Source organism: Amphiura filiformis, unplaced genomic scaffold (assembly GCF_039555335.1).
Source record: "Amphiura filiformis unplaced genomic scaffold, Afil_fr2py scaffold_24, whole genome shotgun sequence".
NCBI classification, from domain to species: domain Eukaryota; kingdom Metazoa; phylum Echinodermata; class Ophiuroidea; order Amphilepidida; family Amphiuridae; genus Amphiura; species Amphiura filiformis.
Genome location: NW_027305488.1, coordinates 539,143 through 670,223, shown reverse-complemented (window position 1 = coordinate 670,223; position 131,081 = coordinate 539,143). Strand labels below are relative to the sequence as shown.

Sequence of the window (131,081 nt, the reverse complement as noted above, 5' to 3'; positions counted from 1 at the left end):
TTTGAGAGCACTGGTCATCATAAAATATTTTAAAACGAGCCCAAAAGGCCTCAAAATGAGCAAAGAAAACCGGTGTTTTTACACGTGTTTCAATGGGAAGATTATTTAGTGGTGTGCGCCCTTCGAAGGGCCTAGGCGTAAAATCGTGCTCCTGAGAGATTTAGCCAAAATTCTCTCAGAGGCCTTCCAAGTTAAAGAAACTGTCAAAAATTGTGAGAAAACTAAGATTTCTCAGATTTGAAGCAAAATTGTCTTAAGGTGACAAATCGGCACAAGTCTTTAAACCTCTCAAATCTTAATTATTTTATAAGGGGGGGTGATTGTTGTAAAATCATTAATATATAGACCTTTGCCATTATGAAACCTAATTTCTTTTCATTTTAAAGCGGTTTTTAGCAGATAAACGGTCAAAAACTGTATGTTGAGAATTGGTATTTAATGCAAATCTAGGAAATAAGCACAAATGGTCAAAATGTTGAAAATGTGCACATTTTTGGAATGCACCATGCATCTTTGATAGGACATTTCTCTTGATGTGGATGTCACAGAGCACTCAAACCTTGAGTGTTTTACTCAAAATATTTTTTATTTCAAGAAAAATATAACAAAATTCGATTTTATGAACATCATTTTTTTTTCCTTCGAAGGGCCTAGGCGTAAAATCGTGCTCCTGAGAGATTTAGCCAAAATTGAAGTTTTCTGTCGATTAAGTTGCGGTTTTTTTAATTTTAATAGATAGTTTTTATGTTAGTGAATATATTTAATGCGTTTTAGATGCAAGTCGCGCTAAGTTTATTCTCTCAGAGGCCTTCCAAGTTAAAGAAACTGTCAAAAATTGTGAGAAAACTAAGATTTCTCAGATTTGAAGCAAAATTGTCTTAAGGTGACAAATCGGCACACGTCTTTAAACCTCTCAAATCTTAATTATTTTATAGGGGGGGGGGGGGTGATTGTTGTAAAATCATTAATATATAGACCTTTGCCATTCTGAAACCTAATTTCTTTTCATTTTAAAGCGGTTTTAGCAGATAAACGGTCAAAAACTGTATGTTGAGAATTGGTATTTAATGCAAATCTAGGGAAATAAGCACAAATGGTCAAAATGTTGAAAATGTGCACATTTTTGGAATGCACCATGCATCTTTGATAGGACATTTCTCTTGATGTGGATGTCACAGAGCACTCAAACCTTGAGTGTTTTACTCAAAACATTTTATATTTCAAGAAAAATATAACAAAATTCGATTTTATGAACATCATTTTTCCTTCGAAGGGCCTAGGCGTAAAATCGTGCTCCTGAGAGATTTAGCCAAAATTGAAGTTTTCTGTCGATTAAGTTGCGTTTTTTTAATTTTAATAGATAGTTTTTATGTTAGTGAATATATTTAATGCGTTTTAGATGCAAGTCGCGCTAAGGTTATTCTCTCAGAGGCCTTCCAAGTTAAAGAAACTGTCAAAAATTGTGAGAAAACTAAGATTTCTCAGATTTGAAGCAAAATTGTCTTAAGGTGACAAATCGGCACAAGTCTTTAAACCTCTCAAATCTTAATTATTTTATAAGGGGGGTGATTGTTGTAAAATCATTAATATATAGACCTTTGCCATTATGAAACCTAATTTCTTTTCATTTTAAAGCGGTTTTAGCAGATAAACGGTCAAAAACTGTATGTTGAGAATTGGTATTTAATGCAAATCTAGGGAAATAAGCACAAATGGTCAAAATGTTGAAAATGTGCACATCTTTGGAATGCACCATGCATCTTTGATAGGACATTTCTCTTGATGTGGATGTCACAGAGCACTCAAACCTTGAGTGTTTTACTCAAAACATTTTATATTTCAAGAAAAATATAACAAAATTCGATTTTATGAACATCATTTTTCTTTGAAGGGGCACACCACTAAATCAATGCGCCATTTGTGTAACCCTAATGAGTTCCGGTAAAAAACAGAAACTTTTTGAGGTATTTTGGGCTGGTCTTTAGACTTATTAATCAGAAAGAGTGGCGAATTATAGCTTAAATTAAAGTGTAAAGCCTATACATAAATTTGAGTCGCCAAAAAGTCGCATTTTATAATTATTGAGAAAATAGGTCCGCGAATTAAAAAAGGGCAGAATCGGGTTTGCAGTCTTGAGAGCATGTCAAAAACAGAGAGGGCGCTGTTCGCGGCCTCCTAGCGATAAAACGAGATGGAAGAACCCCATACATTGAAACATATGTTAAACTTTCATCGATTTGCAATCGACTGGTCATCATAAAATATTTTAAAACGAGCCCAAAAGGCCTCAAAATGAGCAAAGAAAACCGGTGTTTTTACACGTGTTTCAATGGGAAGATTATTTAGTGGTGTGCGCCCTTCGAAGGGCCTAGGCGTAACATCGTGCTCCTGAGAGATTTAGCCAAAATTCTCTCAGAGGCCTTCCAAGTTAAAGAAACTGTCAAAAATTGTGAGAAAACTAAGATTTCTCAGATTTGAAGCAAAATTGTCTTAAGGTGACAAATCGGCACAAGTCTTTAAACCTCTCAAATCTTAATTATTTTATAAGGGGGGTGATTGTTGTAAAATCATTAATATATAGACCTTTGCCATTATGAAACCTAATTTCTTTTCATTTTAAAGCGGTTTTTAGCAGATAAACGGTCAAAAACTGTATGTTGAGAATTGGTATTTAATGCAAATCTAGGGAAATAAGCACAAATGGTCAAAATGTTGAAAATGTGCACATTTTTGGAATGCACCATGCATCTTTGATAGGACATTTCTCTTGATGTGGATGTCACAGAGCACTCAAACCTTGAGTGTTTTACTCAAAACATTTTATATTTCAAGAAAAATATAACAAAATTCGATTTTATGAACATCATTTTTCCTTCGAAGGGCCTAGGCGTAAAATCGTGCTCCTGAGAGATTTAGCCAAAATTGAAGTTTTCTGTCGATTAAGTTGCGGTTTTTTAAATTTTAATAGATAGTTTTTATGTTAGTGAATATATTTAATGCGTTTTAGATGCAAGTCGCGCTAAGTTTATTCTCTCAGAGGCCTTCAAAGTTAAAGAAACTGTCAAAAATTGTGAGAAAACTAAGATTTCTCAGATTTGAAGCAAAATTGTCTTAAGGTGACAAATCGGCACAAGTCTTTAAACCTCTCAAATCTTAATTATTTTATAGGGGGGGGGGGTGATTGTTGTAAAATCATTAATATATAGACCTTTGCCATTCTGAAACCTAATTTCTTTTCATTTTAAAGCGGTTTTTAGCAGATAAACGGTCAAAAACTGTATGTTGAGAATTGGTATTTAATGCAAATCTAGGAAATAAGCACAAATGGTCAAAATGTTGAAAATGTGCACATTTTTGGAATGCACCATGCATCTTTGATAGGACATTTCTCTTGATGTGGATGTCACAGAGCACTCAAACCTTGAGTGTTTTACTCAAAACATTTTATATTTCAAGAAAAATATAACAAAATTCGATTTTATGAACATCATTTTTCCTTCGAAGGGCCTAGGCGTAAAATCGTGCTCCTGAGAGATTTAGCCAAAATTGAAGTTTTCTGTCGATTAAGTTGCGTTTTTTTAAATTTTAATAGATAGTTTTTATGTTAGTGAATATATTTAATGCGTTTTAGATGCAAGTCGCGCTAAGTTTATTCTCTCAGAGGCCTTCCAAGTTAAAGAAACTGTCAAAATTGTGAGAAAACTAAGATTTCTCAGATTTGAAGCAAAATTGTCTTAAGGTGACAAATCGGCACAAGTCTTTAAACCTCTCAAATCTTAATTATTTTATAAGGGGGGTGATTGTTGTAAAATCATTAATATATAGACCTTTGCCATTATGAAACCTAATTTCTTTTCATTTTAAAGCGGTTTTTAGCAGATAAACGGTCAAAAACTGTATGTTGAGAATTGGTATTTAATGCAAATCTAGGGAAATAAGCACAAATGGTCAAAATGTTGAAAATGTGCACATTTTTGGAATGCACCATGCATCTTTGATAGGACATTTCTCTTGATGTGGATGTCACAGAGCACTCAAACCTTGAGTGTTTTACTCAAAACATTTTATATTTCAAGAAAAATATAACAAATTTCGATTTTATGAACATCATTTTTTCCCTTGAAGGGGTCACACCACTAAATCAATGCGCCATTTGTGTAACCCTAATGAGTTCCGGTAAAAAAACAGAAACTTTTTGAGGTATTTTGGGCTGGTCTTTAGACTTATTAATCAGAAAGAGTGGCGAATTATAGCTTAAATTAAAGTGTAAAGCCTATACATAAATTTGAGTCGCCAAAAAAGTCGCATTTTATAATTATTGAGAAAATAGGTCCGCGAATTAAAAATGGCAGAATCGGGTTTGCAGTCTTGAGAGCATGTCAAAAACAGTGAGGGCGCTGTTCGCGGCCTCCTAGCGATAAAACGAGATGGAAGAACCCCCATACATTGAAACATATGTTAAACTTTCATCGATTTGCAATCGACTGGTCATCATAAAATATTTTAAAACGAGCCCAAAAGGCCTCAAAATGAGCAAAGAAAACCGGTGTTTTTACACGTGTTTCAATGGGAAGATTATTTAGTGGTGTGCGCCCACAATGAGTAACCTTAAGGGTGACGGGCTGTCTCTAATAAAAAAAAAAAAAAAAATTAAACTTAATGTTAAAACCTTGAGTAACCTTAATGTAACGACCTTGAAATGTAACTTCTAAAAATACTAGTTTTTATATTCTATAGTGTTATATTACCTAAAATATTACTTCACTACGTTGAAAATACGTTTTAAAGTGAATTATGACCAACAGAGGGCGCTATTACTGTACTAAAGTACGTGGTATTTTGACAACGTGATACACAGTGACCATACGTATGCTAGCATACAGCATACTCTTCCAAGCACGGTCTTCACCGTGACAATACACTACGTTTGCTATTGTTTTGGAGCAACATTGTTTCTTTATAAGCCTGCGGCGCAACCTTGAACAATATTGTCTTAGCAATATTGCCTTTTGAGACAACACTACGTATTGTCACAGTGTTTTCCATGTACATACGTGAGGATCAGGTGTAGGTATACTATTAGCCAAAATCAAGATTAAAAGTGCTAAATGTGGGATTACCCACTTGTCCCAATGCATAGGAATACATTATGTACTGTTAGCAAAAATCAAGATTAAATGTGGGATTACCCCCTTGTCCCAATACATAGGTATACTGTTCGCCAAAATCAAGATTAAAAGTGTTACATGTACGATCGCCTACTTGTACCAATACTTAGGTATACTGTTAGCCAAAATCAAGATTAAAAGTGCTAAATGTGGCATCGCCGACATGACCCAATACATACCCAGCAAACACAAAACATTTTCAACTTCATTCGCAAAAGGTAAGAAAGGGTTGCCAGATAACGTTTACAGGTCCAGCAAAAAGTGGACTTGAGTCCGAGTCCAGACTCGAAAGCTACATCACTGCTAAATCTAAAGTATGTTGAAATTAGTATTGCACAGTCTGAGTGTCCGTTCATAGACATAGTTTTTAACTTGCATCCCAAAATATGCCTCATTTAGGCTAGATTCACCATGACCACCAATATTTAATCTCTTTTTGTACTTGTTTAATTAATTTCTTTATACTCATATCCATAATTGGACCCATACAAGTCCAAATTTCCATACCCGTACCCATGGCCCGTACCCATACTGGGACGCATACTGTACTCGAGCCCCAATTTCCGTACCCGTACTCGTACCTGTGGTTTCGGACCCGTACCCGCACACGAACTTATACCCTATTTTGACTTTGGACCCGTACCCGTACCCGTACTCATGGACTGGTACCCGTACCCGTACCCATGACCTGGGACCCGTACCCGTACCCGTACCCATGGCTTGGGACCCCTACCCGTACCCGTAGGCCTACTCATGGTCCGGGACCCGTACCCGTACCCATACTCATGGCGGGTCCCAACACTACAAGTCTGGATGTATTGACTCTCAACTATTATATGTCTATCTCATTTTGACCTATATGTAGCTACATATGGGCATTGATATGATAGGGTTAACCCACTTTCCCTTAATACGGCTCAATTAATAATGTAAGTGAACATATTAGATTGACTTCAGGCATATTTGAAAAAGAGTAGCAAAGATAAGTGAACTAGGCCCAGTCTCTGTACATAAAAGCAAAGATAATAACAAATAAGCTAGAATACACTAATATTACCAAAAGTGCATAATAAGTCACCAGGCAGTTTAAAATAGATTATGATAAAAGGTACGAACATGAAAATGACACACTAACCGATAAACCTTCCTAATGGATTTTACCCATACCATTAAGCATGCTACAGCACCACTAATAAATAACTTAATTGAACATTAAAAGCGTAAAAAAGTAGCAAATTAAAAAGACACACAAAACCATAAGCCTTCAAATTACAGTTTTATACACGCACTATTAAAGACCCATTCAGTGATCCCAGCGCAAGTGAAAACAAAATTAAAATTGTTTATAAATTGCTTAAAAGTAAAGGATAAGTCATTCAAATTACAGATTCGTGTAAAATGTCTTATTTTGTCTTAAATACACGGCTTTCGACTGAACCACTCGCAAGCTATGTTAGCACATTTATGACAATGACAAAGGTACCAAAATCTAAATTTTGATGATTTTTATGATCGTCCGGATGAGCAAATTACTGAATGGGCCTTTAAGCAACGCACATCCCCAATAATAAATATCTTATTGAGCTATCAGACTCAACACAGCTCCTGACATCCATTCACATATTAAACACGAAGACACTCAAAAAAAGCCGCCAGATTCCAATAACTCAACACAAACGGAAGGAGGACAGATAAAATACAGGAATACACATAAATGGTTCAGAGTACTCCTACCCCAAAAATTACAAACAATTTTGTTACATATTACACACATTTCAACTATTTGACAGTAAAGAAAGGAATTTCAAATGGGGTTACCTGAATGGTTGACTCGACTTGAAATATGCACTTCCTGTGTGGGATATTAACTCTCTTCACGCGGGTGTCGACTGCAGACGACATGTTTCAAATTTTTTTTTAAAAATTCAAAAATTTCAGAAATGTAAATTTTCATGACCATATTTGGAATCAACATGAAAATTGCATTAAAATGAGTACAAACAAGCCTAGTATTGGTTCAGTAGTTCTTAAGATAGCTTTTGATATTTTGAGAAAATATTTCAAAACTTGAACTTTTTCCGTTGAAGCACATGGAGAGCACGCAGAGCATTAAGGTCGTGTCTTGCATAGGGGGTTTATGGAATAGCTACATTTTGGCTACCCACCCAAAGTAGTCCCTTTTCAGAATTAGTATTCCATAAAATATCGTAATGTAGTGAGATTATTAACAATGATTTCACACGCATTTGATTGGCTATTTATGGATTAAAATATTACTTTATATTTTTAATTTAAGATAAAGAACATCTAAAAATCAAATGAGTTTATTGTAGGAAGAACACGTAAGAAATGAACTGAAAGATAACTTTATTCACAAAAAATAGATGACGAAGAGCTAACACTTTTTGTGTGTTCAAAGAAAATGCAAAAACTTTTATTGGCCAAAAGTGCGGTTTGATTTATAAAAAAGGTACTAACAGTTTTATTTTCTTTCATTTCTTTAGTAAAATGTAATTAGAAGTTTTTAAATGACAAGTAAATTTTACAACATTCCAGTCATTATTTTGAATTAATGAATCGGTTTCATTAAGAAGTTGAATTGATCTTAATGGGCGAAGTACTATTTTAATGATGACATTATACTGCAATCGCCCAAAAAGCGGAACGCCCAATAACGTCATTGGACGATTCCATTATTTCGAAGAGGGTTTACTGTAAAAGTAATAATCAAGTCACTAGCGACGATAAATTGTATTAGTTTGAAAATCTGTAAATTACTAACCATTCAGCATAAAGTTATTTAGAAAAAGTTATGCGGCATTTTTGTTCTGTCTTACTTGCACTAAATAGTCCGTATATATCGATTATTTACGATACGAAGCGATCCTTGCATGGAATGAAGTTTTGTTACGCTTGGGCGACCTAATACTATTCATCCTTTGGCGGCAGTTTTGAAGATAATTATTGTGGTTTGTGAGTTTTATTATTGGAAATGCTGGCAGAGATTGATTTGTCATAAAAATATAGATAAGAGACGACTTGTCCTTAGTACCGCAACATGTATGCACAGTATTGACAAACCCGCAACTACGTAAAGAAGAAGATTAATTTGCAGCAATGTTTGCTTGATCAAGTTATATCCTATGTAATAATAACATTTTTGTGTAAAAGTTGAGGTAAAAATCACATAAAAAGTACGTTTTCAGCAAAAATATCGGTACACATATTTAAAAATGTCACTCAATCCCAAGATTACTCAGCTCTCCGTCTGTGCCAAAAATGGTGCATTTCCTATAAAGGAATGTACGATTTGCCCATTGTATTGCACAGTACTTATGAGGCCGTTGCGCTAAATTACGCTCATCCAGTTTTCCATTTTTAATGATATCAATGTCACGCCAAAATGAATCAAACTATTGTAATGAAAGTAACAGAATAAGTAGGTGACATGTGTACAGCCTGTCTCAAAAAAAATTGTGCAAGTAAAAAGCAACCTCTTTGGCAATTAGAAAATACTGTTGTGATATGATGCTTATATCAACGTTAAGGTCGCGGTCTTAGCTCTCGAATGCCGTTTGTTCTGTTTAATTTGCTTGTTTTAATCTCGAGATATATGTTTAGTTAACAACGAAAGGGTAAAATCACAATTGTGCCACCACTTTTACTAGGGAAGAGGGATGTACATGTAAATCAATGATAGCATCAATTGTATCAAGAGTACCTTCGTGAAATCAAACGAATGCATCGAAATATACAACAATACAAAATTGTTTTTACTGTTTTTACTGTTTTATCATGATGCCGGTATAATGATTCTCTTTTTCCACTTAAATAGATATTAATACATACTGCTGTAAAATTAAAAACATGTGCATGAAAATAATTTTAGCATGCATGGTAAATACTGTTCTCTTTGTCACTCAAGACATGTTAAAAGACATATTGCACATCATAATTTAATACGTTTGAAATTTTACACTAAAGATTTAAAATCCATTGATGATTTTCATCAAATCATAAGCACAAAATATTTCCGAGTGTGCAGCAGCTGAATCCGACATTGCTTTAAATCAACAGTTTAGTCCATTTTAAAGTTTGGTCTTTAACATTATTGTTCGTGTACATGGGTCACTCAGAGCCCCCTTCCTCCTGTGTGACCGTCACATGTAGCAATGCATGCATCTTGCTGCTCTCGTCTTCAATACAATTATACTGAGCAATTGTTACATAATCATTTCTAATCCTACAAAATGAATGTTCTTTTATTAACTGTACTGTACAGGTTTTTGGATATAACATCATATTCAATTTTCTAAAAAGTGGCACAAAAGGGTTTTCATATATTTGTGTTTAGCCTGCACGAACTCATCCAAGTCTTCTGGTGAGTCAGTCAGAACAGCCAAGTCATTGGCGTACATCAAGGTATTAAGGGGTCACACTTTTGTAAAAATGTGTCCTTAAATTGGAGGGGTTTGCCATATTAAGCATCAAATTTGACCTAGAAATAATCATCAGAAACATGAAAGTCATGCATCTGAAAGAACAAGAAGAAGAAGGGTTACATATTATTATTTTCCCATTGCTATTTTATGGCCATCATCTCAGTAGAAGTGTATGAATTGCGAGAGCCACTTGTATCTGTGCAATATTTATAGGTTAATGAACGCGTATTACTTATTGGGAGAGAAATTAGACAAAATAATGCACGCGCGCTGATGTTGATTCGTTTAATGCACGAGCCCCGAAGGGGGGAGTGCATTAGACGCATTAACATCAGCGCAAGTGCATTATTTTGTCTAATTTCTCTAGCAATAAGTAATACAAGTTTATTAATCTATTTCATACACAGGAAGAAAAAAACCACGTGATTTTTACTTTTTTATATTACAAATTATCACTAAAAATTTTGGAAAATAGAACCAAATTTAAATACATCAACCCGCCCGAAAAATGAATCAATCCTACGCGACGCGAACGCTCGCGAAACACTGCGCGTAGTACGCGGAGTGCACAATATACACAATCAATGCATGTTTCGTACTTTTCTAACAGCTTTTCTGATTGGCTGCTTTGATATAGGAGTGTATGAACTACTTATGATCAATGACGGTAATTAATCAATGTTTGATACTTCTTGCAAGTAAAATATTTTCCTCGTCTGTGAGGTCATATGGGTCAACGTTCAACTTGAGAGTTAGTCTCCTTCACAACCGGTTTATGTCGTTCCTAACAATATTTTTTTTCCTGATAACCACATGCAGTGTGGATCCGAAACTACTATGAATGACTTACATATTTGGTGCATATCAAATATGGACCTTGTGCTATACAATTCGGATATCGTGTTTTCATTAGCAACGGGAGACAAAATAGGGGGAAATGGCACATTGGCACTTCTTTTCAGGGTTCATGTATTCTTTTATGAAAGATATGTATGTCTACCGTCAAAAAAGTAATAAATTATTTTTCCTCATGTCAAGGTCATAACCTTCATCGTGTTCCCTTAAGGAGCTCCTTATAAATGATGCCCATCAATTTTGAACAAGATTGTGATGCCTACAGGATTCCTTTGTTTATTAATCGCGTACCTCACAACATAGTCTGTGTAAAGGTTGAATAGGTGTGGTGCCATGACACAAATTTGGTGCACTCCAGTAAGGAAAGAATTTCAGAATTTATTTGGCAAACACCTGGAGCTTTTTATTACTTTGGCTCTTCATCGTTGGATTCAGTAGGTATTCCAACCTTATCTAGTACATCTTGATTAGCACACCCTACTCCGACACTCGACACACACCACGATGGACACACCCCGCACACCCAGAGCTGCACGCACACCCCACTCCCACTGTTTATGATGTGTAACTCAAGGTTTTTATCTTTGCCAAATAGCGGACGCACTTAAGGGCTGGGGTATGAACGTTTGGACAGTATTTATTTTGGGACATTAGAGCACATCAGACATATCGAATTGCATTTTGAATACGAAGAATGTCATTCTGATATCAAATAATTTTGATTTTTTGAAATTTGCAATTTAATACACATTTTATGGCAAATCATTAAAAATTGATATTTTTGATATTTAACAGTACTTAAAGTAAACTTTATAAATCTGATGATTTATACTTAAAGTGTATGTAGGTGGGATGAAAAGCCGACGATCAATTGAAAATTTTGAACTTTCGTATTGAAGATATGGATTTTTTTTTTCCCAAAACACCCAAAAAAATTAGGTCTTTTTGGGAAAAAAATCTATATCTTCAATATGAAAGGTCAAAATTTTCAATTGACCGTCGGCATTTCCTCCCTGCTACATACACTTTAAGAATATATCATTAGATTTATATAATTTACTTCGAGGACTGTTATATATCAAAATTTGAAAAATATCAAATTTTTATAATTTGTCATAAAATTTGTATTATATTGTGATTTAAAAAAATGAAAATTATTTGATATCAAAAAGACATGCTTCATATTCAGAATGCAATTCGATAGGTCTGAGGTGCTCTCATGTCCCACAAAAAATACTGTCGAAACGCAATAAACGCTCATTTTGGATCCCTTAAATGTTGAAACAAAATCATGTCACCCAGCTGGAAAACATTCATTAAGTAATCTGTATGGGGCTTTAACGCTTCGCACCGAAAAAAAATTGTATCCATTCTCGCCACTATTAGGACCTTAGGTCTATTTCAAAAACAACATCATATCATTGGCAAGCTAATACTATGAGCACATTGAAAATGACTCCTTTTTTGAGAAAATAAGACGTTTAAAATTGATATTCCGCAAAAACCAACTTAAGCGGTGAGTTCCTTCGAACGAGACAGATTTGGCTTAGAAAAAAGGTGACGTAATGAAATGAGATGTGCCCGCTTTGAGAAAAGGGACTATAAACGCTCTCAATGGAAAGAACGTATACTGTTGTTGTTCACAGAAAAAAACTGTAAACTAAGTATTACAAATTTAATGGTTTTTAAACATGGATAAAATCAGCCGCTTCTTTTTTTATATATTAGTAAATTGTGATATTACAATTCATATGTATATAAATATCACGAGAAATATTAGGCCTAAAAAATAAATACATAATTTGAGCTTAGAATTTCATCGTGATCGATCTGAGATTAGCATATAAACCCTGTTAAGTCCACAAACTCATGTATCTGATTTCCCTGTACATTGCAATGCTATAGTTATTATAGTTTCAGTTAGATGAAATATTACAAAGCAAACGCATAGTAACAATACTGTGTGGGCTTTGTTCCCCAAATAAGAACAATAGTCTGCATATTAATGTTATGCAGCATTGTTATGGTAAATAATAGTACAACTCATTGTTGGTAATGTCAAACTTGTCACACAAGTAAATGAGAGCATTATAGTGTCCACTTCATTTACCTACGTCATAGCCCGCTGCCTTAATTTCGCTTCAAACGGGGGAAGAACACGTACGAGCCTCAACTTTACCCACACAATTTCTCCTTATTCAAGAGAAATACGCATAGAAAAAATTGCAACGAGTGTCAACTTGTAATGTAATAATTATTCTCTTCGAATAGAGATAAACTTGTTTTTGCAATAGATCTGACCTTTAAGTAGGCATGTCACAGTGGCTGCACAATACTTCTGCAACACTGTGCATGCAAGCATAACAGTAAATTGAAAAGCGCGCGCATGAAAGTTGTTCAATTTTGGCAAACATCCAAGCCGAAAAATTAATTTCCTCATATGTGCTATTTATCACAATTGTTTGAATTTTTGATATATGGTGTGTGAAACCTTTCTGTGACTACCATCGGGTTTTTTAAAAATAAATATTGCTTCGTTTAAGAGCTACTAGCTGTTTTTATGGATTGTTGAAGATCCCTCGTAAATCAATAATTCTATTACCCCCACGACCCATTATTCAATATCGCGCACTGTGATTTGTTGAAACGCGTCACGTGACAGACCATTAATTAGCGATAAAGTGTCAAGGGCAACGAACTTTATGTTCTTATATCATCACAGCGCACAGCAAAGCGCACAGCACACCTGCTTATGTAGGGGAGAATGGAATGCCAGGGTGTGTTATTGAATGTGCATACCTGCTTATAGGGAGAATGGAATGTTAGGTTGTGTTATTGGAATGTGCATACGCTTTGGCTACGTGTAGGCGCTACACCTTGAAGTAAACAACTTGAAATATTTGGGCAAAAAAGGTGATATTTTCTTTTTAAATCGCACTATTTTGTGGTAATAGAATAGAAATAAAGGGTGCAGCATTATCCTTTACACGCAAATAATGTGTCCTCGGCAGTAAAATCGTTTAAATAATGGGTTCGGCTGCGCCTCACCCATTATTTACGTTTTTACTGCCTCGGACACATTATTTTCGTGTAAAGGATCATGCATTACCCTTTATTTCTTAAATATAGGCCTTTTGAAAAATCAAGATCTACCACCATTTAGCTGAAATACTAATCTTTCTAAGCATGTAAATTATTTCCGTCGACAACGAATGGCACACTTGAGGAAAACGATTTCAAACAAAACATTTTTAAGTGAGTTTAAAGGAGTAATATTCCAAACCACAATAGCTCTAAGCCATTGTGTGTGTCCAAGGCCACACCATTTTTGTATACGCGGTATAACAGAGGGCTGTTCCTTTTACCGTTTCTCTTCCCATATTAATCCAGATAACAAAATGTTAATTTAAAGTCTCATTGCAAATGAATTTTTATTTTTACTTTTCGGATTTGGCTTTGAACAATGGTAACACATACCATATTTACAGAAAAAAATAAAATTCTATTCCAGACACCGTCAAAATGTCAAAGTTTGTATTTTTTGTATTATATTAAAGTAATTAACTGCAGATTCTTTACTCAACATCATAACAGGTTCATACTTGACAAATTCATGATGAATGAAAAGACTTTCATTAAATATTGAAAAACCCAAAATTACTCATGCCTAATTTACATAATAATATCATGAATACATAATTAGCTGTAATAAGCTAATTTGCATAATTGATTACTTTTTGTGTATTTTTTTGTTATCAATTGAAAGAACTTTGTATACATATGTTTGTGAAAAAAACCGCACCCTGGTATCATGTACGGTTTTCTTTTGGCATCAATTTTGCATATTAATTAGCTGAACTTAGTCATTTTTTCAACTTTTATTTGTCTGCAGATTGGCCGGAATTGCTAAAATAGTATATTTGGTTAATTTATTATAATTATTCAATGATTTATTTTTTATTTTGTTTTCTTTGACGAAGTTAAAAAAGATAGACAATTAACCTGTTATACTTAAATTAACGTTGCTTTTTCAAGCAAGTGTCCAAATAAACCTTCAAAATCTCGAAATGTGCCAATTTTGTCATTATAGCAATTTGTGGCAGATTTGCATTCCATTTATGAGCATCGTAAAATTGACACTACGTCACAATGCATTGACCGATTTCAATTCGGTTTTTCGATTTTTGATGCTTTAATAAAGGTCATTCATGTAGAAATATTAAATAACGTGTTTCTGCTGCCCTTATTTTTGAGGTGATATACCTACTTTAAGCATGTTCATTTTAACTTTAATCATGTTCAACCTAGTTTTAACCATGTTCAATACCTGACACCATGTTCAACATACCTTAACCATGGTCAATCTAGTTTTAGCATGATCAATCTAGCTTTAACCATGTTCAATCTAGCTTTAACCATAATTAATTTGATTTTAACCATATTCAATCTAGCTTTGACCATGTTCAAATTCTTTGTATTCTTTTTTTACAGATTTCTTCGGTGGCTTGTGATGGTGTAACTTGCCGTAATGCACCCGTGCTTCAGCATGAACCTACACCAAACCATTTGACTGGCTGAGAAGTCGCTAGGATCTACAACTACAACAACCTCTCTGTCAGTACAAAGTTCTTTAACACCAGTATTCTTGTGCATTCGTAGAATGACATTTGTACGTGTTTGATACAAAAACTCATACGACACCACCAAGGGACCATTTTGATCTATATAACTTTAGCAAACTGAGATGTACGTGAAGGGAAAGAATCTTTTACCACACATTGTAAGCGGATGTACTATGAATAGGACTGATGGACAACGCCAATAAAAGAATACAGACATTGTAGTGCAGGTATAGGGACACGGATAATAAGAATACTGTAATATTGTCAAATGGTACTCAGCATTGCCAAGTAAGACATGGTTAAGGTTTGATTGTGTTATGCAGTTTGACATTTTGTGTGCACCAAAGAAGAATTGGAATTAATAACTAATAATAATCACTAGACTAACTCCAACAGTCGCTTACACTGCGCATGTACTTGTGTTATGCTACGTAGTAACGACTGAATAAATTACAGTTCATAGCGTGTCGGACTTTGGTTGTGCGCCGCGCCAGAGTGCGGCTGACTAGCTGCACCTGGGTACCGCGCCGTTGCGACAAGGTCGGGAAAAAAGATGGGGAAAAACCTTGATCAAAAGGTGAATTTTGACACGACTGTGCAGTCTTAGTGCAACCACAATGTGGTTTCAAAGGTCTGCCGCTTTTCTTTTTTTTCAACATAGTTTTCTCAGTCGTCAACTCAGACAGTTGACGAATGAGGGCAGCAGTCTTGAGTAAACCGTCTTATATGCGTAAAGTAGATAAATACTAGAAACACATTCAAATACTTATTAGTTAAGATTGAAATTTCATGCATTATTAACCGATCAGCTGCGTCAAGTGTAAATGTAATTGCTTTTAACACGTGTTCATATTTTTGCTATAAATTTACAACCAGTTTACATGTTTACTTCATATTCTTAAATTGAAAAGCCAACAAATATGGAACTCAATCATAGTTTCTCTAACCTTCCCGGAATTGTGTTTATACTTTCATTAATCTCCTATAACATAGAATTGCATGCCAGCGCAGAGGTAGAATTTGTTCCACTTTGGAATGTTACTACTTCGCAAGATAGCACCGACTCTTGCCTTCTAATCCACGACATTAATGAGTATAACTCGACCACTCTAACCGGCAACCAAGATGGTGAAACTTGCAGTGTCCAATTAACAACATCTCTCGGATCAGGAACTAGGATACAAATACCCAAACCAATCTCTCCTGACACATTGTTGTACGTAGAAAAACAAGGCGATCTCCTGAATTGTCCAAATAGATATATGGTTATTGAAGCAGACAAACCTTGCTTGGTTGCCTTTTCGCACACAAAGCTCCAGCTATTTCTACAAGGTAATGCCAGTATTCTCATCAGCGATACATCAATAAACAATTCCATGTCTCTGTGCCAGAATACGCAAGCGGTTTCTGAAAAAAGCGAAATAAGTTATTATTGTCCAACGACTCACTCCAACCATACTATTTCCTGTTACGCATCACCTGATCATATTTGTTCATTTGAGCAGTTTCCATCTGACTGTACTGCCACACTTGGGAAAGGATATGTAGATTTCAAGTGTCACGAGGACACTGCTCATTTAGATCACACGTCTCTTATCATCTACCCCAATGACGTTATTACATTGGACTTATATGGGCAGAATATAGCAGAGATTGCAGAAAATGCCTTTGCCTATCTAAAACATTTAGCTGAGATTAACATTGCTAAGAACAGATTATCTAGAGTACATTCCAAAGCCTTTACAGGTTTACAATCCCTCAAAATACTGGACATGCGTTACAATCAGTTAACCACGTTTGAACCTCATGTATTTGATGATTTAGCTACTCTAATTATACTACTTCTAAGTTACAACAAGTTGGCAATTTTACCAAATGGCTTGTTCAGCAATTTGGGAAACCTACACATATTGAATATTAATGAAAACCAGCTAACTTCATTAGGTGCGAATTTGCTGCAGGACACCAGTGAGCTGACCCACCTGGAACTCAATAACAACAAGATTACTTCAATAGATGCGAATTTGTTGAAAGAAACCAGTAAGCTTACTCGCCTGTATCTAAGAGACAACCAGCTTACTTCATTAGATGCGAATTTGTTGAAGGAAACCAGTAAGCTTACTCACTTGTATCTGAATAACAACCAGATTACTTCAATAGATGCGAATTTGTTAAAGGAAACCAGTAAGCTGATATACCTGTATCTGGAAAACAACACGCTTACTTCATTAGATGAGAATCTGTTGAAGGAAACAGGTAACCTGAAACATCTGGGTCTGCGTAACAACCATCTTACTTCAATAGAGGCAAATTTGATGAAGGAAACCAGGAAGTTGACTCGCCTGTATCTGAGTAACAACCGGCTTACTTCATTAGATGCGAATTTGTTGAAGGAAACGAGTGAACTGACTAAGCTGTACCTGGACAACAACCAGCTTACTTCATTAGATGAAAACTTGTTGAATGAAACCAGTAAGCTGACTCACCTATATCTGAGTAAGAACCAGCTTACTTCATTAGATGCGAATTTGTTGAAGGAAACCAGTAAGCTTACTCACCTGTATTTGGGTAACAACCGGCTTACTTCATTAGATGAGAATTTGTTGAAGAAAACCAGTGAGCTGACTCAACTATATCTGGAGAACAACCAGCTTACTTCGATAGATGCGAATTTGTTGACAGAAGCCAGTAAACTGGCTGTCCTAAATCTGCATAACAACCAACTTACTTCATTAAATGCCAATTTGTTGAATACAACCAGTAAGCTGACTCACCTATATCTGCATGAAAACATGTTCCAAACCTTGCCAAGGCGTTTTTTCCACGCGCTGTCTGATTTACAGCAACTCGTGGTAAATGGAAACAAGTTGACGAATGTTAGTTACGATTTATTTTGGAAAATGAGGAATTTGATATATCTTAATCTAGGTTACAACTATCTTACACAGTTGAATCCCAGAGTATTTGATGGATTGAAAAACTTACAATTGTTATATTTGGACTATAATCAAATTTATGAATTAGATCTCCACATTTTTAAAGATACGATAAACCTCCGTTTGCTAGATTTGTCTGGAAACCAGTTAACAAACATTCCAAACATCAACAACTTGAATCAACTTATCTTTATTGGCTTACGAGGAAACAAATTGACTATGATAGACAAGTATACATTTATTGGCCTCCCAAATCAGACTGAAATAGTTGTAAACCAAGCAGAAATTTGTGAATGTTATGAACCAAGAGGCATTAATTGTAGTGCTCTAGATGTGCGATCCCCATATCTGACATGCGATAGATTATTGTCAGATAGAGTATTGGTGGTCATGATGTGGCTTATTGGTTTGAATGCTTTAGGTGGAAACTTGTTTGTGTTGATCCGTACGAAAACAGGAAATGAAAAGAGAATTATTCAAACTTTCTTGCTTAACAATCTGGCAGTGTCTGATTTACTTATGGGCATCTATATGATAATCATCGCATCTGCTGATATTTACTTTGGCGAATATTTTCCGATGCAAGCCGAAACCTGGAGATCTGGTATTACCTGCAGAATTGCTGGTGCAATATCAATACTATCGAGTGAAGCTTCTGTTTTCTTTGTCACTTTGATAAGCATGGACAGGTTCGTTAATATTCGATTTCCTTTTTCTGGTCACAAGTTGAGAAAAACTTCATCAGCTGTTATAGTAACGTTAATATGGCTGGTCTCTCTCGCAATAGCGATTATTCCGTCTGTTTTAGCTGGAGCAAGTTACACATTTTATGACAGCTCTCACGTGTGCATTGGTCTTCCTCTGGCTCAAGTTGAATTTTTCAATAAGAACATTACACAGGAAACTATTGATACGGTGAGTGGCTTCTTGGGCACGGCTGTTGATTGGTCCTATATTAAGTATGTGGTCAAGTCTGAATCTCTCGGTCATGTACCCGGCTTGTATTATTCATCAGCAATTTTTCTAGGTCTTAACAGTATCTGCTATATTGTGATACTGTTTTGTTATATGGAAATTGTAAGATTTGTTTACGAATCATCAAAACGCGTCGGTCTTAACAAAGGTGTCAAAGAACAGATCAGAATGACCACCAAAGTTGCAGCAATTGTTCTGACAGATTTCCTTTGTTGGGCGCCGGTTATAGTGCTCGGGATCCTGGTGCAAGTTGGTGTGCTAACATTACCTCCCTCTGTATTCGCTTGGTCTGTGACAGTTATTTTACCAATTAATTCAGCAATTAACCCATATCTTTACACCATCGCATCACTTATTAGTAATCGACGTAAACAGGCGCGAAGGCAGACACTTAATAGCCGTAGTCAATTACGTACCATCTCTTGTAATCAGCCAATGCATAGTATGGAGGACAGCAATGGCGAGGTGGAGACAAGATGTGTACCGCTTCATCAATAGCTTGCCTATCAAGCAGGGAATGAATAACCTTTGACATCAAGCCTTTGTGTATTTTAGAACACATAGGAAACTTTGTGGCAGTGGCGAAGATTTATGTTTGACATTGCATTGGCCGATAGGGTTGGGAACAAAAAATCTTGAAATATAGTGAATCCAGCTCTTTTAGCGAGAGAATAATTTTATGGTACAAACGCGCGCGAAGCAAAAATGTTGCCATATTAAAGCTTAAATGGTAAAATATGATGCAAAAGTGGAACAAATTCGTGCGAAGAGCGTAAAATTGGCACTTTTTAGGGTTAAATGGCCAAGAATGGTGTTAATTTGTTCAGAAACCCACGTACAGGCGAGATGATTGTATGGCCCACCCCCTTATCAAAATACTGGAGGATTACATGTATGAACAAATAACATCCAAATTAATTAACAGCAACAATTTGAAAATGCGCATTATTTAGTTTGCTATCAAATGTTTTAAATCGCCATAGAATAACCCTCACCTATTAAACGTTATGTGTAAGTTGGTGATGCTCTAATCCAAGCCAGATCTTCTAGAATTTCTAGCCTGTATATAGAGCATGGAACCTTTGAACATAGAAGTTCGATAATGCCTGAATTTATTTACGATACTATATCCAATGAATAGTTATAATATTTTATATACTGCAAACATAGATTCTTGTTTAATTGGTTAAAACCGCGTCACGTGGCATGAAATAGTTTAACTCTTACGGTCATGAAAGTTTTCGTTTAACTCTTCTTGAGTTGAAAGGTTGTTCCCATGGCAGCCAGTGGCGTAACCAGACCTGACCTAGTAGTACTATTTCCCGCTGTCATGGCAACACCTAACTGTCTCTCTGTACGCACTGCTTCACGCAGAGATGATGCGCGCCATAGACACGCCGACTCAGCTGTGGCCTGTGTATATCATTTCCGAAATAATGGTTGCTTGTGTAAATATTTGGTAAAAAAGCTAAAAATTCAACGTATATGAGGTATAAAACAAATATTGACTGCCCTTCAGTTGGTGATTGGTCAAAACTATTGCTCCGAGTAATTTCAAAACCGTACTATTTTCCCGAAGCGAAATATTGGGACATCAATATTAATATAAATAAACACTGGAACTTTCGTAGTATATGAATGAATAATGTTCTGTATTCTACAGGGAACAACGTAGCACACTGGTAATGTTTTATCCTTTGGTGCGAGACACAGCGTCTACACTAGGTAAATAATGATTATTTTGTATAGGCAGTGAAACGAACCGGTCTATAATGCTCCACCAGCTGCCGATGGTCACAAAATAACTCCTTGTGGTAAGCGATTAATATTGGGATCTCATTGACTGAAAACCCTTGCTAAAAACTAATCGCTATAGCTTAGCGATCATGTTATTAATTTACCTGTTTGGGCTGTCTTTTAAAATCATCCAGGCAAGATTGACTATTCTATTGTTGAATGTCGGACAATAAAGCTTGTATTTACAGTCTCTATAAAATATGGATTTATATGAAATGTGTGACCCAACCAGGAGGATGCGAGTTCATAAGGGCAATGTCGCACAGTGTCATCGCCCCGATATCTTCATGGCAGAAATCGCCATGGTAGGTTGAATCCACCGCCACGCATGGCCATTTTGCATCGACCTGTTTAATAGTTTTGAGTCGCATAATGGGCCGAAGGACATCTGACTAAGGCTATTGACAATAGCCCCGATTAGCCGGTTACTGACCTCGCTGATGTGTGGGTCGAGCATGGTACTCCATAGGTCATATTCTTTTAGACTACCTCAACGATTGGCCTATAGACCACTTGACATGTGACGTCATTGCCCGGCAGTATGCGCACGCATTATGGTATTTTCCATTGTTCTTTGCCCTGCAGTGTGCGTGCGCATCGTAGTCTTCTCAGGGCATGTGTATTTTAAATCTCTCACCACATTTCATATAGTACAAGAAAGCCATCAACAGTGAAGCGGTTCGTTCGGGCATATCGACAGACCAATCCCTCGCCTTTGCTGATAAACAATAATGTAAAGTGGTCTATACACTGCGCTATATAATTCGGCACATATAAATCAGAAATATTGTCAGTTTTTGACTCAAGTGCAAGGGACCACATCTTGTTTCTTTATACGAAATCATTTACGGGAGATATTCATCATTTTCTACCCCACTATCCTAAGATTTTCTTCTCATATCAAACTCGTGCATAGCAAATTCACGTCTATCGATTCCGGGTATTTATTTTAGTATCTCTGCTGACAAAGTAATTATTAGCCAGGCGAGGAATAAAGTTCATGACGTCACAGGTCGATGCGAAGAGATGAGGTCCGACCAACAGCCATTTTGTTCATTATAACGAATGGTTCATGTTCAAACTAATTCCAGAGGACGGTGTGTGGCTAGTAAGGATTCGTCTGCCATGCGCAGATCTTGCTGGTCAGGAAGATATTTAATATCCCGAATTATTAATATGCCTACCAGTTCGATCGTATAACCGATTTGCTAGAGAATATTTATTACCATGTTTAATAAATTCGTATTTATCGTACAATAAAATGTGGCCAAATGTATAATGTGTACATAGTGTGTGGATCACAAGAATAATAATCTTCTACGGGCTTGGCTACTAAGCATATAGGGAAGGATATTGACCTATGTCAGTTATCACGTTAGAGATGAGGTCCGACCAATGCTTGTTTCATACTTTTGTCGCTGTGTAATTGCATTATAATAAATATAAACAAGCTATGTGTCGTTATTCGTAAAAGAGTATTGATCCACTTCCCCCGGTCTGACCTAGCTAGAGGGCGTTTTTACTCTCTTTAGCAGGTTCGATTCACTAAACTTACGAGAACTTTATGTGGTGTGACCTTAATCACATGGGCCGATTAAGAGTTGATCTGAATTATTCATAACCATTCGATACCTTGCCTCACTTTGTTAAGAGCAGGCCAACAAAATTTGTCATAGGTTTGCGTTGCTAATACAAAAACCGTGAATTTAGTGTCACTCCCTGAGATGGCCTTCACTTGACACACTGAGCGTCCGAAGAAAAACTAATACTCGCACCATTCTTGATCAATTTGCATAAATGGATGGTTTCCGACCAATATTTGTAATTATATAACTCATAAAGTTTCGTGTCATTTGATTCGCCTACTACTATTGATTATTTTTGCCATTTTTAGCGGCCAGCTGCAAAAGGACTATTGCACTCCGCGTCCGTGCAATATTTATTTTTCATTTGCACGGACGCTGAGCTACCATAGCAACGCTGACAGACCCGCGAGTGTATAGCAGGAGGTTTCCACCTCGACTCGTCATTTATAGATGCGGGTGTTGCTTCTAAAATAAATATGCGCTTAAATAACTTTTAATTTATTTTGTTTTCCTGGTGATTGATAAAATTAATTGGAAGCACGGGAACATATTTATGAGTTATATAAACAAATATTGAATGTTTTTATTCGTTCAATAGAAAGAATATTTTCATTCGGTGAAATATGAACTGTTCCATTCAACTCGGCAAAGCCTCGTTGAATGGAACAGTCCATATTTCACATCATGAAAATATTCTTACCATTGAACCCCGGCATTGAACTCATAAACATTCAATATTTGTATAATATTGCATGGTACATAAAGGAAATATACCCGAATGATGTCCAAATTTGGCTCCAATATACGTTATGGTTCATACTATCAAGTGAGTTTGATATTTTTAGGACTGTAGTATTAATGGTAGCACACAGCCTTCTGTACATGTCAGCGCTGAACGCATGGTATCATGTATTATCAATGGCATTATCGGGCCTTGATTCACTACGAAACAGTGAAATTCTTGAATTAAAGTTTTAACTTCAACACTGCACTATTTTTCGCTAGTCCGACTAGCGTCTTCAGCAGATGGTGATGCTGTGTTGATATCTTGTCTACAATCGGGATATCTCTCACTGATGACGTCATATGATTGACAGAATGACGTCATAGGATGTTACGATATAGCGCCGCCCCCCCGGGCATCAGCAAGTTATCCCAAATAGGACCAAGGACTAGAAATAGATCCTATTTGGGATAACTTGCTGATGCCCAGGGGGGAGGGGGCGGCGCTACATCGTAACATCCTATGACGTCATTCTGTCAATCATATGACGTCATCATTGTAGGCAAGATATCAACAGAGCATCACCATCTGCTGAAGAGGCTAGTCGGACTAGTGAAAACGTTCCAGGTGAGCGAAAAATAGTGTAGTGTTGACACTAAAAAAAAACTTTAATTCATTTTATTTACCACTACGTATGAATATCCACTCGTATAGTGAAATTCTTGGTTGAAATTACATCAGATACATTTTTTTGCATGTAATATGAAGATAACATATTCAATCAATATTAATTGTGATATTTTGGCCTAATTTGTTTAGCAAGATACGGCTTTCGAAAGGAGTGGATACGTGCAGTTAGCCTATACCAACGAGTGTCTGATTATTACGTAGTCAATTCACCATACTCGGTGAATTGCAGAAGTACTCGAACTTTTTCTAATGGCGCCCTATGGGCCACTGTGTTGTAATTTCAGGCTGTTGAGAGCCGGTAAAAAGACATCTTTGTCAAACGACCGAATCTGCTAGAAAGGTTGTGTAGTATACATAACGTTTCTAGCAGATTAGGTCGTTTAACAACAAAGATGTTAACAGTGGCCTATAGGACGCTGTAATACATGAAATTGTACTCGCAGATTCAACTCACGAAATCAACTTGTTTCGTAAATATCTATTAAACCACACCCTAAAATGAGAATGCTAAATTCAATTTAAAAAAACCACGTTTGACCAAATAACTGTATATAATATGGCGCGGTGTATTTGGCGTTTTATTTTGCTATACTAGTGGGACAAATGTTTTCTGGCATCTTTACACCTGAAATGATAAAACTAGAATTGGTTCCATTTTTCTATATGGTCCCTATGCTTCCATAAGAAGTGTGAGGTCATAATGGCGCCAAAAATCATGTTGCAATGTTTGCCAACTTGATCCTATCGTCGCTAGGAATAAATACGTCAATTGTTATATTGCTATGCACACAGAGAAATATTCATTTGTTATGTAAAAGAAAAACACGATGTAAATTAAATTATAAACAATATATTATGTTTTGTGTAATCATTGCATGTAGTGAAGTAAAATGTCAGCCCAAAAGACTTCGCTGATCGGGGAAAAGTTATTCTACGTAACGTGTTATTTAAATCGACAATATGGGGAAGTGAAATTCGCTTCATATACAGAGTGGCGTACGTGGAGAAGGTACTCACGGACTACTGCAAATGGTCCAAGAGATAGCAAGAATTTCTTTGACAAAAATGACCAGGTGTCTTGTTATGATAGTTGGATAGAACATCCCATGGGTCATCTAAAAAGTGAAGTCTTGAGTGTCGTGAGCGGTGGAGCGTGACATCAGAGGTCAATCAAACAAAACCAATATCAATCCCGGTGGGTTCAGTCTTCACTGACAATGTGTACGCATGATGGTTCCAATTAGGGGTACTTTCCAAGAAATGTCCGCGGAATTTTCGAGGACAAAATTGTTCGCGATTGTCCAAATTAGGGGTGTTTTGGAGCAAAATTGTCCTTGAAATGAAAAATAGGGTATATTTCTAGGACTTTCGTCCGTGTTTTACCGCTACAGTTTTCGTTATTGTCCTCATTTCCCCGTGAAATAGGGGTAAAATTCAAAAGCGTCCTTAAATGGCAAAAATAGGGGTATTTATTTTGAAAAAATGTCCTTGATTCCTCGTGATAAGGGGGTGAAATGAAAATGCGTCCTCAAAATGATAAAAATAGGGGAGGTATTTGGGAGGCAAATTTTCCTTGATTTCGCGCAAAATAGGGGGTAAAATTGCTGCAAATGTCCTCGATTTCCCGTGAAATAGGGGTCATTTTAAAATCCTGGAACGGTCATACGTCCTACCTTTAAATACAAACTGAACCCACCGGGATATCAATGAGATTCGAATATGTTTCGACCCTAATTTTGAGCCCAAAACGTCAAAATTTAGCATTTTTACCCAATAGCTGCCATGTGTAGCTGACATGTGTATATGAGTACAATATATAATATATTGCCAAATGTTCACAAAACAGCTATTGCACTTACCCACCTATACTACTAAGGCTTTGATACTTCTTGTGTTTAGGTAATAGACATGTCGTTGATTATTTATGGTGTCATTAATAAAATCACTAAGAACAGCCCAGGACACAAATTCCAAGATGGCTGCCACTGAATTTTAAAATGGCTGCCATCTTGGAATTTGTGTCCTGGGCTGTTCTTAGTGATTTTATTGGACTCCTTGATCCTGCAAACATGGGTATAGACATCAAAATTATGCTTGCAGGAGCTTCAAGGACTGAGATATAGATAATTTTCATTTTCAATGTCGGCCATTTTGAAATTTTGGCAGCCATCATGGAAATTTAGGTCCCCTGTTGATGTAAGTGATACTATAGGATTCTTTGACCCTAAAAACATGGGTGTAGACATCATAATTATGCTGCTAGGAGCTTCACTGGCCTAGTTACGTTGATTTTTGTGATTTTGGCGGCCATTTTGAAAAAAGCGCCCTCACCGCCTCACCCACCGCTGGCCAATGTGCAGGCAAGCGGATTTCAAAACCTCAATGCATTAGGGTCCCAAAAATACCTGCCTCAATAAATCCCCCTGGGGGAGTGAGGTTAGCATGGCCCACAGTCTATATGTGTAGAAAACATCTTACATAGTCAATTTAAGAGGTCATTGCACTTTAAAATGTCCTTGCCCAAAAACGACTTTACCCACACACATTGTTTTTGGTCATCTTTTTGTGAACATAATGGGTCAGTTTTTGAGTAAGAATCTTAAAGTAATGCACCCACGCTTTTCAGGAAATTATGAGTTTTATGTCAGGTCAATTTGCAAAATATGGGTAAAAATGCTAAATTTTGACGTTTTTGGCTCCAAATTAGGGTCGAAACATTGTTAAATCTCATTGATATTGGTTTTGTTTGATAGATAATTTCAATATCTTTCATTAGACACCATAAATGTGAAAATCGAGGCTGTTGTTAATAAATGGCATACATAATACGAATTATACAGGAAAACGGGTCAAATTTGAGGTCATTGACCTCTGATGTCACGCTCCACCGCTCACGACACTCAAGACTTCACTTTTCAGATGTCCCATGGGATGTTCTATCCAACTATTATAACAAGACACCTGGTCATTTTTGTCAAAGAAATTCTTGCTATCTCTTGGACAAAAAGACCATCGTGAAATTTGAAGGTAAGAAAGAAAAATGATTAGCATGAAAGTTCATCTGTATTTGCAGGGGCGTAGCAAGCGGGGGACAGGGTGGACGAAGTCCATGGGCCCCGAGGGTTTAGGGGCCCGAGCACAAAAGCGAAAATTAAATAAGGGCTGATAATGGCGATCAGGGCCGTATTTACCATTGGGCCAGATAGGTCCGGGTCCAGGGTCCTTTGGGGCCCCAAAATTGCCCTATGCATCTTTCTTTTAACCCCAATATCAGCATGTTTTTGGCCAAAAATAGGGCAAAATTATACAAATGTCCGCGCTTTGCGCGCATTCAAATGGCAAAATTCATGTTGATCTGGGGCTAAATAGTCTGAAATTGAATTTTTTTCGCGTGAAAATGTTCTAGTAATATCGGAACAAAATATGTTAGTCCCTCTCTATACAGCCTGTCTCAAAAAAATTGTGCAAGTAAAAAGCGCCCTCTGTGGCAATTAGAAAATACTGTTATGGCATGATGCTTACATCAACTTCAAGGGCGTAGTCTTAGCTCTCAAATGCCTTTTGTTTTGTTCAATTTGCTTGTTTTAATCTCGAGATATGCGTAGTTAACGACGAAAGGGTAAAATCACAATTGTGCCACTTTTACTAGGGAAGAGGGCTTTAGATGTAAATCAGTGATAGAATCAAGTTTATCAAGAGTTCCTTCGTGAAATCAAAACAATGCATCAATTACACAATACGATTTTTTACTGTCTTTACTATTTTATCATGATGCAGGAATAATGATTCTATTTTTCCACGGATTAAAAGATTTTAAAAAATTACACATTCTGCTGTAAAATTAAATACATATGCACGTTAACGATTTTATCATGGTAAATACTGTTCTCTTAATCACTCAATACATGTTAAAAGACAAACAAATATTGTACACTAACATGACTAAGGTCCGTATGCACAAAAGAGTTATACAGGGTCTAAAGTTAGACCTGGTCTAACTGGAATTAAGTTCCATCAGGAATGGTACTTTACTCTTATTTCCTTCCTAGAGTAGCTGGCAAATTCTAAAGATTTTAATGCAACGTTCAAAAATAATACAAAATAACATAAGCAAATGTAAAGGAAAATGTCCTTTTTGATGGTACTAAAATTCCACTTAGACCAGGTCTAACTCTTTTGTGCATACGGACCCTATAGGTTTATATTACTTCTTGGGAGAGAAATTAGACCAAATAATGCACGCACGCTGGTGTTGATGCGAATGATGCGTCTAATGCACGATCCCCGAAGGGGGAGTGCATTAGACGCATCAACATCAGCTATCATTGGTTTTGCATTGTAAAGCTCTCTTCCCCAGTAAAAATGGCACAATTGTGATTTTACCCTTTCGTTGTTAAATAAACACATCTTGAGATTGAAACAAGCAAATTGAACAGAACAAACGGCATTTGAGAGCTAAGACGGCGCCCTTAACCTTGATGTAAGCATCATGTCACAACGGTATTTTCTAATTGTCAAAGAGGGCGCTTTTCACAGACAGGCTGTAGTATACGTAAACCAAAACTTGGCCACTGACTTGAGTGCATATGCTTTCTCGGCACGTGAGTTCGGGCCTCAAAATTTTGGCATGGCCCAGGGACCCACAAAGTAAATCCTGTCCTGTTTAAAAGGGCCCGTACTGCTCCTTGTCCATAGGCCCCTGATGCTCTTGCTACGCCCCTGATTGGGGACAGTGGTTAACACCATACTCTTTTCGAAACTGGCTGCGAGATACATAAATGACTCTCTGCACACGGGACCGACGGCTTAACGTCCCCTCCGAAGGACGGACGGAGTACTTTCATGATTCATTTACCCAATTCTAAATAAACCATGGGGAGAGCGGAAGTCTGAATTTTATCTACAGAAGTTGCCAATTAATTTCAGACTTTTGTTTTGCCAAGTCAATATCCCAGCAAATCGCCACCGCTGGGAATTGAACCCGGGACCTCATGCACTAAAGGCAAGTACCCTAACCATTGCGCCACGCTCCCCCACTGAGCGTACACCTCATTAAATCGCTAAATGATTAAATATGACACAATAATTGCTTGGTGCACATTTACTTCCGTCATCTCTAAATTCAAGATAGCGTCCAAACGATCACCATACTACAATATTTTGACCATAACTTGATTTCAAAAATTACTTAAATCTGCCAAGTTACTGACAAGCTCCAAAGGAAATCATATTTTAACGAGGTCACTCATTAAAATTCTCCATAATTGAAATAAACAATGTTGTAAACATGCAACAAGTTTCTTTTGGACATTAGAGAGAAATTTACTTATACAACAAACTTTTGTCCATGCGGAACCTTGAAGTTGAAATGTTGTTTTTATTTATTGACAAATGTGGTACTTCTGCAACCCCCACCCAGGTGGTGTATGACATGCATTCCCTAAATTCAGTAAATTTTCATCGTCAACCGTGTAATTGAATGGGATTATTTTGAAATTTTAAAACGCTTGAAATATCACAAACAAATAGGCCTATGTTGATAAATAATATAATTACAAGCTAAAACCGTTGGGGTTCGATAATGAACCCCACAAAACTAACTGAGTACATGGAAAATGCCATACGGCCGGGCGGTTTCACGAGTTGCCGGCTCGATCATGTCATCCGCCGCCTGCCCCCACCCCAGTCTCCATTGCATTCGATTTCACATCAATTTTTTTGTTGTTGCTGGCCCAAGAGTGTTAAATTTGGTGTCTGATATCCAACTGAAGCTTGATGGTAAAACAATTGAGCCTTCAATCTCTGTTAAGAACCTGGGTGTAACTTTTGATGGTTCAATGAACATGTCCATCCATATTAGTACCCTGTGTAAAACTATCAATTTCCACATTCGCAATCTGTGGCGCATACGCCGTTTTATTTCTCAGGAAGCATGCCATCATGTTCCGCATAGACTATGCTAATTCTCTTTTGTTTGGTGCTCGTGAAGCCGACCTCAAACGGCTACAACGTGTCCAGAATAAGGCGGCCAGGCTAGTTTTTGCTTGTGGACGGGACATGTGCTCTGCGGATCTCCTGAACTCCTTGCATTGGCTTTAAGTGAAGGACAGAATACAGTTTAAAATATTGTTGTATGTCTATAAGTGTTTGATGAATGTCGCTCCGCCATATTTATGTGACCTGCTTACCTTGCTCAGTGACAATGTAACGCATGAAAATAGACCCAGACTCCGCTCCTCTTCGGATGCAACAAGGCTCTTGTAAGAGAGCTGGTGATCATTCGTTTGCTGTTGCCTCTCCACGGCTCTGGAATGAGCTGCTTATCCAGTTGAGGGAGGCGGTGTTTGTGCCCGCTTTCAAGCGTTTGCTTAAAACACATTTGTTGGTTGTATTTGTTTCTTGCTTCATTTTTGCATGTTTATTTTGTAAGGCGCTGTGCTCATTGTTTAAAGCGCCATATAAGTGTTGATTAATAATAATAATAATTACGGGTTCTGGTATGAACGTTTGACAGTATGAGAGCACATCAGACATGTTCTTCTGATATCAATTTTTTTTTAATTCGCGATACAGGTTGTCCTTGAAAGAACTGTATCGTCGGAAACTGAATTTGGTGGTATTTTAATGCATAAACCAAATGTAACTAAATAACTGATGATGTTGAGGAACATATCAGCTATCACATACTTCTTGAAGTTTGAGAATTGACCGATCCGTTTTTGAAATAAAATAATTTTAAGAAACTCCCCCATTTTCAAGCCTTTCCACGGAGTCAAAATCTATCAATGACAACATCCTAATATTCAATCTTAATAGTTCGTCTCAAAGCCCTTCCTAGGTTAAAAACCTAATACGGAATGCGGTTTTAATTAATTAATTAATTAATTAATTAATTAATTTTAACTAATTAATTAATTTTAATTTTAACTAATTAATTAATTTTAATTAATTAATTAATTAATTTTAATTAATTAATTTTGATTAATTAATTAATTAATTAATTAATTAATTAATTAATTAATTAATTATTTAATTTTAATTAATTAATTAATTAAAATTAATTAATTTTTTTATTTTTTATTTATTTATTTATTTATTTATTTATTTATTTATTGATTTCATTCATTCATTTATTTATTTATTTACTTTAGTTTTGTGTATCTTTGGTAAGAATATACTACCTTGTCATCTCTGCGCATGCTCAGGAGGTTGCACTGTGGTCAAGATGAAGAATTGTTTATTGAGATGCAAGTTGGGCTATGTTAACGGATCGAGGAAAATATAAAACGGCGGAAAAAACTGAAATTTACTCAATCAAGTGGGAATAACGCGAAAAACCCGGTTGAAAAAACGGACATTTTTATAATGCGAGCGGGGGCTTTGAGACGAATTATTAAACCAGGATGGCCTTCCACTCAGAATATTCTAGGCCTAGATCATCAATTGATATTTGAATCCGTGGAAAGGTTTTAAAATGAGGAAGTTTCGTAAAATTCTTATCAATTGTCAAAATTCAAAAAGTATGTGATGGCTGATTTATTCCTTAATTACACCAGGTTTTTAGTTATGTTTAGTTGTGGCGTTAAAATATCCAAACAATTAAGTGTCCAACGATAGTTCTTTCAGGGACGCCCTGTAGGCCTATAATACAAATTTTATATTATGACAAATTTGATATTTTTTAAATTTTGGATATTTAACAGTCCTCGAAGTAAACTTTCTAAATCTAATGATTTATACTTAAAGTGTATGTAGCTGGTATAAAAAAAAAACAACGATCAATTGACAATTTTGACCTTTCATATTGAAGATATACATTTTTCCCTAAAAGACTTCATTTTTATGTCTTTTTCAATACGAACGGTAGAAATTTTCAATTGATCGTCGGCTTTTTATCCAAGCTACATACTCTTTAAGTTCAAATCATTGGATTTATAAAGTTTACTTCGAGAACTGTTAAATATCAAAAATATCAATATTTGATATTTGCCTTAAAATGTGTATTATATCGCAAATTTCAAAAAATTTAAATTATTTGATATCAGGAGGACATTCTTCATATTCAGAATGCAATTCGATATGTCTGATGTGCTCTCATGTCCCACACAAAAATTGTCCAAACGTTCATACCCCACTCCTTAACATAGGTAGCAGAAGCGGAGGATGGGAGGAACACACACACCCTAAATTTTTTCATCCTACCTAAAAATCTTAATAGAACAAAAAGTAATGCAATAATTTTCCTGTGCATCTTCCTTTCTTGTTTTTGTCCATAAACACCGTGTTTAGGGCAAAAATAGGGTAAAATTGCAAAATGTGCTGGCTCACTAAATAGCAAAATTCGCCTCAATTTTTGGCCAAAACTGTCTAAAATGTTCCCATAAGACCAAAACAAAATACGCCCCCCTAAATTTCAATACTTCCGCCGCCTTTTCTATTGAAAATAAGCACTGAATTGGAATTGAATTGAATTGAAACGCTGGGTAAATCAAATCAAAACAGATTAAAATTTGATTTTGATGCATTGAATTGGAATTGAATCGAAATGATTTGAAACAAAAATATTGAATTTGAATAGAATCAATAAAAAAAGTAGGGAGAGAGTTATTTTACATGGGCTTAAGGTTAGGATTAGGGTTAATTTAGGGTTAGGATTAGTGTTAGCATTAGGGTTATGATTATGATTAGGCTTAGGATTATGGGTTAGGGTTTGGATTAGCTTACACGAAATAATTACATGAAGGATCGACCCAATCACACCATTATGCCTTATATGATAGAAAATAAATTGAATACTTGAGTGGAAGAAGTGCCCAACCCAACTCGACTGTTCTTCCTTATGTGTGAAAGCTGAGCCAAAGTTCACTCTTTAACATAGTCTTCCACGTACACTTAATCATGGTTTTCATGAAGAAATGCCCAACTCCATGGAGTTGGGCCCTTCTTCCACAAATATTGGGTTAAAGAGGAATTCTGTTCATCCATGAAATCTGCTTTTTACTACAATAAACTTTATCACATGCTTCTACTTGTGCAATTTATGGATAATTACCACATTTTTGTAGCTATTTATAACAAATCTGCTTACGGAATAGGCACTAGCAGTATATTAGTGGAAGAAGGGCCAAACTCCAGCTCTTATTAAGACCTGTACCGTTGCCATGGAAACATCATATATAATTTTGAATTGTATGTTCATGCGTTAAAGGTTCCCTGAAGATGAAAACGTTCTGTCTATAAAACCTTTTACAAATATTAAGTTTTTTCTTAATATCTCAAAAACAGTTTTAATGAAGTTGGGCCCTTCTTCCACTCAGGTATTCAATTATCAAGCACGAATCACGTGGTTTTATTTGAAACAAACTCATATTGACATTAAAAACGAATCAATACAGCCGTCTCTCAACACGCGATATTCAAAATTCCCGGACACTGAAATTGTGCAGTGCAATGACGTCCCAGTAATACAATGAAGGCTGACAACAATTAAGTAACCATGACGTCATTGCACTAGACAATTTCGGCGCGGAAATGTTGAATATCACGTGTTGAGAGCCGACTGTTTTTATTCGTTTTTATTGTCAATTATCTATGCCCGTGAACGGGGCATATTGTATTTGTTGCGTTTAGTCTTCTCCTTCATCTTCTCCTTACGACCATACCTTTCCTCTCCTCTAGATCAAGAACTTAAGTAGCCTCGGGACCCATACTTTGTACAATGATGGCCCATGACCCCAAAAAATTTCGTAGGGTAGCCTCGACCCCAGAAGTCAAAGGTCATGGGTTACAGGGGGCAATATATGTAAAATTTGGAACATCTCTATCTCAAGAACTATAGCGCCCTCAGGGTTCAAACTAGGTATAATGATGGCCCATGACCCCTAAAAGTAATCTTTGGTAGCCGCGACCCCAGAGGGCAAAGGTCATAGGCTACAGGAAGCAATATGTGTAAATTTTTAAACAGCTTTAGCTCAAGAACTATAGCGCCCTCAGGGTTCATAGTTAATACAATGATGGCCTATGACCCTTGGATATTTCCTGCTGTAACATCGACCCCAGAGGTCAAAGGTCATGGGCTACAGGATGCAATATGTGTAAAATTTCAAACAGCTCTACCTTAAGAACTACAGCGTCCTCAGGGTTCATACTTGGTACAATAATGGCCCATGACCTTAGATGTATTCTGTGGCAGCCGCAACCCCAGAGGTCAAAGTTCAAAGGCTTTAAAAAGTAAAATAGGTACGACCTATTAACACAGTGTTGCGCAACAGGTAACAATTTGTTAGCTACCTGTATAACGGCCTGATTCAAGGAAACTGAAAAAGCTTTGAAACCGCGAAAGGACCTAACACCCTCCAGACAAGCTTCCACCACCGCTACGAGCACTCGCAAGTTCGGTATTACCATCCCTTATGTCTCGGTGTTTCTGAGAAGCTAAAGAGGATCTTCGGACAGCACCAGATCCCTGTCTCATTAAAACCCTGTAACACTGTGAGACAGAAGTTAGTCCATCCCAAGTCCATCCCTGAATCAAAATAACACTAAATGAACTTCACAAAATTCAAAATAGAACTTTACATATTTTATACTGATAAAATCAACAAAGTCGAATACGTTTTGATAGTGCACGACAGTCAATACTTATTTTATTAATATTATGTGACATCTGATTATACAAAATCAAGTGAAATTACATCATATAAATTATACTGCTTGAACATAAAAAAATGCACGTTGACATTAGCACTGTTAAATGTATTTGCATGATCCGAATTTGATCAGCATCCAACTATAGACGAGCCAATTTACGTATGAGCTAGACAAAAGTGGAACACTAATGTTTTTGCTTGCTAGTGACTCTAAGACCCTCCTGAACAACATATCCAAAAAGGACAAAAAAAGACACAGGGGAAAATGGTAATATACATCTATTCAAAATGACCGCTAATGCAGGGATCAAATTTTACATTTGGGCGAATACGTATATAAAACCCATCTAATTATATTCTCAAATTGTTCCGCTTGGAACGAAATTTTAAACAGAGGAATAATTTGCTATATCTCAGGTATTTCGTTACCTGGGTAACATCACATAATATGTCAAGGTTAACATGATTCAATGAGCTTTTCTTTTCTATTCTTTGGTTAAAATGTTTTACCTAACAGAACAATTAGAGACCACTTTGAACGAAATCGGAGCATTTTTGATTTTTTACACCTTTGCATAATGATGGAGACCAAAATTTGACATTTGACTTTAATGCCTATAGCTCAAGAACTTTACATCGGAGATCAAACTATATTTTTTCTGAATCCCAATACTGAGCGAAATACAATTAGCTGTTTTTTAAAATCCATATTCCCTAATTCGGAAAATTAAGGCCTTTTTTTGTCCTTTTTGGATATTTTGCTCAGGAGGGTGTTTAGAGTCACTAGCAACGAAAACATTAGTGTTCCATTTTTGTCTTGCGCCCATTTTGGTGCATCCCATGAAAACTACATTATTCATTATCAGTTGGAGCAATCAGCAACATTGGTAGAATAATTTCACCACACAAAACAATTGGGGTGAATTTAAAGCTCCATTCTGATTGGTGATTAATGTGACCCTGGGGTTTGAGAGACAAAACTTTTTGTCTTTTGTTGGTAATTTTAATTACGTTAGCTTTTCAATTCAGGTAAAATTAAGATTAGAAAGATGGTAAAATATCTATTTCAAAACCCAATTCTTTAATTTCTGAAAGAAACCGATACCTATTGACTAGCGCCATTATGTTCGTACTATACAAGCATTCGATAGGTACAACATATATTGGAGAAAGCAGAAGTTCGACACATTTTTATTTCAGGCAATTGGCCTAGCCGAATTTATGAATGGCATATGGTGGTGTGAGCCAATCTGAAAATCCGGCAACTCGAGTTGAGCTCTGTATTCTTAAGTAGCCTAGTCAGGATAACACATGTGACATGCGAGCATAGTGCTGGTGATTGTTAAATCAGCTGGGGAAATAAACAAAAATAGAATAAATTATTTATTATAATAATAATAATAATAATAATAATAATAATAATAATAATAATAATAATAATAATAATAAATAATAATAATAATAATAATAATATTGACACTGAAGGGGGAAAGGTCACAGAGGGTCAAGTAGGGCAAAAATGTGATTTCAGCTACAGATTACAAGGTACAATAATGAGATTTGTACATTGACCTTGTCTATATGGGATCCTCACCGATTTGGGGTCAAAGGTCATTAAGGGGGTATTTCCGGTGTATAACAAAATACCTTCAAAATGCTTCTTCTGCTACATATTACATAGCACAATGACGTCACTTGCATATGCATCGGCTGTATCCAGTGCCCATATAGTTTCTTCACAGAATTGGGGTCAAAGGTAATTAAGGGGTGAAATCCTACAATTACATTATCTGGACATCCGTAAGGGGTATGAGGCTTAAACTCAGTGACAACAAATCTCATGACCAGGGGAACAGTTTGCAGGGGTCAGAACAAAGGTCATGCAGAGGTCACATTTTAGAAATGCATTTTCTGGATATCTGTAAGGGGTACGGGGCTCAAACTCGGTGACAAAAAACTTGATGACCGGGTGAAACACTTTGCAGAGGTCAGATACCTCCACAACACGCCCCAGCTAGGCTTGTGGTCTATGGCCACCATTTGCCACTAGTTCAGAAACTGGTGAAAAATTATGTTTATTTATATAATTCCCGTCGATCATACCACTGTTTTTCCATGTATCCACTTTATATTATTAGGGATTTCCCTAATTTTGCAATACACTGAACTTTCTGGAATAGCAGGGAATTTCCAAGATTATTAATAACTCTGATTGAGTTTGTTTACTGTAACCAAAGGGGTTTTCCCTAACACATGTCATAACACATAAACTCTTGGTTTCCCCTTTCTCTTATCTCGCATTAATACTTTTAGGGGCTGTGCAATAATTATGAGCCCGGGGGGTAAAAGTTCCGAACGGCCCGCCAAAATATCGCTGCCCTTCCCCCCCCCTCGTCCCGCCAAAAAATCTTTGCCCCCCCCTTGCACATGCCAAATTTTTTGGGATCCCAATTTGCAAACCTTATATGGTCTAGATATATTTTGCGAGCGCAGCGAGCAGGAAAATTTGCATATTAAAGCGTTTCCGTAAAGAAGAATTACGCATCGCACAGGAGAAAGACGAATTCCGCGTACACTGGTATGTAATGTGTTGTTTGTACTGTTTACCCTGACTGCTCATATCCATAAGTACCAGACTTGAGTCCTGTTGATCAGGGACAGTCTGTGAAAGACTTTATACAATCTTATTGCTAGTCTTCGCTCCGCCTCTTGTGAGCTGAGCATCTTGTCGTCCCAAAAAGCAGGACTAAATCCTTCGGCGACTGGGCTTTTTCCATCGCGGGCCTCAACCTTTGGAACAGTCTGCCAATGGACACACGCAAAGCAAAATCCATAGAGCAGTTCAAGTCGCTGCTAAAATGTACCTGTTTAATTTGGATCTCTAATTTTTGTTCTTTAGGGTCATATAATGTGTTCCATATTTTTATTGATTGCATATTATTATGATCGTTCTATACATTATTTCACGAGGGTAGTTTCTTGCTTGTTGCCTCGTTTTCCGCATCTTTCTTCCTCGTGCAATATTGTTTGATCTTTAGGACCATTCAGATTGTCTTTATATTATGATTTTTTGCTTTGTATTGCTAATCAATATGCCTGTAAATGAACTTTTTGTAGTGGGTAGAGCTATATTATTATTATTATTATTATTATTATTATTATTATTATTATTATTATTATTATTATTATTATTATTCACACCATGGAAAGACTTATCAAGTTTAAGGCATGTAATGAATACAAGCAGTGGACGAAGGAAGCTAGCAAGTACCAACTCTTTACTTGTTGAGATGACGCCCTGAAAAATTTGAGTGTCAATGACGTATATATTACTTTATTATTAGTCACCATGAATGATTGATTTTTCTATCCTATTTCTTCGTAATCCTTTAAGGGAAGGGGTATGAACGTTTGGACAGTATTTATTGTGGGACATTAGAGCACATCAGACATATCGAATTGCATTCTGAATACGAAGAATGTGATTCTGCATGATATCAATAACTTTGATTTTTTGAAATTCGCAATGTATATAATACACATTTTATGGCAAATCATTAAGCCTTGATATTTTTGATATTTAACAGTACTCGAAGTAAACTTTATAAATCTGCTGATTTATACGTGTATGTAGGTGGGATGAAAAGCCGACGATCAATTGAAAATTTTGACCTTTCGTATATATGGATTTTTTTTCCCAAAACACCAAAAAAATTAGGTCTTTTTGGGAAAAAAATCCATATCTTCAATATGAAAGGTCACAATTTTCAACTGATCGTCGGCTTTTCCTCCCAGCTACATACACTTTAAGAGTATATCATTATATTTATAAAATTTACTTCGAGGACTGTTAATATCAAAAATTTGAAAAATATCAAATTTTTATAATTTGTCATAAATTTTGTATCATATCATGATTTTCAAAAAATGAAAACTATTTGATATCAGAAAGACATGCTTCGTATTCAGAATGCAATTCGATACGTCTGAGGTGCTCTCATGTCCCATAAAAAATACTGTCGAAACGCTCAAAACGCTCATTCCAGATCCCTTAAGTCCCTAGTACACATATTCCCAAAACAAAATATTGTCCCATGGATAGCGAAAGGTTATTGAACTTTACATGGGGTCAAATTTTAAACTTCACCAAATTGTGTCGAAAACATTTCTAATGTATTCCTCTGGTCATAAGGATTCAGAAAATATATAGTTTTACCTAGATCTAGGATGTACAGTTCTTGAGTTATTACCAAAAAGGCCCCATGACACAAGGGAAAAAGCGGTAAAACGGGCAAAATCGCTCAAAAACGCTAAGTTCGCCAAAATTTCCCACAATTTCTGTTAAGTAAGCTTATAATGTGAAAAAAGAGGAGAGATTCTGCAAATAATGTGCAAATAATGTGAAATAATGTGCGATTTACCGCTTTTTCCCTTGTGACATGGGGGCTTCTTACTTGCAGATGATTTTACATGCAGAACTCAAACAGGTGATTAAACCATTGGGCTATTCAGTTAAAATCCATACACCCCTATGGAAGACATGCCCTTAATCTTCCACACAGGAGTGTGAATTTCAAATGAAGTTACCTGGATAGGCGATTCCATTTGATATCTACACCCCTGTGTGCGCGATTGAGGTCATGACCTCCATCTAGGGGGTGTATGCATGTCAAATGGAATAGCCCATTGGCTGCAAGAGTGTGGCAGTCAAATTTCACTGTATCAGCTACACATTGAGTTTGTACAGTACTGTGGAGCAAAATATCGATTTCAATTTTTTGCGGCTTTTTTTTTTTTTTTTTTTTTTTTTTTTTTATCTCGAAAGCCCTAAGTAATATGCGCGTTCTCGTTGCGAATCTTTGATCCGGAACCAATTCTAATTTTTTGACGCCAGAGAAAAAAGCACTTGGAATTCAGAAAAATGCATTTGAAGTTTTAATTTTACATGGAACCCTATGCAAAATATACAAGTTGGAGTCCAAATTGAGCTATATGCTACACATTGGCTGCCTTGAGATTCCAGTGGTTAAAAATATGAGTGATTTTGAACGTTTCAAATTTTCAGCCCCCCCCCCACCTACCCCCCTGCAGATTTTTTTTTTTTTTTTTTTTTAAAGGCGAGTGATTTCAAATGTAAAATCATGATCTGGAACGGACTTAAATATTGAAATCCTTCAAATCCTACAAAAGAAGAAATGTTGGGCTATTCCATTTGAATTCCATACTCCCCACCGGCAAGACATCTTCCACACAGGGAGTGTGAATATCAAATGGAGTTGCCTGAATGGGTGACCATATTTGATATCTACACTCCTCTGTGCAAGATTGACGTCATGACCTCCATCTAGAGGGTGTAAGGATATTAACTGGAACAGCCCATTAAGCATTTGCTGCATTTCACACATCGGACATACAAGGTAGGCTGGTAAATCACTGAGTGTAAGCACATTGTGTACTTTGGAACCTGTGGAGCAAATTTGATTTAAATTTCCGCTTCTTTCGAAAGCCCTAAGTAATATGCGCGTTCTCGTTATGAAACTTTGATCCGAATCAATTCTAATTTTTGACGCCGAGGCCCCATGACACAAGGGAAAAAGCGGTAAAACGGGCAAAATCGCTCAAAAACGCTAAGTTCGCCAAAATTTCCCACAATTTCTGTTAAGTAAGCTTATAATGTGAAAAAAGAGGAGAGATTCTGCAAATAATGTGCAAATAATGTGAAATAATGTGCGATTTACCGCTTTTTCCCTTGTGACATGGGGGCTCCAAAAAAGGTCAATGAACATGGTGTTACATGCGTAGATTAATAGTGTGTGAGGGACTGAACATTTCAGTCTGAACTTGGAGCCGTGGAAGTGTGGGGTTCCTGTGGTGGTGTGTGAGCGGGTGCCTGTAGTGCATGCGGGAGTGATGATGACTGGAAGGCAATTTTGAGTGGGTACTCTTTGGATATAGTACATTTTTCTCCATAGTTGTTACAACATACCATCAAATTCGGCTTCAAGGGCGTCTACAATACCATATTGCGTTATCTGGGGTGTACCGTCTGGTATCATTTTATCAGTGCACTGCATAAGAACAAAACACAGAAAACAAAACCGTGATTATTTGTCTTCTCTCATAATGATGGAGATCTTGGCCTCATCATTGTTACGGGTCGCAAAGACTCACACCTAATACCTTTTACCAAAGGTCACACATGCACAACAAAACACACTGTTTGTATGCGTGTACATAATAATCACATAAATCACATATCTTTTTACAACAAATTAATTACCAGATTCTAATTCTTGATACAAAGTTTTGTTGCAAAGCTGCAGACGGCTCTCTGACATATATCCTGTTTCAAACTTGTTCAGCGAAGCTTTCTGTTGACTTGAACACATAAATCCTTTGCGCGGTCCCTCGGGTTTATGCATAATGACTGTTAATGTGGATTATGCTACTTTTAATTTACTATAGTCCGGCTGCCAGTGTGTATGACATTGTTTTGGTGTCCATAATATTGTTTTTAATTGATATTGCTTCTCAAGACCAACAAGACTCAAAAATAAGTTTACTGGACCTCTGTCAGCATTGAGCGTTTTCAGACATGGTGTGTCAAAGTTCATACAGAGGCCAAACTAATCAAAGGCTCCGTCAGTTTCGATCCAAATGTCGCCAAATTCATACGGGACATCGAGGCATAATAATAATAAGGCGTTTCATATAGCGTCCAATACCAAAAAGGCCTCTAGGCCTCTAAATCCAATTTTTGCATATTAATCGACTCGATGCGACTCAATCTTACTTCGCGGAAGAACTTCGTTTCCTAGTTATTCGACCGGTTGAAACTTTAATAGCGTACAGATATTTTAAGCACGGATTTTTAATCTCACTGCACGAACGTGCCAGGAGGCACGTTAAAATAGCCTCTGGATGAGTTAATATAAATTATATTAAGCATTTTCCTTGCTTGAGTCTGGTCCTATCAGGACACAAGCTTGAATCCACACGAAGCGACCGTTTAAATAAACAAACTTAAATAAATCAAACTGACTTTACGCATGGCGTTTGTTTTGAAACACACTACATGTCTTATCATTTTTCCTACCTCAACGTCGTGCCCCAACACACCAGATATTGCATTTGTGGCTCTTATTTCACAAAGAGTTACATACCGCAGTGGCTCTAACAATTCCTTCAATACAAGAAGTTCTAGAAGTCTCTCTTCTTCCTGCAAAGACAAAAGGTGTATGTAGAACAGAAATTGGCAATTCCCTGAATATTTTGAATGCACCGTCTTCGTCGATGCGAACATGACGCATGCGCATTGACAATGAAATATTCTCAGTTAAATTGACCTTTTCGGTAAATCTCATAAGCCTTTGTGAGTAGACGCGAGATGTCATTTGAAGTCACGCTGATACGTTGTAACTCCTGTAAGTAGCAAATTGTTTTATCGCAAACACACCGATGGACTCGGGCTTCTTGCCAAAAATACTATAGATGATACGTTTCTTACCAACTACGCATGCGTCACACAGTGTTTGAAGGACTCAGGGCGTCGCTAGACCAATATGATTCGGGGGTTTACAGTATGGTTTGCCGACGGCAATTTTTTGTAATTTGTTGACCCAAATCTTTTTAGCCAGGACGGCGCTCAGAAATCTAAAAAGTGGTGGGGGGGTAGGAGTCATCTTTTTTCAAATAAATGTTCATAACTAGTAACTACCATACCATTAACAGTAGGTCTATTACGTTACAACAACACAATTTCGTAACACATTACTCTTTTATATGCCACTCACAATTTGCCGACAATCACACATAGGCCTACCTATGACTACATTTGCCGAGAGTCACATGGTTTTGACGACAGCAGTCAAATTTTGCCGACAAAATTGTGTATTGAGGGGTGTCACCCCCCACCCCCCTTTAGCGACGGCCCTGGAAGGAATAATCCGAAAATCCGAATTTGTTATTTTGATTTCAATATACAGGCTGGGATTATGTACAGACTAACTCTTACCCCGGGAGCTTACCATATTCTTTCCACACACATATTCAAGTTTAAGCCTTACAATAGGTTTGTATAAAATAACGGGATACGCACACGCAGGTCGAGATGTAGGTATTCAAAGATCTAACTTATGAATAGCAATAGCATAATGACACCACCACTGATACGCCATACTCGGTTTAATAGCCCAATTCAGACCCACTATAGATAGCACAACGTCGCTACATGTTTCTCTTTTTACATTAAAGCTAGGAATAAAATGATCTTAAGGTGGTACTACACCCCTTGATAAATTTCTGACTATTTTTGCATTTTTCTCCTTACGGTGAAGATTACAGACCCACGCACTTTGCTGCAGGGTGTATTTCTATTGGTTAGTTTCCACCTGTACTAACATAATTATTTATCTGGAGATGACGCTGTGCCCCCCCCCCGACAAAAAATGAAAAATTAATCCACCTCTCCCAGATTTTAAGCTTATCGTATACTTATTCTGTTATGAATAAAAAGTGTTTTTCCTGTTCAAAATTTAATTAAATGTTTGGTGTCCCAGGTGAACAATTCCTTACCCATTTGTTCCTGTATTTAAGGGGGTACTACACCCCTGCCCAATTTTGTGCCTATTTTTGCATTTTTCTCAAAAATTTTAGAGCATTGGTGACAAGTAAAATATGTATATTATAGGGGCAAGGACTACAACTGCTACACTGGAAATTTTATTTCAGCCCAGACAACAGTTGTAGAGTTACAATCAAAAATGAGGGAAAACCAATATTTGATCAATAAATCAATAACTACTTGCCTTGAGTTGCTGAATTTTCAGTGTAGTAGTTGTAGTCCTTGCCCCTATAATATACATATCTTACTTGTCACCAACGCGCTATAATTTTTGAGAAAAATGCAAAAATAGGCAAAAAATTGGCCAGGGGTGTAGTACCCCCTTAAAATATTATGTTTACTTTTGCAAATTTCAAAATATAAAGCCAACTTTTATTGGATTTAGGGCTCATGTTAAAGCCATATTATAACATTTGCTGTTGAGGACGCCCTCACTGATTTTTTAAAATTCATTTTTACACGATTATATTGTACTTTATTAAACCAATATACCCTGCAAAAATCAAGACTCTAGGTGCTGTAGTTTTGTCAAAATCCGAGATTTTGAATAAAGCGCCGGAACCGGCGTCTTATTATTACGATGGAATTATTAGTCCAACATATACACGATGTTCATAACACACAGTACGTACACGGCGTGCGGGACGGTGATCTACTCAACAAAGGGTCGTACCATAACATGACCGAAGGAGTAATACGTATTGGCGACATACGCGCTGGTAGTAAATTCCAATTTTCTTTGCTTTGCCGTAGTTGTTCGGCTCAAAAATAAAAGGGGATATACAGGGTGTAACAATAAAATTTATACATATATTTTTGACTTTTCAGGAAAAAACTAAAAGAGTTATGGCACAAATTTTATATGCAATACAATCAGTAATATCTTGGCTAAAAGAAGACGTTTAGTTGGTTTCTTTACTAGCTTGGGTTCAAAAGTTATGTCCGATTAATTAAATCGTACAGAAAACGTGTTGGACCACTTTTGCCATGTTTGTGCATATCAAGTTTGAACCGCGTAGATATGCTTATCGTGTATTAAATATCAAAGAACTGACACAAAAGAGTTATAAGTGGTGTTTCTTCGTATAATTAACATGAACTTAATAATAATATGATATTTCTTTAAAATCTATAAATGAAGTCATGAAATTTCGTTCAAATTATATAGACAAAGTAATTTCTCATATCCCTGAGATTGGTAAAACTGAAAACAGTTTTTGCATCCATAAGTACAAGCTAGTACAAAACAATAAAATTTTGAATTTAAGTTCAGCTGGGCTTCTAGCTGTTCTGGGGCGACCACTATTACCAGCATTTCTGTTAACAAAATTCTACATACTTCTCATAGTTCATTCACATTGTATGCCTTGATGGAAGACGTGAGTTTGGAAAAGGAGCTATAAATATCTTATGGTTTCTGCTTGACATAAAGTGAAGTTCACTGGTAAATAATGTTCTCAAGACAGATCCAAATAAGTAAAATTAGGTACTCACTAGAAATATTTCGATTCCTGTCATGAATCTTGTTCACTCTGGTAGAGGTGAGTGGTAGTGTTTCTAGTGAGTACCTAATTTTACTTATTTGGATCTGTCTTGAGAACATTATTTATCAGTGACTTTTATGAACGATCCTGATGAATTTGTTCAGAGAGGGGGATAAAGTGAAGTTGTTGAGCTGCAGCCACGATTTCTAGTAAATGAGGTTGTTCCCAGCAAACACAAAACGTTTTCGACATCATTCGCAAAAGGTTATAAAAGGTTGTCAGAAAACGTTTAAATGTCGGGTTATATAAAGGGTACATTAATGGTATAAAACGTTTTCATAACATTAAATAACATTTGTTGGTAATTTACTGCACAGCAAACACAAATGTTTTACAGAAAACATTTAAATGTCGGGTTATATAAAGGGTATAAAAACGTTTTAATAACATTCCAAACACATTTTTGAAAACTTGGTACAAAATCATTCTAAACAGAATGTTATTTGGGGTTGAAAAATATTTTGCAAAAAATGTTTGCCCAAAATATTTACAATAACGTTTTTAAAATGTTTTCACGACCTTTATATAACCCGACATTTAAATGTTATTAAAACGTTTTGTAAAAAACATTTTAAGAACATTTCTGTGTTTGCTGGGTGCAAATATTTTAACATAATGTTATTTAAGTGTTGACAAAATATTTGGCCAAAAAGTTTGCAAAAATAGTTTACAATGACATTTCGAAAACATCTTTAAAATATTGTTGTAGTGTGTTTTCATACAAAACGTTTTAAAACGATTTCATGACCTTTATATAACCCGACATATTAATGTTATTAAAACGTTTTTACCTAAACCAAAACCCAAAATATAACTCATTTAAAACGTTTTAAAAACCTTTTTGTGTTTGCTGGGTTATGTAAGTGCTTAGTTGTGACTTTCAAAAACTCAAGGAGATATTCTATTATGTAATCATTTCTACCACTTCAAATACCCCATTGTTTAAAACTACCTATAATGAGAGTACCGTTCAGGTTGGTCCATGGTTCAACCCCGGGGTTTAACTCTATTCAGCCACTTTTGTAACACTTAGTAGACAAAAGTGGCCCAGACAGTTCTAAGACTAGGTTACATAATTTTCACTTGTTTAATATCGATTTTATTGGAACAAAGCTTATCTGATGGCTAAAGAAATTATCTTGATAGACATATAAATATAAAACCAAAAAATTAGCGGCATACTTGGTTAATTCTATTTTCAAAATTGTACAAATTTTATTGTTACACCCTGTATCTGACAGTAAAAACTAACATTTTATGGCAAAGAAATGCTAATCTATTTTGTATGATAATGTTATAATATGGCTTTAAATTTAATAGGTAAACAGAATACTTTATTGCTAAGGGTAAAGACGAACTTTCTGCCCATTTCCGTTGATTTGTAAGTTTTGATGCATGATGTCTTTAATAAATTATTGATGGCTGCATGATCTATATGATTCCCTTCAAATTTTTAATTTGTTATTCTGTACTCAAAATGCAGAAATAATACTAGTAATAATTGTCGAGAATGGTTTCTGTCCATTTTGATCTGAAATATAACAAGGTATAAAGTGAAAAAAACCCTATTGGTTATTTTGGCTGTTTAACATGTAGTTCTATCATATCTATAGGAAAATATTAGTCATGAAATATGCCAGGGAATTATGCTTTATGTCGAACTTTGCTCTGTTGACCTACAAACACAACAAATTTAGCTGATTTCATATAGGCCTACATTGCATGTTGTATAGGTGTAAGTTGGGACATGTGTAAACATTTGAAGTTTGCCAAAAAATCAGGTTTGAATAAAATTAACCAATTGTATATTATAAAATCGTACATTAAGCGGTGTTTTTAAAAGCCTTTTTTTATAACCATTGTACAAAGTGGTTGGAATTTGATAAAATAAACTGAATTGAACCATGAACGTATACTAAATCTTATTTAGTATTAAAACGTCCATTGAACTTAAAGAATAATATGGTCAATTGTGTCAAAAGCTTTAGGTAAGTCTATACAAATGATACACTCCTTAGCACTTTCATTATTTTCGATTACTTGCATTTTTGCCACATGCGACATGAGTGAAATGACTCATTTGCCTCTAAATCCATTTTCCCCTCAATTTTAAAATTGTGTTATAATATAAATTCAATACTTACTATTTCCCTGGCTTCAGGTTTCAATGGAGACGATGTAACAACCGTAATACAAACTATTATGAATATCGACACCAATGCCCCCTTCTCCATGCTGATACTTTTCAGCAACTTGTGTATTTGATTTAAAATTGAAGACTATATTCCAGTAAGTCAGTCTGACGGTTAACAGGTTGTGTTCTTTACCACTGCCGGCTAGTCATGTGTAGGCTATACCTGCTGGTTAGTCAAAGGTGTACCTGCGTGACAAATATGGCATGCAAGAGTCACCACAATCACACACTTGAATGAGTGCAAATAACATTAATAAAGAACCTGTCACCACAGTTAGAATTCAACTTAGGTGAAACCCGGGGGTGAAACACGTACAACGACCCTTTTCATGTTTTATACAAAATAGAGGAGTGTCGCCAAATATTTAAGTTTTTCAACGTCAGCACTACATGTAGGCCTATTACCTTGAACTTTCTAAAATATATAGATCACATTTTGTTATGAATCAAAAAAAGAAGAAAAAAACTAGTGGCAAATGGTGCCATAGACCACAAACCTAGCTGGGGCATGTTGGTGTTGTGGAGGTATCTGACCCCTACAAAATGTTCCAAAAATGCGCCCCTGGTCATGAGGTTTGTTGTCACCGAGTTTGAGAACAGTATTTATTACAGATGTCCAAAATATGCAATTCTAAGATTTGACCCCTGCATGATGTTCCATAATGTTCCCCTGGTCTTGAGGTTTGTTGTCACCGTGTTTGAGCCGCGTACCTCTTACAGATATCCAGAAAATGTAATTCTACGATTTGACCCCTGATGACATTTGACATGACCCTTGCACAGTGTTCCAAAAGTTTGTTCTTACGGAGTTTGAGCCCCGTACCCCTTACAGATGTCCAGAAAATGCATTTAGAAAATTTGACCTCTACATGACCTTTGACCTGACCCCTGCAAAATGTTCCACCGGAGTTTGAGCCCCATACCCCTTACAGCTATCCAGAAAATGAAGTTCTAAGATTTGGACCCAGATAACCTTTGACCTGACCCCTGCAAAGTGTTCCAACATGTTCCTCTGATCATTAAGTTTGTTGTCACCAAGTTTGAGCCCCTTACCACTTACAGATGTCCAGGAAATGCATTTCTAAAAGTTGGCCTCTGCATGACCTTTGATCTGACCCCTGTAAAATGTTCCCCTGGTCATGAGATTTGATGTCACCGAGTTTGAGCCCCATACCCCTACCCGTTACAGATGTCCAGAGATAATGCAATTACCCCTTGACCTTTGACCCCAATGGTTCAGTTGAAACCTGTTTTTGCCTGCGAAATGGCAAAAACTGGCAATTTGGCCGGTTTAAAAAACTAACTAGGCAAAAAGAAGAAAATGCATGAAGTCCAAATATTACAAAATAACTCAAAAGCTCATCAACAGTAAAGTGCCGCTTTAATGAATCATTAACTATATTTTTGACCCATCAAGTCCTTAAAATAAAAAAAAAAGTTTGAACTCGATTTGATACACATTTCAGAAAATTGCACTGTTCTAGTGAGCATGTCACTCAAATAATTGTCACCCTTAGAATTTGTTAATTTTAACCGTGAACAGATTGGTTTTGACAGACATTATTACTGCCCATTTATCATTTGGGAGCTCTAATGTCTTAATTATTAACTAATGAACACGTATACTATGAGCATGATAGATGAGATCAAACAAAAGGCCATAGCCATAAAGAGATTGATTTTCATTATCAAGAAATAGGAGCCGCAATATGACAAAAGTTGGCTGTATTTATTATGATGAATTCGAAACACAAAACATGTAATTAAAGTAAATCAAAATCAATGTACTTCTCCATCATTTTGTCTTAAATAATTTACTGGGTGGGCAGCGGTAATTAATGGCATTGAGGTGTTGTCTTAAATAATTTACTGGGTGGGCAGCGGTAATTAATGGCATTGAGGTGTTGTCTTAAATAATTTACTGGGTGGGGAGCGGTAATTAATGGCATCGATGCGTTGTCTTATATAATTTACTGGGTGGGCAGCGGTAATTAATGGCATCGATGCGTTGTCTTATATAATTTACTGGGTGGGCAGCGGTAATTAATGGCATCGAGGCGTTGTAAATAATTTATTGGGTGGGCAGCGGTAATTAATGGCATCGAGGCGTTGTCTTAAATAATTTACTGGGTGGGCAGCGGTAATTAATGGCATCGAGGCGTTGTCTTAAATTATTTACTGGGTGAGCAGCGGTAATTAATAGCATCGAGGCTTATTATGGTATTCATGGCATTTGTTAGGTTAGGTTTAATACCAGGTCTTTCAAGAGCATTTGTGATTTATGTTCCGGCCGGACTTTGTCCTTAAACTGCTGGAGAACAGTGCGGTAAGATCGGTTACTGTTTTTCTGGTAGGGTTAGTTTAGTTCCAAGGTCTCTTGCTATGAACATCAAGCTCCATCTTCATTTTCTTGAGTATTCTAAGGGTCAAGGACGGTAGTGATTCTCTTCATATTGGAGTAGTCTATCTCAATGGCTCCGTATTTTCATCATGGGCAAAAGAGCGGAAGAGGAAGATTTACTTCGCAACGGTCATTAGGCTGGTGTTGAACATGTCATCATTGGTCATTCTTCCAACACTGGCCAACATGTTCCAGATCAGGGGCGAACTACTGCATATTGGTAGATCTCGGCTGCTGTGTGTCCAGAAAAAAAAAGCTGAAACAGGGCTGATCACCCCTAAAGCTGTTGGGACCGGACTAAAATAATTCCCAGCAAACTCTACGATTACGAAAACTACAAGCAAATCTTCATAAATACCTGGATCTGGATGTATACTGGTCAACGCTCCAAGTGGAGCCAGACGATCAGGGGTGTTGTGCGCAGATGGTGCTAATTAGTCGAACTTCTGGAGGTGGTTGAGTACTTGGGTCTTAAAGTTCATGGGTTAAGTTGCAGTGGTTATGTGGTATGGTAATTTGTTCCAATCGGAAATGGTTTGATGAAAAAAGGAATGCTTTAAGCAGTTCTTATTTGCAGCTGGAATCTGGTAGGCGTTAGCGTGTGAGTGCCTTGATAGACGACGTGGCGGCTGAAGGAGGTCGTCGACCGGCAGGGGCAGGAGTCCCATTCTTGCTTTCTGGAGAATTGTGAGCCGGTTTGCGGTACGTCTGTTCTGAAGAGAGTACCACTCAAGTTCATTCAACATGTTTGACAACGCCTATAGTCATTTGACACGAAACGTGCAGCCCTCCTCTGCACCATCTCGATTTTGTCGGTGAGATCAGCTTGCTGTGGATCCCACACCGATGATGAGTACTCCACAAGAGGACGGACTAATGACATAGAGACTGTTTGTTTTATTTGTTTAGTGCATGAATAGAGATTCCTTCTTATGAAGTTGAGGTTTCTGTTTGCATTTGATGTAATTTGGTTTATGTGTTTACTCCAAGTGAGATTACTGGATAAATTCACCCCAAGATAAGGGTGGCAGTTGGTATCTGCAAGGACAGTATCTCCCAGTGTGTATTCATAGTATTTCTGGGTACGGGCATGCGTTATACGCATAACATAGCACTTTTTGATGTTGAAGTGCAATTGCCACATATCTTGCCATTTCACCAGTGTGTGTAAATCTTCTTGAAGTTGAGTATGATCAAACTCATTAGTTATTTGTCTATAAACCACGCAATCATCGGCAAAAAGTAGATGAGCGGCAGTCTACTGTTGACTCCATGACGGACCAGCGGGAACTCGGCACATCATCACGAACAGTTGGCCCTGATTATTGTCGCCTGTCTACCTTCAAACCTCTAGTAACATCTAATTGTCCGTACTGTTATTCAACCAGGGGAAATCCATCAGCTATTCATGGGCTGTGCTGATGCAGGTATTGACATTGCCGGAATTCAAGAACATCGTCTCATTACACCACGCCCAACTGATGAACATTGGTAAGACGATAGGAACTGGGTTTTAATATTCAGTTCTGCTACCAAGCAAAGGCATGGGGGCGTGGGTCTGGTCATGTCTAAGCACATTCACAGATGTCTTAAGAGTGTTCAAGCTGTTTCCGAGAGGATACTATTTGTAACATTCCATGGTTACCCTCAGCTTACCATCACTGTTGTATATGCACCCACTGAGTGCTCAACATCTTCTGACAACGAGGAATTATATTCATCTCTATCTGACCACCTGGATGGTATGAAAAGGCTCAACATCCATTTCATCCTCGGCGATTTTAATGCCAGAATAGGAACAGATAGCCGTCCTTGGGTCATTGGTCCATACTGCTACCATAATTCAACCAATGACAATGGTGAGCGTCTGGTCACCACTTGCCAGGAGTACAATCTCAGAACGGCCCAGATGAGATTCTCCCAACCCAGGAACCGTCTCTGGACTTGGACCCATCCAGCTGGATCAACCCATGCACAGTAAGATCACATTCTAATAAACAGCAAGTGGGTAAATTCTCTCCGCAACTGTCTAGCATACAACTCAGTAGAAGTGGGCTCCGATCATCGTATTGTGAGCGTCCGTCTAGCTGCCAGTCTGCGAACAAGGAAAAGGAAAACCTTGCAAGAGATCAAAATTCAACTGGAAGAAGTTGCAAGATCCTGATACAAAGGAGGGATTTCAGCTGGAGCTATCAAACAGATTCCAGGTCTTGAGCATGGACGACGCTACACCAATCTCTGATAGGTATGAGACCTTTGAAACAGCAGTTCGTAAAGTTGCTGAATAAGTTAATGGAAAGCAAGAGCCATGCGGACTGCCAAGATGGATATCAGATTCAGCCATCAAACTTACACTTAAACCAAAAAGCGGTACTCCATTTCAAAGTCTCGTCAAGCTAGAGAAAGATTGAGGAACTTGAACACCAGCCTTAGCAATTCTTATAAAGCTGACGATCTTGCTACCCTCAATAAGCAGATGGAAGACTTGAAGCTGGCCGACAAGATGGGGAATTACACCACCACTTGGAAGATCATACTCGCTTTCTGAGAAGAACTCAAGGAAAGGGGTGAAAGTCAAAGAGGGATGGCACAGCCCCAACCAGCTTTAGAACTTCATGCACCAGCTGTTGAAGATCTTCCTATCATCACTGAGCCCCAAACTCTTTAAGAAGTAGTCGAAGCAATAGCAGCCATGAAGACCAATAAGGCAGTAGCATTGGACTGTGCTATATCTGCTGAAGCACCTCAGGGAGGAGGGGATAGCATGATGGATATGATTCCCGAATTCTGCATGGAAGTATTCTCAACGCTGACACCGCCACGTCAATGGGTCACAAATGTAATCATTCCTCTACCAAAGAAAGGTGACCTCGCTCTCATGACAAACTACCGTGGTATTTCGCTCATGTCCATTGCCGCAAAAGTGTATGTACAACAAGATCCTCTTGAACAGGATCCGACCTCACATTGATCCTTTACTGAGAAGCAACCAGACTGGCTTTAGATCAGGTCGCAGCTGTGCTCAACAAATACACACTTTGAGGAGGATCACGGAATGCTTCAAGGAGTCCCAACTTCCCTTGACAGTCACTTTTGTGGACTTCAAAAAAGCATTCAACTCCATCAACAGGTCCGTCATGTTTTCAGTGCTGCGGCATTATGGAATACCAAAGGTTGTGGTCAATGCCATCCAGGTGCTCTACAGGGAATCCAATAGTGCCGTTATGGTAGGTGGGAGTATCTCAGAGCCTTTCCAAGTAACAACTGGAGTGCTTCAGGGTGATGTGTTAGCACCATTCCTGTTCATTATCCTGGTAGATTACCTTCTGAAGAAATCAACTTCTGGAATTGACGCTGGAATTGTTACCTACCCACGTCGGTCAAGCAGGTATCCTGCTAGGATGCTGAATGACCTGGATTTTGCTGATGATATTGCCCTGTTGGAATCTTCCACAGCCCGGGCCCAGTCGCAGCTTACTAGGACAGCAGATCTAGGCCTTGTCATCAGAACACCTAAGACAGAATATATGACTGTAAACTGTAACGCCCAACCAGCACTTGAAGTCTATGGTAGTACCATCAACCATGTCACAGACTTCCAAGTATTTGGGTTCCAAGATGAGCTCTAGTGCTGGAGACCTAAAAAGAAGAAAAGCACTAGCCTGGGCAGCTTTCTGGAAACTGGAACGCATTTGGAGAAGCCCATCCCTGCCAATCGAAACAAAAATCAAGCTGTTTGAGACAACATTGAAGAGATTCATCAGGGTTGTCTACATGTATATAAATTATTACTAGAATTTTCATAACAAATCCAGGTACTCACAATTAGTAGTGACGTTTCGCAACCTTACTGGCTGATTGCTTCTTCTTGACTGAGCTGTATCCAATACTAGCACTTGTTGTCTTAGCTGTAGTGTTACTGGGTGGACAAATCCCCACCCAGTCAACATGTTATTTTCCTCCCTGACAAGAAGCAGCAGATTGATGCCCGGTGTTAGACTTCTCCAAGGTATTTGACACCATTCCACACCAGCGCCTATTTTAGAAACTTGAGTATTATGGAGTGAGAGGAAGCCAATAAGCCCAATCGCTATTCTAACTTCCGGTTTTTGAGAGCAGTTTTAGGACACTTTGACCTCTGACATATCGGGAAAATTTACGTAATTATTATTAATTTTCTTATTATTATCACAATTTTGATCATTAAAAATACCAAATAATTAATTTTAAAACATTCGTATTTTTTATATTTGTTTTAAATATTGTAAAACATTTTAGATTATATTTTGAATGTACAAAAACCCAATATTTCTGAAAGGTCAAAGGACAAAGTGTCCTAAAACTGCAAAAACTGTCCCACAATGCATTACAAACTTCCAATGCCGATTGGGCTTATTGAATGGATAAGACTGGATCAGGAATAATAGACAAAGGGATAGGCATCCTAGTCTGCTGCCCTCTTTCGAAATATGTATCCTAGGTCTCACAATAGGCGGACTAGCGGCCATTTTGTCTTCGACATCACGTGTCCTTATATTTTAGTACACAAATATATAAGTTAACAGGTTTACCATTTTAAAATTATATTTTGAGTATACAATATATTCTGTGAGTAAATAGATCAAATGACGATGATTGTTTAGGTATTATATGCTTGATAGAATTAAACTGTTTGACCAGCTAGTATTCTCCTCCGCCGTCAGTGTGATTCCAGTCACTCCACGTACCGTGTTGCGAAGGTGGAGGAGTCTAAAGCTGTATTGACGAACACGCATGCGTTAAAAATATGTAGCCTAGGTCGAACAATAGCGTGACGTAGTTTCCGGCATTGTTCCTATGCACTTTCACCCTCCTGACTGGATATCTCAGAAAGTGGTTGTAGATGGTGTCGTCCATGTGGCTTTCGGGGTTCCACGGGGTACTGTAATGGCCCCACTGTTGTTTCTGTTATTTTATATTAACGACATCGAAGACATTGAATCAAGTATTAAGCTTTTTTGCATATGACTGCGTTCTGTTCAGACATATTAAGGGAAAATGATAAAATGTCAGAAAGATCTGAATAAAGTTGTTAAATAGTCCTACTGATGGCATGTGTCCTTTAACGACAAAAACTGCTCTGTGCTGAAAGTCAGTGTCCTTTAACTCCAAAAACTACTGTGCTGAAAGTCAGAAAAGGAGCATTCCGGGGGAGCATTCTGCTCATCAGCATGTCATGAGTGGAGATATACTCGCCATTTTAACCAGCAAACTTATCTTGGAGTGAAGCTGACTAAACTGGCACCACACTTCCAGCTGAGATCCTTATCAGCAGAAGCATATCGTTGAGCAGGTGGAAAAGATCTAGAGAATTGCAGTGCGTTTTGTAATGGCCCTATCTAAAATTATGTTGGAAATTGGATAGAATCTCGTGTTCATCTGCTGCATAAGCCATAAATATTTGAGAATAAGCCATAACATTTGAGACTATTTTATGTATATTGTACCACCCCAGGCATTAGAGTTTATTATCCGCCAGGTCGTGTACTATTATCCATTCGCACACATACTTATCATAACACCTACTCATATCATAGTCCACAGCCTTGTGTTGAAATTTAAATGTGATTTTTTATGTAGGCTAACAGTAACATAAACTCATTTGAACCAAAAAAAAAGGGATTTGGACTAATGTGTTCAATAAGGAGTTGGGTTGCTTTCAAAATGACCGCCAACTTAATTTGGCCTATTTTGAGAATTTATAGCTAAAATATATTGAACAACAGCCCAAAAATGGGTTACAAAGCAGGGTGTATACTTTCTGCGGGACAAGGAACACATTACTGTCAGGTTGGAATTATTTGCATATGAAAGTCATATAAGTCATTATAAGGGCATTACGGTATATAACCAAATGCCTTGAAATGCTTCTTCTACCACAAATTACATAGCACAATGTCACTGATATGCATCGGCTATACCCAGTACATATAACCTGTACACAGAATTGGGGTCAAAGGTCATTAAGAGGGTAAAGTCTTACAATTGCATTATCTGGACATCTGTAGGGGTATGGAGCTCAAACTCATTGACAACAAGTCTCATGTCCAGGGAAACATTTTGCAGGGGTCGGGTCAAAGATCACACAGAGATCAAATCTTAGAAATGCATTTTCTGGACATCTGTGAAGGGTACGGGGCTCAAACTCGGTGACAACAAACCTTGAGACCAGGGGAACATTATGGAACATCTTGCAGGGGTCAGATCAAAGGTCATCTGGGGTCAAATCTTAGAATTTCGTTATCTGGACATCTGTAAGGGATACGAGGCTCAAACCTGGTGACAACAAACCTCATGAACAAGGAAATAGTTTTGAACAATTTGCAGGTGTCAGGTCAAAAGTTATCTTATAATTGCGTTATCTGGACATCTGTGAAGAGTACGAGGCTGAAGCTCCGTGACAAAAAACCTCGTGACCAGTGGAACAATTTGGAACATTCTGAAGGGACAGGCCAAAGGTCATCCGGGGTCAAATCTGTAAGGAATACAGGGCTTAAATTCGGTGATAACAAACCTCATGACCAGGGGGAAATCATGGAACATCTTAAAGGGGTCTTGTCATATACCATCTGGGGTCTAATCTTAAAATCATCTGGACATCTATATTGGCTGCATGGCTCCAACTCGGTAAAAACAAACCGCATGACCAGGAAAACATTTTGCAGGGGTCAGGTCAAGTCATCTGGGACCAAATCTTAGAATTGTACTTTCTGGACATCTGTTACGTAAGGATATGTAAGGAGTATGGGACTCAAACACAGTGACAACAAACCTCATGACCAGGGGAACATTTTTGGAACATTTTGCAGGGGTCTATACCTTCACACGTCCCAGCTAGGTTTGTGGTCTATGACCACTATTTGCCACGAATTTCTTTTACTCAAGGCAAATAGTTATTGATTTATTGATCAAATATTGGGTTTCCCTCATTTTTGACTGTAACTCCACAACTGTTGTCTGTGCTGAAATAAAATTTGCAGTGCAGTAGTTGTAGTCCTTGCCCCTATAATGTACATATCTTACTTGTCACCAATGCTCTATAATTTTTGAGAAAAATGCAAAAATAGGCACAAAATTGGGCAGGGGTGTAGTACCCCCTTAAAGATAGCTAAAAACATTTGTGACTTTGTGCATATTATTATTAACGTGAAAGCTGTTGATATTTTTCCAAGTCTAGATTTGGATAGGCCTATGTTTTCTTGGACAAAAAATCACATCAAACAATCGAGAAAGATGAAATAATGGTGTCCATAGCGAGCATAGGTGATTTTAATATGAACTTGTATAAAACTTGTAATGCTAAAAAGATCAATAATCTTGCTAGACACAGTAACTTACGCCAACTAATTAAAGGAGTGTTTCGTGATCCTAGCATCCTCTTTTTATGACATTTTCAGTACATATCCACGAAAAAAGCCTATTCCCAAAATTTCAGTTGATTCCGATATTGCGTTTGTGAGTTATGCATGATTATGTGTATTACACTGCTCCATAGACAATGCGTTGTAATTTCGTTCTGGTATACCAGAACGAAATTCAAATTTCACGATATCTTTGCAAAAGCGAATTAATCTGCAAGAAATATTTTGTACATAAACATTATGTAGCCAGAGGTTTCCAGTGATATAAAATCTCAACTTTTTGGAGAAAAGTGGGGGATGAGGCTGTGGATCACGAAATGCCCCTTTAATGAGCCTACTAGAATTACTGAGAAAAACTATTATTGATCTTGCTTCTGTTTCCAACCCAGATCGTATCTCATCTTCAGGTGTTCACAGTCTCGATTGAGTGATCAATCGCTTATATTTTGGTCCGTAAAAATAAGAAAGTTACTGTACCAACTAAAACAATTAAATACAGGTCACTCAAAAAGTTTGAGGATCGCGATTTTATAGATACTGTAAAAAAGCAAAATTGGGATTCTGTTTTTCAATGTGATAATGTAAATAATGCACTTGATGATGTTTGGCAAGATCTGTTTGGTAATGCTTATGATGTTCATGCACCAATTAAAGAAAAACTTGTTAAGGGTTCCCAGCTTCCTGAATGGATCAATAATGATTTCATCATTTTAATTAAAATTATCTAAAGAGAGGGATATTACTTCTATTTAAAAAAAGGCTCAGAAAACTAATGATCCGGATGACTGGAAGAGTGCTAGGTCATTAAGAAACAAAGTTAACCACATGAATAAGTATCTAAAGAAGACATATTGTAGTAAATCTATTAATGACAATGTCAATGACTCTAAAAAGTTGTGGGGTATTATTAACAAAACTAATTAATAAGCATAAATCTTCTCTTCAGACAGTTCAGACTGAGCATGGACACGCAATCAATGATAAACTGCTGATCAATTTAATGATTTTTTTACATCAATTGGTAAAACTCTTGCTGATAAGTTTGTTAATCACAAGAACAGAGTAACATAGATAAGAACATAACATGTAGTTCTCAGTTGATTACCCTAAAGTTTGTATTTGATGAAATTTGTAAAAAATGGACATAAATAAGTCACCTGGTCTTGGTAATGTTAATGTTCATCTTTTAAGTTAGCTGCACCTATCATAATGTAATCCACTGGCTTATACATGTATTAGCAAACCTAAGTAACCTTCTCTGTTCACATCAAGCTTTCCAACTGCCTGGAAGCAAGCCAAAGTTACCCCTATTTTTAAGAATGGGGACAAGTTTGATGTAAATAACTATAGGTCTATATCAGTGCTTCCCAGTATTTCAAAAATCATTGAGCGTGGTGATCAAGATTAGAGGGGAGGGGAGGAAGACAAAAAGAAAATGAAAGGAAGAGGGGAGAGACTAGGAGCGCAAGGGATCAAATACAAGCCCCCTAAAGTGTAGGCATAAGATTAAGAAAGAATAAGTGCAGATAAAGGAAAGGGAATAAATCAAGAAAATAATAATTATTATTATAGAAACTATACAAATAACAGCACTAGGCAGCCATTCAATGATGCCAAAAGCTTTATGGTCGTGCGTCTTGATTTCGCCCCCCAAAAAAGGTGGCAACGTTACGTTTTTCCAAAGTCGACTCGAATCAAATGATGATATCTCTGCCAAGCAAGAAGTTATTGTCATGCTTGTGGTCTCATTTTATTGCTAAATAAAATACACTTTCAACCGGGTTTTCAACCCTGTAAAAAGAAATTCCTCAGCCTTTGTATAATGACACTGTGCTTCATAGAATTCAAAATGGGTAGGGTGGCGGAGGTGGGGGATGTGGAGGTGGGGGATGTGGTACACACAAACTCTATGGGATTGATATTTTTAGTGCATAATCTGCTTCTGTAAAGGCTGTAAATTGGATTTTGACTCTATTTATCATCTAAAAGACTCATGACCTTACAGCTAAACAATTCTACTAATAGTTTTTAATCATTTATGATTTAGTCTAGAAAATACAAACTTTTCCATACAAAACTACCTGTTTTCATACTAAACACTGTAGTAAGTAATGCGGATGTCTTCAAAATCTAAAAGTTACTGTAAAATCTTAATTACTTATCTTATCATAGTAAGTATGGCTTTTATGAAGGGAAATTTAATGAGGAATCTAAATATGGACTTATTTTTTCTGTATGGGTTAGGGGCAAAATGTTTCAGTTCAAAATATGTTGAATTGTAAAAAATTCTAACATACTTTGGGACACCCTGTATTCCAGGATTACCAAACAGCTGTGATTTTGGTTTCCTCTAACCAAATGAATGTTGTTTACTTCCAGTTTATTACTGCAAGTTGGTAATAAGCAATGGATTAAGTAACCCATTTTTTATCTGAATCTTTTTATTCCACCCTGTCCCTGTATAACTTGAAGGTCACCCTGTATAATGAGTTGAAATGTATATATGAATTTCTTATGCCTTTAGCTTTTCAAAAATGTATACTTTTACTAGTTTAGGGTTGATAATTGTGGAGATAATGTAATTAGAAACTCGATCGGTATAAAAATTCATAATATTTGTGATGTAACGCTAAGGGTGGCGAGTTCAGGACACACAGCCTTATACGTTACATAATTAAAACAACCAGTCAGACGTATTTCACACCTGCAAAACACAAGTCACCCAATTTCGATAACTGGACGTTGCTTGTACACTTTCATCTTAGGTCGTCTTAGTTACAAATGTTATTTAATTTGCATGAAAATATCCCATTTGCTTCCATAGTGAATAATAAAACAATGTGTGAAATACGCTCACCTGATTTTCACAAAGAGACAAATAGTTTTATTCATTCAGAGTTCATAATGATCATGTACAATCAACATTTACCAAAAATATTCACTGAAATGGATCTCACCTAGCAAACTGGCATTAAGGTTGGTCTGAACCCTGGATTTATGGAAACTATCTGGCCTCATAACTGCAACATAAAAAAAAAATCATGGGCCAAAATTTTTTTTTTTTATTAATTTTTAACAACTAGATAAAAATATCTAGGAGCCGTTTTTTTCATTTTTTTTGAATTTTGACCAACTTCACCAAAAATATTTGAAATTTGGGCAAAAATCTGGCTGTTTTATGATTTTTTGAAAATTCAGCATTTTTTTACCCTTTTTGGTGCAAATTTCTCGAAGTTGGTCGAAATTTAAAAAAATGAAAAAAAGGGTCCTAGATATTTTTATAGTAGTTTTTAAAAATTAATAATAAAAAAATTTTGGCCCAAGAATTTATTTTTTTACGTTGCACGAAAAAAAAGTGGGCCAAAAACCGTTTTTTGGGATTTTGGGCCAAAAATGAGCATTTTGGCCCAAATTTGACCTCACAGATGAACTTATCAAGTCTTTGCCATTCTAAATATGTATACTTTTATATACTTTAGACCAACAATTTAGCAGTTATGAGGCCCGAAAGTTTCCATAAATCCAGGGTTCAGACCAACCTTAAATAAAGGAGAGCTGTTGTGGTGTGTGATGGTGAACTCAACAAAAACCATTCTGATATTTTCTGTCCTTTATTATAGTGCCAGTTTTTTGCCTGAGCTCCATTTTTTATATATTTTCTCAGGCATATTTATCTTCTGGATCCTTGCATTTACTGTCTCACATTGATTGATGTCCTGCTAGGACACAGCACTTAGGCCATCCTCTCTATTTGTGACCATCCACCACAAACCGCTTGTAAAGTCGTGAAAATTGTATAATGAGTTACAGTGCAAAATGTGCATAAAGGTTGTATTCATTTGTACCTCAAGTTGGTACTACATGTTTCTCATTTTGCTAGTACCAGTCAAACACCTTTTACACCAATCATTAATCCCATTGTTGAAGAGGATAATAAGCTCCTACCTATGTATAGAATTTGTAAATAGCCCTTCTTTGTTTGCTTTGGCAAAATCCTGTTCAAGTGGCGAGTTAAAGGAGTGTTTCGTGATCCTAGCATCCTCTTTTTATGACATTTGTCAGTACATATCCACGAAAAAAGCCTATTCCCAAAATTTCAGTTGATTCCGATTTTGCGTTTGCGAGTTATGCATGATTATGTGTATTACACCGCTCCATAGACAATGCGTTGTAATTTCGTTCTGGTGCACCAGAACGAAATTCAAATTTTACGATATCTTTGCAAAACGAATTAATCTGCAAGAAATATTTTGTACATAAACATTATGTAGCCAGAGGTTTCCAGTGATATAAAAATCTCAACTTTTTTTGAGTAAAGTGGGGGGGATGAGGCTGTGGATCATGAAATGCCCCTTTAAGCAACAAGTCAAAAAGCAATGTCCATAAAGACATTATGCAGTACTGAAATAAGGTACCCTATTGCTGAAGGGGCAAAGTTCAACAAACCATAACCCCGCTTCTGGATATCGTTTGAAATAAAATTGACCGAGGGCCGACTTTACAAGCGTTTTGTGGTGGACGGTCACATTTATAACTTTATAAAAATATTGACAATAATTCAATTGCATGATTTTAAGTACATGATCCGTAAAGATGGAATGACTATATGCAGATATTGATGATAATAATATAAGAATACAATCATTGTATTGCATCATGAACGTTCATTAAAGCCATATTATAACATTTCTGTAAAAATAGATTAGTATTTATTTTCCATAAAATGTTAGCTTTTACTGTCAGATATGTCCCCCTTTTAATTTTGAGCTGAACAAGTGAGGTAAAGCATAGAAAATTGGAATTTACTACTAGCGCCCATGCATGTTACTCCCATGGTTGTAATACAATACAGTACGATCCGCCCGTATGCGTACTGTGCATACATGTTCGACTAATATTTCCATCGTAATAATAAAACAACGGTTCCAGCATTTCATTCAAAATCTCAAAAGTCTTGATTTTTGCAGAGTATCTTTATTGACTAAAGTATATTACAATCGTGTAAAAAATAGAATTTAAAATTTTTTTGAGGGCATTCTCCTCAGCAAATGTTATAATATGGCTTTAATACTTTATTTTAGTAAGTAAAAGTGTACATAAATTCATCTGGAATGTTTGTAAATGCTGTGCTTCGACATCCTACTTGTGACCTGCCCAGTCTTGACTATACAGAACATGTTCTCTCATTATTATGTTTTGATGAATCCAAGTGTGTGAAAATATTGGATCCAACACATAATAATGATAAAATTGGATACTTTACGCCCGATATTTATTGGTCTCGCTATGAGTTTTAAATAGTTTACGTCTCGTCCAATATTTTAAAACTCAAACTCGACCAATAAATATGTGCTCAATCAATCCAATTTTATATCAGTATAGTATACTGAAAACTGACCCGCTGCCAAAATGACTTTATTGGCAAACATGTGTGCAAAGTATGCACAAAATTACAATTGTAATCCAAAAATGTCTAAAATGAGGTAACTTTGTTCTTTCCCAGGGTGGGGGCACTCCCACTTGGAGGTGATGTGTATGTAGGGCTGTTAAGACCCCCTTTTTCAGCGTTGCTGTCACCCAAAGACCCCATGTTTTTCTACGAACACATGCTCTGTCACCCGAAGACCCCCATGTTTTCATTTGATCTGTCACCCTAAGACCCTTACAAGTTCCATTTGAACAGCAACTTTCATTTATCACTGATTTTGTTACTTATTTGGAAAAAAACAAAGAAATTTAAAGCCATTTAGAACTAGAAATTTGATTTTTGAGGTTTCTTAGGCACTGTTTTGGCTTTCACCCAAAGATTCCATTTAAAAAAAGGTCATGTTCTCACACAATGACCCATATTTTTTACATTTTGCTCTCACCGAATGCCAAAAATCATGCTCTCATCCAATGGCGCCATAATATTACATTCTGCTCTCACTGAATGCCCCTTACTGCGAAAGTACCAGCCCTACACCTATATCCATTTCATATTGAAGTGCCCCCCCGGGGGGAGGGGGGGGATCTTTCATAATTTCATTACTTCTTTCATAGACATGGAGTCAGCAAAGTGTCTTGCAAAGTAGTACTCCCACATAACACAGCCCCCCCCCCCCCACTATAATGCTTTTACTTATAAGTACAATATCCCTTGCTATGAGTTCTATCATAATCTCATTACTTCCTCCATAGATAGTGTGTGGAGTCAGCAAAGTTTCTTGCAATGAAGTCCTGGTATGTAGTACCCCCACATGTAACCCAGACCCCCTGACACTATAATAGTTCCTTTACTTGAGTACAATATCCCTTGCGATGAGTTCTATCATAATCTCAATACTTCCTCCATAGATAGCGTGGAGTCATCAAAGTTTCTTGCAATAAAGTCCTGGTATGTAGCACCCCCACATGTAACCCAGACCCCCTGACACTATAATAGTTCCTTTACTTGAGTACAATATCCCTTGCTATGAGTTCTTTCATAATCTCATTACTTCCTCCATAGATAGCGTGTACCCTGGAGTCGGCAAAGTGTCTTGCAATGGGGTACTCCCACATATATCCCCAGCCTCCATGTAACTGTAGACATTCAGTTGCCACACGATTACAAAATTCTGTACACCTGCATAGGAAGAAGACAAAGAGTATTGAAATATTTTAGATGAATCAAGGAGTTTGTTATGCATCATCCTCTACCCGATCTACACCTATATGATACATACCAGTACTTGGCCATAGATGCTGTAACTGAATCAAGGCATTTGTTATGCATCAGTCCAATACAGTCCACCTCCCCAGATCTACACCTATGATACATACCAGTACTTGGCCATAGATGCTGTAGCTGAATCAAGGCATTTGTTATGCATCAGTCCAATACAGACCCCCACCCCAGATCTACACCTATGACACATACCAGTACTTGACCATAGATGCTGTACCTGAATCAAGGCATTTGTTATGCATCAGTCCAATACAGTTCCCCTCCCTGGATCTATGCCTATGATACATACCAGTACTTGGCCATAGATGCTGTAGCTGAATCAAGGCATTTGTTATGCATCAGTCCAATACAGTCCCCCCTCCCCAGATCTACACCTATGATACATACCAGTACTTGGCCATAGATGCTGTAGCTGAATCAAGGCGTTTGTTATGCATCAGTCCAATACAGTCCCCTCCCCAGATCTACACCTATGACACATACCAGTACTTGGCCATAGATGCTGTACCTGAATCAAGGCATTTGTTATGCATCAGTCCAATACAGTCCCCACCCCAGATCTACACCTATGATACATACCAGTACTTGACCATAGATGCTGTAGCTGAATCAAGGCGTTTGTTATGCATCAGTCCAATACAGTCCCCCCACCCCAGATCTACACCTATGATACATACCAGTACTTGGCCATAGATGCTGTACCTGAATCAAGGCATTTGTTATGCATCAGTCCAATACAGTCCCCACCCCAGATCTACACCTATGATACATACCAGTACTTGACCATAGATGCTGTAGCTGAATCAAGGCGTTTGTTATGCATCAGTCCAATACAGTCCCCCACCCCAGATCTACACCTATGATACATACCAGTACTTGGCCATAGATGCTGTACCTGAATCAAGGCATTTGTTATGCATCAGTCCAATACAGTCCCCCTCCCCAGATCTACACCTATGATACATACCAGTACTTGGCCATAGATGCTGTACCTGAATCAAGGCATTTGTTATGCATCAGTCCAATACAGTCCCCCCTCCCCAGATCTACACCTATGATACATACCAGTACTTGGCCATAGATGCTGTACCTGAATCAAGGCATTTGTTATGCATCAGTCCAATACAGTCCCCTCCCCAGATCTACACCTATGATACATACCAGTACTTGGCCATAGATGCTGTACCTGAATCAAGGCATTTGTTATGCATCAGTCCAATACAGTCCCCCTCCCCAGATCTACACCTATGATACATACCAGTACTTGGCCATAGATGCTGTACCTGAATCAAGGCATTTGTTATGCATCAGTCCAATACAGTCCCCCCTCCCCAGATCTACACCTATGATACATACCAGTACTTGGCCATAGATGCTGTACCTGAATCAAGGCATTTGTTATGCATCAGTCCAATACAGTCCACCTCCCCAGATCTACACCTATGATACATACCAGTACTTGGCCATAGATGCTGTAGCTGAATCAAGGCATTTGTTATGCATCAGTCCAATACAGTCCACCTCCCAGATCTCGCCTATGATACATACCAGTACTTGGCCATAGATGCTGTAGCTGAATCAAGGCGTTTGTTATGCATCAGTCCAATACAGTCCCCCCTCCCCAGATCTACACCTATGATACATACCAGTACTTGGCCATAGATGCTGTAGCTGAATCAAGGCATTTGTTATGCATCAGTCCAATACAGACCCCACCCCAGATCTACACCTATGATACATACCAGTACTTGGCCATAGATGCTGTAGCTGAATCAAGGCATTTGTTATGCATCAGTCCAATACAGTCCCCCCTCCCCAGATCTACACCTATGATACATACCAGTACTTGGCCATAGATGCTGTAGCTGAATCAAGGCATTTGTTATGCATCAGTCCAATACAGACCCCCACCCCAGATCTACACCTATGATACATACCAGTACTTGGCCATAGATGCTGTAGCTGAATCAAGGCATTTGTTATGCATCAGTCCAATACAGTCCCCCTCCCCAGATCTACACCTATGATACATACCAGTACTTGGCCATAGATGCTGTAACTGAATCAAGGCATTTGTTATGCATCAGTCCAAGACACGCCGCCTCCCCAGATCTACACCTATGATACATACCAGTACTTGGCCATAGATGCTGTAGCTGAATCAAGGCGTTTGTTATGCATCAGTCCAATACAGTCCCCCACCCCAGATCTACACCTATGATACATACCAGTACTTGACCATAGATGCTGTACCTGAATCAAGGCATTTGTTATGCATCAGTCCAATACAGTCCCCATCCCCAGATCTACACCTATGATACATACCAGTACTTGGCCATAGATGCTGTAACTGAATCAAGGCATTTGTTATGCATCAGTCCAATACAGTCCCCCTCCCCAGATCTACACCTATGATACATACCAGTACTTGGCCATAGATGCTGTAGCTGAATCAAGGCGTTTGTTATGCATCAGTCCAATACAGTCCCCCACCCCAGATCTACACCTATGATACATACCAGTACTTGACCATAGATGCTGTACCTGAATCAAGGCATTTGTTATGCATCAGTCCAATACAGTCCCCATCCCCAGATCTACACCTATGATACATACCAGTACTTGGCCATAGATGCTGTAACTGAATCAAGGCGTTTGTTATGCATCAGTCCAATACAGTTATCAACAAAGCTACGTCCAACACAAAGATTGGTTTTTAATTCAGCCAGTTTATGTTGTACCGTCTAGGGAAGAAAAATATTACAAAGAATATTGACATAGGTAACAGTGTGTATTCTAAACAATGAAAATTAATACCTAGCTAGTAGCCCTATTCCATATCAATCCAGCAGTAGATTCCTGAACTAACATTGTCTGTTGATTTATATTTATAATAAAAAATGAAAACAGCAAACTTTGAATTTAATCAGGTATCAGGTCTGATTCAGATTTACAGTAAGCCTTCCATCATAAAAAGGTATTTCCCTGTATATTATACAGTGTATTATGACAAACATTTGAGCAACAGTTGCGATATATAATTCTACTGCTGTGTTCCTATATTCATGATAATGGTGAGAACTGTGTTAGAGACTAGCTGTTTAGATTAGTATATTTCAATATTTCTGATTTCCATCATAAATTATTAATCATAAAGTATAAAGTACTTCTCACAGTACCTGAAGATCCATCAAACAAAAGATGGAAAAAGAGACCATTCTTCCAAAAAGATTACTTACTTTTCTCTATAGTATTATCATGTGTAAGTGATGACTATCAAAATAATAAATAAAATTTGGTGTATCTATGGAAACCTCAAGACTCATGTAATGATCAGTACCTCTACTGTGTATCGTGTTTCATGGTTCACAGAGGCTTGATATAACCCAGGCTCCAGCCTTCTGCAGCATTATTTACTAACCTGGAAGTTGCTTAGTGTTGATCCAAATGCCTTCCTCTCCTTGACATACATCCTGGTTAACTCAAACATACACTCTGCTTGTGATTGACCCATATCAGCAATAATCAACCTCTCCCATGGAAGCTGATTCATTAGATAGAAGAACCCATGGTTTTCTTTTCCTAATAAGGCATTTGCCGGTAGTCTCACATCTTGGAAGTATAACTCAGCAGCATCCTATGAAAATGTTATCAAGAAAAATTATCTCACCACACCACTTTTTACACAATGATTTTACTTAGGACCCGGTGCTCAATCTCACCCACTAAAGTCAACATCGTCTGGGAGTATTTTGATGGCTCTCCTGTTTCTTGCAGTTTCAAGATGCAGCACGCCGATGAATTAGGGATTCAATCATGTTTCGCCGTTGTTCATCACCGATTAACAACGATGCATCCACGTCGTCTGCGTGGTTTACTTCGCAGACGCACCGGACACAAGTTGGTAATCGGTGATGAACAACGGTGAAACATGATTGAATCCCTTTCAACAACGATAACAAGCTAAAGATCGTTTAATTCACATAATTCTTTTATTCCTTTCAAAGTTTTTTGGGCCTGAGCTTTCGATCCTAGCAGGATCTTTATCAAAGGCAAAAGATTCTTTAAGGAACTCGATCTTTTGTGCGTAATTATAGAGGGCCAGGATTCACTCTATCATTAAAAAATTATTTGAAGAAGTCAAAGAGCGCTAGGAATAAAAATTGTAGTGTAATTCACGCCAGATACAATTTCTTTATACGACAAAAATTAATTTTTGTAATCGATCAAAAAACAAACGTTTTATATCAATTTTAAATTTAGCCTGAATCCGTAAATATGGTACCTCTCGCCCTTTTTTTTAGGTCAAGGCTATTTTTACCATTATGCAGCGAACCATTGTTGAAGCTATTTCACATACATGTACAAAACATTCTAGAGAAAGAATGAGGACATATTGTGTTGAAATATCTTTTGTTGAGTCCGACTGATAATGTCATGAAGTCGTAAATTTTAAGGTCAAATTCCTAAAACCAAAACAAAACATTGCGACGCAGATAATTCCCGACTTACACAATTTCATCATCATATCAGCGTCTTTATTATTTGTTTGAAACCTTTCCCAAACGTTCGTGCTATTTATGCATAAAACGGCTAATCTATCTTTACAAAACGCGTCTTTTTTGGTAAACAAAAGGCTAAAGATGGCATTATGAGATTTATCTTTTATCATTACACTCATCCGCTCAACTGCCACGGTGGCTGAGCGGTAAAGCGCTAGACGCGTAATCGAAGGAAGTTTAGAATCGCTGGTTCGAGTCCCAACGAAGCCTGTGGAAACTTTTTTTTCTTCAAAATTCATGATCGCATTCCGAAATGAGTCACTTGTCGGTAAATCATGTATTGTATCCTTAAAGGCAGATAATTCTTTTATTCGGAATATCCGTTTATTATTGCCACACAACCTTACAAGAAGTTCTTGATTTCTCTGTTGATATCAGCAATAAAACTAAAGAATAAAGCGGTAATGTTTAGCTGTTACTTTAATAACAGATTAAGAAAGTGTTTACGCATAAGTTGTAGACGTGACGGATTTTATGCGCTCATGCGTAACATGTACGTGTAACCTTGCGTTTGCGTATACGCTCCTGGAAAAGTGTGGATTCATTATGGATTAACAACGCTTGGGTCCTGTACAAAGGTATAGGAGGAGTTGTTGAATTAATATAGTGTAGCCATATCACTGGATGCGTGCGTCTTCAAGAGCAATTATGGCACTGACTTCGCAATATCTTGCCATAGTCTTGCTCTGTGGTTTGTCATTCATTGCCCTTTATATTAATTATAGGTTAATAAATGTGTATCACTTGTTGGGATTGGAATTGTACAAAATAATGCACGCCTACTGAGATGTTGGGGCTCTTATACAAGTGCATTATTCATTGTACAATCAACAAGTAATATGCATTTATTTAATTTCCCCAGCAACATTAGTGATATGCATTTATTAACCTATTTCATATACAACTATAAAATCCTGTGATTATTGCTATTTTTATAACAAAATTGTCACAAAAATGTTGGAAAATGCAAGTAAATATAAATGCATCCAAATGCCAGAAAAATGAACATGCCTGAAAGCACTACGCATACTACACAGAGTTTGCTCTGATTGGTTCTCACTATCTACATTTAGGAGTGTATGAATGTTTATTGTAGTACTAACTTGAGTTTAATCACTGTGAGCAATTTGGGCATCACTTGATATAATCTGGCAAAGAATGTATATAGCCGGTCATAATGATATCATTCAAGCATAGAAACGGAAAATGCACATTGGTTTTACTTTAAAAAGTTCTTTTTTTTTTTTTATCTTTTCACAGTTTTACCATGGTTTCATGGTATATACATGTATGTGACCATCCACAATGAACCCAGTAGTGTTAAGTTGCCAGTGCTTATTCAGAGATATGGTCCAATGGAAATCAACAGAAGACAAATTTCAAGAGCAAAATTGATATTTGAGCACCTATTTCCCAAGCAGTTATGACGAGTGATATATCATTTTAAAGCTTGTTTAATAGCGATTCCAATTGTTTAATAACCTAAGATACTCAAAAGTGTGACTTTACTGGATTTGTTCTTGATGATCACAGATATTTCTGTATTTCTCGACATTATACATTATTTGCAATAAAATATGGATTTTAACTTTACTAGTCTCTGACATTCTCATTTGACAATGTTTGATAAAATAAGAAAGCGTGTTTTCTTATCAAACTTACCATTTTGGGTTTGAGGTTTTGTGCTTATGGATGTGAGATGGGCATGGGGGTAGTTTGCATTTGCTATAAATTTTGTGCCATTAATTTAATTATGAGTTTCCAATATTGTTGCTTAATTGGTGTTCTTAACTTTTATTTGTTTAATTAATTTATATACTCTATTTAATTGTGTTTTATATGCTTTATTTGCTTGTGTATATTATTCATTATATCTGTATGAGTTTTAAATATTATGCAGCATACATGATTGGGCTACCTTGGATAAATATGATATAAAAATAAATTTATCAATTTATCAAAATAATATTCATTTGTATTATTCTTTCATTTTCTTGAATAGTCTAAACTTAAAAGAAAACAATCTATGCCGGCTATGTGTAGTTTTATTCAACAAATTGCATTCAATAGTTTATCATGCAAAGGTCATATAGGCAATTGCCTTGAACTACAGACATCAGACTAACCTTCCATTTGAGTAAAGTATGCACAAATTTTGAAATGTGTACAAATGGTTGGGTTTGGCGCAGAGATTGGGTAAATGTTATCACGTACTAACCATTGCCGTCATTAATCAACACACTCAAGGACAAGGTTGGGTATTGTTGTCAAGTGTTATAAGCCGGTTGGCCTGATGAACCCGATGAACGGGTGACTGAATATGGCTTTTTGGGCAGACACACATTTTGTTGCTGCATATCGCAAGTGTATTATTATTATTTCTCATCATAGTTGCATCGTTTTGGGTCAGCATCTTGGGTTCTGGGCAAGCTGATAGGTTAATCAGCGAGATTGAGCAAGAGACCCTTAAATACACTTGTTAAATAACTCAAAGACTCAGTCACCATGATCACTCCTCACACCCTCACTCACTCCACCCTCACCCACCCCATGACTCATTCACTCCCTCATTCATTTACTTACTTGCACCATATTCAGTCATTCGTTCATCCATCCATCCATCCATCAATTCTTTCATTCATTGAGGGGGCTATTTACAAAAAGTTGGTGTCAATAAAATTGTGACCCCCCCAAATTTTTATAACCCCCTACCACCGATACACCTTACCCCCTGAACAGGCTAAAATTGTATTGAAATCTGTGAATAAAATAAACCCACTATCTGTGGTCATCTTGTGACTCCCTAAATTTTGGTCATCAAAAAATTTATTGACCCCCTATTTTTCTTTCCAAAAATTTATGACCCCCATGTATATTTGGGACCTCTTCTGAAGAAAATGATACCCCCCTAACTCATCAATCAATCAATCACTCTTCAATCAATCAATATCACTCACTCACTATAATGCTTTTAAAGCATAAATCTGTGAATTTGCAAGGACTTTAGTCCCTAACGCCTGGATGCTCCAACCAGCCTCGGACCCAGGGCTCAATTTATTTTTTGCTTCATACAACTATATTGACCAGATTCTACTAAATGTAGCCTGCCGTGCTTTTAATTTTTGCCATTGAATAAATCAATATTTTCAATGGGGCTATTCTTTTTAATTCGGAGGAAAGCTCTGCATATTGTGAGCCCTACCCAGACCCAAATGTGTGTCACATATATGGTTTTTTTTCCAAAATGCATGATTTTCTTGTGACTGTGTATTTTCTCCCCAAAAAGTTTGAATTTGCAATATTAAAACATTTTTACATTTTTTTTCTATATTTTCTTGCAATTTCTTGTGACTGTGTATTTTCTATATTTTTTTTCTGAGACGATAATACTTTAGGTATTATCATCTCAGCTTATTTTAAACATGGATTATGTTGCAGATCATTATGGATTCTTTGATTTAAGTGAAAACTTCAGGTTTTTGGAAAATGAGTACTTGAAAAGTGGTTGCTTTGGTCTGACCCAAAATGCGCGATTATACCCACAATGCGCAAATGTCAGTGCTTTTTGCACATCACACATTTTCCATATCCTTAGCTTATAGGATAACAGGGCAATTTAGAATTAATAAACATTAAATACCCCATATAGAACACAGCAATTAACAGTCAATATAGTAAGTGGGTTTTCTTTCATTTGACCTCATTATTATGACCAGAAAACCTTCCTGACATAACTAAAATAGTATTTCATCGTTTATGGCAAAGAAAACAAAAATTGGACTGAAATTGTATATTACGGCTTTAAAGAAACGAATCAACTTACGGTAGCCTTTTGTCCAATCTTCTCCAGTGGTTTACTGCCTTTAGTAAATCCTTCTGTGCCATTTTCTACTATAAACAAGCTGATGCCTTTAGCTTTATGTTTGGCTTCTAAGTCAGTTATTGCTACAACTATGACGACATCACACAGGAAGCCATTAGTGATGAACACCTGAAATTAAAATGGAAAAAGAACATTTCTGAGTTGTACAATATTTATGTGTGAATCTTAGAGGGCTAAATATGCTAGAATATGTGGCTTGGGAAGAGCTATTGTGGAAGGAGTATTTGCTTGCACCATGATGATGATTATGTTGATGGTAATGATGACCATGATGATGATGACGTTGCTATCGATGATATTGATGGGGATGATGACTGTGATGATAATGTTGATGATGTTGGCAATGGTAATGATGATGATGATGATTATGATGATGGTCATGACTATGACCATGATGATGGAGATTATGGTGATGATTATGGTCAAGATGATGACAACAACAATGGTGATGATGTTGATTGTGATAATAATGACAGCGATGATGATGACCATGACAATCATGAAGATGCCAATGATGATAATATATGGTGATAATCATAGTGATGATGATGACCATGATGATGGTGATGATGATGACTATGATGACAGTGATGATGATGGTGGTGATGATGATGGTAATGATGATGAACATGATGAGTGATGGTGATGACCATGATTGGTGATGATGACCATGATGAGGATGATGACTGCAATAAAGACAATGGTAATGAAGGTATTTTTATTCATTGCCTGCACCCCTTTTCAAATCATATCTGCATGTCTTGGTTATAATAATGGTAGTGGTGAATGTGGTAATTATGATGATAATGAGGATGAGGATGAGGATGATGGTGTTGATTAAAATAATGACATTGATGACCATGATGATGATAACCATAATAACAGTGGTGATGAAGATATAATGTTTATTCATTGACTGCTTCTTTTCAAAATCATATCTGCATTATGTCTATGTTATGGTGATGATGATGATGGTGGATGTAGACGTAGTAATGATGATGATGATGATGATGAAGAGGAGGAGGAGGAGGAGGACAATGATGGTAGTGGTGACCTGATGACAATGACAGCGATGATGACCATAATGATGAAGACAATGACTGAGGTAACGATGATGAAGATTCATTGACTGCTTCTTTTCACAATCATATCTGCATAATATGTTATGGTGATGATGATGGTGCAATGATCATGATGATGTTGAAGTTAAGGACAATATGATGGTAATGATGATTCCAATAATGACAGTGATGTCCATGATGCCAATGACAGGGATTATGACTATAATAATGAAAACAATGACTAAGATGATGATGATGAAGGGGGGAGCAATTTTTGGCAAGTTGAGAGGGGGAGCGATTTTTGGCACACATTCATGGGGCGCCTTTTAAATAAAATGCTCTAAAAACAGTATGGAAGTGCTTAAAACATGTATCTAGACCATAATAAGGTTTGCATATTGCAATCACAAAAATTTGGCATGTGCAAAGGGGGGGGCAAAGATTTTTGGCAAGCCGGGGGGGCAGGCAATTTTGGCAGGCCGAGGGATGGGGGGCAAGCAAGTTTTGGCGAGCTGTTTGGAAATTTTACCCCCGGGGGGCTCATACTTATTGCACAGCCCCTTATAACCCTGGTTTTAGACTTACCTTGCTACCATTTAGAATCCAATCATCTCCATCTTTGACTGCATATGTTTTGATGCCTTGAAGATCACTGAAATGGAAAAATTACAGCATTAGTTATAAATGCTAAAACTTAGGGTATTCCTACAAATAGGTTGCAGACAGAATTCAGGGTTTAGAAGCCTGTTGTGCTCTTACTGAGAATCCTCTCTGATTGAGCCTGTTTGAACAAAAAATAAACCCATATGGGTGTAAATATAGATGAAAATAGATGAAAGTAGCAAGAAATAAAGGAATCCCAAGGGGTCTACAACCGCTGACTTTGAAAAGTCACAAATTAAAACAGAATATGTGCAGTGTGAAATTGTTTAGCCTAAGAATTCCTCTTACCCAAAGTGATCAACATTCCCAGTTGGCACATGTTAGGTTTTCGACGTTGCTTCAACCTTACCTGATTTCAACCTAAAGCTTGGTTGAAATCAGGTTTTTACAGCAAATCAAACACTAGTTTTCAAGTAAACAGTACAGCATGTGAGTAATATCCACAAAAAAAACCGTTGACAACATAAAGAAAGCAGCAAGTTTTAAAAGCCCCCACCTCGGCTCACTTTTTGAAACTTGGTCCCATTTGTAAAAGATACTGATTTAATCTTTGTCATAATTATCAACTTAAAACATTTCCAGAAGTGTTATGTATCTTTAATGTGCCGATGCGATATTTAAAAGTTGTTAGCATTCAGGAACGATCAGAAAGGTTATTATGTTGTTCTTGGCCAATATCCTATATATGTTTTGTTTTATAATAATTATTAAGTTCATGACCAATGATTGAATTAAACGAATAACAAGTAGGCATGTTAATGGCAATGATGCTATTGCTTAAACGTTAAAAACACCGATTTGCTGTTGCTATTCAAAATGGGACCAAGTTTCAAAAAGTGAGCCGAGGTGGGGGCTTTTTAAACTTGCTGCTTTCTTTACGTTGTCAACGCTTTTTTTTGTGGATTTTCTTTCTTTTATGAATGTAGCCAAGCAGCTCTAAGCTTGGAAAGTCATCGGTTACTGAAGTACTCCATAAAACGAAAAATAGATGTTTGAAATTATGTTATCCTTGATTTATGACAGTAAATAATTTAATAAAACTTTATCAGCCGTTTATTTTGAAAACTTGCTGGTCACTGCTACCGCGTGGCTGTAATGTTAATAGGGATACATATACATTTTAATATACTTTAATTATTCAAGGCAACTAAGAAAATGTAAATATGAACAACACATACCCAATGTTGACGATGCCAGCGAGATACAGAGTCAGTCCGATTTACTTCAAATTGAAACTATGTAGCAAGGCTTATACTACGGAAGCGTCTAGTCTAAGTGCCACGACTTAGCAAGATATTTATGTTTTAATGATTGTGGTTTTTGTAGCCCTGCGGGGTAATCTAGTTGGATATCCAAATTTCGTAGCCCTGCGGGCAATCTAGTTGGATTTCCTATTAAGCGGGGTTGTTGGCGGTCTTTCGCGGTTTGTAGTTTTAATTTCCTCATTCTTCATGCCCTACCCTCTATCGGGGGTTAATTTATAGTTTAAGCTCGTTGGATAACTATACTTCACAGTGTGTGGTTTTTGAAGCCCCGCGGGGCAATATAGCTGGATGTCTCTATTGAGCGGCGGTTGTTGGTTGTCTTTCGCAGTTTGTGGTTTTAATTTGTTGGATAACCAAATTTCGCGATTTGTGGTTCTTTGTAGCCCTGCGGGCCAATCTAGTTGGATATCCCTAGTGAGTGGCGGTTTTGGCGTTCCTTCACGGTTTGTGGTTTTAATTTCTCTACTTGTTCAGGCCCTGGCCTCTATCGGTGGCTTATTTGTCTTTTAAACTGGTTGGATATCCATATTTTGCGGTTTGTGGTTCTTTGTAGCCCTGCGGGGCAATATAGTTTGACATCCCTATTGAGCGGCGGTTGTTGGCGGTCTTTCGCGATTTGTGGTTTCCCTCATTCTTCAAGCCCTGCCGTCTCTAGGGGGGGACTTTATAGCTTAAGCTTGTTGGCTAACCATACTTCTTTGTAGCCCCATGAAATTTAGGTGGATATCCAAAATTTGCGGTTTGTGGTTCTTTGTAACCATGTGGGGCAATCTAGTTTGACATCCCTATTGAGCGGCGGTTGTTAGCGGTCTTTCGCGGTTTGTGATTTTAATTTCCCTCATTCTTCAAGCCCTGCTCTCTATCGAGGGTTAATTATATAGCTTAAGCTTGTTGGCTATCAAAATTTCGCGGCTTGTGGTTCTTTGCAGCCCTGTGGAAAATCTTGTTGCACAGTCCCTCCTTTCAATAGGCCTTTGTGTATTTTTGCCGCTTTGCTAATTTGTCTTTACGTATGACTTTAATGGCCTTCCATATTTGGTTGTCTCTTTTTGGATACGTTTTTGTCCCTGCTGGCCTTCCATATTAGTGGAACAATTTTTCACACCTATAGAGTGTATGCAACAAACCAACCGGGAACGGTATAACAATTGAAATGACAGTCATGTAGGAATACAGTTCTCACGATAGCTGAAGATGACAGAGGGACAGGTCTCTAGATCGATTCAACAACCATTCATACATATTACATGTTTTATTGTCCTATTATCATGCGAATCGCCCCGTGGTAGGACAAAACTTTATTTAAATGAGAAAATATTGGTAACCTGATCTAGTTTCTTGTGTTATTCAGATTGTTGTGTTGTTCAGATTTAAATAAATAAAGAAAGTAATCAATCTTTCTTTTATTATTTGTTCTGCTAGCGGCTGCACTATAGGGTTTTTTTTTTTTAAATAGGCCCTTATAATATAATAAATAATAAACCTGAGAATCAAACATCTTGCTTTGATAACAAAAAATAATATCACAATATCTGGATGATTAAAATTGTGTTATCCTTGATTATGACAATAAAATTATTGTTTAATACAATATTGAAAAAACAGTTGGTCATCGGGTTTCGAACTCGGATCCCCGTATCCGGAGTCGAACGCCGAAACCATTGAGCTACGGGACTCTGATATAAATTGCTGTGTCGAAGTACATTATTTATTATATGAATGGGTGCATCGTCCGGAAAGAACAAAAGAATTGTGAAAAACTTGATTTTTTGGCGAATGGGGCTCAGAATTTTTATGTAGGGTATCTCAGAAAATGCTAGGGTATAATTGGAAGTAAACCTGAAAAAGTAGTGTGTAGGTGATTGCCCGCTAGTGCTGTAGCCTTGTCCAAAATTCTGGATCAGCATTATTTTCCACTAATTTTCGCTATGAAATACCGGGTGAAATGAAGCAAAATTTTTTGTTTATTATTAAACAATGGTTGACTGTAGGATTGGTGTCCCTTTTTGAATTAATGAGTTGTCAAGATATTACATTTGGGACTCTAAATAACATTAAACATGGTTTTAGATACACTTTGTACCCAGCGAAAAATATCATAGAACAATAGAAGTCAAGTGTTTTAATGTTACGTGTAAATATAGTCTCGCGGGAGCATCTTATTAGTCTTCTTTAACAGTCTTTTTTTTAAAAACTTGCTGGTCACGGCTACCGCGTGACTCTAATGTGACAGTGTAAAATATGACAATATTAAGGGGTATGGCTTGCCCCCCCCTTTGACCTGCCAAAATTGCTTAACTCCCCTTTCGACCCGCCAAAATATGCTTGCCCCCCCCCTTTTGGCCTGCCAAAAAACTTTGCCGCCCCCTCCCCCCGTATAATTTGCCACCCTCGGGGTACCCATAATCATTGCAAGACCCCTAAATGATTGTTTTACTTAATACTAGATAGTTAGAACAACCAATTCACTACATATTCATATCAAAATGAATTCATTATCATCAGTAAAAGTTGGGCTATTGTGGTTTGTATGTTCTGTCTATCTACCTGACAACTAATGGTTGTTTTGTTTAAAATAATACTAGAAAGTTAGAACAACCAATTAGCTACATATTGATTTTATTATATCATCAGTAAAATTTGAGTTACATTGTATGGTAGTTTGTATGTCCCCTACCCCTTAATATTATCATAATTTATGCTGTTACACATAGAAACCCAGGATGGAAACTTCACAATTTCTCACATTTTATGTCTATCTACCTGACGACTAATGTTTTCTTTACTTTGCTTAATATCGTCATATTTTATGCAGTTGCATGTGAAAACCTAACTTTTCTAACATTCTTGGTTTATTTTTTGATAAATATTGGTTACTCACAACCCACACACATAAATATTCAAAACATTACATCAATGGAAAAATATTTTGTTGGTTCAGGCTGCATCAGTGACATATTCACACTTACCATCAAACCCACCCACCTAAACCGACACAAAAGCAAACATGTACATATTAAAAAAATTAAAAAATGGAAACCAACAAAATGGGTAGTACTTTGATTTGAAGGCAGTATCACATACACATGCACCCTACACATGGTTATGAAATATCTCATGGGCTATCCACATCCAATCATGGTCTAATGAAACATAGGTTTGTTTTTAAATAATACTAGAAAGTAAGAACAATCAATTAGCTACATTTTCATACCAAAACTACAGTCTTTAATACGATATTTGTGGGGTCACAAAATTTAGTTTGTCTTATCAGGATTTTGTCTTATCCATCACACATTACATAGGGATAAAGTGCCAGGGACCTGAAAATCAAGCTTGTCTTATCAGGTTTTTTGTATTATCAGAGCTTGTATTAACAAGTTTCCACTGTAATTTCTTATCATGAGTAAAAGTTAACTTAGGCCGAGTAAAAAAAAAATACATGTTTCTCGTCCGCGCCCTCCTCCTTTTTTGAAGATTTTTCAAATTCCTTTATATTTTGTAAACTTTCAGTTACAACTTGTTGAAAAAAATGTTTCAGAAGTTGAAACTTATTTTACGGCTTTGTAAATGCATAATACATCATTTCAGAAGAGTTCTGTGATCACTAGAGGGCTTACCTCTCAAAACAATAGAATAAAAAGGGCCTCCTCCTTTGTCTCAGATATCAATCTGTATGTCGAATACCCAAAATATGGTGCCAAATACAGGTATTTAGCGTCATTTTCCAATAAAAAATAGAAAATAAAAAGCCCCTCATCCTCCTAATTTTCAAAAACCCGGACGAGAAACATATTTTTATTTTTACTTGGCCTTATGGCAGTTTATATTTCCCCTACCCCTTAATTTTGTCCTATTTTCTGGATGTTACGCTATACCACATACAATCTGAGACCACTACCTACCTAGCAGTGATCTAGAGGGTCCATACAAACTACCCACTAACTGTTTTAACAACCTAACCATGTCTGTAGTGGGGGGGGTGAACAAACTCATTTTTTTGAGGTTGCTGCACCTATGTAGCATATTATTGTGTGCTGCTAATGTGTGTCATTTATCAAAACCAGACACACAATTCATTTATGGCTACATGCTGAATCAAAGCATTGTCATCAAATATTTTAATTGGTATTTCTAACAAATTTGATTTACCAACCGATATTGAACAAAATCTAAAATTTCGTTCTGGTATACCAGAACAAAATTCAAATTTGACGATATTGTTGCCAAATAAAATAATCTGCAAGAAATTTTTGGTCCATAAACATTATGTAGCCAGAGGTTTCCAGTGGTATAAAAATCTCAACTTTTTTGGAGAAAAGTGGGGGATGTGGCTGTGGATCACGAAATGCCCTTTTAAGGTTAGCAACTATTTTAAACTTGTGATTTGGTAGTTCACAGCATCAGCAATGGTAGTGAGCTTTAGCAAAAATGCATTGCTCAATTCATAGCGTGTGTGTAAACGAATTCAAATATCACAGAATCTACATGGTCCTTGAGTATGTTGTAAAGAGGGATGAAACAACAACACTTATGTAAAACGTACATAACTCATTGACAACAATAAATCAAGCACATTTTCGGGGTATATAACATCAAAGTGTTCTTTTTTAATAATATATTGATTTAGATAAGGCTATATTAAAAAAATTCTTTGTCTCAAAGCTCTTCAGCTTCTGAAAACCTAATGCGGAATACAATTTGTTTTTAATTTTTCTTTTTTTAAATATAGAATTTTAAAATGTTTGTCAAGGTGACCTTTATGGATTTTGATACTGTGATATACATATACAATGTGCTATACAAAATAAAAAGAAATAAATCGCAAATACAGCCCATGTCTTTAGTTGTTGCTCAGTTTTAGTTTGCGTAAAACTCGCAATCTTGAGCATGTTGAAATAAAAAAACAACTATATAGCCTAAAGAAAATCAATTTTTTGGCTGCTTCGACCAACAATAACTTGTCTACCCTTAATGATGTCAATTACAATTTGGTGAATGTGTATGCACCTAATGATATTCCTGATAGGAAATTATTCTTTTGAGCATGTGCGTAATATTATTGATAACTACAGTGTAGAGGGTCACACAATTTTGGGTGGTGATTTCAACACTGTCCTGAACCCACTGTTAGACCAAATAGGTGGTAATATTCTGAATCGCGCTAATTATTGTTCTGATATTATTAAAATAATGTTGGATGATTATGAGTTAACTGATATTTATTTGGAGGCTTAGGAATGGCCCGGGGCACTCCAACTTTGGAAGTGACACGTATGTAGGGCTGTTAAGACCCCCTTTTCAGCATCGCTGTCACCCAAAGACCCCATATTTTTTTACTTAACACATGCTCTGTCACCCAAAGACCCTTATTTTTCCATTTGATCTGTCACCCAAAGACCCTTACAAGTTCAATTTGAACAGCAACTTTCATTTATCACTGATTTTGTTACTTATTTTGAAAAAACAAAGAAATTTGAAGCCATTTAGAACTAGAAATTTGATTTTTGAGGCTTCTGTGGCGCTGTTTCGGTTCTCACCCAAATATTCCCTTTAAAAAGGTCATGTTCTCACCCAATGACCCCATATTTTTTACATTTTGCTCTCACCGAATGCCAAAATCATGCTCTCACCCAATGACCCCATATTTTTACATTTTGCTCTCACCGAATGCCCCTTAGTTTGAAAGTGCCAGCCCTACACCTATATCCATTTCAAATTGAAGTGCCCCCGGAGGAATGGTGATAAAAAAGATTCACCTGGACACAAAAATCTCCTCCAATTACTAGTACACACTTGATTATTGGTTTATTACTAATGCTATTGAACATAGAGTGAAAAAAATTGATATCATATCTGCACCTAGATCAGACCAGTTAGCTGTGTTTTTAACTATTTGTCACAATGACATGGTGAAAGGTAATGGTTATTGGAAATTAAACAATACATGGTTAGGGGTGGTGCAATAATTATGTGTCCCCGGTGTGGTGAATTATACATTGTAGGGGGGGGCAAAGATTTTTTGGCAGGCCAAAAGGGGGGGGGCAAGCATTTTTTGGCAGGTCGAAGGGGGGGGGGGTCAAGCAATTTTTGGCAGGTCGAAAGGGGGGGGTTTAAGCAATTTTTGGCACAGATATTTTGGGCACCATTTCTATATTACGTCCTAATAAGGTGTAGGAAAACGTTAAGAACACGTTCAAATATGCAAAATTTCCTGCTCGCATTATATGATAAGACAATTTAAGGTTTTAAATTCAGGTTCCCCAAAATCTTGCATGTGTAAGGGGGGGCAAGGATTTTTTGGCACACCAAAAAAGGGGGGAAAAGATTTTTTGCACCTCAAAAGGGGGGGGCAAAGATTTTTAGAACGGCCAAAGGGGGGGCAAGCGATTTTTGGCAGACCATTTTGAGAATTAACCACCGCGGTGGTACACATAATTATTGCACCACCCCTTATAAAATGCAGATTATGACCATGGCATTTAAAAACTTATTGATGAATGTGTTAAATGTGAGAATGTACTAAATATTTTCTGAATTTGGAGAAAAAATGCTTCTAAGAAGTCAATCAACAAACTTCGAAGTTTGTTGAGAAGCATTTTTTCTCCAAATTCAGAAAATATTTAGTACATTCTCACATTTAACACATTCATCAATAAGTTTGTGGTATGATGATCAATCTGTTGTCTTAAATGAAGAGGTTGCCTATTTTTCTGATTTGTTTAAAAGCAAAGTTAATGTGTCTGAAATAGAACTGGATGAGTTTTTTCAAGCTACTGTTTTTCCCACTCTGACTTATGAGTAGAGTAAAAGCTGTGAGGGTGTCTTGACAGCTAGCAGAAGAATGTGTAGGCGCGCTCAATTCTATGGCAAAAAATAAAAGCCCCGGCTATGATGGTCTCACGGTAGAGCACTTTTGGTCCACGATTGGACCCATTGTTAATTGTTAAAGGCGCTTATAATGATGCGTATCTTTCTGGGTCACTGACCACCTGTCAGAATCGTGGTATAATCTCCTTTATTCATAAAGGAAAAGGGCTTCCCCAGGATTCCCTTAATAATTGGTGTCCAATTGCTCTGTTGAATATTGATTATAGGATCGCCACTAAAGCATCATTTACATTCTTCAGTCTGTAGTGAATTCTGATCAGAATGGTTTTGTATATTTTAAGATAATTATGTTGATAATAATAATTTACCTGGTGTTATGATATGTATTGATTTTTAAAAAAAAGCATTCGACAGTATAGAACGTGACTTTATATTTTATGCGCTTAAAAAATTGAATTTTGGTACAATGTTCAGAAAATGGATTTCAGTTATTTTTTTCCAATACCACTAAATTGTATTATTAATAATGCTTAGAGGTAAGTTCGTGTTACTGCCACCATGATGCTAAGCCTAGGATTTCAGTACTTTCAGTCTTTTCAAGTATTGAGAAAGGAAATAGTATAGCTAGACCTGTCAGATTTCAGAATTTCAGACTATAGTGATAAGAAGTAAGAGTTGTTGAGGTCATAGTTCTTGATTTGTTCCTGTATGAGTGAAATATTGAGGAGCTGAAGCCAGGTTTATTTGTGTTGTTTGACAAAATGTAGTAATAAATATAAATCATGGTATGTGAAATTCTACCAAGGTGTCACTGCAGTACTCCTTAGGTCCATCATAACCCTCCAAGAGCTACGCCGGATTCTGGCTCCGGCCATCCCGCATCAAAACCACTTGCCTCGTCATACCATCAACCAAGCCACTTGGTCCCACAACACCGGACTTCCATTTTCTCCTTCAAATAATGATAAAATGATATCCAGCTGTGCAACGGTACCAACCATGGCTGCGCAAGTAGCTGCCTGATCAGTGGTGTGCGACGTGCATTACCTCCAACAAGCATGTAATGACTTGCGTGAAAAAGGCAGGTATGCTATATGGCAGCATCACCACTTAATTAGTGGTGGCGATCGATATGGGAATTTGTTGGTGCAAGATTAGATATTAGAGACCTAGGCTTTTTCATTATTCCACATTACCTTTTTAACCATTTTGCTGCACCCATCACATGACATTTGGGACATTTTTGGACAGTCCAAAATGTTGACCGCCTTGACCCTGGAAAATGGATCATGATCCCAGCCATTTAGGCCTAAAGTATTAAAAAAAAAGAGTTTTTCTTTATTTTGTCTTACACAGCATTTTAATCTGTAGGTTCATGTTAAATAGCTTTTATTTCCAGAAAAGAGTAGTAAGTAGTATACCGACACATGCTCAACGTTTTTTGAAAATTTGCATGTAGCTTGATATTTTCCAAACATCAACTCAACACTGGTTTGAAATAGGTATCGCATGAACTGGTATGTATAAAAACTACAGTGCTGAAAAAGCATGATGGGCAAAGTGATGGACGTAAAATACATATTTTTATTTTTTTCTTCATGAAGTATAAAAAGAAATAAATTTTGAGTCCAAATTTCAACTTAAAAATTTCAGTATTACTTTTGTGTCAAAAGATCTGAATGGCAATACAAAATCAAAGGCATTTTAATAGTGATATTAACATACCTATATTAAAATACCTATTTTAAAAGTTGTGTTCAACTTTAAACTTTAAGCAAGGTTATTTCAAAGTTATTGATTACATTTGCTTTTCTATATGACATTCCGGCAATTGATTACTTTTTCACAATTATTTCTTCTTCCAAAGCTATATGACAAAATAGATTGATGATGTCCGTAATCACCTATTATGGTTCCAGAAGAATTAACAACTGACGCCAAAAGTTCCTTTGTAATCGCTAAACAAGATTGTTAAGAACTAAATGATGAATTACCATATAGATATTTTGGAATGAAGAAAAATCCCCGGAAAAATCTTGCCTTTCACTACTTTATGCGACATGACTTTGATGTCGTCGACCTTAAGGCTTGACTTCACAGGTATTCCTGTAATTATGCGTCTACTTTAACATGGTGTGGTTAGTGTTCTGTGTTTCCATTGACAAACGCATACCTTATTATACTGGATATAAATTTGTTTCTTATTTATGCCTTGTATACTTTTGTCGAATTTTGCATTGATAAATATTGTAATTTCTCTACTTACTTACTTACTTGTTTGTCTTTGTTCATTTTTTCTAATGTATTAAATTTGTTTTGCTTTATTTAGTATTGTATAATTGAAACATGTATAGGGTGCAACAACATCACGCTGTGCGTTTAGTGGCATCCTCATCCACTGCTTCTCATACTTTTGTCATATTATGTAAAATATTCCGCACTATTCTGTCAAAAGAAATTATTATTCTGTATTATGTTTACATGTATAATTGAATGGATGAAATAAAACTGAAACTGAAATTGAAACATATATATGTCATAGGAAATCAGTTCAATAAGGCATAAACACATATCCTAGAACCAAGTTGAACTTTTTAGTTTTAAAACTTCTTTTGAATGTTGCATTTATTAATAGTCACATGGATCCATTTTAAAACTTCATTTGAATGTTACATTTATTTAGTCCCATGGATCCATTTTAGATTCGACAACAAATAACAGAAAGTGGTCATTTCTTTTTACATGGCCATGTGTCACAAGTTGGGACCTTGTTTTGTGACATACTGCTTTCAGAGCTGAAAACACAAATTTTGAGGTGAATGGCTATACCTTTTATATTACCAATTACAGGTATGTAAAAGTATACATTGCTGGAAAGAATAAAGAACATAGATTACAATGACCTAAACCTGAGATCAATATTCATGGTGCAGAATGTATACAGGGTGCAATTAACTTTTTAATGATCATGTGGTATAGTTCGGGAGTGTCTATTTCTTTTCAGAAGTATTTTGTGCTGACGACCACAAAATCAAACAGAGCATGAAAAGGCCCACCAGAAAATATATACTTTATAATAGGGTGCGATGCTTCCTTCTATGTATACAGGCTGATAAAAAATTTGCTTCATTATAAGACCTAATTTATTATTCAAAAGGTTTAATTATATAGTGCTGTGGGAAAAGGCATGGACAAGCCTGTAAATGTGCTCGTTTTGTGAATTAATGAGATGAAATTACACATAGTACATTTAAGGGCAATTCCATGCTAACTCGTGCTACACTTTTGGGCATCCTTTTACTTGTAACTCGTGCTATGGTAATTTGTGCTCCAGTTTGTCCGGCCATATACAAAATGGTAACGTTCTTCTAAATGCCAAAGTTTCTTGAAAACTATTCCTCAACAAATGGTGTAATGATCAAATAACCCAATCTTTGTATAAATAACCCTCAAAATAACCCAATCTATATACAAATAACACCAAAACAGTGTATGATGTACATGTATCAGCATATAAAAATTGTTGTCTCAAAGCCACCGCGCACATTCATTTTTCTTAGCGCATCCATGTCAGTTGAAACGGCAAAATTCATTTTTTATTTCCCCCTTTTTTTTAGTTTTTTGAAATTATGAAATTCTAAAGACAAATTTAGAAGAAAAGTTACTTGATTCAATACTTGCATTGTTTAGGTATAAAACAATTGATATCAAACCAACTATGTAATTTTATGCTGTGTTCTTTTGAACACTTGAAAATGACATCTTAATTCAAATTTCATTTAAAAAAATCTTTAAAAAAAAATTAAAATCATATAAAACAAGAATTTGTCTTTAAAAAAGACAAGTTCACGGATCAGGTGTATAGTACATGTACTTTGAGCTACTTTGGTCTAACATTTAATATTCATATCTAACTTACTCTGCACTTATTCGACAATAAATAAGTGACATGAGGCTTAATAATGATACCTGCGTCTTGACTCTGGAAAACAATATTTTTAAAAACCTCATTTTGCATTTAGTTTTTTAAGTCCCCTCGGGAGCCACCTATAGGATCTCATTTTGCATTTAAGTTTTTATTGTGTTGCAAAGTAGCAAAACTTGCTTTATATGGCGCAATTTGTGCCTGGAAAAGGCTATCCCCTCTTACAACCTATCGACAGATCTGATTTCTATAATGAGGTGTCACCGGATTTGCAAGAGATAAATAATACCAAATCTAAACACCATGAAATTCACCACATCACGACCAAGCTCACATTGGGCGCCCCATTCCTTTTTTAAAGGAATTTTGATTAAGCTATCTATATAGGAAACAAATTTGGCTATAAGTATACGAAGAAAATTGCAAGATGCCTTCATCACTAAAGTAAACACCGATTTACACAGCCATGCTAGCTTTTGTCAGGGTCAGGGTCCTGTTTTTATGAACTGAACACCAATATTATACAGGTTTATATACACATGGGTTATCAGAGTCAATAAACATTCAATTAACTATAGATAATGGACTTAGTTTTGTGCAATGTAGTAGGGTCAGTCCATGCCAAAAGAGACTGAGTGTACACCCACCCTCTTGGATTTTGCTCTCCTTTGGCTCAGAGGTACCTTTCATGGATCCCTAGGTGAGGTCACAAGAAAAAATTCCAAATTCCATTTCGCTTATGAATGGCAGGTCCGTCAAAGTTTGGCGATTTTGACCAAAATTGGGAATTTAAGTGGTCTAAATGACAAAGTGCTCTCTTTGATGGGCATTTTCTTCTTAATTGAATCAGTTGTGACCCTCTTGTTGAATGTGGTCACTCACTGGCTGTGTCTGAAATGCCTAATGCCAGAAAAAGATTGATTTTTGAATTTCGTTGGGATTTCAGGGGGTCAAAACGGCACTTCATGCTGTTCAATCAAATTATATTTGATTTTGAAGGACCCATGATAATGTCACAGTGCACTTATAGGTCCTAATTATGTTCAGAATGGATTAATCATGTGCCAATGTCTATGAGAAATTCAAAAAGAGAAATTTCTAGACCCCTACAGAGTTGTAGGGCCCCTAGAGTGGTTCAGCCACAAATGGTGCTTAAAATCGGAAAATTTTGACCCCTAATAACTTAAGGTGTACACCAGATATGAATTTCTAGTCTTTTGCATCTGAAAGAATGCAGTCTAACGTTACTGGGAACATAAGATTTGTTTTGTATTTTTTGTGTTTTGATACTAAGTTGAAGCTTTCAAAAATGCCATTTTTTTACTAACATACAGGTTACGGGGACAAAATGCCAATTTTAATATGCCATTTTTTCTATTTTTGATGACTAATTATATTCAGAATGGATTAACCATGTGCCAATGTCTATGATCAGTAAAAAAAGAGAAATTTCTAGACTCCTACAGAATTTTAGCCCCCCCTAAAATGGTTCAGCCACAAATGGTGCTTAAAATCGGCAAATTTTGACCCCTAGTAACTTTAGGTGTACACCAGATATGAATTTCTAGTCTTTTGCATCTGAAATAATGTAGTAGCTTGTAGTATAATGTTACAAAGAACATAAGATTTGTTTTGTATTTTTTGTGTTTTGATACTAAGTTGACGCTTTCAAAAATGCCAATTTTTGACCAACGTACAGTTTACGGGTACAAAATGCCAATTTTTAAATGCCTTTTTTCCCTATTTTTGATCATTCTATAGCAAATTGTTTTATTTGCAATGTTATTTCAAGTTACTCTTGAGTCAAATAATAAGAAAAAACTAATTTCTAATTCTCTATATGGATTTTCAAGGGGGTTAAAATGGTGCTTCCTGGCAACGATGCACTTGCAAATTACAGGTAATGGTACACAGTACCCATTTCACTGTGCTATTGTTTCTAGGTTTTTAGTTTTATTGCAGTGGGGGACCGGGGGCCGGTGCCCCCCCCCCCTCGTCATGGCCGTCGGTTCATGTAAGGCCGTCGGTAGACGTTGGTGAAAAAAAAAATTGGGTTAACAATAGACTATTTTTTACCCAGGGAGACAGAAAAAGGGGAGAATTGTAAGAAAATGATGAAAAATTGTGAATTGTACATAAAAATTGTTGTGTTTTTATATTGGTCAGTTGGTACCGCCTATTATGCCCCCCCTTTTTTTTTTTTTTTTGCTCTTCTTTTTCAAACCATGCAAAAAAAAATTTGGGGTCAACAAATCACAACTTCCGTCGGCAAAAAATATTTCCGTCGGTACATTTACAAGTTGTGCCCCTCCGGTTCCAAAATCCTGGCTACACCACTGCTGACTTTCCAAGTGTAAATTAATTAACAAGAGAAAAGAAGATTGCAACCCTGTGCATTGTTTTCCAAGGGGTCAAAATGGCCTGTATGATCCATGGTTTGCATGCAAAATCATTGTGGGTGGATGTGTCATTTTGACCCCCTTGAAAAGCCATACAGCGGTGCTAAAGCTTGATTTTTGTTATATTTTAACTTGACAGTAACATGGAATGTCAAATTAAATAGAAACACTTACCAAACACAGAAAAAAGGCATCCTGAGATGGGTATGAAGTGTCATTATTACCATTTAGCAAAGTTAATGTACATCATCATGATCATTGAAAATCCATACACATGATTCCAAATTAGTTTTTTCTCATTATTTGACTCAAGAGCAGCTTGAAATGTCAGAATAAATAAGAAAATTGCAATAAAACTGTAAAACAGAGAAAAAGAGCACACTGATATCATGGATATGGGTACTTGAATCATAACCTGTACCTTGCATGTGCATCGTTTCCAGGAGTGCCTTTTTGACCCCCTTAAAAATCCATACAGAGGATTAAAAGTAGATATTTCTTATTATTTGACTCAAGAGCAACTTGAAATATCAGGATAAAGACAATTTGCTATATAATGATCAAAAATATTTTAAGAAGTCACAGTAAAATTGGAATTTTGTACCCGTATCCTGTATGTTAGGCAAAAATGACTATTTTTGAAAGCATTAACTTAATGTCAAAACACAAAAAATACAAAACAAATCGTATGTTCCTAGTAACATTAGACTGCATTCTTTCAGATGCAAAAGACTAGAAATTCATATCTGGTGTACACCTAAAGTTATTAGGGGTCAAAACTTGCTGATTTTAAGCGCCATTTGTGGCTGAACCACTTTAGGGGGGCCTAAAATTTTGTAGGGGGTCAAGAAATTTATCTTCTTTTGTATTGCTCATAGACATTGACACATGGTTAATCCATTCTGAACATAATTAGTACCTATAAGTGCACTGTGACATTACCATGGGTCCTTCAAAATCAAAAATAATTTGATTGAACAGTACAAAGTGCTGATTTTGACCCCCCTGAAATCCTAACGAAATTCAGAAATCTATCTTTTTGGCATTAGGCATTTCAGACACAACCAGTGAGTGACAACGTTCACCAAGAGGGTCACAACTGATTCAATTAAGAAGAAAATGTCCCTCAAAGAGAGCACTTTGTCATTTGTACCCTGAAATTCCCTAATTTTGGTCAAGGTCGCCAAACTTTGACAGCCTGCCATTCGCAAACGCAATGGAATTTTACTTTTTTTCTTGTGACCTCACCTAGGGATCCATGAAAGGTACCTTTGAGCTAAATGAGAGCAAAATCCAAGAGGGTGGGTGTACACTCAATCTGTTTTGGTATGGACTGACTCAGTAATTTTCTGAAGTAAATCGCCTACTGCATAGTTTTCTATACAGATGATGTTTATTTTGTGATCAGGCCTGGCCATGACATGGTAACCAATAAGTTATGTGTATTGTCACCATGTGATGGCTATAAGCCAATTACAAACATGTTTATAAAAAGGCTAAAAAATTCCTACATTTAACAGACTCTTCCCCGGCCAAGGGCTAAATATAGTAAGTTGTCAGTGGGGCAAGATTAGATAAAGGCATACAAATTTAGGTATGAGATATTAGGAATTATTTCCTAGTCTCTTTAACTACAAGGTTGGTGGGCTATATAGCTATTCAAGACACAGGGTATGTAAGGGATAAACTGTGCATATGAGATGTGGGTGCAAGTGGCATCATTTCACTGCCGTGAAAAAATCTCATTCCGCATTCGTTTTTGGTACTGCCATATGGGCTTTGAGACATAACAATTTTTTTTAGCCATACAATGTACTGCATACTGTGATGCATAGTGGGATATATTTTTGCTGGGTTAATTTTTCACAATTATATCAATTCTGGACAATTTAATTTGCATAATTTCCAAATTCACATTAATTACTATGTGTAATGAATATTTTTACCAGGTTAAAAATTCGTAACTACCTGTTTGACCGCGAAAAATATGAAAATTAAACCCCCGCAAAAGTTTCCTGCTATACATGTCAGTTCATTACACCCCAGCATTACATTGTACATGCTCCATTCTGTTTGGCTATTTCATACTGGGGCTTTAATATTTTAACAGTTATATTGAACAGTCAACATTTGATAGACTTTACTTGGGTTATTTCACCCTGAAATTGATCACAAAACTTAATACCTTTACGGAACCCCCGGGGGGGTCACTCCCATTGTGGCCTGTACACCATCCGTGATAATCAACTTTTGAAAAACACCCTAAACAAGGATTTAAGCCTTGGCTAAAACAATACCCTAAACAGGTGTTTTCACACCCTAAACAGGGATTTTATTCCTTGCATCAAATTTCATACTCTAAATTTCATTTCCGCATATTAGCAATTGCAATTTTGCTACCCTTTTTTTACAATATTTCATGTTTTTGACACCCTAAACGCGTTACGCGCGTATCGTGCTTACCCACGAAAAACTACCCTTTTTACGCATTTTCATTATCGCGGATGGTGTACAGGCCACAATGGGAATGACCCCCCCGGGACGGAACCTTTGGATGTCCACCAACAGATCGATATGAACATACCATTGGTTTGGAGAGGAGGCATTTCTGTATACCATAAATCGATATAACCTTCATCCAGCGAGGATCAGCCAAGCACAAAAAGTTTCTTGTTTAGCCGAACTAGCATATTCTCTTCAAGTATTTTTACCGTAGGCCTATAATCTTACAACAGGCCTGATGAATCAAGTGTAATGTGCAAGTAGGATGTTTGTTTGATATTATTCTTCATTTTGATTATAACATACCTGTTTGTTTCCTTAGCATCTGTTTTTAAGATTACAATTTTCCAAAAAAAAAACACTTTAAAAGAGGCGTATAATGAATAATGAATGAATAAGTATCATTACTTTTTGGAATTTGCATTGTGTTTAATACATGCCTGCATTGTGATACTTACATCGGGGAGTATAAACAGAATATTATGTGTGCATGGCCTGAACCAAAGTTCTGTGGTGTAAAGCTGTCTTTTTATCTAGTGTTTAGAGAATGTTTACTCAACTGTTACTATCAAAAGACTGTTGATTCTGGATTCTTGTCCGAGTATTTAGTGGCATATGCCTACTACGAATGTAGTTGCATACCATGATTCTCCACTGACGTACATGTATACATGGTATATAGAACATCATTCACAAACTTCACACTTCTCAGACCTAAAGATTATAAACTTGAATGATTTTGTATTCATATTTCGTATTCATACATATTTGTGATGCGATCAAGCGAAATCAGTCGGAACTCAGAAATATTGATTGTGAGATATAGCCAAACAAAGGAAATATTTCCTTTTGTTTCCTCTGGTTTTCGAAACTATTTAATATCTTGTTGTTCAATATCAATGGGGTTTTCTGCAAAGCGAAGCATTGTAAATGCCTTTTATTTCATTTTTTTACGACATGGCATAACTGGGCATTTACAGCAGAGACAAAAATCATTTAGAAGCTGCTGATGAGGAAGCACCCATAAAGCGATTAACCTCCCTGCTGAAGCTGGCCCTCGATCTAATGGCTGGAATTTGGGCAGGAAGAGAATTCCATAATTGGGCTGTAGATGGTAGAAATGATCTATCCTATAAGAAACTAAAATTTGATATTTCCTAGTTCTGACTGATTTTGCTTGATCGCATCACATATGTTGTATTCTACATGTGGCCTTTCCAATATGCTTCTGAAGTGTGTTAATAAACAAGTTATGTGTGAAGCATGTACGAAGGTTAACATCATTACAGGTCTGCAGATGCCCTAGGTGCTAGTATGAACTTCCATTTGATATTCTAAATTCTAAACCAGCACATGCACCTCAAATCCACTTCCACCTCTTGTCAGGTGTCTTAAACATATAATGTTCATGGTTATTTATAGTGATCAGCTCTGTAAGTTTCTTTATCATTTGCTTTCTAAGGTAGAATGTTTGGTCATCTTTTGGTTGAGGCCATTTCCAGTGATTTCCTGCTTGGTGCATTACTGAGACACAGAAGTCTCTTTGCCTGATTTCAATCAATTCGCCTGGAAAACAAACCCCATCATACTCATCAACAAACCAATTTCCTACACAAATCTCAGTATCAACAATGTCACTGTGGCTGTTAGTCTCAGGATTTCCAGTATCCATATTGGTTGGTTCTTAGGCTTGATCCTCACTCTCATCAGGCTCGGACATCATTTCAACGTCCATTGTTGCCACATCTTGTCAACCCTGTTCATCATCTGTGTCACCAAGATTAGGCTGTGCATCTTTTGAAAGGACGAATGCTGCAAATCTCTATCTTGAGCTGCATTCTGTACAATATGCTTCCTGCAATGTACCATGTCCCATACATATCACTTCAAGTGGGAGGACCACCTATGCCATCAACAGGACCTTTCCTGATGACTTATGATAAAAACAAGTTTTTACCTTTGTCTTTCAAAACAATTGTATTAGCGAAGTTGAATCCTTGTTTATGTAATGACATTAGCATAAACACAATAGCATATGGACACATCCGATTTATGGTGAAAAATAGTGATGAAAATAACAAGCCAAATTGAGGTATTGTTACATAATTCCAAATATCTTGAGAATAACAGTATGGAATCTGGTATGGTAGACTGATAACACAGGGTTGATGCTATACTCTTTTTAGACCTATACCATTTTTTATTGGAGATAAGGGATCATGTTGAATATCTCCAATTTTGAGTAGGCTTTATCACCAATTGTTCTACAATAAGAGATAGTAGATCAGATAGTAATTTCAAATTCATAGTTATTATTATGTGGATGAATGATTACCTTCACAATTTTTTTTCCAATATAACCTGTCAAAAGTGAGTGATGATCAGCATGTGTCATTGGTCAGTTAGAAAACAAATCATGGAATTTTCATTTTACAAATCATGATGGCTTGATAACCTGTTAGGTACATATTGTTACATTTATATAGAGGTTGCAATTCCCCTGCAGTTTCATTCTAGCATCAATTCATCAATAATTGCAATTTCCTTTTTATGCAAGTGCTATCATACTGCAGCTACAAACAAAATTCTCTACATGTTTACTTGAAATGCTTTTCATTTATACTTGTGTTAAAACTTATGACCACCTAAAGAAGTGGGGACTTTCTTTTTGGGTGGTGTGTATAACTGATACATAACCTTATGATATCAACTTATGACCATTTGAGTCAAATAAATGGGGACTTTTTTTGGGTGGATGTGTAAAAATGTAAATTTACTCTGATACCAACTTATGATCACTTGAATCAAATAAATGGAGACTTTCTTTTTGGGTGGATGTGTAAAAATGTCATTTTACTCTGATACCAACTTATGACCACTTGAGTCAAATAAATGGGGACTTTCTTTTTGGATGGTGTGTATAACAGGCATAAAAATGACAATTTACTCTGATACCAACTTATGACCACTTGAGTCAAATAAACGGGGACTTTCTTTTTGGATGGTGTGTATAACAGGCATAAAAATGACAATTTACTCTGATACCAACTTATGACCACTTGAGTCAAATAAATGGGGACTTTCTTTTTGGATGGTGTGTATAAATGTCATTTTACTCTGATACCAACTTATGACCACTTGAGTCAAATAAATGGGGACTTTCTTTTTGGATGGTGTGTATAAATGTCAATTTACTCTGATACCAACTTATGACCACTTGAGTCAAATAAATGGGGACTTTCTTTTTGGGTGGTGTGTATAAATGACAATTTACTCTGATACCAACTTATGACCACTTGAGTCAAATAAATGGGGACTTTCTTTTTGGATGGTGTGTATAAATGTCAATTTACTCTGATACCAACTTATGACCACTTGAGTCAAATAAATGGGGACTTTCTTTTTGGGTGGTGTGTATAACTGAGGCATACAACTTTGTCTGATACATACCTTCCAGCGCTAGGTTCTGTCATAGCTATAGCCCCTACCATTCTTCCAGCCATCATCTCAGGTAAATATTTCTCTCTCTGTTCTTTGGTTCCATATTGTGATATATAGGGCATAATGATATCGCCATGTAAGGCAGCAGCAGGTCCCACACCATTGGCATACATTCTGAAATGGAAATACAGTGCGTAAAAGAATTAAAGTACCAGTTATGTTCACCCCTGTATTTTCTATTAAAACAAAGCCAAATATGTCAGCAGCTAATACCTGATGTACTCTTTAGCTCTGATTTAAGACCTCCTTTGTTGAAATTGGTTGAGAATTAAAGAAATCTATGGAAAGTACAAAATCAAAAGTTGCACTTTTATGTTCTAATCAATAAAAGCATGACATTAGTTTTAATGTTCAATGCAAAGTATGGTGATAGTTTTCTTGTTTGAGAATGATTTGTATACAAATCAGGGCATGCAATGGAGCAAACCAGTGGCGTAGCTGCCGGGGGGCGGGGGGCAATTGCCCCCCTGGAAAAAATTGCATATTTGGGCCCCGCCCCCTAAAAAGTGCAAGGAAAAAAAGAGGAAAAAGGAGGGAGAAAGAAGAAAAAAGAGAGGAGAGAGACGGGGAGAGAGGGAGAGGAGGGCAGAGAGATGGGGAATCCATGCGATATGCAATACCATACGATTATTATCAATAAGCCTGGCAAAAATTGTCTATTTGGGCCCCGCCCCCCCCCCCCCCAAGTGCAGGGAAATTTGGTGCATTTGGGCCCCCGCCCATACAGGCTTGCCCCCCGGAAAAAATTCCAGCTACGCCGCTGGAGCAAACTGCAACTTTCGAATTTGCATTTTCCTTATAAATCAACACAATGCAGTGAGTACGTGCTGCGAGTCACTGACAATGCCATGAAAGGCAATATCAGATGATAAGTGCCTTAGTGGCTGCAAGCTAGCGTACATTTTGCGTTTGCGGTATCTACAAAATACGATGTTTATGTCACTTACACAAGTCACGCCCTAATTCAGCAGCCATACCATATGGTTCGATACATGTAGCCAATTGAAAACCTTATTATTTGGAAATTCATTAACCAATCAGCGATTGTTATTTCACGGGTTGTCGCCAGACGGTTTGTTAAAAGACGGAGGAACACAAACCAGCTGGGACTGAGACAACTCCAAATTAAGCTTTTACTTCCAATTAATATCAACAGTGTATGTTCCAACATACACTGACAGACCTGTACTTACTGTTCTTCTATTGCAATACATGCCATTATTACATCACCACCTACTCCACCATGTTCTGCTGGTACTGATATGCCTAGAAGACCTGCTGCACCATACTTCTCCCAGATTTCTTTGTCAACATGGCCAGCCTTTTCCCACCTGTAATGTTTTGTGAATAAATCAAACATATTGTAAAGACAATCAGGAATTCTCCATCAATCAACACCTTACAGAAATGCTTTTTTGCTTTATTGCATGAACTGATGTATGTTTTTTTTTGTCTTTGTATAGTAATTTCTTTTTGTTATTAATGAATAGTGTATAATTAATAAAAGCTGGTTTAATTGATAATATTAAAGCTACAACAAGACCTAGGTGCAGCAAGTACATGTAACTCATTGAACCGTATAACTCATTGACTGATTTTATTGATGTACACCAAATCAGGGGTCCTTAACAAATTCCCTAAATTATGTAGAGATGGGTGTGGTTCATGGACTCACTTTGGAGCTTCTGGTGGGGTCCATTTAGGAACTCCCTGGTGGGGGTCCATGGGGCAACATTCCTGAAGCCCATGGATTTTAGCCTTAACATGGCTTAGGATATGGTTCTCCATAGACATCAAAATGTCTTTTTCCCCATACTAACAGCTGTGCACCATTTGGAAATTATGCCGCACTGCAGCATAATTGGCACGCATGCCCCCAGTTGCAGATGCCTGCTATATAAACATTTTTTTCCAGCATGGCACCAATTAACTGTCAACATTTGACAACACAATACCTCAGGTGCAGGTTACCTTCTTTTCTAGAAAAACTGAACTGTGCACTTTGAGGTTATCTAACAAATTGATACCGACAGATTGGTAAACTCCTCATCTCAGGGACATGGAAAGAATTTTGGAAACTAAGAGGCTGTGCAATAATTATGAGTCCTGACGAGAGGATTAAATTGGGAGGGGCAAGAATTTTTTGGCCAGCTGAAAGGGGGGTAAGCAATTTTTGGCAAGCCGAGAGGGGTTAGCAATTTTTGGCACATTCATTGGGCGCCCTTTTTAAGTATGCTTAAAATATAAGGCTCAGGTTAACAGTACGGAAATGCTTAAATATGTAAATTTCCCTGCTCGCTGCACTCACAATATATATTTCTAGATCAGGCAATATTTTGCCTCCCAACTTTTTGGCACGCCGTTTTGAAATATTATCCTCCCTGGGCTCACAATTATTGCACAGCCCCTTACAAGTTGTGAAGAAGAATTTGTAAACTCCCCAACTCAGAGATATGGAGAGAATCTTTGGGGAACTAATATCCCAGTCAGGAAGAATTGTTGAAACTTTAAGGGACCTTTTGCTTAACAAACAGATATACTGTGTGGATATAGATCTTCAAACCAATATTTAAAGTTCATCTTATTTACCTTTGTTGATGAGGTGCAACTTCTTCTTGGAAAAATCTTCTTAAATTTTGTCTGAATATGTCATGTTCTTCACCAAATATACTCCTTGTACCAATGTCAAGCATTGAAGATGCCTGCCCAATTTCTGGTCTTACTGTTTGGCTGCAAAGGAATGTTCCGAACATAGACTATTATAGTTTTTAAACAACATATAACAATATTTTATAAGAGTAAAAAAGTAACTGCAATTTATTTGGAAAATATTAACAATGTAATTTTGTGCAAAATATTACCAAGTGAAGCAAATGAGATATTTGATCTAATTTCCCACCAAATTATCACACCCATCACCTGCATGAAGACAATCAGGGAGAGAGGGTAGTACTCAAATTATATTTTGACAGTGGTGTGCTGCTGGAACTCGGAAACACCTATATCCATATTTACCTAAAAAAACAGCTGATTTGACAGTTTTTGACAATCTTGTTTCTCAAATCGGGACCATGTTTGATTTTTTTTACCTAAATATGGCTGATTTTACAGTTTTTTGCCATTTTCTTTTCAAAATCAGGACCTATGCTGAGGGATTTTTTTGTAAACAGAGTGACAGGGTGAACTATTTGGCTGGTTGGCAAGAATTCACTCACTATAGATTGCTTCATCGCATTGGTTGTTTTTAAAACCCCATGAGAATTAACTACCTGCCGATTGGCCAAAGAGAAGTTTTTATTATCAATTGGACCAATCAGCAACATAGTTAGAATAATTTCACCACGCAAAAACATTGGGGCAAATTATTTGCAAAGCTCCATTCTGATTGGTAATTAAAATGAAGGTATCATGTAATTGACCAATCAGAGGCAATGTTAGATCGGCAGGTAGTGCTCAGGGGGTTAAGCCAGTATTTGGCTGTTCCATGCCTTTTAAACAGACATTGTGTGAAACAATTCCACACATTTACATTTTTTTCAGGGAAATCAACTTCCAATTCTCTTGTTGGACTTGTTCCATGAATTCCATCTTTTGCATTTACCCATCTCACACCTGTCAAAGGGGACGCCCTCATGAAATCTCCACATACAAAATACTGGTATACCATTTGCCTTTTCTTTTGTAATTATTCAGAGTTTATTCTCCTGAAGAGGAATTATTTTATGGCAGGTTTTGTGATTTCCCTCATTGAATGAAACTATTACAGCCATTCCTTTACCGGTACTATATAAAATCAATAGGGATTTTGCGAGGGTGTCCTCTTTCACAGAAATGAGAAATTGCAAGTAAAAATTAGATGGAATATCCCTAAACAAATTAATTAGAGATTCAGTACAATGATTTAGTCCTCTATATTACAGAATTATCATAGTGACACAAGTTCGCCAGAAACTCTGTGTCATTTTTTGAAACAGAGCCTGCCTTGCAACCTTTAACACACAAAAGGCTATAATTTAGCCTAACAAATTTAGGTTAGTTCCCGATAGATGCACAAGTTCTGTGGGACATGGAAATAGGTTATTTGCATAGTAAATTAAATATGAAATTCTTTTCTGGTATGTTTCATGATGTTTGTCAAACATGACAACTTTACATTGAAAACCTGGTAGAGCATGGTTGAACAATCCAGTACAAAAGTTGAGAGCACTTCAATGATTGATCAAACCAATACAAATATGTGTCAGGTCGCTATTAAAACCCACTTGAGATTAACACACAAATGTCGGTCATTTCTATGCATATTTATACTCAATCGCTTTTGCAGAAAACCAAATCGCACGCTTGATCTGTGTAGTAAATCACGGCTGTACAGGGTTTGGTTTTTGCCAGCAAAAACCTGTTTTTGCCAGCAAAGTGGCAAAAACTGGCAAAAACCTGTTTTTGTCTGGTTTAAACCGGCAAAAATGGTAAAAACTCATATAGTTACTCAAATATTAAAAAGTAACACAGAAAGCTCACAAACAGTAACACACTGTAACATACATTTAATGAATCATTCAACATATTTTTTGTCTCACCAAGTCCTTACAATGAAAAGTTTTAAAATTGATTTGCCACATTTCAGTAGAGAGCACTAGAGAGCAATGAAAACCCATGCCTTTAATTTCTTGTTATGTTACTTACAAAATCTGGCCTTGTTACACTCAGGAAATTGTTTTTGTAACTTAATATATGTTCTGAGATGAAAAAACTGAACTTTTTACAACTTTTTTAGTTTTTGCCATTTTTGCCAGCAAAAAAGCCAAGCCATCAGCTTTTGCCCTCAGGATTACTTGCTATGAATGTTCTTAAGGCTTACACGCTATAAAAATTCATCAAACCACTTTACATTTCTTGTAGTGTGGACAGACGTGTGTAAACCTCATACATAATAATGTTCAAGGCGAGAGAAATTGCTAGAGAATGGAGGCAGAAAGGTCATAACCCAATAGAGAAATTGTGGACTACAGGGTGTCTCAATAAAAATAGGCCCTATGGAAATTGGGGCATAACTTAAAATATCGGCAGTAAAATTAAAAAATTCTTAAAGATTCAAAAACCATGAAGTGTCTGCTTAAGAATGGTGCAAAAATGATTCAAATCCGTTCACGCGTCACTGAGCTAATTAAATTTGTACAAACAGACACATTTTTGGACCATTCCAATGGGGTAATACACATTTAAACAGAAATGTGTAGTTTATTATACAAGAAATAAAAGGAAAGCCAAGTGTTGCTGAGTATGAGTTCAAAATCAATATCAATCAATCTCCCAAAGAATGTTCTTCACACGTTTTTCTTTGGGTTAAGGGCTCGGATAGCAACGTTTGCGCAGTAATTTTTGTGGGACCTGAGAGCACATCAGAAATATCGAATTGAATTCTGAATGCGAGGAATGTCCTTCTGATATCAAATATTTTTGTATTTTTTTTAAATTCGCGATATAACACACATTTTATTCAAATGATTCAAATTTGATATTTTTTGTATTTTTGATATTTAACCATCCTCGAAGTAAACTTCATAAATCTAATGATATGTACACCTTTCATATTAAAGATATCGAGTTTCCCCCCCCCCCCCAAAAAAAAAAGACCTATTTTTTGTGTGTTTTGTCTTTTGGGGAAAAATCTTATCTTCATATGATAGACGGCTTTTTGTCCCAGTTACATACACTTTAAGTATACGTACATATCATAAAATTTATACAATTTACTTCAAGGACTGTTAAATTTAAAAAATATCAATTTTTAATCATTTGCCATAAAATGGCATTAAATTGTGAATTTAAAAAGAAATTGATATCAGAAGGATATCCCTTGTTTTCGTTTTTGATTTCGATATGTCTGATGTGCTCTCAGGTCCCACAAAAAATGAAAATGTCGCTGTTCATACATCTGTTAACCATACAGTAGGGCTGAACTTTATATTGAGGTGGCTGAAATGTTTGATTCAAAAGAAATTGGTTCCCTCAAAATGAAATGTCCAAGTGATAGTATTGATGATGAAATAAACAAAAATTGATAAGCAACAGTAATAACAGAAAAGAGGCATAGTTGCTGATCAGGCAAGTTATCTCCTACATAGCAACAATGGGAGTTAAGGTTTTACACTATTTCAAACTATTGTGAGTTGGTAGTTCACATCATATTGCGAATGGTAGTGAGCTTTGGCAAAAATTGCATTGATATTACAGATATACTTTTATACGTCCAGGGGTTCTCGAAAGTTATGTTGTAAATATGGATGAAACAACATCACTTTTGTAAAACGTACATAACTCATTAACAACAATAAATCAAGCAAGTTTTCAAAGTATGTAGTTTTGCAAAACATCAAGGTGTTTTTTTTTCAATAATATATTGATTAATATAATGAAAATCAATCTTTTTGACTGTTTCGACCAACAATACTTAGTCAACCCTTAACTGCATTACTTTCTTCAATTCTAAACTACAATGCAGCACATTCTTGTTAATGTGTATTGTCCCATTGGAAAGGTCCAAAAATGAGTCTATTTGTAGTTTCCCAATTATCTCTGTGACGCGTGAATGGATTTTGATGCTTTATGCACCAATCTATAGAAGACACTTCAATAATTTTGAATCTGCAAGAAACTTTTATTTTCACGGCGGATATTTTAAGTTACATTCCCCGATCCACAGGGCCTATTTCAAGACACCCTGTATATTCTAAAAGAAAGGTGTTTGTGAAACTCCTTATCACAAAAACACAACTTACAGTCCAGTCCATGAGTTGAGACCTACTGTTTGACATGTGTATAGGGCTAGCCTGTGTTATTCACTTTCAGTTGCGCATGCGTTTGAATGGGAATTATTTTGCCTAGTCGCCACATGTTTAGGGAGCACATTTCGTCAATATTTTGACAAGTTGACATAAAATGTTCTATTCTATATTTTTGGCAATAATGTCTTTTGCCAATAGTACGTCCAAAGTTGTAATTTTGTGTTTTTGATCGCAAAGATCGGATATTTTTATTCGATTCCAATTCTGCACCCATCGCAAGGGTGGAGAATTGCAGAACTTTGACGATAATTTTGCCTTTTGGACACTAAAATGCATTCGATCCTTAATTTTGTTTCAACCGAGTCTTAAATTAGCAAGCACAATAAGGTGGGTATTAATTTTATATACCGTACCTTTGATGAAAATTTGAAGAAATTTTTCGAATATCTGACCTGCGCAAACCGTTAAGTGTGTATTTTCCATTGACAGACAAAATGGTGTGAGCCAGTCCTTAGGTACGGTATGTATCGTAGGACTGGCGAGCAAGTCTACATAGGGCTATGATATTAAAGGTGGGTAACCTGATTGACTATCTCATCCCCTATTTTACCTCATCAAAATGCTGATTTTGGTATCAGATGAAACTTTGAAAGCTCATATTTTTCTCATAAATATATTGAAATTTGGCTTTCCAAATCGGTGTATTTCCAAAGAAATCATCAAAAAACTGCCGAATTAGTCTGAAATATGGTATACCGGTACCATATTTCAGACTAATTCGGCAGTTTTTTGATTATGGTATATCTTCAGAAATACACTGAGTTGGAACTTCTAATTTCAATGTATATGTTTATGAGAAAAATATGGCCTTTCACTTGAAATCAATATATTACATGATCATAATGATTATCAGTAATAAAAACACTGTAGACTACCAACATCACGCTGTATAAATGTCGGTAATTCCATTAGAAATTAGTCACATTTACAAAAAACATTTACATTGTTGTTTTTTTTGCATAGGTGCTTGAAAGGGATTACATTTTATGTTATACGTAAGTTCAGGTCACCTTAAGTACCGGTAATTTTAAACAAAATCTGAGAGGGTGACCAGCCAACCTTTTCTGAAAATTAGGTGAGTTGGTATGGAATGACTCTTTAATATGTTTGACAGCTTGTCCTCATATTGATGCGCGAAGTATCCAGTCCATCGCACTATGTGCTCTCTATCTCTAGCAGGGCTGTCAACTTTTTGGAATTGCTTGGCGTGAGACAGAGCCGTACCGGGATTTATCGACTACAATGTTCATTTTAACCCATGATTATTTAAGCCACGGCACTCAGGAATCTGAAAAGCGAGGTGGGGGGGATTGGGGTAGGGACAACTAATTATTTTGACGATGCGTGAGATTTTACTCATTTTCTAGCATTATTTGAGCCACGGCGCTCAGGAATCTGAAAAGCGGTGTGGGGGGACTGGGGTAGGGACAACTTATTATTTTGATGATGCGTGAGATTTTACTCATTTTCCAGCATTTTGCGTGAGATTTACTACCTAGGAGTGAGATTATACTACCTTGGCGTGAGAAAGTGACTCAATGCGTGAGACTCACGGCCAATGCGTGAGAGTTGACAGCCCTAGTCCATGCTTAAGCTACATGTAATATCATAAGTTGCAACAAAGGGCTCTGACTGACCAAAAAATGGATAGTAAAATTATTTTTACTTTTGGAGTTCTGACCCCCGAAGTTGGTCCTGGATGGATGAAGTTACATTTTGAGGACCCTATACGGTATCTTTTTAAGTAAAGGACTTACAAGTTTGCTGATAGCAGATTTGAATTCTACACAAAGAAGTAGGCCTACCCCAGGATACATATTTTTCAAAGTTGTATGGGTTCGCTTTATATATTTATGGCCCTCTAAACATCGTCTTTCGCGTAGCGACACATTTTTTTACGCTGACCCCCCCTAAATCTAAATTTCAATTTGCTGCCACACTGAGGACAGGAAAACGAAATGGAGTACATGTATGATGCTCAAATATCAGGATTTTACTTTCTCACCAATATCTAGCACCACACAGAAAAAGAAAAAAATTGAAGAGGTACTGCCGTGCACATCCGGACATCCCTGGACTTGACATGAATTGGCTCTCATGCGAGTTGTGACTAATGAGCTGTCTAATTAAAGGTCCGTTCATACTATGTGCACACCGCAGTTGTGATGCGATGTGAAGCGTTGCCGCACTGCATTGTACCACGCGCAGAATACTGCATTTCGCAATAAAGTTAAAATATATTTTAACTTGGATTGGAAATGCGATGTCGTGAGTTGCAGTACATGTAAGTTGTGGCAAAAAGTAATCGATATACATGTATCGGCACCACATCGCATCGCAAAGCAATATTGCGGCGTAGTATGAACGGACCTTAACTCCCTTTAAATTTTACAGTGCTCTTGATGGATTTCATGTTTGTTTTCAAGACCTATATTTGTTTTACCTTTCTCCTTCTGGACGTTGGGAAACATTGCTTGTCCACAATTGTCGTAGGCCTACATTTTTTAGAGTTTGTAAGCTTACTGCAGGAACAAGTTTTGAATGAAAAGTCTGTGCGATTCGCCCTAAAGTATGCAAAGACATTGTCCACGAATGTCAAAACCGTTTCAAAAAGAAGACCTTGCTTAATATCGGGTGGCCGTCAGCTTATCAGCTATTATTAAAACTTAGAGCAAAGCAAGTTGAACTTTGATCACAAAATTTATTTTTTTGTGAAATCACAGCAGCCGATAAACAATTATTACTCTTTTTCACATGCTTTCCATTTCCGGGTACCGTCTACGAAGCATAACGTATGCCTGATTTTCATTGTATGAACTGCGGAGAGTCTAGTCAACAAAACGCTGGTACTCAATTTTTTGTTAAGTGGCAACCCGTCCCATTTGTTTGTACGTTTCTTATTGGAGCAAGTAAACGCAATGGTACCAATACTGTGAATGCGAAGACGACATGTAAGAGAAAGTGGCATTTATTTTATTGAATATTTCGACAAAAAAGTAATAATAATATATTGGAGGAATATTTAATGTTAACGGATACATTAATGATTTGTCTGGTGCAGTAAAGAAGTTAAACCTACTTCAGAGTAAAGCTAAATAATCAAATGTAATATGGTGTTATGATTCAACTGATGTTTACTTCAGAATTCGGCAGCCTTGCCTATTGAAAGCATGCAAAGTTTTATAGGAACTTTATTATAAAGTCCGTTTGCTCTAACTGTGAAGGTTATTAAGAGTTAATAATTCCCAATGTTGGTAAAAACCAAACCACATTACTGCACACTAGAGAGCTTTTCTATCAACAACTGATAAATATATTTTAGACCAAAAATTAAAATCTATATACATGTACTATACATGCTAGTAATTATTATAGCAAGCAAGTTGATTCAGCCCAAAACAAAAATTATGTCCAGCGAGGTCATGTCACACTTCCGGTGTGACATGTCCATCAGAACGTCAATATATTTTCGGAAGAGATGGATAAATTGCATTACAGCCTGCCAATTTAAGCTTCCTATAATATCAATTGCACATGATATGAAGTCACAAACTTACAAACTTCAATATGCACTTCAAATAAAGCAGACCAGCTGTTAATCATTACCGATCCTGCAGAATAACTTATGGTACATAATCGACCATTTCATGGAATCCCGTTCGTTGCTCAGAATTTCAAATTTCATTTTTATCTGTCAAATGCGCTGTATGTGCTCAGAGATTTTATGATGTGCTTCATAAATCACAGGTGTGAAACTGACTTTATACCACTCGCTTGCTTTCGCAGAAAAGTCAACCTCCGGCACCTCATGGCACTGGGGCATGACGTCATCATGGACGTGTGCAAAATTTCCGACATGCGCCATATAACCCGTATTGTGATTGGTTGCAAAAACCATTCATTGCAATCGTAAGCCAATCAATGAACGTGACGGCCTTTTACGGTACCGGGTACGGTATTAATTAATGTGACCCCCATGTGACTCGCCAGTAAATTACGTCTAACCTGATTGGTTTACAAAACTACTTTGATAATTGCTAAGCCAGTCAGCGTGCTCGATGCTTAACAACCTCGTAGAGGTTTTCGAGAGGCGAATTCACGTGGTGATCCAGCGATCGAGTATAAATTCAGCTTGACAACTGCTATCGCAGGTGCAATAACAATACATGGACACAATCACTGACATTTACACAATGAAATAATGAATTATTTATGACATGCATGGGCTGGATTTTATGATTGAGGTAAGGTTTTCGGCCTGTCCCTGCATGAATATCCTTAGTTTTCAGCATCAAAGCTACTTGCGATGACCAGTTTTTTTTGCGGACACCTTGATAACAGGTAACTTTTATAGGTCATAGGGTAGAAAGCGATAGTTGTACAATTGTACGAAATAGACATTTTGTTATAGGCCTAAAATGTTTACAAAAATATGTTGGTCCACACATTGTGCATGTATTCAGTTGTTCGACGTATACCCAAAAATGAGTGATTATAAGCTTACCAAATTGGTGTTTGCAATTTCGTAACTTCATCATCATAAAAATCACGAAAATTACATTGACTGATTACTCCTAATTCTCCTAATAATGCTTAGTTAATATTCATTACCAATAGACCAATCAGTAAACGAGTTATTGACCTTTCATATTTAGCCACGCCTCTTTTGCGAACAACATCCGGTTGACCCAGTAAATGAAAAATTTTACGGGCCCAGCAGGTCGTGTGGACAGCTGTAAGCTTTCGTTCATACACGAAAGCAAAAATACAACTTTCTTAACTATCGTACAGTGACAGCAAGTTTGCATTCACATAATTTGTTATTGACAATAATATTTACATAAATCTTTTAAATCTCATCAAGAAAATGGAAAGAAATAGTCAAATATTTGCATCAAACTGCGACGTAATGCAATGAATACCGGCAATTTGGGGGCTTTGTAAAATTGTATTCCCTGTTGCCCAACACATCAACATGTACGGACGCACAAAAATTTTGTGGGACGCGCATTTCCCGACCAGGTTTTATAATTGTGCGTCCGAACGGACGCAGAGTTTTTGGAGGCTAGCGGGAGCCTTGAGTCTCATCATCATGATCATGATGATCATTGTAAAACAAAAAATCGATTAAAATTAACTGATCTCTTAGCATTTATACTATATTCACAAAATGTCAGCTTTCTTGTGCGATATACGCGAGCATATGTTATGAAATCCTAATTTGTCTTACACTTATATTCTGCATGTTCTTTATTCATCATTTTTTTTCCTGCTTAGTTCGTTCTACATGAATGTATGAAAGAGGGTGGGGGGTGTGTTTGTTTGAATGTAATTGTATTTTATTAGACAAATTAAGAAACTTAGGCTAAGGTTAAGGGGGTGTTTGTTCAGGCCTTTTTGGCCTTCTGAGCATCTCCTCATTCAAATGTGTTGTTTTGCTGTTATTGTATTGTTGTATTTTGAATGAAATAAAGATTGATTGATTGATTGATTGATACATGTGTAAACCTTTTTCTTGTGACGTCACATAATCGATATTCGGTAAACAAACAACATGTGTGTTCCCCACGTGCCCGCTATGTGAAAGCACCAAATACTGTGCATTTTCTCCTCGGGTTTTGTCATCTTTCACTTCAGCTTCCACAAAATAATTGTTTAACAGGAAATATGTATACTAGTTAGGCCTATGTAATGAAATTATTAGTTTCCTGTTACCCGCCCTCATCACTTTTTCAATTTGACCAAAACTTTCATTATTTTTTATAAAAAAGTCAATTATCTGAAAATTGAGATGGAAATAATCAAAATTGAAACTCTCAAAATGTCTGACATTAATAGTTGTACTTGTAGGGGTAGAGGATGTGGTGAATAATGAAAATTTAAGAATTACCTCATGTTTCTAGTGATTACAAAAATTGCAAATTTCTTTTCATTTTAATAAAAACAAATTCAAATCTTTTCTCAATCTGTTGCAATTTGCAAAATGTCTGTAAGTGTAATGATGATCTAAGCATTAATACCTGTTTTGATATGGTCTTTCATCAACAATATAGGTAATAATAGCCATGAAAATGAAAGTTTTGACAATAATGAAAGTTTCCAAAATATAAAATGAAATCATGACCTCATATTTCACTGAAAGTAATTAGCCTTACCTTTGTTTCAGCTTGTTTTGATGCTACAAAATACAATAAGATACAGAAAAACCGCGATGCTATTTGAAAATCAATCTTTGTTTTGTTTCACAATTTTGTTTACTTTTTACATTGTGACGAACTAAACACGTACTGCGAGCTGGCAATCTCGCGCAGGTCATCTAGCGTCACTCAAAGTTGATCGCGTGTGTTGGTGCTGAGGACTCGAATGCTGGACGGTCTGAGTTATGACATGCGACCAATAATAAAAATATAATGAAACAGTAGGGGCCTTTATTATTAACAATCAATGTTATTCAAAACAGGTTTCAGATGCCATGTTTACATATTTAAAATATAGGAATACTATGCAGGTTGCCCGAAAAATATTAGAAGAATAACCAAGCTTTAATATAAATTTTATTCCACTTCAATCAGTAGTTGTGACAAAATCTGATATTTTGAATACAAAGTATGACATTAAATTATTACGATGATCATAACAAGGTACATGATGTGCGTGTGGGGGACGGACGTAACACATCAAAAGAACCAACTTGCAGGAGTCACGTTAGACAGAGTGGCTCACATTGGCGATATAATTAATTTAATTATGCTCTGTTATTTTATTAATTTTTTTTGTATTGCCTCATATGTTTGACCACAAATTAAAAGAGGACATGACAATGAAAACTAACATTTTGGGGAAAAACAAAGACAATTCTATTTTTTAGGGAAATCATGTGACAGTATGGCTGAAAGTACAATCCAAATAAATACAGAAATGTTCATTAAACAACCTATTTTAATACTACATTTATAAAATCAATGTACTTTTTTTTACATTAAGACATCACATAAAATCAAGGTTTTTATCACAAAAGTACATTTGCTTCTGAGATGATTTCATAAATGTACATTTTATGGTGTGTAAAAATCAATGTATCTGATTAAAATGTATTCTTGATCTCATTATATAGGCAAGCAGGTATTATATTAAGCTTTAATCAATCAATATTAATGTTAACACAAAGGTAACGCAGGTGCGTCTTTAAACATGTAAAAACACCAGAATTGCATATAGAGGGGGTACTATAGGGTCTAGATTCTGAGGACATTTTCTAATCCATATACGGTTATATACAATTACAAAGACCCCCTTATATTATGTCATGTCTCCATAATCCAGTGTATATATAAAGCATCTTGTCCCATATTTAACCCAGTTTTTTTTTGTGTATATTAGGGGGCATCATTCATGCCCCCCTTTTCTCAACCAAATTTAATGCAGCTAGTCTTAAAATGTGCCAAATGTTGATATAATAAGATTTCCAAAATTTAAATGAATTCTGAGTTCGTCTTATGGGTCCTCCGTGGCCCTAAATAACCCATTCATGCGCAATAGCCGTATGGCAGCTATACATTTTCTCATGTTTAATAGTACATATGATGGCTGCCATGTACTTAAAATTCATGATTAGGATGGTATGTAATTTGGGTTTGTTTTCAACCAAACTTGAAGTTAAAATTTAAATGAATATGGCATATTACATCACAAAAATTAATAGCTGTCATGTGCTGTAACACGCTTATTTAGCATAGTGCTGCCATTTACAAATTATAGTTGTATTTTAATTATATTTCAAAGCACACTTATGCTAAAAACTTACCCACAGTTCTGGGCTCAGATTTCCTCAGCATTGCAAAATCTGATTATCAAAATGTTCTACAGGTTGTTGAACAGGACAGGAAGAATAGGCCAAATCTGCGTAAACATAAACTTCATGAAGACAATAAAGGGAATGCTAAGAGAAAGTGTGACTTTCATCCCACATGAAAAATAGAAGTTACCCAACTGTCTATTCTATTCGAAACTCATACTCCGTCATTGGAAGACTTTAGCTAAATCTTCCACAGGGGTAGTGTGGATTTTAAATGGAATAGTCCATTATGTACACACATGAATTGAAAGTAAATTGATCCCTATTTTTCTTTTTAATGTACAGATCTGACAGCCAGTCTAGGGTGCTTGCTTAAACTGTCTCTTGCTGGTCCAACACTTAACTTTGAAGATGAAAAGAAGAGCACACATACTGGATGCATTCAAAACACGCAAGAAGCCACGGATAGCGCCCTCACATGATGCAGACTGGGGAGATGATCACCAATCTATCAGTGGTAACTTTTTTTTTTGTTTTTTCTGGTTTAGTTTTCATTACTGAACTTGTTTTCTTGGTTGCAAGTTGAAATTTACAAACAGATTTTACCAGTGTGGTATCCTTCATTGTAAACTGTTTGAAATAAGCTAAAATATTCAAGGACGAAGTGGTCCCTTGGTTTAATCTACAGGCCCTCTGCATTTTTCAATGGCCCGTACTGAAATTGTAACATTTTAATGTTACACTGGTCCACATTTGTGAGACTTGCTAATACTTCGACAAAATTTCACAGGCCCAAGGATAGCATATCGGTAAGACCACAGTGATTTTCATGGGTTGTGACAGGCCCAATGATAGCGTATCAGCAAGACCTCAGTGATTTTCATGGGTTGTGACAGGCCCAATGATATCCTATCGGCAAGACCGTAGTGATTTTCATGGGTTGTGACAGGCCCAATGATAGCATATCGGCAAAAGCGCAGTGATTTTCATGGGTTTTGACCCGAGGGATGGCCCACCTTTATTTTTCTAAAACCGATTAAAATTTTACCATCAAATGTTTAATCTTGTAAAAGTTGTTGAATTTTATGAAATGATTGTTTAATCAGAAATCATTTTAGAGCCCAACTTCCGATATAGTTTCTGTGCAGGTTCTTTGCTAATTGATTGCAAAGTTTTATACTCTTTGAAAGTTCTTTTAGAAATAGAGGACAGAGCTAGACAGACTTTACTTTTGTGGTAAAACTTTGGACAATCAAGCCAGAAATCCTAGAATAGCTAAGATCATTGCTAACCATCCAGGATTATAACTTACCAGTAGGGATTAGCAAGTTTTTCTTGCTGTATATTTGTTTGTATGTTTGTTTGCTGGTTTTGTTTGTTTACTTGTTAGGTCATTTTTACTCCTGTGAACCCCAGGTCTCTCATGTTAGTTCTGTACATAATAAGAGTCTGTTTTTAATCAAATGTTATCTTTAATGAAAAGCCACCAACTTCCTACATCACATGAAAATGATAAAAATAACACTTATTTGGCACACTACAATGTGCGTATGTTTCTTTTTTTGAAAAATCATGTCGACACATGTTGAACACATTTTACATTTTGTATTATTTTTGTTTTGCAGCTGAAGATATCCCCAATGACACAAAGGCTTCTTTGCTGCTACTGCGTTCCCTATTCAACACCAAAGTGTTTGAAGATAGGGTACCAGCCATTATCTTCAAACATCAAGTATATAGTATTGTCAACAACAAAACCTTGGTGGATCAACAAATAGTAAGTACTGAAATAGTGTACAGGCTGTATCAAAATTATTATTACCCATATGTTTTTGAAAAGCCTGCCTCTTCCTTTATACCAAGCCTATCTATTTTAAAGGTCTATTCATTTCAAATGGTGCATTTGGAAGAGACAGGCTTGTATTTGTATGGGTAAGTAACAACCATTTTGATACTACCTGTATAGCAGGCCATCACTTTTGAAAAATTATATGCAAGCTACACATCACTTTTATGAGCATAAGGAGAGCTGCCAGGGGGTGATTTAAATTAATACTGTAGGTCACTCTCCTGAACAGATGTGTAGGATAATTAACTTGAGGAGAGTGATCACCCTCAGTCACATCAAATGCCAAAACATAGCTGATATAGAGCACAGGTTTAGGAGAGCTGCCAGGGGAGTAATTTAACTTGATACTGCAGGTCACTCTCCTGAAAAGATATTTAGGAGAACTATACTTGAGGAGAGTGATCTCACTGACATAAAATGCCAAAACATAGCTGATATAGAGCACAGGTTTAGGAGAGCTGCCAGGGGAGTGATTTAAATTAATACCTCAGGTCACTCTTCTGTATAGATGTGACAGAACGTATCTTTTAGGAGAGTGACCAAACTTGCTCGCAAACTTATACCTCGATGTGTAGAGCATAGATTTTTTGCAGAGGATGATTTAAGCACTTCCCACCATGCCACTGTGTTGACTTGCGGTTAGCACAGCTGTGTGAGTGAACATGACACCACTGCTCGCACATTGCATTGACGGGCATGGTTAAATTTGAATTTGGACTGATATATTTACAATAAAAACGCATTCACAATGCTGGTCGATTTCACATTTTATGTTACCTACAGAAGGTGTGAATTATCCTTCATACATACATCGCTTTAGATCTGAAATAGACCAAGTAAAAATGACACACGCACAATTCTTAAACAACATCTTTTGCACAGAATTCAATGGGATTTGAAAAGTAAAGTGGCAGTTGAATCTCTGGTGATAACACATTTGCAGTGCATGATGGGGCTTCCTTAAATCATCCTCTGGATTTTTTGGAACTTCATGAAGTTATCTCCACACGAAATAATTTGCCACAACCTTTATCTCACTAAAGGCTGGTTTTGCCGCACACTGGTGAATGACACAATTTTGTAAACACACTGAAAGCATTCTTAACTTGAGACAAGGCACAGTATAACTTGAGTTGACTAATTAATGCATTTCTGAAGGAGGAATGTGGCTGAAACTGCAGACAAAAATCAGAATTTATTTGTCTCAATTTAATCAACAAACGCTTACATTTGTTGGATTTTGATCTGATCTATAGAAGTAAACTGAAGAAGAATTTTTATGAAAGTTTACCACCAGGTGTGCTTGAATATACAAAACTTGTTCTTGAAACTAAAGCCTTTGACCGAGCAGTGATAGACTACAGTATAGTGCTCAGACCACCTTATAACACATCAGCTATGTTTGTGTTTTGAAAGTGATCAAGCCATGTAGAGGCAATATATTAGGGTAAAGACTGTTTATGTTTTTAACTTTTAGTGCCATACCAGTACTTTAAAGGATATCTCCGGCAATCACAACATTATGCCTTATATGTTCGAAAAATAATTAGCAAGAACAGATCACATGGTTTTATTTAAAACAAACACATATGTTGCCCATAAAAACGAATAAAAACAGCTGGCTCTCAACACGCGATATTCAAAATTCCCGCGCCGAAATTGTCTAGTGCAATGACGTCATGGTTACTTGTGCTCAATTGTTGTCAGCCTTCATTGTATTACTGGGACATCATTGCACTGGACAATTTCGGCGCCCAGGAATTTTGAATATCGAGAGATGGTCAATATGAGTTTGTTTCAAATAATATGTGTGATTCGTGCTTGATAACTAATTTTCTATCAGGCATAATGTTGTGATTGCCAGAGACATCCTTGCATAATATGATAACTTCAATTTCTAAAAGTTTAAACTGACTTTCAGCACCTTGAATTTGTATGAACTTAGATTTGAGTATAATAACTTGATGCTACTCATTTTGTATTTTGTAGAGTGAAATGAGAGAAACAAAAGAGATCAAATTATTCCGCCTGGGCAAAGAAGCTGATGAATTCTGCATCGTATTCACTGACAACTATAAAGATCATCTGAGGAAACAATTTACAAACTCTGATATCATAGCAAAGTTTATTGACACTGTTGTCATGGAAACTACAGATGTAAGCCTCAACAAAACCAAGATGGTAGAATTTGGCTTCAGTGATAAAGATATTACGTAAGTGTTTCATATTTTTCTAGTCTTGGGTGTGTCCGTAAGTGCACACTCACTGGCATGACAGGGTTACCAAACCCCCAATTTGGTAGCCCAACTTTTGAAGATTTTCTCCGCAACTTTTGATCACAACTGCATATTTTAAAGAAATATACAAATGTGACTTTCTTAAAAACATGCAGTTTTGATGCTTTCCGCTAGGAATGCGACGAACACCTGCCCATTCAATACCAATAGATTAAAATCTTCCGCTCTTCTCCAGTTTGCCTCTGTGGCTCAATTGGAGTGTCGTGCTAGTGATACTTAGGTCGCTGGTTTGAATCTGGCCAGATGCGCTGTTTTTTTTTTGTTCAACATTTATGTGCGCTGGCTGCTCTGGGTAAAAATTAAAATTTGTTCATGCAATTTTGTTGTTGCAAAGTGTTTTGACGCAATATGAAAATTGTCCACAACGCCCATATATCACTAGGAAAAAAGTAGTAAATCGTCACCGTGCCTTAAATAGTGCCAAATAGCTTACAATCAGATTGTCACCTTTTAATCGCATAAAATTGTGTGAATTTTACCCAATCACAGTAAATCCTGGTAAGTTTTGATAAACCTCTGGAGACTGGTAAATTTCACGAAACAGCATTACATTCTGAAAAATTTGTACTGCATTCTGATAAACTTTGCAAACTATAACAAGATTTGCCTGTGTTCCTAGTGAAGTGACATGGGGCCTATATCATCTACAAGATTTACAGTTAGAATTAGGGTTAGTTTAAGGTTAGGATTAGGGTTAGTTTAAGGTTAGGATTAGGGTTATATTTAGCATCTAGGGTTAGGGTTAACATCTCGGGTTTGGATTAGATTTACATGGTAAGTGTTAAATACAAATACTGAGCAAAGCCATGCCAGCATGCTGCTTCAAACCTATGTTTATAAGGGGTAGGGAAGAAGTGTAGCAAAAAGTGTGAAGGGAGTGTCTCCAGCTTCAAATACATGACAGACTTGTGCTACTTGACTTCAGAGTTGTTATATCAGTATGGTGCTCATTTGAAAAAGTAAAAAAAAAATGTGTATAAAGTGTAAACTAAAAACTGCACAAAAAGTAATGCAGCTGTTATAAATACGCCTATAGTGTCAGAACTAAGAATGTGTTAACAATAACATAGAAAGAAGGGTGGTTTATTTACCAGTATTTTGATACCCCATTTGTCCAATTTCGTTCAATATTATCAACAAAGCAGTGTTTTTATAGAAAAAAAACCTGAATTTAAAAGTTTGCAGCTATTTGTATTGATTTGAAGTCAGCACAAAGATAAATGGAGGGTTTTACATGCCACAATGCTTGTGTAATAACCATTGATCCCTGTAAACTGCAACTTTGAAATTCAGGTTTTTTTTTTTTTTAAAAAAATAAAAAGCTCTACTGTGTTGTTAATATTGAACGACATTTGACAAATGGGGTATCAAAATGTGCGTAAATAAATCATCCTTCTTTCTATGCAGAAATATTGTGGAAATAATTATTAGTTCTGAAGCTATATGCGATATTCATAATAGCTGCGTTTTTTTTTTTTTGTGCAGACTTTATTTTCCTTGATTGTAGCATGGCAATATGATATTTCAGACCCTGTGCATTTCCCTGTGCATAAAATGCACATTTAGTATTTTTTTTAATGATTGAATATTTTGTCATTGCTTTGCAGACATTTACTTCGAGGAGGTGCTCTCAACGTGCGTGATGTAGGAAGTTGGTGGCTTGCCGTACCTGGTGCTGGTTTATTCATTAAAAATTTAGTAAAAGGTAACAATTACCAAAATTTTTTGCTATGAACAGTATTGATGCATGTTTCAATTGTTGCACTGCCCGCCATAAAAAAAGTGTTCAAACAGTCTTCATACACTCTTAGATAGCGAGAACCAATTGCAGTTAGAAAAATGAGAACCATGCATTAATTGTGTATAATGCACGAATATGCACTCTGCATATATACTAATTTGTAGACAGAAAATTGACGAAACACACATACTGGATCTCTAAAGATGCACTCCCTTGAAATATATAACATAAAATAAAACGAACGAAGACGGGAAACAGTTGTACATTAGCAGCATATATACTATGTGCAGTTCTTTCGGAAACATTCATTTTTTTTTGCGGGTTGATGCATTTACATTTGCTTGTATTTTTCAACATTTTTAGTGACAATTTTGTTACAAAAATAGCAAAAATCATGTGATTTTTCCTTGTGTATGAAATAGGTTAATAAATGCGTATCACTTGTTGCTCATGAAATGTTGATGTGTCTAATGTATTGGTGTTAATACATTTCAAATTGTCATATTAGTGTGAGAATGTTGTTTCTGCATTTTTGTCTTTTTACAGGAGAAATATTTTTGTCTTTCATTTTGTTTACTTATTTGTGATGCGATCAAGCAAAATCAGTCGGAATTCGGAAATATTAAATTATCAGTTTCTTATAGGATGGTAAAAAGCAATACAAATCTGGATTTTGCAGAAAACCTCATTGAAATTGTACAACCAGTTCCAAACATATGAGCAATTAAAGAGTTTCCAAAACAATTGGAAACAAAAGGAAATGTTTTCTTTGTAGGGCTATATCTCAAAATCAATATTTCCGAGTGCCGACTGATTTTGCTTGATCGCATCACATTTATTTTTTATAACATTTTAATTATTTAATAAAAATTTAATTAATTGCCTTTAGGACTTTTTAACTCAATTTTGCCAAAATTGTCACTTATGATGTTCTTGCACTGACCTGACAAAATAATTGGAATTTTAATTATGAAGGGAGCCAAATTGGAGTTAAATTTGGTTAGACCATCAATCAGAGAATTCTTTTATTGACTATTGGCAAGTGGCGAACTGTACCAAACCAGGGTTTCAAATTCGAGGAGAACCCGAGAACCGGTTCACCTGAAGGTTCTCGCTGGATAACAACTAGAAGAACCAAAATTGGTTCTCGTAAGCTTCCAATTGTTAGATCGCATGTTGTGTAATATTTTATCTTTTTGCAACGGAAATTTATTTAATAATCTCATTTATCCAAAAATGTAAATGTGAAATGTTGTGAACTATTGAAAATGAAAAAGGCAAAGTTTTCTTAATTTCAGCTGTCAATTTATTGTATGATCATGAACGGGTATCCATGGGGGTGCCATGGCCCATGCATATACTTTCAATGTTTATGTTACTCGACCTAGCGTCTCCTTTGGTTGTATTCGCTGTAGAAGTGATGATGTAATAGGATTAACTATCATAGTAATACTAGATGAATATAATTTTTGAATATATCGCCCTACACTACAATGTTCACGAGAACCAAAGGTTCTCGCAAAAGCCCTTTGCGAGAACCTAAACAGGTTCCCGCAATTGAACCGAATTTGAACCCCTGCAAACGGGTCGCTAAGTACCAACAAGCAATCGGTCTTAAAGGAGCGATTGATATACCAAATGGTCAAAGATGTGACCCATGTTTGTGAGATCACACCACTAAATCAGGTCCAACCCTATCTGACTGAAGAAATAACAACCAGTGTTTTCATTCGCTGACCATACCTGGTGGATTTTAATGGAAAGAAAGTTTGAAATGAAGGCTGATGTGCCCATTTTTTGGTAATTTGTGTGCTCTGTGGATGTTTTTCTTATCATCCAAGCATAAATAGATAAAAAATATTACAATTCTGACATTTTAGGAAGGTTTTTTGGTTTCATGCACCAAATAATGTTACAACATAGAGGCGCTGATTTGTAGGCTTTGGTATGGTTTACATCATGTTCAATGCACCAATGTGAAAAAACAAGCAGCTCAGCTACCACAAAAATGGTGGTTTTATGGTAGAATATATCATAAACGTTTAGAAAAATTGTGTTTTGAATGAACGATGACGATAAACGAATTCTTAGGTACCTTTTAACACATAAAAGAATAGGAACTTGATTTATTGGTGTGATCCCTTGTGACACACCCCCCTGTATGGTAATTTTTACCCTTTGATCACAATCATGAAAATCCCAGCATCCTCTGTTAGTCTATCAGATCCACATTGCACTTTCTTTTGAAGCTGGAACTCTTGTGAATCTTTTTTGAAAAATATGATAACAAATTCAACCGTATGTTTTTGTCCTTGTTTTTATTAAGGTCGAGAATCACTTGTGAGGACAATAAGGAAATCTAAATACAAGGAGATGCTGCAATCAGTAAGTATATTACATGTGTTCATTTTCCACCCAGGGTGGAGGCTCTTAGTTGTGGTGTGGTTGGAGATGTGCTGTTCAAAAAGGAAGAGCGTGGCTTAATTAGTGGCAACTTGTTGGGTTATTGGCTGGGAGAAAAATCTGAATATAATTTGCGACATCCTTAGATTAAATACTGACTACTGCTCTCCCCATAGTACATTTAGAATTAGTTAAATGAATCATGGGAGTACTTTGTCCTTTGGAGGGAACATTAAGCTGTCGGTCCCATGTAAGTCATACCTGTACAATGTAGTTAGCAGTCAGTTTTGAAAAGAGTTTTTAACCCAATTGACAGTGCCACCCCCTACTTTACGAGCATGGGGACCCAAAGTCAATACCAAGAGACTCCCTCCCATGTAAACTGTCAACCAAATATGGACCAAAATGACAATGTGAATTTGACAAGGATCTTATAAAAGTATAAGGACCCAAACTCAATATCAAGAGACCCTGCTCCACATGTGGTAAAATTGTTCATGGAACCCAAACTCAATACCAAGAAACCATCCTGTGTGGTAAGGGCATTGGGATGCAATCTCAATACCAGAAGACTCCCTCCCATGTAAACTGTCAACCAAAAATGACAATGTGGTGGGACAAGGATCTTACACCAATCATTTTTGGTCCTCTGCATTGCCAAACTTAGTTTTTGCTTACCCCACTCCCCGTTCGAACCAAAAATTAGAGAAAATCTCACTATTTAGGGCAAAACATGCTAAATTTAGGCAATTTTTCAGAATTCCCCTTCACCAGAGGTTTCACTTTTTCCCCCAACAAAATCCTGGTACTTCCACTGTCCTTACATTAGCGATGGGATTAAAGTTATATTGTAGATGGAAAATTCTTGCTGGATGAGTAGAAGACACCATTAATCTAGTAGCAGCTCAAGTTTTAAGATCAGTCGATAAAGTGTTTGGTGCAGGCTCTTTGTTTTCCAGAAATAACTGAGCCTGATGAAAATTCCCTGGACATGGAACGAACTGCTTATTATCTGCTTATAACTGCTTATTTACCTGTATGAAAAACGGAGCTGTTTCCTCATGTTTTTGTTTGTTTTCTTTTCTACCATTTTCATGAATGGTAAAGACCTCATTGATATAATTTGTTGTGTGGGCTAAAATTTACACATAATTCTTGTTCGATTTTATCTTTGCCAGGAACTAGAAGCTCGTAAACTACAGGCTGTGAAGAAATTAAGCATGCAATACCACATGCATGATATTATTGGTGCTGAACTAGTGACCAAGTAAGAAATATCATCTCCCAATAAATTAAATTTGGTAGTGACGTCAGTGCTTTTATGCAACAAATTGTTCGTGTACTTATTTAATGTGCGTATACACTCTACAAGAGAAGGTTAGTGTACATGATTCTGCGGACAGCAAAATATGCACCTACGTCACTACGAGGGGTGGCAATCCATTCTGAAATGTGGGGGAGGGGACACATATAAATGTAAAATGGAATTTGCTGAGTGAGTGCTGCACGTTGCGTGACAGAGGGAGGGGGTGTCTGTGGGGGATGCACCCCTTGAGAAATTGATTTTTTTTTTCAAAATGAAGCGCCAGTTGAAGTCATTTGATGCACCCCCCCCAATTATTGGTTATAGTAGATCAGACTTCAAAACATGGGTCAATACGCAACACAGGGATGATTGACTCTATGATTAAAGTGCCAAAATAATGTAGGGGAGACATTTAATATTGTGTCCCCATCTGCATCTAAATACAAGAGGGAGGACATGTTTTCTGCTTTTGATTTTTTGTTGAAACATTATAACAAAAGGTACCTTTTGTCAGCAAAGCATATAGGGATTTACAATTAAAACACATGTTGTGGAAGGTTCCAGAAAAAGTTGTTTTCTTTCTTCATGAGAATATTTTTTCTAATGCATATATAACCTTGATCTATTTTTCTTTCAGAATCCAAACCACTTCAGGGACATTATTAAGGCTGGTGGAATCATAGATTAAAAAGGTACTACTGATAGTTCACCAACAGGTAAAGTCCTTTGTATGGATTGAGAATGGTGATGCTGGACTTTGCCATTTGGTGGAGCATCTGTATATATTATCAGTCTATGGGTGGAATGAACTTGATCAATGCATTGACAGCACATTTCTAACCATGAATTGTTAGTGATGCCAGTCATGCCACCAAATTGGGATACTTTTCAAAGGCGTACTATGTCTCGGAAAACAACACCGCATCTTGTCAACAGTTGGACTACTTTTGCAAGTTTCTTTCAAGGCACAGCAGTTTTTATGGTAAATTTCTTTAATATTGCTTAATGTTGCAACTATGCGTGTGAAATGTGAATTTTCAACATCGTTTTCTCAACTCGTAGGCCAGGCTTGTAGCTTCCAAAATATAACAGCATCGTCCAAGCAAGATATGGTGCTCCGGGTAATGTTTTGTTTTCAGTAAAAGATGCAATGTTATATACAACTGAGCTGTCTATGACGATGTGCTGTTTATAATACAGTGCTGTTTATTATCTTCAGTTAATTTTTATTGCGAGCTGAAACTAAATGAAAAATATCTGATGTATTTGATGTTTTCGCTGTCAATGGTTGATTGGTTTTTCACCACTGCAACTGCTGCAACATGCAAGGTTGTGAATCTGCCTTGTGTTTTGATGTCAATCTGCCTTGTGTTTTGATGTCTATTTATTGAAAATATAACTATTTCAGCAATCATATGATTTGGATCCTCTGGGTTATGAGGACAGTTACAAAATTACCAACACTTTCCAAATCTCTCTGCATGTCTGCAGATAGATAGTAGTGTATGTGTAATTTGGAATAGACTGTTGTGATTTTAACACAAAGTGCACGATTGTTGCAAAAAGACTTGCTTACCAGCTGTACTACATATAGATGGGACAATTCATCATTGACTGTAAACATTTTTAAAAAAGAGATGGAAAGGTGTATGATAAAATGTATATAAAATAAATATTAATTATATAAAAAGAGATTATATTTGTTTCAAGCTCTTACTTTACTCCTGGTTTTGGGACATTACATGTATAAGAGAATCCCTGTTTGGAAATCTTTGAAGTTCTTTATGATCCAATCCTTTCAGCATGCAACATCCAACTGATGTTTCCTACACCCAATATCAGCATTCTTGTGCACTTTTATGCTGGTGTAACATGAGATGTATAAATATGGAAATGTGGCTCTGCAAAAATGATTAGTTACTCCTGGTTTTAGGATATTACATTAAAGTGAATCCCATTTATAAAACCTTGCAAGTTTTTATTTATAACATTCGGCAGAGGCCAGGAAACGCCCAATATTCAAGCAATAAATTAAGAGATGACTAAAACACCAAAATAAAGTTCTTTTTCATCCAACTGTCTCAGCATCCGATTGATGTTTCCACAGGGCCAGGGGTGGCAGCAGAAGCATTAAAGTTTAGGGGGTGGAGCATATTTTGTGCTAGGTTTACTTGGATGTATGAAACTATTTTAGCCCAAGGTGAATTTTGGTACATATGGAAACGTTTTCCTATGAAAGTCTCTTTAAATAAATTATACTCGACTCCAGTGTGTGCACGCTGTGTATACAGAGGCGTTCGAGGTCAATGCACAATGCATACATTACCACACAACACACTAAGCAGGGCTGTACGGAAGAGGGTATGGTTTTTCCTATGGTACGATGGCATTTTGTAACAGATTCCTTTTCAGAAAGTAAAATCTGAGCCAAGTCAATCGGACTGACTATTATCAAGTGAGGGCCGTCTATAGCACGCTACTTTAATAACACGGGGTTCATGTGAGTGTATTTCACCATAAATCGAGTGAGATTTTGGGAATGCCTTGCAGTGTTTAGTGCTCCTGTACGACGAGGTCTTTCATCAGATTTCCTTGAAAATCGGGGAAAGTAAAGTTTGATATATACATGAGGCAATTAAGAGTGAGCCAAAAAATAACAGGCTTTCCCTTTATAATAATTGAAGTCGAAAGTGAAAAAAGATAATTTTCTCCTATTGCTTAACTGTGGGACCCCTTTTATTTGAGCAAAAGAGACTACTTTTCCATATGTTGATTGACAAGTGCAATTGTGCAAATTGACCCTATTTTGGCCCCAAACACAGAAGATAAACAGGGAATTATTGCTTTTTTTCTTCTCTTAGGATTTTAGAGGGTCCCTCCTCAACCGCTTCCGTTTACTATGTGTTTCCTGCAAGGCAGCGTAAGACATCAGGCGATTGTCTTGTTTACCCTATGTTGACAAAAACTACAAATAAACAGCAATATGACCGGTTTCATGGCCCTACAGGACACAAACGTATTGTGTCTAACCAGGATACACAGAGCTTCAAGCATGAAGTAAACCGCTTTGTTTTGGGGGGCTATTCTACTGCATTTTGTTTTTTATGCGAGAAATGCAGAATAAAAATGACATTTTCAAGCAAAATATTAAGACAAATTTTTTCCTCACACATTTTGTTCACAAACAGTACGAAATCACCAAATATCCCAAAAACTAAGTTTGAATGTTAAATTGATAGCTTAAAACTATCAAGATTCACATCTAACTTACTTTGCACTGGTTTAACAATTAATATGAGGGTCATTCAAAAAGTTCTACCTCCATCATCACATCTCTGTTATCTTACGTGCCAGGCAATTGAAATTACCCATGATTTATACTCTTAAAGCAAGGCTACAAAATAAATGTTATTTGATGAAAATGTGGACCTTATCCAAAGCTTATATAATGCTTACTGAACTGTTGGCTTCAGTTTTTAACCGTTTCCGATTTACCAAATCTGTATTCGTTTTAATCAACATATCTTAACAACCAAAAATCTAGGATATTGAAATTACACATGATCATACTCTTAAATCTTGGCTACAAAATAAAAGTTATTTCATTAAAATGGGATTTTTGGTTGTCAAGGTGTGTTGGTTAAAGCGAATATAGATTTGGTACGTCGGAAACGGTCTGAAGAGAAATGATAATTTTGATGAAAAAGGTAAGCCACATCTATGTGGAAATCATTACAGATTTATTTCTGAAAATGATTAAGGTGGCTTTATCGGCTACGGTGTCATGCTCAGAACTCCTTGAAAATGATATAGGATGTGTGTATTGATGAGAAAACCTTACTTGCCAAGTTTTAATTTTTTCCAAAAAAGAGCATTTTTGATTTATGCAACTTTTTGTCATCTCAAAATCCCATTGAACTACAGGGAAGGGCTTTTGGCACTTTGCCAATTTCTCAAAATAGCCACATTTTTGAAAACAAAGATTTTATTAAAACAGATTTTTCTCTCCTTTATAGCAGTTGTATATAAAACTTAAGTTTCATTTTGCTGCCAATATATCACTGAATAATACAAACCAAGTATATTTTCTAACTTAGTGTTACTTAAGTATATATTTAAAAGGAATGTTGGGACTTTTTTTATGATTTTTTGATTTTTTTTTCTAGAAACACTAAATTACCTAAATTCTAGAATTTTTTTTAGCCAACAAGGAAGGGTGCTATGGTTACCAAACTTTCAGGGATGGTAAATAAGATTAATATCTAAATTCTCTCATCAGCTTTTTTCAATTAAGTGTTTCTATTTTAAGCTACAGTGTTTCTAACATTCCCTAAAATTAAAAATGGAATTTTTTTTTTCCAAAAAGTAAACACTATCCAATAAAACTGATGAGAGAATTTAGGTATTAAGCTTATTTACCATCCCTAAAAGTTTGGTAACCATAGCTCCTTCCTAAGTGGGCAAAAAAAAAATCAAAAACTGTCAAAATCGAGGGAATTTTCAAAAAATAAAGAAAAACATAAGAATTGTTACAATTCTTATAAGACTTTTAAAATAGGTGGGAAAAATACTTTTCTTTGTTATGTTAAATATTTGAATGAATAGACCTGATTGATCTGACACAGGAGCTATTTTTCTGCAAGGGTGTTGTATCCGAGGCAGCTACCTTAAATTGGTTTATTTTTGTTCAAATAATTTAATTAATACCTAATGCTTGCAGATAGTAAAGTTTTGCAGATATTGTGTCTTTTGTACCACAAAATGGATACATGTCAAGAATAGCATTAGAATCACGCGGTAGCATGGCCAGCAAGTTTTAAAAAAAAACCGACTGAAAAGGAAGAATAAACAGATGTACCGCTTAAACTATAATTTAGCTCCCGATAGAGAGCAGGACTCGATGAGGGAAATTAAAACCACAAACCACGAAATATTACAAAGAACCACAAACCGCGAAAGACTAGATTGCCCGCAGGCCTATCGATTATAAAGAATCACACTCCACGAAATACGGATATCCAACAAGCTTAGACTATAAATTAGCTCCCGATAGAGGGCAGGGCTTGATGAGGGAAATTAAAACCACAAACCACGATATTCAACAATATTGCCCCGCAGGGCTACAAAGAGCCACAAACCGCGAAATTTGGATATCCAATTAGATTGCCCACAAGCCTATCGATTATAAAGAAGTAAAGAACCACAAACCGCGAAAGAGCAACAACAACTGCCGCTCAATATTGATACCAACTAGATTGCCCCGCAGGGCTATAAAGTACCACAAACCGCGAAATTTGGATATGCAACTAGATTGCCCCACAGGGCTACAAAGAGCCACAAACCACGAAATATGGATATTCAACAAGCTTAAACTATAAATTAGCTCCCGATAGAGGGCAGGGCTTGATGAAAACCACAAACCACGAAAGATCGCCGACAAAGGAATATTCAACTAGGTTGCCCCGAAGGGCTACAAAGAACCACAAACCGCAAAATTCGGATAGCCTAGTAGATTGCCCCGCAGGGCTACAAAGAACCACAAACATTAAAACACGATTATCTGGGGCATGTAGACGCTTCCGTAGTATAGGCTTAAATATATACGCATTTACCAGTTCCGACATGAAGTAGGCCTAAATCGGATTTACTCTCTGTGTGTCTCTCTGGCATTGTCAACATTGGGTGTGTGTTGTTCATATTTCCATTTTCTTTACATATTTACGTAGCCTTGAATAATTAAAGTATATTAAAATGTTTATTGATCATTATGTACGCCTCTGAACATTACAGTCACGCTGCGTGACGAGCAAGTTTAAAAATAAACGACTGATAAAGTTTTGTTTAATTATTTAATCAAGAATAGCAACTTCAAACATCCATTTTCGTTTTATTCGTATTATGGTGCACTTCGTAACCTGATGACTTTCCAGGCTTGGAGCTGCTTGGCTACGTTCATAAAAAGAAAAGAAATCTACCAAAAAAACGTTGACAACGTAAAGAAATCAGCAAGTTTAAAAAACCCACCTCGGCTCACTTTTTGAAACTTGGTCCCATTTTGAACACCAACAGCAAATCAGTGTTTTTATTTTATTTCAACAGAATACAGCGTTTCCAACAAGATTACAAGCCTACTTGTTATTCGTTTAATTCAATCATTAATCATGATATTATAAAACAAAACACAAAAAGATATTGGCTTATCATGCAAGAACAAGATAATAACCTTTCAGGTCGTTCCAGAAAGCTTACAAATTAATATCGCATCTGCACATTAAAGATACATAACACTTCTGGAAATGTTTTAAATTGATATAAATATGATAAAGTTTAAATCAGTACCTTTTACAAATGGGACCAAGTTTCAAAAAGTGAGCCGAGGTGGGTTTTTTTAATCTTGCTGATTTCTTTACGTTGTCAACGTTTTTTTGGTAGATTCATATTTACCCTTTTCAATATGTTTTTGATCTTCATCGGTTGAGCACTTGTTGGTTCAAATCGTATTAATTAGGTCTTAAGTTAAAATTGAATAAGTTGTATGCACATTTTTTGTATTTTGTAAGTATAGACAAGGTTATTAACTCTTTCATGCACGAATTAAGTTTCAAATTCACAAAAAATTTTATATTGTGTTTTTTACATCTAAAGGGATTACAAGAACATAACCAGTGTCAAAATTTTTGGGCGATGTTCCATTAATTAATTATGCACATGTCCTCATACGAGGACACTGCGCAACAAGGAAGTCAATATTTACAAATATTTACATGCTACATCTACATAGAAAAACTTAAGACTTAAGTCATTTTCTGAAATAATAGAGAAATTGGGGCAAAATGTAAACAACTTGGGCTAAAAATGATGTAGAAATATTATTGGACTTTACAAAATAAGGAATTCAGGCAAAAAACAGAAACAAGTGACTTGTCTGCAACCATGTACATACATATAAATGAATAGAAGTACATGAATTACAACTTGTGAATTAGATTTCATGAATTACAACTTGTAAATTAGAATTTAAATTCAACTAGATGTTATTTCTAGCCTAATTAGGGTTCAACAACTCAAGTTGAAATACAATCATTATTGCATTCACTCTGTAGTAGGCCTATTTCATTCTATATGTATGTATTTTCCTATACCACCATGGTAAATGTTACATATGTAAATGCACAGTGTCCTCTTATGAGGACGGGAGGGCGCTATAGTAAGACACCACAATGGCGCAGTGTCCTCATTTGAGGACACATGTTTTTTCACTACTTTCAAGTATTCTAAAATATTTGTCACAATATAGTTGTTTCCATTATGTTCTATAACATCTATAAATACTAATAAAAAATTGTAATCACTTTCCTACGTCATAACACAGGTAAAATATTTGGCCGAATCCAGGGATGATAAAGAATAGCGCATGGCTGTGAAATCCCAATTTTAGAAATGTGCCTGTGGGTAAATAGAGCCTGTAGGCATTTATAAAAGCTCAGAGTGTATACTGTCCTCTCTTGACATTGTAAGGCTACATTGCACATTGATGAGTGGGTATTAATACATTTTTCATTGTGCATTTATTATCCGTCCTCATATGAGGACACAGTGCGTGAAAGGGTTAACAAATTGTTCATTTTATTTTCACATCAAGATTCATCCATGGCTTAAAATAAGGACATAATTACAAATTGCCCTTGAATGTGGTCTAGTTAAAATCTGGCATATTTGTGTGTCTGTTGAACCTTTCGATGTTTTCTTCTCATAGTAAACATGTTTTTTTGTTCTGTTGTCCCCAACACATGTCACGAAGCTCAAATATGAACAAAATATATATCCTGAGTGAGTAGTTGGACAATTGCATCTTTAAAACATTTTTTGGAGATCATCCAAAGCTACAATATGATGCTCACTAAACTTTTGGCTTCAGTTTTTAACAGTTTCCAACGTACCAAAACTGTATTGGCTATAACCAACATATCAAAAATCACATTTTCATCAAATATTTTTAATTTTGTACTAGTAGCTGAGATATCCTGATATGAAGGAGCTTTGTTTCAAAACCCCTTACATCCACTTGAGCAATTTTGAGAACACATTAAAAAATCATCAAAAAAATCACTGATATAAGTTTTTGGCGGGATGCTCATCCTACCCAAGCATCCCGCCAAAAACTGCTTTTGTTGAAAAACCCCTTATATCAGTGATTTTTTGGATGATTTTTTGATGTGTTCTCAAAATTGCTCAAGCGGATGTAAGGGGTTTTGAAACAAAGCTCTTCATATGTAAGATAACAGAGATGTAATGATGGAGGTAGAACTTTTTGAATGACCCTCGTACTTACACTGATCGGATGTTTTGCACCCAATTAACAACAGTTGATCCTTGTAAACTATGGAAGGAAGTTGTCGAGGGTGATATTTAGTAGCAATTCACCAATGACCTTGCCTGTTGGTGAAGTAGTTCGAACAGACGCCACTTCCTGTTTATCAAAATGGTGGTAGAAAGTTTAAACCTCTCAATTTTGTAATGACAAGGTCATTTGAAGGCTTAATGTACGATTTCCTTCAAATTTTAAATTTGTCATTATATACTCAAAATGCTGAAACAATACTAGTAATAATTATCGGGAATGGTTTCTGTTAATTTGGAGCTGAAATAACGAGGTAAAGTGATACTTGCATAATTCTTTGAATTATGACTTTATGTCGAACTTTGCTCTGTTTACCTACAAACACAAGAAATTTGGCTGATTCCATTTAGGTGCAAGTTGTGACATGTGTAAACATTACAAATATGCCAAAAAATCAGGTTTGAAAAAAATTAATCAAATTCATATTATAAGATCGTACATTATGACTTTAAGGCCCATGTCCTCATTGTCCTGTACAGCCAAGTATATTTATAGAAACCAGTCACATGATACACCCATAATCACCTTCATTGGTTGGTCTATGTGGTCTATGAGTGTGCTAAAAATACCACTTGATCAGACTGAGGAGACATGCCCTAACTGATTTCAACACAATGTGTGTTATGCTACACCCATGTGGAATATACATACTGCTCTGTTGATCAGCTCTATGGGGCCAAGTTGAGTATCTGTGTTTATATCTCACCTATTTGGAATTGAATAAAGCTAGGCCTGTTTGGAATGTACCACTTGGAGCATGGAGGTGACACTATCAGTTGCAGTATGTTTGCTTTACTTGTGCATATTTTTATAAGGTTAGATTTGTCTGGCCTGAGCTATGTTCATGGGGAGACCTATTGTCTGTCTAATTAACTTAGACACCCAGTTTTTGTTACTTATTTGAAAACATATCCATTTTCAAAGAAAGTCATGAAAGAAAAGTGTTTTGTGTTTCCAAAGCATTGAGTGCTAGTTTACCAGAAATTCTATTGAAATTGGAAGTTTTTTCCTAACACTTTAAAAATAATCCGGTAGAAGTTGGGTACCACTATTTTGGAAGGTCTCATTATACAGATTTGTAGGTATTGTGATTTTGGATAGTGAATGGATGAATAGTAAATTAATTATACTCCTCACCAAAAACATATATAATAAATATATATACACATATAAAAATGAAAAATATAATTCAGTTCATAAAATGCAGACAGTGTTTCTAATTGGCATATTTATTCTTAGTGTATTAACTTAGTGATCCCAGCTGTCCCTCAACCAATTACAACAATTCGGCGCAGTATTTGAATCTTGTTCTGTGCATGCTTTTGGCTTGGCCCAATTCCAAGAAAATACAAATTGTATGCCCTATGAATGTTCTGATGTTATTGGTGAGGAGTATAATTCACAATACACTCCAGACACATAGTAAGTTGCCCTATCATTTGTTATAATGCACCAACTGAAATTATTGATTGGCTCCAAATAAAGGATTTGAACCGGTGTCCTTCACCGAAATCATGGCACAGTGCAGTCCATTCAATCAAATATTGTCATCAACCTATTTGATTGGAGTGTATTTGTTATGTGTGTGAGACGACCTCTCGCGGTAGATTGCAAAACATGCTTTTGTTGAATGAATTTGAGTAGACCGCCATTATTGTGAATTAGTAAAAGGATCAAAGAAAAAAGGGTGGCATCACTGATCAATATGCATGATTACAATGTTCAAACACCCTTACTGTAAATAGATTATCCCATCAAAAGTTTCAAGTCATTAGGAATATTCGGCTGGACCCAGATATCTTGCTGTAAATCGGTCAAAATTGAATAAAAGTAGACAAGGAAGAATATTTTTTCATCGCTTTACTAATAATTTCTGTTAGGTCTGACCGTGTTTAGCAACTTTTCTTTCATGACTTTTTGCCAAAGTAAAAACTTTTCGAAATATATCCTAAAAACCGGGTGTCTAAGTTATTTGGACAGACAATAGTAATCACTATTGTGTGGGGATGTCCGTGTGTATGTGTCGGGGTGTCGGTGTGGGCGCCTGAAAATGCTCACTTCCGGGGACAGTTGTGTGTTTTTAATTACACAACCGGGGACATCTGTCAACCCGGGGCATCTAGTACCAAACCCGAATGCAATTATTGCATTCAGAATGCATTCGGAATGCATTCGTATCTTACCATTGTGGTAGTGATGTGGCATTTTGTGGTATTTTGCATTTGAATGCATTCAATGCAACAGACCACAAAATTTTAATCCTTTCGAATGCAATATCTACATTTTTGTGGTATTTTTGCATTGGAAAGACTTAGACTATTTTCAACAAAAATCTTTGCATTTGTGTTGCATTTGGTTGCATTCTAATCCAACCACAAATGATGATCACACATGATCATCACATGTTTTTTTTTTCAAATTATGCTACAAAAGTGGCAGTTGATACTGGCAGTTATAGTCTCCACTAGTTTCCTGGTTGTATGGATGTGAGCTGCTGGTATTGTGATATTACCACAGGAAATGTTTGGTTTTTTGTAAATAAAATACACACCAAGGCTCTGGACTATATTCAGATCAATGTGCAGTATTAGTATAGGAAATGGTATTAATTGCAACAGTACTCCAAGAGGAGAATATTCATGAATCTAACAATTAAGGTAAGCTTATAAGCTTATATAAAAATGGTCATTGTTGCATATAGCTATGGGTTCCTGTTGAAATTTACAGTTTTGTAATATTATGCCAGATGTAATCTAGGTGTATAATATCTGTTCTACATGTATGTATCTCTGACGTATGCTGTATATAGAGTATGTATGTACATACGTATACATAACGTAGTACAAGCAAGTGAGAATTTGTACACTTTATAGTTCTTTGAGGCTGTGCAATATAATTATGAGCCCTGGTGGCAGGGTAAAATGGGGGGGGCAAGAAAGTTTTGGCGAGCTGAAAGAGGGGGGGATGTAAGCAAGAGGGGGTGGCAAGCAAAAGGGGAGCAATTTTTAGCACACATTTATGGGGTGCCTTTTGAATAAAACGCTTGGAAACGCTTAAATATGCAAATTTTCCTGTTAGCTGCGCTCGCAACATGTATCTATAGACCATTAATAAGGTTTGCAAATTGGGATCCCAAAAATTTGGCATGATGTGCAAGGAGGGGCAAAGATTTTTTGGCAGGCCGAGGGGGGGGGACAAGCAATTTTTGGCAGGATGAGAGGGGGGAGCATGCAATTTTGGAGCGCTGTTTGAATTTTACCCTGGGGCTCATAATTATTGCATAGCCCCTTACTAATACATTTCAATTGTATTTCGATTTTGTAGATCTATAATGTACGTACGGCCTCCATGTGTGATTGCCACACAGTGTGCGACGGACGAGGGCTCGGAGGATCACCATACAGTGTTTGGCAATTATACCTCCCACAGCGAAGGTGTGCGGGAATCCCATTAAGGCTCGGAGGATCACCACACGTGTGCGGCAGACAATTGCCACACAGTGTGCTGGAATCCTTAAGGGATTTGTGGATTGCCACACAGTGTGTGGCTAACCTCCAACATTGGATCGCCACACAGAATTTCCACATACCAAGACCTAGCCCTATGTATAATCTTCCATACTCAATTGTTAATTGTTTAATTGTATGTATCATAAATGTGTAAATGAATTGTATTGCAAATGGGATTAATGGGTGGCTCCATTTGAAATCTACACCTTGTATGGGAGATCATGGTATGTGTCTCTTCCATAGGGGATTTATGGATTTCAACTGGAATCACCCTTTGCAAAAATGTACTTTTATTTCATAATTTTACATGAAGTGAAATAGATAAGAGAATACATGTAGGATCAACAAATATAGTAGATCTTGAGTGTCTTAAAAGCAGGCTTGGGTGATTGTTAAAAATAATAGATATTGATTAATTTTTTAATCAATTATTTTTGATTAATCAAAATATCACCCAAGCCTGCTTTAAAGGATCAAGCAAACATATGCATGAAACAAGGTAAGCTTTTTCTCAATCTTCCTACATAGGCCTATGCATAAAACGTTAGTTTCCATCATTTCCCATATTATTCAGTTGCATTCGATTGTATTGATTTGAATGCATTCGATCGTATTAAGTTCAAATGCATTCAAATGCACATGAATGCAACAGGAGACTGAATGCAATTATTGTGGTATTAGCATTTGCATTCTAATCCATTCGGAATGCATTCGGAGCTCATTTAAATATTTTGTGCATATTGAGGGCAACTCGAATGCTATTTTGTACCTTATGGTTGTGGTTATATAGGTTGTGGTTGTTAGGATTCATAATGCATTCTACCACAATGCTGCCGAATGCATTCAGAATGCAACAGGAATGCATTCAAGTTTGGTAAGGGAGCTGCCAACCGGGGATGTCCCTGATTGGAGAGACTATACACCCTGCATCCCCTATGGCTAAAAAGCTTTAAAATTTAATGTCCAACTGGGGACATATACACAGGTAGGGTCATGACCCCGAATGGTAAGTTATTCCATCAAAAAAT

At 36.5% G+C, this 131,081-nt stretch overlaps 3 protein-coding genes across 4 annotated transcripts; 1 reads left to right on the top strand and 2 right to left on the bottom strand.

Moving 5' to 3' along the window:
- Window positions 1-34,410: 34,410 nt before the first annotated feature.
- Window positions 34,411-47,040, bottom strand: LOC140143623 (uncharacterized). Its single transcript, XM_072165440.1, has 4 exons — window positions 46,756-47,040; window positions 41,541-41,663; window positions 40,431-40,512; window positions 34,411-35,795 (listed from the first exon to the last, which is right to left on the bottom strand). The coding sequence occupies exons 1-4, from the start codon at window positions 46,843-46,845 to the stop codon at window positions 35,740-35,742; spliced, it is 351 nt and encodes a 116-aa protein (XP_072021541.1). The 5' UTR covers window positions 46,846-47,040; the 3' UTR covers window positions 34,411-35,739.
- A 14,417-nt stretch (window positions 47,041-61,457) lies between these two features.
- On the bottom strand, window positions 61,458-103,458 carry LOC140143618 (long-chain specific acyl-CoA dehydrogenase, mitochondrial-like). The gene is made up of 9 exons (XM_072165433.1): window positions 103,196-103,458; window positions 96,497-96,637; window positions 95,101-95,238; window positions 93,857-94,021; window positions 73,407-73,473; window positions 71,701-71,868; window positions 66,737-66,952; window positions 65,932-66,059; window positions 61,458-63,213 (listed from the first exon to the last, which is right to left on the bottom strand). Exons 1-9 carry the CDS (start codon window positions 103,333-103,335, stop codon window positions 63,036-63,038), a joined length of 1,341 nt encoding a protein of 446 aa, XP_072021534.1. The 5' UTR covers window positions 103,336-103,458; the 3' UTR covers window positions 61,458-63,035.
- A 221-nt stretch (window positions 103,459-103,679) lies between these two features.
- Window positions 103,680-119,822, top strand: LOC140143619 (inactive serine/threonine-protein kinase 19-like). 2 transcript variants are annotated; one of them, XM_072165434.1, is made up of 8 exons: window positions 103,680-103,703; window positions 108,893-109,064; window positions 110,173-110,324; window positions 112,386-112,609; window positions 114,301-114,398; window positions 116,761-116,819; window positions 118,016-118,104; window positions 118,781-119,822. In XM_072165434.1, the coding sequence occupies exons 2-8, from the start codon at window positions 108,959-108,961 to the stop codon at window positions 118,824-118,826; spliced, it is 774 nt and encodes a 257-aa protein (XP_072021535.1). In that variant the 5' UTR covers window positions 103,680-103,703; window positions 108,893-108,958; the 3' UTR covers window positions 118,827-119,822. The 2 variants fall into 2 exon arrangements, with proteins under 2 accessions (XP_072021535.1, XP_072021536.1); XM_072165435.1 differs by lacking the exon at window positions 103,680-103,703 and adding an exon at window positions 103,725-103,748.
- The last annotated feature ends 11,259 nt before the right edge of the window (window positions 119,823-131,081 follow it).

Bases quoted from the DNA above. Each gene is read 5' to 3' on its own strand.
- LOC140143618 (XM_072165433.1), bottom strand. From the start codon at position 103,335: ATGTCTTTGCATACTTTAGGGCGAATCGCACAGACTTTTCATTCAAAA. The intron at 73,474-93,856 runs GTATGTATCAGA...TTTCCATTTCAG, and splicing joins ACAGAACCTAGCGCTGGAAG to TGATCTTCAAGGCATCAAAA. The intron at 66,953-71,700 runs GTAAGTTGATTC...ACATTTTCATAG, and splicing joins AGATTGGACAAAAGGCTACC to GATGCTGCTGAGTTATACTT.
- LOC140143623 (XM_072165440.1), bottom strand. From the start codon at position 46,845: ATGGAGAAGGGGGCATTGGTGTCGATATTCATAATAGTTTGTATTACG. The intron at 41,664-46,755 runs GTAAGTATTGAA...TTGTCTTTGCAG, and splicing joins AACCTGAAGCCAGGGAAATA to GAAGAAGAGAGACTTCTAGA. The intron at 35,796-40,430 runs GTATGTTGTAAC...TTATTTCCCCAG, and splicing joins CCTTGAAGCCGAATTTGATG to CTGATTTAACAATCACCAGC.
- LOC140143619 (XM_072165434.1), top strand. From the start codon at position 108,959: ATGAAAAGAAGAGCACACATACTGGATGCATTCAAAACACGCAAGAAG. The intron at 114,399-116,760 runs GTAACAATTACC...GTTTTTATTAAG, and splicing joins CATTAAAAATTTAGTAAAAG to GTCGAGAATCACTTGTGAGG. The intron at 116,820-118,015 runs GTAAGTATATTA...TATCTTTGCCAG, and splicing joins ACAAGGAGATGCTGCAATCA to GAACTAGAAGCTCGTAAACT.